We start from the raw sequence: 135474 nt of genomic DNA on the forward strand, positions 1-135474 counted from the left end.
AATTTTCCACTGTCTAGACAAAAAAGTCACTGTGGTCCTCTTAAGGACATTTTGTCTCCATTGACTACCATTGAAACCACATTTCATTCTATTGCAATACAAAAATGTGAAATCCTGTTAATTCCTCTGTAACCCTATCATTCAGAGGCTAAAAAATGCACGCACACACACAAAAAAACAAAAACAGATGGTACCATTTCCCCATATGTGTAGAGAGGCATTGTGGGAGATAATTACATTGTTTGAACTGATAAGATATAACAGTGACTGCAGGCCAGTGAAATAAGTTATTTCAACTAAAACTATTTTTGGTGAGTTCTATGGATGTCAGAGTCTAGTGTGAATGTGAAATTGAGAAATCAGTGTGTGTGTGTGTGTGTGTGTATGTGACAGTGTGTAGGCATTTATGTGGTTAAATGAAAAGATAAGTGTCTGTTGGTTTTGTTATGTTTTTAGTTCTTGGTTTTTCTGTTATGACTTTAGGTTTTTCATGTTTTAAGTTTCTGTTAAGGTCTTTAGTTTTACCATATTTCTCCTCAGTCACTCTTGATCATCAGTTCATTCAAGTCACCTGCGCTTTCCCCCTCAGCTGCACTCCCTCACTAATCACCTCCCTTCAGTATTTCGTTTCCAGGTTCCCCCATGCACTCTGTCAGATCCTCACTGTCATGTTCAGGTTGGTCATGTCAAGTTTGCTTCCATATTTATTAACCATAGTCATAGTTCACGGTTTTGTATTTATTTCATAGTTAAGCTTTTTGTATTCCGGCTCAGCCGTGCTTTTTGTTGTTGATTTCTTTTTTTGTCTGTATTTAAATAAATCAAGTTTTTGCGTTAAAATATATCTGCATCTGGGTCCAAATCTCCGCCATGTACACCACAACCATCAAACCTCACAATAAGAGTGAGCAAACATCTCCTTAACTTCTGCAATCATATTTACATCATAAATGTTTAAAATTCTTAGATGTGATCCAAGGCTAAAAACGTCCTTAAGTATTTTTTTTTCTTTTAAGGAGGGCCTGAGGGTTAAAGGCTGATAATTGTTGATAGTTCATGTTAGTTTCTTATTCAACATCAATGTGATGTGTAAAATTTAAAATATTACCTGTTCCTCAAAAGCCATCATGATTGATTCCATCTTCTGACCAAGACGGCCAGTCCTCCTCTTTTTATAGAGCTTTAGCAGCTGGGGTGTGTACTTGTCCAGTGCAGCAAAGTACATAGATGGTAGATTTTGATTTGTGATCCTGTGGAATTCACTGTAGAGCTGCATGAAAAACAAAAGCAATGTGATATTGTAACACTGGGCTTTTCAAACATTTTCAGACAAATACACATAACAAATTAAACTAACCAAATCTAATGATGACTTTGATATTATATGCATATTTTTAAGCATAATTTTTAACTTTATACTCACTTGTGCTTCACAAAAGAGTGCAGGCCATCTGTCCTTCAGTTCAGCAACTGGAGGAGCTAAATTCACAATTTCTTCGAGTCTGAGAGCAAAGGTACGTTGTAGATGATGATGGATGAACACAATGTCTCTTTCCATCGACATCCTCTTGAACTGCTCGACTATGGCTAGCCTTTGAGTCTCAAGCATCCGATTACTTTCTCCATGGGGATAGTTGGGAGGAAGTTGACTTCCCTTCTCCAGGGTCTTTTGATACTGGCCCTGGATGCAGTTCCCTCAGGATTGGTCCTGCTATGCTTTCCTGCATTCACAGCCACATCCTTTATGCCAGTCCTGCTCAGTTTGGTCCTGCAGTTGCCCATCTTGAAATGTAGACTGTTTTGCCAGCCTTCGTAGCCTCTTCTGGAACCATTTCCTTTAAGACAGGGGTGTTTGTTCACCAGAACCTCTGCAGCCAAAGTTGTTTGGTACTTCCCAGCCAACATGTACATGTGGGCCCCATATGGTCTCAAAGAGGCTGCATGGGTACCAAGTGGGCATGGGCTAGAACTGGGCAAATTGTCTGGGACCCATACGATTTCAGTAACATGGGTCCCATATTGGAAGCCCATGCGGGCTGACCATATGGGTCCTATAGGGGATATGAGTAGGCAAAGTGGGCATGGGGTGGAAGTAGGCTTCCCATGTGGGCCTTTCCTATGAGCTCCATAAGGGACATAAGTGGGCAGAGTGGGAATGGGGTGGACCAGGGTAACATTATCTGGGACCCATACTGTTTCAGTAACATGGGCCCCACATAGGAAACCCATTTGGGCTTACTGTGTTGGCCTCATCAGGGATATGAGTGGGCTAAATGGGAATGGGCCAGAAGTAGAAAAAAAAGTTGTGTGGGCCCCATGTGGGTTCAGTAACATGGGCCCAACATGGTAAGCCCATGTGGGCCTACTTTATGGCTCCTACAAGGGACCTAATTGGGCAAAGTCGGCACGTGGAACTTTATAACAATGTCTGTGACTCATGTTGCTTCAGTCAAAATATACTGAATAAAGAAATTATATCAAAAAAGTTTATTTTTGAAAAAAAAAAAGATCGCACTGCCCAGAGTGCGATCCATGGTGAAAGCAGGAACCGATGTATAGATGGATTATCATATATGCCTGCTGTTTGAAAGACTTGCCCCTTCGGTCGCTTTTGGTGTGAGCAACCACAGGCAATTTTGTATTTGAATTCGTATCAGAGGACACGTGAATATCGCGCACCTACCCGCAGCAGACATTGAGTGCATGAGGAGGTGGAGAGCAACATGCAGCCATACCAAAGCGAGCCTCTAGGACACAAAAGCACTTAAATGAGCACTGGATGGACGTGAGAGCGAATACAGCTGCTACCGACAGCCTACCTGTCACCACACGGAGCAGCGTGAAAGACACCAGCACGTGACGTAACCCCAGCCTCTGGCAAATGAAAGGCAGACAGGCGCTCTCAGACCACCTTTATAGGCATTGTCTGGCAGCGATTGGCTATGATCTCAACCCAGCTGAAAGTCACTAGGACCAATCACTGCATACTGCCACAATCTGCCCCCAGTAATTAAATCGTTGTCCTGATGTTGGAATAACCAAAAGCCAAACATTAACTCCAAGACCTAAATAGTGGGGCAACTGCGTTCAACACAGGGCCAGGAGGATTAACACCTCCTTGTTCAGCTCCCCCTGTAGGCTGTGGTAGGCGATGGATGTTAGAGTGATGATCTGCAGTTGACCTTGTGGTCCGACGGACAGCAGCTTCTTCCAGAACAGAGAAAGGAGCAGTCCCTGTTGCCGGAACCACAAACGAAGGTGGCAAAAAATAGACCGGGTCAGGCGGTGGAACCAGCTGGCGAGGAGTGGTTTAAGCCACTGCTTCGGCCTGAACAATGGTAAATAACGGGTGCTCGGGCCCCATGATTACCCAATCTCCATCACAAGACAGCACATCCTGTGACTGAGGCGGCGCAGGAGGAGATGGAGAGGAAACAGCACTACCTGGAGAACGAGACTCACCGGTCGTCTGGTGCGGGGTGGTGTGATGTGCATAGAGAACCTGGGGCAGATAGGAACTCCAATTGTGCTTCCAGGACACAGGCAAAGTACGCAAAAGATCGTGAAGTGTTCTATTGAAACGCTCACATTGCATATTCCCGGAAGGGTGGTATGGCGTGGTACTAGATTTCTTGATGCCATATAAACCACACAGCTGTTGAATAAGAGAGCTCTCAAAGAACGTCTTCCATGCCATTACAGATGGGCTCCAAAATGGTAAAATCAATAGCAAGGATCTTGTTAGGCTGAGAAGCCAACAGGTGTCCCATAAGACTATGAGCAGCTGGTTGTCTGACCTTGGCCACCTGGCACCTCTCGCATACCTGGCACCACTCTGTCACCTCAGCTGACATCCCTGGCCAGTAGCACCGCTGGCATAAAAGCTCCAATTCCTCTCGACCCTTTGATGCCCCTGATGGACATCAGTCAGCACATCTGATTTTAAAGCTGAGGGTAACAACAATTGAAATACAACTTCAGCTCCATCTGACCTGAAAACCTGGCGATGCAAAACACCATTCCTCTCGAACCAACCAATCCCACAGCTGAAGCAAGACCAAGGCTGCATATGATACCTGCTTCCGCTCCTCTTTATCTGGACGCCGTTTATGTGTCCAGAAAACTAACACTTCCCGGATGACTGGATCAGTGGCAAGGTCAGAGGGGGGCAAGGCTGCAACAACGGCTTGTCTCGCATCTACCTTGTCCACCTGCAGAGCCCGCTGCAACGGTTGAGGGAGCAGGGTGCCATGTATCATAGTTTGCATGTCCTGTGTCTCAGGGGAATGCTGATGAGACAGGGCATCAGCATTAGTATTGCTCCGACCTGAGCGGTACTTTATTTCAAAATCAAAGGAGGCAAGTTGGGCTGACCAATGTTGTTCGGTAGCCCCAAGCTTGGCAGATGACAGGTTCCTCAAGGGGTTGTTGTCAGTGTAAATGACCCATTTGTGGCCCAACAGGTACTCCCTGAACTTTTCAGTCATTGCCCACTTGAGCGCCAAAAACTCAAATTTCATGGAGCTATAACTGCTCATGTTGTGCTCAGTGGGCCTAAAACCACGGCGAGCATAGGCTACGGGCCTAACCTTAACATTCTGCTCTTGGCACAACACTGCCCCAAGACCACCATAGCTGGCATCCACCTCCAGAATGAATGGGAGGGTAAAATCAGCATATGCCAGCACAGGTGCAGAGATGAGTCTGGCTTTCAATGCTTCAAAGCTTTGGTGATACTCTGCTGTCCAACAACCAGAGACTGCTTTATCGACCCGCTTGGACTTACGGCCCACCAGCTCTGCCACCAGCTTATGCAGGGGTGTAGCCAGCTTTTCAATACCTTCTACAAAGCGGCAGTAATAGCTGGCAAAACCAAGTAATGAGCGCAGCTCTGAGAGAGTGGTAGGAGATGGCCAGCGAGAAACCTCATCAACCTTGCTGGGGTCTGTAGAGACACCTTGGTCGGAGATGATGTGCCCCAAATAACGCACTTTCCGCTGGAAAAAGGCCCACTTATTGAGTTTCACCTTTAGCCCTTCATGCTGCAAACGCCCCAGCACCATACCCAACCACTCCAGATGTTATTTAATGGTGGAGGAGAAAACCACAATGTCATCTAGGTTGAGCAGCAGACTGACACTGCTGGTCACCAAAAATTTGCTGCATCAACCTTTGGAAGGTGCTGGGCGTGTTGCAAAGCCCAAAGAGCATGCAGTTCCACTCAAAAAGGCCAAAGGGGGTACAAAAACCCATCTTGGAACGATCACACTGCCATGGGGACTTGGTTGTACCCACTAGGCAGGTCCATGGTGGAGAACCAACACTCTGACAGAGGAACCGGGACATTGTCCAAGAGATCTTGTGGGAGATCAGGTCAGTGCAACCTAGGTCCCCGTCATGGGCTGAAAAGACGGACCCAAACTTACCCAAAATCACTCTCACCTCACCCTGTGCTTCTGCTGGTATATCATATCATGGCACATCTTAGCACAGAAACAGCACTGGTGAAAGTTACCAATGATCTCCTCTTAGCCTCTGATAGTGGACTTATGTCTGTGCTTGTCCTGTTGGATCTCAGTGCTACATCTGATACGGTCGACCACAGCATTCTATTACAGAGACTTCAACATGTCATTGGGATTAAAGGAACTGTATTAGGCTGGTTTACGTCATATTTATCTGATAGATTCCAGTTTGTTCATGTAAACGAAGAATCTTTATCATACACCAGAGTAAGTCACAGGGTTCTGAGCTTAGACCAATTCTTTTCACTCAATATATGCCTCCATTAGGTCAATTTATTAGACGGCATGACATAAATTTCCATTGCTAGGCTGATGATACTCAGCTGTGAAACCAGATGAAACCACGAGGTTGGTCAGACTACAAGCATGTCTTAAAGACATAAAGACCTGGATGACTAACAACTTTCTGCTTCTAAATTCAAAGAAAACTGAATATGTTGCCTTTGTACCTGAGTGCTTCAGGGAAAAAAACTATCTAGCTATATAGTTACTCTAGATAGTATTTCCTTCCTAGGAACCTTGTAGTTATTTCTGACCAGAATTTATCATTTATCACTCACATATAAAACTGGTTTCTAGGACTAACTTCTTTCACCTTCGTCATATTGCCAAAATTAAGAACATCCTGTCTCAGAGTGATGCAGAAAAATTGCTCCATGCATTTGTTACTTCAAGATTGGATGACTGTAATTCTTTATTATTGGGCTGTCCCACATATTCTCTGAAAATCCAAAATGCTTCAGCCAGAGTTCTAATGAGAACTAACAGGCGAGATCATATTTCTCCAGTTTTAGCTTCTCTCTATTAGCTCCCTGTTAATCTGCCTCTAGCTTTGCACATTTCATAACTGCAAATTATTTGTAATTGGTTCAGAATGAAACAGACATTTGAAAGACCGTTCAAATTTGTGCTTTTTCAGTGGTTTTAGTGTTGGAACAGTCTCAACTTTTATCTTCAGTCTCCTTGCAAAGCCAATTTCGTACTGTTTTTTGTTCATAAAAGAGTAATTATTGAAGAGTAGATGGCAAATCCAAACCCTTTGCCAACTGTGTTGCTAACCAGGAAAAACAAACCACATCCACTGATCCAAGATTGCTGGGTCTTTGGGGAAGCTGAAAACAGTCAACTTGCCCTCACAACAAAAAAACACATTTTCTTGAAGAAATCTCTTAAGCAAAAAGAAAGTTTTTATTTTGAGTGGCATTTAAGTGATAATACATCATTTTAACACTGCAGATAAGCTAGAATACACTGGAAAGCATGACATGGGACCTTTAAATGTTTTTTGAATATATTCTACATTTGAAACTTCATGAAATGCAAAATATGACTAAGAAGGCCCAGGACTGTTAAGCTGCTGGAATCCTATATCAGTCAAGAATGGGGAAACATTCCCCTCTTCAGTTGTTAGATCCTTACAAACTATTGTTAAAAGAAGAGGAGATACCACACTTTGATAATGCTCCTGTCCCATTTTTTTTCAAGGTGAATGACACTGGATTATTATTATTTTACTTACACAGCTTCCCAAATATTTGGAACTGGGGCACTGCCAATAATTTCTTCATAATTCATGTCCAAATTCAATTGAGAGTGATTCTTGAACCATTTGGAGTAAATGTTTGGGTCTCTATTGTAAGGAAACAGAATTATTTTTCTTATCGTCTCTTTCTTACAAATTCCATTTGTAAGAAAACATGTCTTCTGCTGTGAAGTGCATACGTGAACTGATAATTGAAGAAAGTCCAGGCTTATTTCGCCTGAAAATATTCTGAGTTTATCTGTGAAAATGGCTTCCAACAACAGTGGTCTCCCCGAAGAGGACAATTCTCAACAAAAGCGGTTCAAGGACTGATTCAAAAAGGCTTGCCTTCAAACTACTCATGTCTATCTTTAAGTGCTGTATGATACACTTATTTAAATGCAGAGACACCTTTACTTTTTAGGCCTTTCGTGTGTTATAGGCAATTGGAAAAACTGTACCATTTGGAATTGGAATCTGTACGCAGCGAGGCCCAAGCTGAGCTTTGAACCAGAAACCTTCTTGCTGTGAAGGGGACACTGCCAACCACTGACTAATCCCTGTCATGAATTTAAAAATAAATAGATAAATAAATTTAAAAAAAGAAGCCTCCTGGACACAATTATTGTTAATATACTCACTTGATCTGAAAACCTATGCTAAATGTCTCTGTCTACCATATCATATTCAAAGCATTGCAGTGCGTTTCTGTGTGAGATTTCGGTTAGAACTCATTTCAACTTTCTCTTTCATCCATGCTTCTGTGCAGTTGGATGTGAGCTTCAGGTTGTTGTCCTGCTAAAGACCAATGACCTTTGCCTCAAACTTAAATTTCTTCACTGGATAACACATTTAACTCTGAAATTCCCTGTTAGTGTTCTGACTTCATATGTTCTTTGGTACATTGTCTCCAGTACTATAGAAAGGGAAGTCCCCAGTTCCAACATGTTTTACTGTGGGTACAGTATTTTCTTTTTTCTTAGGGGCATCTTTCATTCCTATAACAAAACAAAAAAAGTCTTTGCCTTTTTTTTTTTTTAAACTAGGATGTACTGGATGAATGGATGGAAATGATTAAAGTGATTAGTATGTAAGAATGTAAATATATTTGGACTAGATCAACTATCTAGTCTGGCAGCATTTAAGCAGGTGATGGCAGATGGGTAGAAACTGTTTCTGCATCTGGCTGTTCTTGTTGTCATGGATGACAACAGTCCTACAGTCCTGTGGGATCCTTTTAATGTTCCTGAGCTGTGCAGCAAGAGAACCAAGCACAGACACAATAGGTCAGAATGCTCCCTACTTTGCAGCAATGGAAGGACACCAACAGTCTCTCAGGGATGTAGTTCTTAGGAGGATGTAACTCTCAGGAAGTCGAGTCTCTTTCAAGCCTTCGTTGCTAGCTCAGCAGTGTGAGCTGCCCAGGTCAGGTCCTCGCTGATGTTGACTCCTAGGAATGCCCGAGACCCTCTCCGCATAGTCCCTATTGATGGTGAGTGGCTGGATATTGTCCTTTCTCTTCCCGAAATCCACTATCAGCTCCTTTGTCTTTGTAGTGTTGAGGAGCAGGTTATGACTTTGACACCACACTGTCAGCCGTTCCACCTTGTTCATTAAGGGTTATCAGTTTTATTGATTTAAGAAAAAAGATAATTCCATAAGTTGTACAAGAAGTGAAGACATCAAAGTACTCTGAAGTAAATGTATACTGTACGTGTATACCAATATAAAATCCAAGGATAAACTATACAACATTAAGAGAAATAACATGACGGGAAGAAGGAAAATTGATATCTCTCCATTTGTTATCCTAAAAGGAAAAAAGATTTGTACAATAATTTCGCTCTATAAAGCCATTTGTCTCCAAGTCCACCGAAAATGCTATTATAAATGCCTTTGAAAGGGACAAAGAAATTCATTGCTTGGCTATTGTGATTTTTACTTTGAGAGCATACCCTCTTTCTTTCCTAAGATATTTCTCATTGGGATTTTTACAGTCAAAGCCTGTCCATGCCATGCAAGGTCAGGAAGCCTCTATCAAGTGCGTCATTAATCAAGACGAACCAAAATACATCACCTCAGTGGTCAACATCATGGGAAGGGAAAGGGAAGGTTGATTGGAAAAGTTAGAAAAAGGGAGGGAAGCAGGGCAGAGCGATCACTTTAGCCTCATTTCTTCTCAGAAAAGCAACGGAACATGCTTTGAGACATTTGGGAAGCTGAGGAGAAATGGCATAGCTTAAAAAACACCCCTCTGAAATATTAATACTTGACATTCCTCAGCTAGATTCACAGTGGCATTGTGTGTGAAAAGATGACATTGTAGAGATTGGATGATGATGACATTCAGTGTGAAAACATACTTCCTGTGCACACTCTCTGTCAGCTTGAATGAGATGCAGGCAGACAGGGTGGCTGCCATCTGCTCCTCACATTCCCACTCATTTTCATGGAAATTAAAAGTTTGCTTCCATCACCTCTCAAAGACAATAATGTAAATGGAGTTCTTCAGATGAATGATCGTGTGAGAGTGTGTTAATAAGGCAGAGACAGGCAGACTGACTTGAGCAAACAACGTGATGCAAATTAGCACAGTGATGATGCACAGGTTGACTGGATTTATTCATAGATTTTCTAATGAAAAAGTTACAAAGTTTGGAGTGTGGAGCTCTCTGGTCTGTGGTGATTGAGCCAGTCAAGCTTATCGGAAAACAATGCTCACATTCCATCTTTTAGAGTTTACTTGTTTTTGTAATTACTCTTGGTTTGAGATTTTTTTTTAAAAAAACCCTGACCACTACAGAACTCTGTGAAAACAGTGAATGAGAGGAGCAATTTGGGAAATTTGGCTGAATGTGTGGAGCACATGGGCCCATTATTCTAACTGAGCGTGTTACATGCAGGAGGGATTCAATTCCCAACAGCATTTTCTGTGTGTTGGATTTTAAGAAGCTCAATTTCATACAATTCAGTCGAACTAAAGTGTTTACATGTATTAAGACTAAAGTGATATGGATTTTTTTTATAGTGTCCTGTAAATGTGCTTACTACCAAATATCCGTGACCAAGGAAGGACATGGAAGTATTTGAGCAGAAAAATTGCCGGTAAAGTATTTTTAGTGTGTGTTAGTTGACACTCTTGGGTTAGGTACTGTATGCTCTGTCATACTGGTTCCAACCATCCATCCATTTTCTACCCGCTTAATCCGTCGGTCAGGTCGCGGATAGGCTGGAGCCTATCCCAGCAGTCATCGGGCGAGAGGCGGGGTACACCCTGGACAGGTCGCCAGTCCATCACAGGGCCACACAGACACAAACGAGACAAACAACCACACACACTCCCAAGGAGGATTTTAGAGACACCAATTAACCTAACATGCATATTTTGGGACAGGAAACTGGAATACCCAGAACGAACCCACGCATAAACAGGGAGAAAATGGAAAACTCCACACAGAAATGCCGGGAATTGAACCTGGAACTGAACCTGGAACCCTCTCGCTGTGAGGCGACGGCGCCTGTCATACTGATTATAAAGTAGAATTTAAGTCCAAATTGACATTTGCATGGTAGCAGAAAGCTACACACTAATTTCATAATAGGTCCACACTGTAGAGGAAAGAGGTGGAGTGACTCATTACACTGGTTGTAGATGTATCTCAGAAGAGTGCATTTGGAAGAGCAGTCGCCCACCAATCAAGACACTGAACCCCATGTTGCTCACCGATACATCCATTGGTGTATGAATGTGTGTGAATGAGTAGAAAGCATGTAGTTATAGACTAAGACGTGCTATGAGTCCATTTACTATATCACTGCTATTTTTACACACGGGGAAGACACTTTGTTCAGAGTTAAGTAAACAACCATCTTGTGATGAGATATAATAGTTCCTTTAATGCATCAAACAACATTTTGGTATACAAATATATCTTAACAGAGCATGCAGGTGTTCTCTCCATGTGTCTCAAATTTCTGTTTCAATGCTCTGGCCACACATGCACGCAAGCTTCTTTTTGAGCCAATTAAGTTCTAGGTTTTTCTTTCAAAGCTGCAGTATCAGAGACCATCCAAGGGCTGATTATGCAAGGAAGAGGTGTCTTGGATCCTCTTGCAAATATGATGGGGACAGGGGATGAGGAGTAAAGACTCCTTTGATGACAGGATTAAAGGTTTAAGGATTAAAGATTGACCGTGGGTCAGGTTTGGGGGCAGGACAGGCTACATCATAAGTCAGTCAGGGGGCTGGAAAGTATCTGTATTTGTTATGCTTCCTTCTGGAGTGAGGAGTGATAATAAGGTGTGTCCACCTGAAGATGGCTCATGTGGCATGAGTCAGAATTGCAAGTCTACCGTTCTCTCCAAGAGTTCTAATACCACAACTTTGCACTCAAGTAAAGGGTATGCCAAGATTTCATTGTAAAGAATAAAGAGTAGAAACCAAATGTTGACATGCACGTGAAGAATGAGTGAGCAGAGCTTATATCAGTGCAAAAAAGGCTGAGACAGACTGGAGGAAAACAGGAGGTATAAATACTATTAGGGGAATCAAGCAGGTGGGTGCAGGTGTGCTGATTGGAGACAGGTACCAGGTGTTGAGTGGGAGCTGGAGACAAGAGACACCAATACTGGGGACCTCATGGATGGACATAAAAACAAGTTGATATACAAAATCAAAGACATGGCAGTTATATTACGAAGCCCGAAGTTCACATGATTTTCTCCTATTGACGAATATGCTCCTGAACTGCTTGAAACACTCTGTTTGTAGTCCAAGTTTTCCTTCCAACACTCTGTAATCTCATCATGAACATGATATTGGCATGATCAACAAGAGATCAGCCTCATTGTTTTTGGGTTGTGTTTGTTTTCTATCCAGGCTCCAAGTCGCCTCCCTCCTGTGTTCAATAAAAAATAAATTAATAAATAAACAGATGCTAAACGATAACCAAGTCTCCAAATACCAGGCTGGAATGACCAACACTTATGTTGCACGATGCACATTGGAAAACCAGTACATTATTAGCCACTTGGTATAAAATTGATCATTTACATTTGGTTTAAGTCATTATAGATGATTGGAAGAATTTGCATTAATGCTTATAATAGAAGCACTTGATCCCTCAGTACCAAGGATGCCTTCACATAGCAGCATAAACCAGTGCAACTTCACACATGTACTTGTGTGTGTGTATTGATATTTGCTGATATTGATCAACTCCCAGAGATCCACAAATAATATCGATCTTGTGTGGGTGGAATCTACTCCTCTTGATACAGGGAGCAGTTGCTGCCGGTCATCAGGGAATCTTTGACATGATGCATCCACTCTGCAGTGAACAGTTCTCCAGGGGGATCAGTGAACCTCGTGTGCCCATCCTTTATTCTACCATGGTGATCACATGCAGTTCTTGGTAGTGCACACAATTTATGTGTGTCCTTTTTCACAGTCAGACATCATGGTCAATATTATTCTATACAGTGACCTCCTCACCCAGGCTTGTCTACATAATCCTAAAATGCCTAAAATAGGTACACATTTTTGGTTTACAGAAATGTAAAATGGCAACATATTTTCATGGTCACAAGGTTGTTTAATAATTTCATTTAGGTTGTACATTGTTTAGAATAGGAACGGTCATAAAATGTTGTCAGAAATTTTAATAACGACCAACATACCAAACCACTTGGCTGGTTTGTAAGATATGACAGAGGACATTGCCCAAGGCTTGTTAGTGTCACTACCAACCCAAAAACACAGATAAATCATAACCCTGGCATTTTGTTTTTGTCCACCTTGGTTTGAAAATATGTCACTTAATTAGCCTTTCTTATTTTCTCAGTGTAAACTTGCATCATGACACATTTACTCTGGCTTCTTCTAAGCCTTGACCTCTGAGCTCTGCCTGGTCGCATCCAATCTGGTAGACAGATGAAGTCATCTTAACTTAAAAAATGTCCGGTTGTCAGTTGTACTCAAAAGCATGCAACTTAAATCTACCCCCAGCCTCAGAGGATATTAGAGCCCAGCAGATGAACTATATTTGTGGATAATGTTCAAGCAAGAGTTAAACCACTTTTAATTGGACCATTTTACAAAATTGGTCCTGATCGTTGCTGCACTAAAGATGCTAACTGGTTAGGAAATGACGATGACGTACACCAACTTCTAAGGAGTTATTGCTGTTACTTTTTGAAAAATGAACATTTCTATTGTGACATTGCTTTGTTAATTGAATGATTCCTGGTTAAATGGTTATGTTGTGTAACTCATACAACCTGCAGCGGTGTGGATAATGTGTGTTTTTGCACAACACCAGTCCTCTCTTCTCTCTGGTTGCTACACTGAACACCATGTACTGCTCTTTGTGTGTTAAGATGCTGGTCTACAAATACAATAATGCAATGACATTAAGATCCAAAAACGTTTAAATGCAGTATTTAATTATACACATACATTACTATGAGTTGCACAGTGTACATCTTCGTCTGTGTACATCTTCGTCTATCATCTTGGTCCATTACTGTTGATGAGAAAGCATTGTTTACTAGTATTTGTTGCTAACTCACAGCACTACACTGCTAAACAATTTACACCTTGGATCAATGAGTAACTATATATATACATTTTAGTAAGAACTCAGGAATTTGTATCAAATTGTTGAAAAAGAGGGCATAGTATGTTTAAGAAATGAGGCTGAGGCTTGTGTTGTACCTGGTTCCTCTCCTTCAGAGAACAGTAGTTATATGCATAACATTACACTCCCTGAAGGAGAAGAGTAAGGTACGACAAATATATATAGTATGGGATATATATAGCCTACACGCTCCGCAAAGAGGCCATCAAACCCGGGTCAAAGCCAGCACCCTAGTGTAGTGCAGACCCAACAGAAAGAACATTGTGAGCCACTGAAGGTATTGTCACATCCAAGGTGTAGAACCGAACAAAAAGTGTGATGATGACCAAGTGGCTACAGCGCAGATATCATCCACAAAAACTCCTCTAAACAGGACCCATGATGTCGCAGAGCCCCTGGCCGACTGAGCTCTGACACTGTGAGGTGGAGGGAGATCCCTGCTGCTGTAAGCTAGAGAAATAGCTTCCACAATCCGATGAGACAGTCCTAACCTAGACAGAGCTCTGCTCCTGGCTGGATTGGCAAAACATACAAACAGCTGGTCACATAAGTGTGCATTCTGACTACGGTCAATGTAAGAAAGCAATGAACACACCAGGCACGGGGAATGTAACCTCTGACGCTTCTCAGATTCAAAAGTGGGGGGGTAGAAACTTAATAGCTCGAGCACAACAGAGCTGTAGTCAGATTAAATAACCTTAGATAAATAAGCTCCATTTGGGCATAAAGTCACCTTAGAGCCATTTGATGCAAACTGAGTGCAAGAGGGGGAAAAAATGAGAGCAAGAGGGATGCTACAGAGAGTGCATGAAGGTCCTCGACTCGTTTTGAGGTCAGAGCAAGAAGTACAGCGGTCTAAGATAAAAAGCATTTCATATCCGCAGACTGAATTGGCTCAAATGTAGGACCACAAAGGGCCTCAAACATTAAAGTCAAATCCCATGAAGTTTGAATTAATCACAGGTATCAGTCTTTAAAAAAGTGCATGGCCAGAGGATGAGGGCCTGGCATCATTCCATCAAAACCATCATGACAGGTAGAGATAGCAGCTAAATAAGCTTTAATTGTGGAAAAGGAGAGACATTTATCCAGGAGCTCCTGGGGAAACATTCAAAGATAACGTTTCTCAGCAGTAAAACTCTGCTGCATAGTGCATACCGTAGTGTGTGTTTTTTATATAATGTCACAGGTATTTCTTTTGATACCTGTTGTTAAATTTTTGTTTTAATATTTTTATTATTTCTTATTTAGTTATTTTCTTACCAAAGAGTACATTTAAAAGTAATCTGATCTTTTATTTCTCATACTTATCCATCCTTACAGCTTCACATTTTCCAACACATTTTTATAACCATTTATAGCTATTTTTATTACTTCCATTTCTCACGGTGCAGCTCCATTGTCTTTAATGGTCTCAAATTTCTACATAATAGATTTTGTGAGACATTAAATGGGAGAGAAAGGTGGTCTGTCCAGAAAAAGAAATGCACAGGTGAGTGGAGCTCATTACTCACTGTCACAGAGCAAGTGACAGGTACATCAGGACTGAGAATGTACACAGTGAGCTATTTATAAATAACAATGACAGCAGTTGATGGTGCCCCTCACAGCAAAACCCTCTCACAATCACCACCACTCTTTTTGTTTCTTTTTCTCTCAAGAGCTGACACAGAGACAGCAGAAAATCCAACGTGAGAACACACTGACACCATTTACTCTCCCTTTATAGCAGTCGCCCATTACAAAATACACAACCACATGAGCTGAAACCCAACATGGCATCTTTGTCCACCTGTCACAGATTGGCATGTAACCCTCCGTGAGAGCAACTCCCATTCAGGGTTTCTTTTAATTGGTTGCAGCTCTCCCTGGAGTGTGTGCTGCTGTGTCTAAGAGAAGACACAGTAATGGTTTGCCATGGGACCTGTGCATTAAACATGCAGTTCAGCCAAGCCACCAAGGAATACTTCAGCACATACAGTACCATACACAGCTATCCCTTACAGAAGCCCCATAGCTCAGGTATCATAAATTAACTGCAGGATATTACCTGTCTGGGCTAACAGTAATGAATCCACAGCATGTTGGTGTTTTTATCAGTTTTTGAGCTTCCGTCTAAGATACTCAGAGGAAATGAGACAAGAGAACTGATGAGTCGTTCTTTTGTTGGCCTTCAGGAATCAAAGTTAGTTTTTAAAAAAAAGCTTCAACAGACCTTACAGCTACAGCTTTGATAATCAGCTATCCTCTTTAATAGTGGATGGTCTTTGAAAACTCAATGGGTAAGTCGGTCAGAGTGAGAGAACATATCTGACAAGAGAGTAAGACTGTGCTCATCAAAATATCTACTGATGCAGTCTGACAAACTGTTTTTAAAGGTATAGTCACCTGGCTTTTTGGACAGACAAATATATATGATGTCCACATATGAACTCGCTTCAGGCTATATTTCCAACCTACCACCTTACCTGCGTTCATACATACAACAAATGCCCAACGCTTCTCTGGCCCAACTTCAAAGAGGCTAGGTAAACACCTCTTTTCAGAAAGCCTCCTCTCAGCCCGAGAAAAGTTGAGAACAATTGGCCAGCTTCACTACTTGCATTGTTATGAAAAATATGTGAAAAGGGTGGTTTTCAAATTGATTTAAGATTTCCTTTCATGAAACAACCTGACTGTTCTTTTTCAGTCTGGCTTTAAGGGGTTCCATACAAGCCCTCAGCTGGCTACTGGTAAAACGTCAGTGAACTTCTGTTTCTTGTATTATCAGTGTGTGATGTACTAACGGTTCCATCAACATCAGTTCAATTCAGTTTTATTTATATAGCGCCAAATTACAACAAATGTCATCTCAAGGCACTTCAATAATATAGTCCAATTCAAGCCAATTGGAATTCAATTCATTGTAATCATAATCCAATCAAATCCAATTAATTAAATTCAAAATTAGTCCAATTCATTCATACAGAGCCAATTCAAAAACAATTTCCTAACTAAGGAAACCAACGAATTGCATCAAAACTTCTCTTCAGTCCAATCCCCCGTTCTGAGCATGCACGAGGCGACTGTGGAGAGAAACAACTTCCTTTTAACCGAAACCTCTGGCAGAACCAGACTCAGGAAGGGTGGCCATCCGCCTCGACCAGCTGGGGTATGACAGGACAGAAAAGAGGGGACGACAAACACTGTAACACCATTCAAAGAATACCTGCTGAGACAGGGAAACACAAGTTAATGACCACAGTAATGCCAAGCGAAGTGCTCCGTTGGGAAAATATATTACCATGAGATCTTTAAGATATGATGGAGCTCGGTCATTAAGAGCTTTATATGTGAGGAGAATAATCTTAAATTCTATTCTGAATTTAACAGGGAGCCAATGAAGAGAAGCTAAAACTGGAGAAACATGATCTCTCCTGTTAGTTCTCATCAGAACTCTGGCTGCAGCATTTTGGATCAGCTGGAGGCTTTTCAGAGAATTTGTGGGACATTCCAATAATAAAGAACAGTAGTCCAATCTTGAAGTAACAAATGCATGAACTCATTTTTCTGCATCACTCTGAGACCGGATGTTCCTGATTTTGACAATATTACGAAGGTGAAAGAAGGCAGTCCTAGAAACCTGTTTTATATGTGAGCCAAATGATAAATTCCGGTCAAAAATAACTCCAAGGTTCCTGTAGAATTAGAAGCCAAGGAAATACCATGTAGAGTAATTATATAGCTAGACAATTTCTCCCTGAAGCACTCAGGTCCAAAGATAATGACTTCCGTTTTGTATGACTTTAGAAGCAGACAGTTCTGAGTCATCCAAGTCTTTATGTCTTTAACATCACCATTTTGCATACAGCCGTCGACTGAGAGACATCACTTTGACTGGCGGTTCAGCGTGATAAATGGCTGCACAAGAGGAGAGACGGAAATGACAACCGACTTGTCATTTTAATTTCTCCAAAAGAAATAATATTTTTCACCTTTTGGCCATGTGGAGTGAAGAAACCCAAGACCAACTGATAATCATGACGTAAGAGAGATCATCTCTGTATGACATGACCAAAAATATAAATCATAAATCATAAGCTTTTTCAAACAGTGCAGTCTATTTGATTGCACAACCTGGCCGGCATTAAGACATTATCTTTGTGGTGTGTTTAAGTGCTACTTTGTTTGTTCGGATTCTTGTGGTGTATGGAGATACAGTATAGCGCCTTATGCCACCCTTGGTTTCTGTTTGTTTGGTGTAAAATAACCCTAAGAGTGGCCATTCCAATGAAGCAGCTCTGATGTCAGTAACAGTGTCCCTAAAAAGAAATACAGCCGCACCTCAATCCTAAGCTCTAACAGTCCTTGACCAAAGTTATGTGTGGCCAGGTAGTGGCACACCTGGAGTGTTTTGGTGTGCTGCTATCTCCCCACACTCTCCTTCCTCTTTCTCGTCCTCCACAGGCCAGTAGGCAATTGGTAATCAGGTCGAGGATAAAGAGGGAGAGGAGGAAGGCCGCAGTCTCTCACTCTGCTGGCAGCAGCCACATTGATGGTTTGCTTTCTTTTGATTTAATAGTTAACCCTTATTTTTTTCTTATTAGTCCTCTATCTTAGATGGCAGAGTTTTTTCTTATTTTAGTTTGTCGTGTTAGTTTGAGTTGGAGACTGCTGGTAGCCCTGTTTGGTCGTTTTTGTTTCAGGTTATATTTTTTTGTTTTTTTCAGTAAGTGGGGAAAACGCAGGGTGCGACGGCCCACTGCATGGCTGGCCCTGTGTTTCCCCTTTTTGTTCCTTTTGGCCGGGGTCTCCATCTCTTTTTGGTTCATAACTTTATGGGTTAACCATTAATTTTTTTTTCCATTTCCTTTTCAGTGGCAACTTTTTAATAAATCTTGTCTTTTTGCAAACATCGTGTGGCGTCCTTATGTTAGGGTCTCATGGAGCCTATGTGTGATTTTAATTTTATGAGGCCGTAACAACCAATCAGCAGCTTTTAAAGTTAAACACAACCGTCCAACTATCCATACTCTCATTAATAGGTATGTTTTGGTTTGACTCCTACCTCACTGGGTGTTCTTTCAATCTGCCATGACGAAGACAGATGTCTGCTTTCTATTGGCTCGCTACAAGAATTATGCTAGACTCTGGGGTCTTGTCTTTTGGCAGTATACACAATTCCCTTGGTCATCTGTTTGCATGGCTTCTAGTGCCTCTGATACTCAGATGATACGAACTGTATCTGTCATATCTAGAGGATAACCCCAGATATCCACCATCTGAACATGAATCTCAGCTTGTCTCTTCAGCTTGTTAACATGGATGAAGAAACGGCTATACATCAGTGAGACTAAACTATTGTTGCTATAATCCATACAACACATCGATAGAAAAAGAAAAAATCTCTTCATCTATTTCTCTGCAAGGCTGCAATAAACCTGGGTGTCAGGAGAGATGATCCCTCTCTGAGTGTGTTGCATCTGACTATCGGCCATGTTTTGCACTTCACAAGATTGAAGTGTTATGTCACAGAGGTGAAAATAAGGGTTTATTTCAGTATTTTGTTACCAGATCCAAAGAGCCCATCTCAAACATGCTCAGCAGTTTAACAGGTGATAAGCAGGGTTGCTGTCATGCTTATGGCCATTACCCGCTCTTGCTTAACTGAGCTGATTGTGACCCAACACTAATTTGTGTCATTATTTAAATGAAACTGCTGCCACTGTGTTCATAGATCAGTGTAATATTTGAAGATTACCCACAGAGCTGGTCACTACAGTCAGTGCTTATTTTGGATTGCAGCCCCACGCTAATTTGCTAGGACTAGTAAATCTAACACAAAAACAAAGACTATAAGCCTGCTGTAGAAGTAAATGATGGCTAATTCACCTACAGCACCATGTTAGCACTGGAGAATGGCTAGACTTCACCTAATATCGTTTGTGCTCCTGGGGAAAATGACTCTTTGGCCAGATCTGACATTTTTAGTTTTTATGTTGCTCGCTCATATGATGTAGTCAAAGGGGATTATGGAACTACATAGACAACAAAAGAGAAGGAAAATGCAATTAAGCTTAAATATGAGGCAAAGTCTGCTATGAAACACCTCCAGTGTGCATGGGTCCATACCTGGGAGGTTATAAATCCATGGCACAGCTGAATATCAGGGCAGTAGTTTTAAGCAAACATCACTCAGACACTTTGGTGACTATTCTAACTATCAGCATTGCTGTTACCCAAAATTTTCACTACACTGAGGATTGAAGCTGGTGCTTCTTTAACTACTCGACCAATGCAGACAGAATAAGAGCAGCCTTTTATAACTAAAGGAATGATTTATATAAACTTTGAGTGCCTTCAGTCCAATCTTTCAGAAACCATGCAGTAGTAGTGTCAGAATTTTTGGTTGTAAATTTTGAGATGGCTGTTCCTCTGTCGGGCAGCATTGACATGTTGGCCAATCCCAACACACAAATAGTAAAATATGTAAGCCATAAGCATTTAGATTCATGTATGTACATTTTTACAAGTTGATCTTATAAAGGACATTAATTATATCTTTAACCTTGTATTTTTAATGGCTAAACATAGATGTGTGAGAGTGCATTAGAAAAGGTGGGTGGGTGACGGCCCACGGGGGGCAGCTGTCTGGCATGACTCGGTCCTCTCGGCAGATGAAGGTGTGGTCCCTCATGCTGGATGGCCGGTGCCCGGCAGTGCCCTGGCCCATCTCCCCTGGTTCTCTGGCTTCCTTGCTCCACGGCCATGAGGGCTCTACCTGGGGCCTTCCTCTGCTGTCCTCTGGGCTGGGGCATGGCTTTCCTTGCTCCACAGGGGGGTTACTGGTTGCCTGGGTGTGGGGGCCCTTCCTGTCTGCTCCTGATCACTGGACTGAGGGGTGGTTGTGGCCCCCTTCCCCTATTATTAGCCACAATTCATGTAAAGCCTTTGCCATATATTTTGCACACACAGGCAGGCATACATGCATGCACACTTCCACACTCGTTCACTCGCATGCTCACTCTGCAGTTGCCATATCACTTTGTGGCTTTGATAATATTCAGTAACCATAGTTAAGTTTTCACATGCTTGTTGCTGGCGATATTGTTGCTGTTTGTTTCTTTCTTTTTGTTTGTGTTTTCCTTCATTAATCCTTTTACAGGTGCTCCCGATGGTTCTGCTCGTAGTCGTTGTGTTTTCTTTTCCTCCACAGATGCAGCAGCTGGTCGTCTGTTTTACGGATATACAGTATCTCCTTTCTTTTCTCCTCACTTTTCCTCTCTCTTTCATCCCCCTTCAACTAGAATTTAATTTGACAAAAAAAAAAAAGATCCAACAGTGCTGCAAACTACGATGAGAACACTGTTTCTGTGGGCTTCGGCTTTGCCTGTGCCGCAAAAAAGCAAAAAAAAAAAGGAAATCTTGTGCAAACCAGTGTTGTCTGCAATGAAGTTTCATGGATTAGCTACCTCCAGTATCCCCCCCTTCCTCCTCTTAAGCGTTAAGCCTTTTATATTTTCAAAATTAGAATTTCATGAGGTGAAAAATGTTTTCTGTGATGAGTAATCTATAGCACGAATAAAGAGAATAATAAAAAACAGACATCTCTGCTGATTGTATACTGTACAATGTTGCCTGAAACTTAATCAGAAAATAGATTAATACACTTTGTAAAACAAATATGCAAAACCCTTTAAATATAAAGGTATGTGTATGTTCAGAATCATGTTCTTTTCAAAAGTCATTAAATCTGCCCACTTTCACATGTTATTATAAAAATGTCATGTCAGTGCGGAGAAATGGGCTGACCAACTTTAAAAGAGAGTGCTTTAGTCATCCAAGCAACAAATTGCTGTTTTCAACTCTTTTATAAGTGACATTTCTTCGCCAAGAATCGGCCTTTTTGTGATTCATCCTTACAGTAGACAACCTCAGATAGACCATTGCTTGGAAAGACCCCAGCCAGTTAGTCAAGACAGTGGAGTTTTACAACACTAAGCCAGCAGTTTCTGTGCTGCAGTCAGGTCTGGAAGCCAAATTTGTTTGGGATTCAGTCAGAAATCGAGGCCATTGTCCTTGTTTGCCAGGACCACAATGAGAACAGATTTCAATATTACTTACAGGCAAGAATTAATCAGAGCCCCAATACATTTGCCAATTCATTATTAGGTATTGTTTTACACAACAGAAGTGCCGACACAATGCACACACAAAAGAAACACGACATTGCATGACTTCTCTGCATTTTGTGATACCATTAACTGGGAACATGTCCCTGAATATGCCACGCATGGCAAAATCCACCTTGCGCCTCTGAGACAAACAAGTAAATAGGTAATAACAAAGCTAAGTTTAATTATCGAGAGGCAGCCTAATGGGGGGGGTTCAGCGGAGCGACAAGAGTGCCCTGAACCTTTCTACAGACACACTGCCACACACACACAGACCACCACATCCAGCGAATTCAGAGCCATTTATCATGGTGTCAGTAGGAGGCCTGTGGGGAGGACTGCAGGGTAAAAACCTCTTGAATTAGAATTCTCTTTCACGAGTTTACTCACCTCTCGCTCATCTGTGGGGTCTGGCAGTGTTAGGTTAAGTGTGTGTGTGTGAGAGAGAGAGAAGGAGAGAGGAATAAGAAAAAGAGAGGGACCAAGAGACTCTTCACGCTTTGCCGAGGTGGAGGAACATGATTAGGATACAGTTTTAACAACACAGTGAACAAATTCATTGCTTCCACAGGAATCTCAAAGTCTTCATGTTTTCCGCCAAAGTTTTACCGCAATAAATTGTTCGTAATATCTTTTTTTCCAGGTTGGTAAATGCAAGCATTAAATTCCATCTCAATATGTTATGAATGTTTTGATTTATACACATATTAACCGCCCAACCATTAGCCACATGCTCTACGTGTCAAGAAAGCTTCAATTTATTATTGTTTTTTGCTTGAAAATGTCATGGAAACAATTTCACAAGATATCATAGATATTTGACAAGATATTATATGAACTGAGCACCATCCGTGAGTCAGTTACCCACTCAGGCTGGATGAATCAAAATGAAATCCTTTATATCATGAACATGTAATATGAAGAATATGAAGCATATTTTCCAACTAAATCATTTTCCAAGGAGCTGTTTAATCATTTTTATTACTCCAATTCCTGCCTCACAATGGATCGTACCCTTACTGCACTTTAATAAAAACAGGTTTAATGATTATGACAACATATAAGTGCCTGTATAAGTAAACCACTCAGTGCACGTTCCCTTGATGATTGAGGATGTTGTTTTTGTGTTTCTGAACAGTTACTGCACAGTTTAGACCCTCACTGATATCCTTTTAATGGAGGAACATGTCGAGTGAAGATGGTTTAAAAAATGTTGCTTTAAGGGATAAAACTTAAATTGACCAAATGGAAAAATTATCAACAGCTGGCCGAAAAACAGTAGCTGGGGCAACTCACATTTTCCCTGCAGCTCTCCAGAAGACACTGGAAATTGTTGCATTACTGACTGTTAAACAGCAATCTTTATTTTTGTTTTTTACTAAAACTAACTTTGCTGAGTGCATCAGCCACCTAACCAACATGCATAAAGTTAGATAGAATGTCCCTTCACACACAAGGATTTGTTTAAGTGTGCGAGGCTGTTAATGAGCACTCCTGGGTGCGTTTGGGCAGGAGAGGAAGAAGAAAACACAATGCAGGATTTATGGTTTGCAAATGCTTCTGGTGTTGCTATGATAAATATGGACGAAATTCAGACTTTAATGACAGACCATTATCTTCATATCTATGAGGAACTGAAACTTTAAGAACCAAGAATAAATACCATATTTTGGCTCAAAATAAAATATGCCAGTAAATGCAGCAAAAATAAAGTGAAAGAGTCATTCAAGCAACATGAAAAGTGAGTTAAACTGATTTTTCTGCCTAAATTCTCAACTACATTCACTTAACTCTGTTTAATATCCATATTTCTTTACTTAACTATTTAATTTAATGGTTTTTGTTTAAAATCACTTCTTTTTAATTTATTTAATTTTTTCTTCCCTGTATTTATTTCTGTATTATTTATTCTGTACCTATTTTCCTATATGTTGATCAGAATTAAGAGAAACGGCAGCATCATTCCTAAATTCTTATCATCCGATCCATTATAAAATCTGTCAAGATTCCAGAAAATAATTTCACAAATGAACAATATCAGTACATGTGAATGAATACATGGTTATAAGATGAGATGAAAAAGTACCTCTCGATGATGATCTTTAGTGGTTGCAGTATTCTCTCTCTTTCCAATCACAACTGAGCAAAGTGGGTGAAAAGAGATTTCAGATTTTCAGTCCATAAATCAAACAACAAACTGAAAAGCCAACACTGAAACCCAATTTGCTGCTCTGGGATTATATCGTGATTTACAGACTCGAGTTGTGCATCTTACATAATCACATAATGTTTCTGTGATTTATAGATTAGATGCAAGTAATAAGACCTAAACTGTTGAGGCTAAAAGTTGTCCAAACTTAGTCTGAAATATACACAACTAAATAAGGGCTACCACCAGATTCAATATTTAAATCACACCCTAACACAAGTTCATTTGTCAAAAAGGACAGTTTTAAGGCTAATCTTGAAGGTTTCTGCTTCCAGAACCCAAACTGGCAGCTGGCTCCAGTAAGGGGACTGAAAATGTTCACTGGGAGGCAATTGTACATTATCTGATAAATAATGTGCCGCAACCTGGTAAAAAACTGTAGGCACACAACTTCAATTGATGTTATCATGAACAGTTTGTGGTGATGTAAACTTTAATGCAAACCATTACCAAGGTTTTCATGGCAGTTTCTGATTTACTTTAGAAGGTGTGAATAAGAGATGGTGAAACAGTAAAAGTTCATGTGAAAAAAAACTTCCGGTAATGCAAAGTTAATATGATTTTTTAAGGACTTTTTTTTCTTTTTTCGAAGATCTGAAGACTAAATGTGTATCAGAGGGAAGTGGAAGGAAAGTTGCAAATCAAGTCCGACCAGGGAAAGATTTAAATAATGTGTTATACTTTCTGTTATATCGTGTGGTTTCACTCCAAAATTCACTGTAAAAGGTTTCTGGAGTGGAAAAAAAAAAAAGTGACACCAGCATATGACCCACTTGTTCTAATTAAAGAGCTCTAAGTCAGAGTGAATGGACCTCCAGATGACTTGCAGATATAAACACCTAGGTATGTGGAAATGAGGTGAAAGTGTTCATGTGCACTGTTCCAGATTTCATTTCCCAAGGCGTTTAAATAAGCATTGTTGAAAAAATAAGACAAGTCACACAAATAAATATGAAAATTTGAAATAAAGGCCTGTACAATAAGCAGTTTAGGTAAACAAAATGTCTCTATTTGATAAAACACCCTAACATCCCACTTTCCTCTTGTGCAAAGGTGTAATGCTCCCAGAACATTGAAGTGTCGCTCCTCCACATTTTTGTCAAGATGAAAAGAGAATTGCCTGAAATTCATAAACATATCAGCTTTAAAACAGCAGTCCCCAAATCTTTTGTCCAAGGCAGGCCTTTTGTCACACTGACATTATGGTGGCGACAGGGGGTGGTGATCCTTGTTGGTGGGGGTATGACAGTGGCTATGAATATAAGGTAATAGCTTATTAGCATATTGATACATACGAGCATTACCAGAGCTGTTTATCAACCACCGTGGCTATATTCACATGTTACTGATGAGACACAACACATGTGTTCCGCACATGGAGCTGATAGGAGACAGTAATACATGTTCCAGTGAAGCAGGAGGCAGCAAACTCATATAGGGGGGTGGGGGAGTGCAGTTTTTTTTGTTTGTTTGTATGTAGAAACAAGTGTGGGTGTTGAGAAAGAAAAGGTTGGAAACTATGTACATCAAATAATTGTGTGGGCTAACCACAGCCACTTTACTTAACTTTGAAAAGAAGCAGTAATATTTGTGCTTTCACATGTATGTGCGCTCACTTTGCATGCAGCTTTTGGGCACATGTGCATTGTGGTAAATGTGTTCTGCTGCTTTAACAAATAGCACCACACCTCTGCTCTTGTGGATGTCCACCGCGGTTATTGTTTCTTCCTCAAGGTTTATGCCCAGTTAAGACAACTACTTCTTCCACTGAATTACAACCACAAGTAACCTAACCTTCTACCTCTCTGGTGACACCATATACCCTAGTTTACTATTTTCAAACCATTAATGGAAATGTGTCTGATTCACCTTCAACTTTTTGAAATATCTCTTTGAACTTTCTTTGCTAGTGAATGAAACCCAACTCATTTTGCCATGTTTTCAAACTGTACTTATTTTCAATTTCAGTCCCTCTGCCTCTACATATGGTCCAGTAGCCCGACATTTCCTGATTGGAAAACAACAAAACAACTTGTTTTTTGTGCCTCACTAAATGAAGGAAACTGAGTTATCACAACCGATTAAGGCAGGACGTGTCCTCCTTGTAACCAAGCAGGCTGGTCTGACAGACATAAATTGAGCAAAATCAATGCAGACCATGCTTGCTGATGTCTGTGCCTCCATCACATAATGCAGTGTCAATTAGTCATCTCATATATTTCTGTGTGATCAGGCTGAATTAAAAGAAAAAAAGAACAATGAATGTTTTTTTCGATTGATGGGTACGTTTGTTAACATTTCATAGCGTTCTAATCCTCTCTTGGAAAATGGATTACCATTCTTTAATTTTGTTCATTTTGAAATATTAATTTCCCTCAGCTAGATCATGCGGTCTTAGTGCAACCCTCTTGGGAAAATGATTTCACCGTGTAAATGAGCTTTCTGGTGTGAGCTGAAACTGTTGCTTGGAGGAGTCTGTCTGACTTTGTGTTCATTTAGAGAGGAGTAGCTGTCCTGATATCATCAATTGTATCAGATTGCAGCTGTGCTAAGGACAGAATTCTCTCCTAATCAGGGACACGCTGATGCTTTGTCTATTACACACATAAGGATAGTCATGGAATGGTTGTTAGGTATTCAAGAGGTGTGATCTGTTCATTCTCTGACTTTCTTGCCCTTCTGTGTCATCCATTTGTAGAATAAAGAAACTTAGACCAAGACCTCACTTATTGCTATTACATATAACTACCAAACCCATACACATGTATCCCTAATACTACAGTAACAAGTGCACAAGAGCAGGAGACATTTAGAGATGAGTAATTCCCCTTAGCTTTTCAGCACCAGCAGTGAATACATAATTGCTCCACAAATCTTTATACAATCTTTCTCACATACACACATAGGGTGAGAGCATGCTTGCTTATGCAGAAACACGCTAAACTTAGAGAATATTTATTGTTTAATCTTTTTTTATGAGGCAGATTCCAACTGAAAAATGAACATTACAAGATCAATTTATAGCAGTTGTTGGAAGTAGATATGTCCTGTGCATGTTGGTAGTAAAGAACTGTAGCAGCCAAGGAAAGATCAGATGTTCCAAATAAATGGTTAAAATGATGACTTTTTACTTTTCAACTTAGCAAATGACTCTTGGTTTTCACATTGCTGGAAGATTAAATCACGGTTAATCTTTGGTTTTTACATGCACACCCACAGACCACTCGCTTTGGGGCAGTTGTTGTCTCCTCGCGACGCTTCGGTCTTGGAGTTCGGTCTCTGACAGTGGGCCCATGTGTGAACTCATTACTGGACAGGTTTCTTTTAAAGGTGACTGTGTGCTTTGACCCCTTCCTTCCCCTTTGATGAAAAAGGTGAGCTGTCTGTACTGAATGTTGAGCTGCTTAATGGGAAATGAGTAAGCTATCTCTTTCAAATTGTCAATCTTTCATGGGTGAAATGGAAGTCTTTCATGTTGGGGGGGGGGCGCTAAAGGCCAAAGAGGGAGGAGAAACCTGTCAGACTAAAATTTCAGTCAGACTGTTTAATTGTTTTCTATTTCTGTCTTTTTTATTTGTAAACTTGAAAGTCAGCTCACAGCAAAAATGACATTTGCATTTGAAGCAATATCAGAGTAAAAGATTATTGCTTAAAGGTGAAAAAGTTGGAAGGAGGTGATTAAACATCAAATATGCACATAACCATTATTTATTAACGTGCAAATGCAGGCACATGGGCACACATTCCCATAAAATGAATACACACTCTGGCAGTGCTGAGTTATGATTTTCTCCTTTCCTATTGTCCCAGAAGGATCTGAAGGTTTCTGTTTAAAAAAAATCTTGCCCACACGAAAACACTGCCTTGACGGCCTGGCACCAGCATTTAGAATAACAGTTTAACGTCTTTGGTATTACTGGATGACTACTAGGTGCGCCTCTAGGTGCATAGACCTCAGTAAGCTTTGACACAAAAATGTGTTCATGTGCTGTTTTCACAGTGCTGAGTTTTGTGGTAATGAGGGTTCGCAGAAATGGTGGAAGCTACACCACACTTTTAGTGCATCTAATGGACCATGCAGGGGTTGATAAAAGACAAATCGTCTGCTGATAGCAATGACAGTTGATGGTGCAAATGCTTCTTCCGAATGACAGTGTGAATGGTGGCTCATTAGCAACTAAGCTAAATAAACTAGCTTGCTTTATCATCAAAGCAAGCTGTGAATCTCCTTAGTAGATTGGTTTTTAGTTTAAAGTATTTCGTAATCTTCAGCACTCTTCATCGAATACAATGACATACAACTCCATATATATATATATATATATATATATATATATAACTCCAAATAATACACTGTGGGGAAGTAAGCGGCTCAGCGCTGAGTAAATAATGAGAAGCAAGGAAAGACACTCCATCAGCAACCAACAAGAGAGCTGATTTGCTCACCGAATAAAGTAGTACAACACCCCATCTTCTGTCACTCTTCACCAAACTATTGCAACCGATCTTAATAGTAGTGAAAGGCCAATTTATTCTCATCACACAGTCCAAAGTATAGACACAACATCCAGACCTTTCAGTCCCATCTCATGTTTTGAAAGGACAAACAGATTTAATTGTTCGCAATGCATGGATATAAATACTCTCAAAGCCTCCTTCAAACTCTACATTTGATTGCACGATTGACTCGTGGGACCTAGAGTTAACAAGACCATCCGTTCCTCTTAATTCAGTTCCTTTTTAAACTTAGGAGACCTTCAAGCAGGATTATTATGCAGCTGTCTAACCCCTTCTCAATAATCAAATATATTACTTGAGTCGTTTTAGCTTCTATTGCAGTCATCATCTCAGCTTATCTTTCTCTGTCAGACATATAATATATTAATTGATATAGCTATAGTAGGCTTTATATTTTGTTTCCATGGAGCCAGACCTTTTTCTTATGTTTTAAATTGGTCTTGAACAATAGCCCTGAAGGAGTTTTTCTTCGGGGTAGGCTTTTTTTCTTTCCTCAAGCAACTTAATACTAACCTATAAATCATTTGAGACTAAAAAAGGAACCTAACCCAAGGGATGACCAAGCGTTTTGTCTACACAGAACAACCAGCTTAGCAAAGGAGTACTTATTTCTGGCAATGTACCATATGCTTTTGCAAATTGCTGTCAAATTAATTGTATATATTAATAATAGATTTTTTCTAATCTTTTTGGAAGGATTAGGGGTGCTTACTTAGTACTTTCCAAAGGAACTATGTTAAATATCTTTTTTCTTCCTAAGTCTTTACAGAAATGAACATAACATTTACAGTCTGCAGTTACGTCTGCAGTAAAATCACATCTCCAAAGCAATCAGAAAAAAAGCATGACCTGCACCAGGTCACTTCCTTCAGCAATAATCTTTGGAAGGCAGAGGCATTCACTGTTCTTCTTTCCCTTTCTCACACCAGCAGTAGAATTATTGTTCAGTCTGCACCGAATCTCTCATTAAATTTTCAGAAGACAAGCATATGCTGAGAGCCAACGAAACCCCGTTAAGCATAATGAGGTTACACCTGACAGTTAATTAGTTTTTGTTAAATAATGACACAGCGTAATATGCCACGTGTTGTTGTTCATCTAAGGTTGTGTTTATCTAATTGTAAGACCTGGCAAGGAGGACTTTCTTTTATTATGGGTGGATATGTAGGACTTTAGAATTACAAGAGGCTTTCAAGGCACACATTATTTGTATACTGCATATTTGTTTTATAAATCTGTTTCAGATGAAAGGTTTTCCTATGCCTGGAATTAAAGGAGGAAAATACTTTGTGTCACTTTGAACTAATAAAATCACTTTTGCATCAGAAAGTCATTTACTTTGTCACCATTCTTTCTTCATCTCAGACATCTGTGTGTCTGTTCCTAAATGGTTCCTGTGGCAACATGGAGCGTGATACGTGGACTCCATCCATATAAACTGTCTGATGTCAGAGTGTAAAAATCCACAATACAGTGTATTCTCAAACTGCTATGACATTTTTTATGTTTGACTTGTTTTCAGATTGTGAAGAATTTTGGTTGCCCCATTCCAAGCAGCTTTTAGCCTTGGCTTGCCTTGTTATAAAACCATCTGATTCTCCAAACTGAAAGCTTTTAGACCACTTTACTGCAAGTAAGACACAGAGCACTCATATGTGCTACACACATCCCAACTTGTTCAAAAACAAAACGAAACAAAAATAAATCTCTGCAGCATTTCTTCACCCTGTCAGATGTTCTCATGGCAAGATGCTTCCATCCTGTTTACCTCTCTCCTCTCATCACTCTAGTGCATTTTTTTCTGCTGCCCTCTCCACCTTCTCCCCTGTCAGCACTGCTCAGTGTGTTACCACGCAGCCCCGGGCCTCCCTCGCGGCTGTTCACAGCACTAATGGGCCACTGAGAGAAAGAGAGATGCATGTGGAGGAAGAGAATAGGAGTAGTGGTGAAAAAGGAAGACTTATCAATACCGCAGCCCCATGGGCAAGGCATGTCAGTGGGAACACTGCAGGTGATACGTGTTGGCTCTGTTTTTTCAAGTGTAAAGTATACCTGCTTGACCCAACTCTCCAACTATCATTCATCGTCAGGGGATTTAAACAATTATGGATTCTGCCCTCAGCCCTTTCCATTTTATGGTGGGCTTTTACTTTCTAATACAAATGTTCAGAACAATTTTCCCAAGAATAATAATTCACATTGAATTGGCCACTGCTTCTTTTATAGGCTACGTTTGGGGGTACGTTTAAGAATGAACAAAACAACACAGATTTCACACTCGTGTTTTTTTATGTGCACGTAAGAAATGTAACATGATATTTTACAGGGCAATTTCATATCAAACGTGTGGACATTGCTGCAGATGGCCAATATTTGTGGCCGCTTGTATGCTGCAGGCAACTAAAGTGAAATAGCACTGCAAGAATATGATGTAAACCGTGACAACACCTGGCAATGACAAGCAAACATAAAGCTACTGCATCAGTCTTCACAGTCTTTTCCTCGCTCTGAGCCACTGTAGAAGTTTCCCAGAGACTTATTGTTTTGAGAAAGTTAAATTCTGTCCTTGTTTAAGATGAAAAAGGCATGGCATTGAGACCAGTAATCGCAGATACAGGTTTTACAGTGTGCCACATCCTATCTGTTCTGCTCTGTTTAACTTAGTTGGGTTGGGAGTTGGGTGATTGGTTCTTGAATCTGCTGTGAAATCTACTGTATCTGACGAAGCAATATGCTCTACTACAGTACGTTTTGTTTTGTACACTCCCCGATATTCAGCAGAAAATGTGCTCAAGTTAAAAAAAGCTCCTGCAATGGGCAGGCTTGAAACTTCACTCTAAAATCCTGACGAGGGCAGGTTTCAGCCACTTATCAAAATGTTTTATCGATCATTACATTTTGCTGTAATTAAAATGGCAGGAGACTTTTTCTATCTCCTAAATGGAGTGTCTGCCCCCTTCATCACCTGGCATGGTGTTTGGATTATTCACGAAACACCAAAATCAAGCTCAACACATTCATTCAAAAGGATGTTGACTTGCACAGGGGAGTTCAGCTATGGCATTGTTGGTCATTACTCCTGTTTACAAGTTCGAAACTTGAGCCCTTTATCCTGTCATCCATCCATCTTCCATTACTCATACAGTCTGTCTTGTAGAGGCTGCTGCCATCAGGGAGGGAGTGTGAGGGTAGGGGTGCTTTGTGGTTTGTGTCAAATAAATTAATGTACAGACCCAAGGTTTCCAAACAGAACACTGCCGTGGTAGGAGGTGGACATTGTTCACCTCACATACCTGTTTTTATTTCATTCTTTAAAGATTTGTTCCAGTGGCCTTTACTCAACGGTGGAAGAAAGACAGGAAAGTGAACAAACAGGGGGAATGGCATCCAGCAAAGTGCTGCACATATCAGGACTCACATCTCCTTTCCACATGTGAGGAGGAGAAGAGGTTGTCTGTTCATTTGTGTGTGAAAGTGTGTATAAGAGAAAAAGGACTGCAAAGCCTCTAATGCTATATAGACTAAGAAGGGCTGTATACGACCTACTAGCATTGCAATCAAACTGGTCAATATGCTCTGAACTCTTTTAAGTAAAACATTCATATCCATATGCAGCCATCGTTTTTTCACAAGAAATTACTACCAGGCGAACCCACCTCTTTTAATTTACCACTGCCTTTTGTATTTAAAGTGTCATTTTGTCACAGTAAAAAGGAAAAAAAGCATTTAGTTACATTGAACACAAAGCAATGGTCCAAATATTACAGACCAGGCACACACGTGGGGAAAGGAGACGTCGGACCCGACCTTTCAGTCTACGTAAGGGAGGCACTCACTAATCCAGCTGAGTATCAGTGCCTCATTGCATTTTGTGGCTGATTTGCATTTCACCAGTTGCATACATAGCAGTAGGACCTAGTGGTTTAGACTTTTTTTGCTTAAGAGCAAGACAAATTATTCTAACTCCAAAGAGAAAGACTTCATTCTTCTTTTAGCATAAAAAAACCATTGTGAATTTTTAAAAAAGGTTTTAATTCGGTCCCAACTTTCAGAGTGACTTATGATTATTTACATCCAGTAGTCCCAACTGGGTGTCATGTAAACAGGCTAAATATGAAGACAGAAAGTTGAGTGAGGAGCTCGGGTGAGCAACCAGCTGAATCTGTCATTTTTTTGGCTTTTTCTCAATCTCTCTAAATTACCAACCCTAATAATGAGGTGACATTTTATGGCTTACTAGGATTTATAGGTTATATCCTCCATGAAACGATGTGATGGAACACATGAGACACTTCCTTGCATGTGCACATGCATTTTTATTGTTTTGCCTCATTCTTTTTTGTTTTTACGGAAGCCATTTTTATTAGGTTTATCTTTGCGTTTTCTCCATAGGCTTTTACATGCTTTTAATCTGTCTCGACTTCTTTACTTTAATTTTCATTTTGGTGCCGTTCGTTATGTTGTGACAGCACTTCGGTTAGCTCTGGTTATTTTAAATGTGCTTTATCAATAATATTTGATTTGATTATTCAATCAGCTTCAAAGCCCAATCTTGACTCCCTGTCACAAATGTTTACACAGACGTCACTCCATTCAACACCAGTCCAAGACATGTGTAAAGAAAAGTCATTCGTGATAGAGGTTTTTAGACCAAATAGTCCTGCAGTATTCCTCACACATAGCACAGTCCATGTGATCATAAGCATGAAGCACAAAGGCAGAAATTGAAACGATCCCTCCTTGTTACATGCAGGGGTAAATGGGTGGTCAGCTGTTGCATGGCCAAGGGAAGAATCTGCTCAGCTACAGTAAGAAATTGGATTAAGATTCATTAATGGTTTGAAAGATTTACGTAAAAAAATCCCAAACACATATTTAAGAAATCTATCTGAACTTTTCACAATTAATTTGGACCTTCAAGCTGAAGCGCCTCACACACTTGTGAGACAATGTTAGAGACCGGCCTTCAGTCCCTTTCGGCACCTTCTCTCCCAAATGTCTTTATATTTTGTGCTTCAAATCCAATCACAAACGTCGTTCTTATCTGCAGTTGTTTCGCATTTCAGCAGCTTTTACCTGGAGATAAGAGCAGAGATCAGCAGCACAGTGCATCTTAATAATGTTTTTAGAGTGGACTTAAACTCACAGACACAGCTCCACAGGGTGAATACAAAATAGAATATAAAATAAACTTTTAAAAAGGCAACATTTACATAGTTATCACCCACTTGTCCATACCTGCATTTTGAAATGCAGTTATCTGTTTGGCAGCTTATACGTTGGAGGGGCTTATAAAAATGCAAGCACACACTCTTACAGACAAAAATAAACCCATTTCTGGAATGTCGCTTTAATTTTAGAATATGTAAGTGCTGCTGGTGCTTCTTATTCTCTGGTTTGCTGCGTAATGTTCTTATTATCTTCATAACACTTTTGATTGGCACAGTAGACGTCATAACAATTCTACAAAATGCTCAATGTTCTCACTCTCAATCAGTCACTGGCAGAGTAACTCACACAGATAAGTTAACCTTTGCAAACTTATCAGAGTTAGTTGGTGAGGATAGAATGTCTTTGATTCCTAAAACAGATGAGATGTTTAAAGAATTCTAGGCAACAGACTGGCAGTGAAAATAAACCATTTGAGCATCTAGGTTCTCTGTTAATCATCAAAGGAATTCTTCCTGGAGTTTATGGCTGCACAGTTATTTGATGCTCAGTCTTCTTTATCAAACAGCTTTTGTTATATCATTCTTGAGCATCCTTAACTGGGCCGCTTATTTTTTGCTTTGATCATATGACGAAGGGGCGTGCGCGGGGCATGTGGTGACATCTGTATGCCATATAGCTCACATGTGATGAGGATGGTGCATTTCATTTGCTTTCCTAAAACAGAGTATAAGAGACAATGTGTTTGCCAACTGCTAACTTTAGCTCTTAACGGTTCTTCAACCTTCATTTTACTTTCAGCTGAATGCCACTTTGCAAGTTTTTTAACTGGGTTTTTGATTGGTAACTGTCAGAGTGGGAATTTAAGCTTTTTGAATTTACATCAGCAGCCTGTGTGCAGACCAGTGAAGTGAGGTAATTAGCCTCTTCTCAAGCAGTCGCTATCAGCTCCGGGGGAAGTTCTCCAGCTGGACTGTGCCTCCCAGTTTGACCCTCAGATAGCCCTGGGGCAGGTCAATAACATCTCTTTTTAAACACGTTTTGTTCTGAGCTTCATGGGGTTAGCTTCATAAGGTTCAGGCAAAATCCTGTATTTCTCCACTACCCACTGTTAGTAGGTCGGTCGTGCCTCGTCCTTTCTGGTGTTGTGCTGATAAGAAGGTGTCTATTTGTCCCATTTGGCAATACGTAGTGCCGAGTTTGTAGCCTTCTTTCCGTTCGGAATATCTCCGCCTTGATTTCGACCACTTGTACTTTGTCATTTAATTCATTTTTTTGTTTGAAGCATTTATTATTGATCTATTTATACATTAAGCTAATAGCTTTTCAAGCTTTTTCTTTAACTCCAGTTGTGACAGGAAGTAAGATTTTTGCTACTTCCAGATTTTGCCACCGGTTTGCCAAAAAGGATCCCTGCACAATGATAAAGCAGTAAGTTAGAAGCTGAGCCAATGATACACTTTGAAACACAGTTTCCCCTTCATTTGCAGCTTGTTGCTGCTTTTATCAAAATAAGACTATAACAATAAGACATTTGTGGAGAAGCCTGAGACGACTCTGAAACAAGTCTTCAGAGACCATGTTTCACCCACAACACAGCGCAGCTAATCCTGGAATCCTCCGCCGACTAATAGAGGTACTACTGTTCCATGCTCATGTGGCATTAACAAGTATAGTATATGTTAAAATATACTATAAAAAGTTTTGTTTTTTGCACTCTAAGGTATAGCATCAGTTTTTGTTTTTTTTGTGTCAAAAGAAAATAATTGTTAAGTACATGTAGACAAAAGACCTCTCAGAGAGGTCTTGCTCAACAAACTGACTTCTCCCTATTGAAACGCAGCATGTTAGCTGGTGGCAGATCACTGTGTATGGCAGTGTTACCAATGTAGTCAGGAGACATGACTGTCTGGGTCCTCAAGGACAAAATAATGGCCAGTTTGACATGTACATTGTCTGACATTTTTGCAATGGTTGCAAACGTGTAGAAGTTGAAAGGCAGGTCTGCGTCACCTTTCAGACAGGAGAGTGCTGGTCCTGATCTTAACTTAGGTCACCTCAGGCCATTTAAGTTGAACTGAACGGAAGCTCGGGGACAGGAGTTTATTTTATTTTATTTCATATTCCTCAGTGATAATGAAGATAAAGTGACGGAAGCTGTCAATGGCAGAATTTTGCATGCGATGCCTAGTGCTCATTTACATGAGCTATCCTTAGATGACAGCAAGCCCAGAGAGTGTCTGTGTGGGAATGTAACTATGTCTTACTGTCCAGTCTCCAAGCTTTTTGATTTCTTCTGGGGTCTACATCTGTTTGGCATGACTGAAATTCTAACATCAACATCTGAATAACTGCAGGGTCAGAACTGCTTTGGGCAATTTATCTTCAGTAAAGTAAAACAGAAAAACGAAAAACGCTGACTGAACATTTTGTCCTCAGGTTGGAAAGCTAACCAGTTCCAGTTTCAGTCCAAATAAGCAAGAATGACGACTGCATACTTGGAATGTCTACTGTCCAGTTCTGCAATGTGGCCCTCTGATAAGCATTCCATTTAATCATTTCTTCCTTAGGGGTGAGATGCAGATGCCAGCTGAAATTAAGGAGCCAAAGAGGAGACCAGTTGGCATAACAATGATCTGTCAAAGAGCTGGCAGCTCTGTCCCAATGTGTAGGGCTGATGTGACGCCCATGGTCCAATCAAAAGTAGTAAACTAGCCTAAAAATAGTTGGGATTGTCTGAACCACAGCTTGTTGAACACAATGTAATACTAACTCTTCATATTGTCATGGTGACATGCCTGTTTCCTGAGAGGCAGAGGTACATTGGAGCAGTAAGTTGTAGCTGTCAGACACTCAGGATAAACATGCTAACTCTGTCAGTGGGAGCAGATTTCATCAGTTTGTTTTAGTGGGTGCACACACACATTTAAAAATGCATTTAAATATGTAACTTTCGGTTTAAAAACAGTATATGAAGACATATCCAAGACGTTTATTATGGCTGGGAAATTAAGTAGCCTGACCATGCACAAGTTAATGAAATCCAGATACTGATATTTGCTCAAGTAAGTCAACATAACAGGGCAGCAGGAAACACCTCCTCTGTTTCTATACAGATGAAAGGCCTGGAAGGTTTGATAAACCAAAAGATACAGGCAGGGCTCCAGGCTGTGACCATTTAGTTGCATTTTGGGACAATTTTCTGGGGGCAGAGCTTATAAATTCTTCTACTAGGTACATCAATGCAACATAGAAATATATGCTCCATTTGTTGTTTTCATTTTATACATCATGAAACACCCAGTGTCATGGCAGCAATGAAGTGCAAACTGTTAAAAGTGTGAGTTACAACATCTGAATAAAGAACCAAACAATGTTATCTTCCTGTGTAAATGCAGCTTGGGATATCACTGAAAACCTTAAAGAAGCTTTACAAAGGTATAAAACTCAGTCTGAGTTTATTCACTGATAGCTTTCCCTAGCTGTTATGTAACTATGTTCAAGATAAGTTATGGCACAGGTCTGGTGCCAAAGGACTATCTCCAAAGGGCAAAGGTTATTGTAAACAGAGGTGGTGTCTGTCTCCTCCTGTTGTGGAAGTCCCACATCTGTGTGTTTGAGTCAACATTCCCCCACAAGAATGTCAATGGGGTCTCCCAAAGATTAGGTTCCACATTAAATCCACTCTTGAGTTCGCTACACTCTGGACAGAGTCATGTAGGGGCCTGATTACCAGGCTGTAGAAGTAGACAATTTGCTGGAGACTGGGTGCCCCAGCTGGTCCTTAAGAGCTGCTGCAGTGATGAACAACAGGTGTGACAGCCGAAGAACTGTAACCCAGGAATGTGGAATCAGCATGTGATCTCAGGGCATGTGGTCTTGTGGCAAGAGATTTGATGGGTTATTTGAGCATTTTTCAGACATGAGATAAATAAGACTAATGGTTTAAATGAATCTGTTAAAGCAATACAATTCAGTCATTCAGACTTTGGTCACTTTTTCGCCTTTGGTTTTAAGTGTTTCTCTGAGCTTAATTTATGATCGTGAAAGTGACACAATAAGAATGTGACATTGTCACATTGAATCTGGCTGTGGCCTCTCTGTGTAGAGTTTATGTCCTCCCTCCATGCACGCATGGGTCCTCTCCAGATACTCCAGCTTCCTCCCACTGTTCAAAAACATGCATGTTAGATTAACTGGAGTGTGGGTATTGATGGTTATTTGTCTCTGTACTGGCCTTACAATAAACTGGCGACCTGTACAGGGTGTACCCCTCCTATGGCCTGATGGCAGCTGAGATAGGCCCCAGTACCACCATAACTTTGAATAGGATGAAGCGGGTATAGAAAATGGATGAATGTGTAAACTGGCTTCGAAACTCTCCACAACCTCTCCACTGTCACTGCTGTTTGAGAAGCTGCACCACCTTTCAAACCACATTCTCTGTTAGGTCTTCTTCAGTAACCAGCATGTTTCTATGCAATTAAAAAAAGTTGAATCAAGCTAAAAAAGGTTGCAGCATTGTTTTAAGTACAACAGTGGTGGATTAGTTGTTTTTCATAAGACTAGGTGTTTATATCCCTAACTGCAGACATGAGATCTGCAGTTTAGACTCTGGGTGATCCAGTGGGTGCCCTCCTTCCTCAGTGTTTCACTGATAGGCCCACAGCATCTCCAGAGAATTCAGTCGTGGATCCCAACATCCTGGGCTCACCCCCAAGACACCATCTACCCTGCTGAGGCCCAGCTGGAGTTCTTTCTCTTGAACCAGAGCCACTGAACGTCCTTTTCAGCAGCTCTGGAGAGATCTCTCACTGCCTCGCTCTCCCAGCTCCCAGAGTAACTTTGATGTTGAAGTGGCTATCAATCCTCTACAGTCTACTTCAACTGGTCAGACCTTAACTTTCCAGCCAAGCTGTTGCACATCAGCTGTGAGTTTTGCATACCTCAGCCTCTTGCGCTCGCAGGTCTTCTCCACTGCATGCTCCCATGGTACAGTAAGCCCAATAATATAGACGAGCTGGAGTGACATGGACAATAACACAAGGTCAGATCTAAGGTTGGAACATGTAATCTCAGCTGAGAAGCAGAGTTTTTGAACTAGGTGCACCAACAACTGCCGATCCCATGCACCACCCAGCTGCCAGTGACTGGTCCTGTAGTGGCACATGTTTATCCTCTCCTTCCTAGAGCAGTCCTAAGTAGAAGCCTTGGTCATGGTGAGTGTTGTAAGACCATCCATAAACGCTTTGACAGTGTGCATCCTCAGGCCAGGTCTTATGTACTGCCCTCCAACCACCCAGCAAGATCCTTTAATAATCACCTCCATGGCCACGGTGAAGAGGGGAGACGGTGCAGTCGATCCTGACTTCAGTTGAAAGCAATTGAAAAGATTAGATGTAATCAGACAGAGCAGAGGCATCAGCTGCAGCTTTTTTAAAACTTTTTTTCTCTAATTCATTTGGCCAAAATGCAGGTTAAAAAAAGACAATTTAATTTTACAACATTGTCCATCAAATTCCTCTGAAGTGCTGACCATATGTCAAAATAACCCACCACTTCTGCGTGTTTCTGTCTGTTTATGCTACTAAAGCAGTTCATACTGGTGCAGTGTAATTATTACTACCTAGTTATTGAAAAGTTGCAGAAAAAGACATTACCAGCACATAAAGTTGCCAGAAGATTGATTGAAAGAAATTGCATGCATCAGGGGGCTTTAGTTTACTTGAGAGTTTCTGATAGTCTGCTATTGGAACCTTAGGGCAGAGCTGGCTGATTTCCCAGTTCGCAGTTTTTATGCTAAGCTAGGCTAAAGGCTGTTGCTGTAGTTTCATATTCAGGGTAGTTAGTTGTGTGAATTGAGAGTTGGTTAAGCTTTGGGTTTGGGTAAGGCTGTAAACATAAAATAAAAGTCAATGTGATGTCCTAACAAGGATAGCTGCACAAATGTGTGTGTGTGTGTGTGTGTGTGTATGTGTGTGTTATACAGGAGGGATGAAAGAGCATCAGAAGTAAATCACTGAAAGTTTAAAGATGAAAGAAGCAGAGCTAACAAGGGATATGGGAGTCTTTCACATTACTTGTTGCTTTCTCCGACCAGACACACAAACACACAGTCTCCAAACAGATCGGTTTGCTCACCTGCTTCTGCTGGCAGACAGTGCTGAATGCAGCCAGTAAACACTAGAATACCAAATAAGCCAAAATGTTTTTTTTTCACATTAGTGACTCAGCTTGGTTTATAACTAAGGGCTCTGAACATCATTCCCCTGCTTTTAGATTTTTATTTTATTAATGGAGCAGACAGTCAACAAATAAGGCATTCATGCTTGTTTGTGTCATTAATCAGTGAATTGTGATTGGAGTTTGTATCCTTTTCAAAATTATTGGAGCGTTCTATCACTGTCACATTTTATTGGTACAGAGGAGCTTCTGCTGATGCTATCTTTAATGTTAACAACTTTAAATATATCACAGATAGTTAACTGGTCGGTCTCTCCAGCAGTGTTGAAAGTGTTTTTTTTTTTTTTTTTGGGGGGGGGGTTGGTGAAACACAGGTAAAGCAAAAGTACAAAACATGAGACCTACAGATTTACAAATAAACTATTGTGTTTCTCTTTCCTGCTCAAAAAAAGCAGGCTTGGCTAGTATGGCATCTTGCCACAGCTCACTTCCTGTTTGAGGAGAATATATGTCGCTCTTTATAGTTTTTTGTTTCTCTGAAAAGATTATGAAATGAAAATCAAAAATATAAACTGTATGAAGCATTCAGTAGACAGGGATGCATTTTTAGTTGTCGTGTAAAGATGAACCAAAATTAATCTGAGCCTGATTTTAATGTTAAAGCCGTTATAACATCACTATGCAGATCCCTGGATTATGCAAAATGTGACATAAACTGGTTAACAGCCTGATTTTACAATTAAAACCAGTTGACTCAGGTTTTCCTTCAGATCCCACACAAAGTCAAAGTCAAATTTTAACATCAACATCAGTGTAAATTGTAAAAGCATGTTTGCAGCATTGTTATGCTGGAACATCTCCTCAGTGTGCTCAGAGAGCAGACACTGCACACCATTTAAACAGCAAATTACCTGGCAGGCCCGCTGGGCGCCCCGTTCACATCTGATGGTGAGTTTAGTGTAAGCGGCCACGGCCGTTGCTTGCCAGGTAAATTCAACAATGCTGACTCTGTTTACAATGATGACTCACAGCCATAGTCCCCCCAGATATTGTAGACAGGCGCATTTGTCCCACCCAAAAATTATTTTATGTTTCTGATATGTGCTCCCCCCCCCAAATTTAAACTCATTCCAACGCCGGGCATTCTTACCGGATAAAGAAGTCATTCCTGCTCAAGATGTGTTGTTATTTGAGTTCCTCCATTTCATGTTGTGGCAGCTGATCCAGCCACGTGTGCGGGTCTCTGCATGTGAGTCTCTGCCATGTGCCAAAGAGCAGGTTAACCTTCAAAAGCCTCCCACAGAGAGAGAGGGATAGTATCAGGATTATTTTTTCTTTTTTTTTTATCACGTGTTACTTGATAATGAATGTTAATGTTAGTGAAAGGACCCTTACTGCAAAAGTGTACTGTTAAAACTCCATCTGATTTGCAAATTGACCATAAAGTATCCATAATGGGGGCCAAACTGTTTTTTTTTTTTACAGCAGTTGTGCTACCTTCATAACTAGATAACTGTTTATTATCCATTCTTTAAAGGAATGAAGGCTCTCAGTTTTGAACATTTTAACGCACATCAATGTCTTTATAATTAAACACACATCCTTCTGGAGCACTCAATACTCAATACACTGAATACTTATACTTCCTTTATCATGAAGTTATTTACCGGTGTTTCACTGAACAACCAATCAGAGAGCACCATGTCGGCAGCATCACATTCTCAGTCTCCCTATTCTTAATGACTGACTGGCTGGTCCAAAACAGGGAGCAATATGGAAAGCCTAAACGGTTAAAAGACCATGTTCTTTGAGCAAGAAGTAAAATGATAATGGTAAACAACATACAGTTGTTGAACACCACAGTTGGTTTAACACTGTACCACAGCCTTGAAATGTTACAGAATTCTGTAGGTGAAGCTGTGAGAATGCAGTTGTTACTCAGGCCTTTACCCAGCCAAACGGCCCAACTGAGCCGTGTAAACAGCACAGCACTCTAAAATGAAATCATGAATCTTTCCAAACCCCAATTAAATTACAAAAAAAAAAATCCTAACTCATTTAGAGCATTTGAGATGTAATGTTGCCACAGCTGTAGAGTACAAAGCCAGCAGTTTCACAGTCCCTATACGCAGATGTGGTTACTATGTGAGGATGGTTCATCTGCAAGCAACGCTGTGTTATGATGCATTAAAAAAACTCCAACTTGCTGCTAAAGAGCTTAAAAATGGTGAGAGTCACGAATCAATACTGCACGTCCACTGTCTGCCATACTGCAAAGGCTTTTTTAAAGGCTATCAGTAATCATTTTAAAGGTATATAACCCTAACCCAAACCCTTAAAAAAAAGGGCTGTGTTTTTTTCATTACTGCTCCAAAAATAATTACACTCTCACTTGAGGTGGTGTTCAATGCACATTAGGAGGAATGAAAACAACTCTAGAAATCCTGTCTCACCTTGCATTTGTTAAAACGACGTAGCGTTTCCAGTCTGAGTCGGTGTAAACTCACTGACCAGCCTCTTCCAAGAAATTATACAGTATCCCAAAAGAGCTTTCCCTTATTTGTTGTACCTTTACTTTACAGTTATGAATTACACGCTTTTAACAACGGAGCCTTTCACTCCAAACTAGTCTATGAAAACGTGTACGATTCACATGGCTTTCCATAAGATCCCTTCAGATTTTCTTGAGTCGGAGTTAAGGGGGAAGAGTTCTGATAGGCAGAGATCGTGACCTCCGTCGCAGGTCGAAAAGTGGAGGAAATGATTAGAAGTATAGGACAGTCTGCTTGTTGTCCGAACTCTGATTGCCCCCCCCCCCAAACTGGCAATGGTGACTGAGAGCATATACTGGACAGTTGGCTTTACAAGTCGTCTTTATTCATCCTTTGACATAGCAAAAAAGACTTTTGAAAAGGAGAAAATAGATTTCAAAAGATGCCGGCAGGGGCTGAAAAGCATTAGTGTCAAAAACAAAAGATGTTGGAGAGTGATGCAGCCCAATGTGCTAAATTAACATATTTTTCAAAAGGATGAATGAGCACAGAACTGGAAATTACGGGAAAGAAAAGATAATAAGCCTGGTAATTTCTATGGAGTGTCACATTGTCAGCATGTTGCCAAGCCAAGTATTAAATCATCAGAATCATAAAAAAAAAAATCAAAAGTAATTTCAAAGCAGAAAATTTGAACAAGATGTGTTTTTTTTTTCCTAAATATAAAGAACAACCTCAAATTTAGTGTTCTTTTAAAAGGATTTTTTTTATATTCACTGACGATGAGTTATAAACAAAGCTGCAGAAACCAGCATTCACTGTCATCTTCAGCAAAATGGTGATTAAGTTCCACTAATAAAAACTACAGCATAAGAAGAACTGAACTGTTGCTTAATTGTTCCAATTTCATCCATACTGAAATGCGGTTTGACATAAAAATCCCAGGCTCCTGCTCACTGGGGTACCTGTGTCACAGTGGGAGTCCCCAGAGAACTTTCCCTGCAGAGGGTCACTTTCCCTACAACTCTAATTTGCTTGATGGATGCTTAACTGGTCCTCAACTGACATCTCGACCTAAAGTCACATGTCAAACTGTCATCTCAAGGCATCTCAAAGATACAATCCAATTCAAACCAACTACAATCTCAGTCAGTGGGTTTACATGATGAGATTAACTTGATTATAGCTATTGTTGGGTTATGCTTGTCTGAGCAAGAGTAATTATACTCGGATATATGGCGGTGAATGAATCGAATCACTGGCACAAAGCATGTCAGTCATACCCCAGTTCGATAGGTGGCGCTGTACCCATTTCAACTATCGCTAATAGAGCCACTTCTGGTTGACGTCTTCACCACCAACAACAGCAAACTCAGGTATTTGTGAAAGATGGCGAACGAAGAGCAAGATGAAGCTGCGTCCCTCTACATTTTGTTTGTGATGAGCTGGTTATGGCACAAACGCGATGCACAACAAGGCATTCTCCATCGCATTGTTTGTTTCTTTACGACGACAGCAACAACAAGGGTGACGATCCTGGGAAAATATCTCGAGCATGCGCAGAACGCTCGATCCGATCCACCACGTGCTTCTGCCGCCTACATGCGCGTTTAGTGTACGTTTGGATCGAGTTATCTCGGGGTTTTAATCCGATCGCGAACCCGATCTGATCCGTTTTTTTTTATCGGATTAAGGTGTCTACATGAACTGAATAACTCAGTTTTACTGTAATTTAGCCATCAATCCGGTCTGATGGCACTCATGTAACCCCACTGACTGGAATTCAATCATAATCCAATCAAATTCATTAAATTCCAAATGAGTCCAAATCGTAGTCAATTAAAAAAGACTAAATAAGGAAACCAACAGATTGCAGCAAAACTTCTCTTCGATTCAATCACACATCCTGAGCGTGCACGAGGTGACTGTGGAAAGAAAAAAAACTCTTTTAACAGGAAGAAACCTCCAGCAGAACCAGACTCAGAAAGGGCAGCCATCTGCCTCAACCAGCTGGGGGTTGAGAGGAAAAGAAAAAGGGGACAATAAGCACCATGACACCAGCCCAGGCATACCTGCTGAGATAGAGAAACACAAGTTAATGACAACAATAATGTTATATGTACATGGAGAGTAAAAGAGAGCAGAGCAAGGAAAAGTGCATCATGGGAGGTCCCCCAACCAACTGTAGTGTCTACATCAAAGATCTTAAGATTGCTCTCGATGGCAGGCTTGCATGGGCAGGATTTCTTTGAAGAAACAACTTTTACGCTCTGAAGAAAAAACAAAGAGAGTAGACTGAAATGGGCTGAAGAGCAGCTACATTGAACAGAGAAAAGCTGGCACATATTCTTAAGGATTAGACAAGTCAGGGTTCAGCTTTGTTTCAACCTTCTGTGTTCATATTCATTGTCAGATGGATGAAAGCATGGTTTCCCCCCACAGTGAAGCATAGTGGAAGATCAGTGATTGTGTCACTACACAGCTGGTCATTTTGAACATGGGTATCACTCCATCTTACTGTATCATGCTGTACTTTCAGAAGCTTGGTTGATAGGTCCCAACTTTGTCATGCAGCAAGACAGTAACCTCAAGCACAACTCAATGCTGTGCAAAAACTACTTGGATAGGAAAGGAGGATTGCATGCCACCAGTTATGACATAGCCATCTGAGTCGCCCAATTTGACCTCAATAAAGTTTCAGGGTTGGGTTCGGGATGAGCTTGACTGAAAGGTTCAAATAATGCAGTCATCAACTGCTCTGGGCAAGTCCCAAAGAATAAAATTTCTCTATAAATTGAGTGTGCCCCCTGCCTGACAAAATTGCCCAAAGAAAGCATAATCGCACATAAAGGAGCCTCATGGTAGGTTTTATTGCTGTAAAACTGTGATTAAGGCAGTTATGCAGGAAGATGGGATTGGTGTTAGCGTTGTACCCTCTTTATATGACTGCACAAGTCAATTTCAAGTACATGAAGTCAACCTGTTTCATTTGCATTTACAGACAGCAGTTATTGTGTCAGGAAAGTTGGACCTAGTGAGGTTTTTTTTATCCTACAGCTGTCGCACAGTAATAACATCACCCTCTTTGATCTACTTTCCTCCAAGCTACCATTCTTGCACATTTCACATGTGCACCTGTGCTATACAGTATGCCTTATTATGCCCATGCATCTGCACCTCCGAGAAATCCAATTACATCCATGAGTGGAGATCGGCGGAAGGAACATGCATATAATTTACCAATATAACTGTTATTTATAAGCTCGATAACTGGCCAGGCTCTGAAAGTATTTCACTGATGGTGTTCACACATTCATGTCTTATTATGTTGAATGATAGGACATTGTACACAGCGTCTTGGGATATTTGATTACACAATGTCAGGTTGAATGCTTTGTGGGAGATTAACTTCAGTGTAAATTAATATTCAGGCTTAGAAGGAGAATGCTTTGCCACCATTTAATGAAGCAACGTAAAAAGAAAATAAAGTTAAAAAGGAAGAGTTAACAGATGAAATGGAGGCTTCATTAGTTGCTCAAGGTTAGATAATGCCGCAAAAACCTACAAGTACATGGGTACAGCGAACAAAAGGCAACCTCTAGCCATAAGCACAATGATTAACTGATGTTCATTGTTTGTCCACTCTTTCAATGACAAAACACACTCCACCTTTCTGTGTTCTCACCCAGTTTCCCAAAGTAGACTGCATATCTTCTCCCTAGAATTTATTGATCTAAGGTCTGAACACAATGTACTGTATGTTGACTGGGTTTTGAAGAACTAAAGATAAAGTAAAGTAAGTAAAGTTAGAGGAACAGATGCACAGGGAAGTAGGAGTTCTAATAGTGATATAGAAATACAGAATCAAGGACCACCTACATTCACAGACATTTTAAAGTAATTGTGACAACACGTCAACACGACAACACTTGTGTTTATCAAGCAGTATTTGTGAGAATTTTCAATTTACACAAATTTCAGATAAAAAAAAAAACAAGTTTAGCAAATAAAGGATGTTACACAAAGTACACACGGGGGTGCCAACAAAATTCAAAGGGCACATAATACAAGTGATTGAGTTTCCCTTTTCCAGTGCTCTCTTGGTCATCTGCTTTAAAGCCATTTTTTGTTTGTTTTCAAAATAATTATCTCACCGGAGAGTAGCTGTGATCGTGATGAACCAACCCTCAGTAACAGCATCGGAGTCAGATGGAATCACGTATATCTTATTTTGCCTGTTTTGTAGCTCGACTGGTTGGGCAGACACCTGCCATGCCCACTTTCCTGTCTCCCTCCTACAAGTGAACAAATCTACTACTGCCCATTCAGATCGTAGAAAAAGCAAATGTCTTCTATATGGCCTCAAATTATTGCATCCATCTATAAGCTTTTTGCACCTTTCCACTGTTAATTTTCTTCACTCCTGCATTGCTGCATGCAACAGCTCGCACATATTCGCAGGAGTCTTTTTAGCCACTCTCAACTCCCTCCGGAGACCTTCAATAGAATTCAGTTCAGGCATAAACTAACCAACAGCAGTTCATCTTTTCCCTTTCAGCTATTCGTTTGTGTTGTTGGAAATATGCCTCAAGTTGTTAACCTGCTGAAAGACTGAAGCTTAAGTTTTCTGATACAAAGTAACACACTGCACTCTATGAGGCTTTGGTAATTCTTTTGATGTATTCAGTGCCTCCATCAACCAGAGGCAGCAAAGCATTTCCACAGGATGATAAAAACTTCCACTGCGTTCAATTCAGTTTTTATTCTGGGAGTTCTTGTTAAATCAGTTATGAGTTCTTCTTATTGAAATAACAGGCATTGCATTATCAGATTATTCTGTTTTGGTCTCATCTGTCTAAAGAACAAGATACCAGTAAGACTGTGCTTGAACAATTGCAAACTTATTGCTTTTTCTCCTGTTTTTCGAGGCTGATGCTCTCAGGTACTCATACTTGAGTAAAGGGCTGCAACTCTGTTGCAATAAACTGTGACACTGCCGTTTTTGCCCCGTTTTCCTCTTTGGGAAGAAGAAAACTTGACTTGGTTGTTTGTCTACTGCTAACCATTGACAATACTGTGGCTGCTAACTTACTAACTTAAGTGGGACCAATAAACTAGAAGTGCCAGTAACCTATCATGATTGTGTCTGGAGCGAATAATTGAAGACCTTTTACTTTGCCAGGCTGCAAAGCAAAGCTGTGGATACAGGAGCAGCAGCTTTGTCAAAGCAGTCTTTAGATTTATAGATTGTGGTGTTTGAAGGTGTTTCATGAGGTTACAGTCTTTCAGTGCACGTAGATTGCATTGCCTAGAGAGTTCCACTACACTTTGAAAAGTTTGGCCAAGACTGGAGATCATAGAATGTAAACAGACTCATAAGTCAAACCTTCATCCTCAGTATGGAGGATTTTAGAAATAATTTACATTACAAAAATAACTATCACAATAGCATTCGTCCCAAAGGTCATCGATACTATGTTACCAAGCAGCCGAGGATCTGTAAAAAATTTTGCTCTAGTTTTCAACATCCATCCTTCAAGTTGTGAAGACATTTTTTCATTAACCTGTAAAGAAACCCAGAGCACAGTATTTCCTTTGACTTCTCATTATCCTCTCCAATTATCTTTTCCAAATACTGCAAACTTATGCCGTCCTTCACCTCAGGATTGCCATGTACCTATCTGCTTGTTGTTCGTGTTTGTTCCAGCAACACCTGATTGCGCTTATCAAGTGCATAGTTAAGGTGCACTGTTGCATTCAAGTGTTGTTTGAAATATGCCCATTAATCTGTAATGAGTCCTCTAAACAGCATGTAGTGGGCAAGTGGACAATCAGGACACTGCCCAAGATAACAGAAAACGTATGAAGTAATCCACAAACTAAGAAATGGTTTGAATCAAAAACAAGAGGCAGAACTAAACAGAATGTACAAGGAAAAATAAAAAAATTAGTAAAGAGAGACATAGGCTGTGTTCCGATTGTTCTGTTCCCTGTAAAGTGGACTACTTCAAAGGTGTGGGGAGCAGAAACACTCAGTTCAAAGGGAAATTTTGAACTTGGGGCTTGTCAAAGAGCAGAGTAGAATAGACAGCAGCTTTATTAATTCCCAACGGAGAATGAAAAAATAATGTTTAAATTTGTAAAATGAAATTCTAAATTTATGAAGAGTTAAAACATGTATTGTAATAGTAACTCACACTGAAGTGATTGAGGTATTTTGACACATAAACCAGTCTCAGAATTAATTGAGTGTAAAATTTCTTTTGGAGAACAAGCTACTGCTGACACTAAAGCCAGCTAAGCTAGCATAGCTAAGAAGCTAGCATAGCTGTATAACTTGCAATAAATCAGATGTTAACACTAGCTGTTGGTGCTAAAATTATTACAGCACCAGCAGTAAATCTCTTATTGGGTTATTGTGTTATCACCGCAATCTACACGGAGGGAGAAGAAAGCAATGCAATTTCACAGCACGGAAATAAAACAGATTTATAAAGGTCTTTTCAAGTATTATTTTATGAACATATCATGCTTATACTGTTCTATATGAATGGATGTGTGGTATATTTATTTATATGTTTTTGAAAAAAAACTATTAAGATGACACTTAAATTAGATCATATGACACCCAAACTAGGACTAGTTTTATCAAGGTTCATTATATAAAATTTGTAAACATATCTCTTTTAATTTGAGGTTGTAATTCAACTAAAGCTAGATAGAAAATAGAAGGGGTTCCTGCTTCTAAGGCACGGTAAAAGAAAAACAAGATAGATATAAGTGATGGAAAGAATAAGGATGTATGCAGTGAAGCAACCCCCCATTTCTCTCTCAGACCAGGCAGCAGCCTGCCTCTCCGTCTCTGCTCCAGCTTCTCGAATGTCACTCCTGTTCATCTTCCTTTTCCCGTCATCCTGTCAACACTGTCTTTCTCTGCTCCTCCACTGGCCTATCCATCGTTCTTGGTCGGTTTGCGTCTGTGCTGCAGTTCACACTCTGCTCTGAGCTTAAGTTTCAACTCCAAACAACAAAGAGGATGGTGGGGGAGGAAAAACTGACAGGCTTGGTGAAAAAAATACACCCTTATTTTCGAGTTAAAAGAGAGAAACACAAAAAAAAAGCAAAGAGATTGTCTAACCGTGTTCTATAAAGCACACTGTAGACACAATAACGCACACATATATAAATACATATTTTCCCGGATGGTAAAAAAGAATACTCTTATCTGCTCCTTGGCACTTTTTTGGCAGCTTCTCCTGCTTTTGCTTGGTCTTTCTTCCCTCCTTATTTACCCTCCTCTGTTTGCAATAATTTCTCTTGGGGATCCTGTAAAATCACTGCTTTAGAGTCCAAAACAACTGGAAGACTAGACATTAATAATTTGCCCAGGGACCAAGTAATGACACTGTACACACACCACAACACACCGCAAAGATGAATAGAGGTCCAGCTGGGGCTCTCATTAGTAAGCAGGAGTTACTTGTGTCCAAGAGTAAAGCAGAATGTGTGTGTGTGTGTGTTTGTAAAGGAATAAAAGGGTAGTGATTGATGAAGGAGGGGGAAAAGATCAAAGATGATTTGTGTTTGTTAGTCTGAACTTTCAGAGGTTCCTCTGTGCAAATATGAACTTGACCACATGATTCAATTTTATTTGATGAACTTTTCTTGTTTTATTGACCGAGACACTTTTTTTTTTTCTTTTTTTTTGTCACTGGTATTCCAGCCGTATCAGCAATAAATGAATTAACCTGTAACATGCACTTCTAGGTCTGAACTCATCCAAAACAGTTTATGATGTTGCCTTGGGTGACATGAATGTATAATTTGAAGGTCAATTGATAGGTGAGTTGCGAGGATCAATGCGGTTGACACAATGCTACGTGTAAGGTTTATTCTCTCAAGGCCACGCATTGTTGGAGCGTCGATGATCGCAAACATAAACACGGCCTAATTGATTCAGATCGATCTCTCACAACACACAATAAGGCCAAGAGGACTGAGGAGGAAGTTTCTGCAGCTTCTCCCATACAAAGTGAACGCATAACTCTGCATAACACTCAGTTTATTATAAGAGTCTCAAAGATTCCCATTTTTATTTCAATGAGTCAAGCCGTCAGATACTCCTTGATTAAATCTTTGAGTAACATCTTTGAGTTCATGTTCAGTTTATGAAACATTTAACAAAAATGCCTCAAACCAACACTGATTAGATAGGTCAGCTTTTTCTGGTTAAATGTCTCAGTATCTATCTCAGGTTTCTAATACATTACAGTTCACAAATTCATATTTCACTGAATGTGACTTAGAGTCTCCTAAGTGCTTTTATATGTACTTTCCTCAGTTTTTTAAAACATACAAGCCTGAAAAGCAAGTTGTAAAGCTCTGTATTTTCTTAATATAACATGGGTGATTTTCAGAATAGGGTTCTGCTATAGGCTGTATATAAAAGATGGACAAGGTTTATAAGTGTCAGACAAAAAGCCATTGCAGAATTACCTTAAACCGCAATACCATAACCAGAAGGCTCAAAATCAGCTTACGTAGGACCATTAAGAAAAAGACTTGAACCACCGGCGGAGGTGAAAGGGGGAGTCTCGCATGTCTTGAGGTTTTTATGTTGTCAACAATGGAAAGTTGTAAATAAGTTTTTAGGCAACGGAGTTTGACAACACAGTGAGTGAGAGAAAAAAAGCTGAAAACACACCAGCGGCACACTGCCCCCCCCACACACACACACCAGGACTTAATATCACATGTCTCCCGATGCAGCTGGCGTCTGAGCACACAAACTGTTAGCTTCCATATTGCATTTGTCCATCTTAAATTGGTTGAAAATATGAATATTTTGATCAAATATCACGTCCTGAAAGCAGCAGACTAACCTACAGAGGAGGCAGCATGTCATACACTCAGTGTATTATGATTGATGATGTTAATCCCTCATTTATATCTGTCTAATAAAAAGACAATGCAGGCACAAATTTACATCAGCAGCTGGCTTCGTTGTACCAGTTAGTGGGATTTGATATGAATGCTAAACTATCCATCCATTCATTTTTTTCTATATATTTTTTATATCCACTTCATTCTGTTCCAGCTGCCATTGGTGCAGAGGCAGGTACATCCTGGATAGGTCACCAGGTCATCACAGGGCCACACAGAAACAAGCACCCATGCAGACTCATACTCACTACACCAATTTAGAATGACCAATTAACCCTACATGCATGTTTTTAGGACAGTGGAAGGAAACTCCAACCACAAACCCTCTCGCTGTGAGAACTTCAATTATAATTCAAAAAAGAATTCTTACGTCAAGTAAAAAGTATTTTTATTGCAGAATAAAATGTTCACCGTTGAAATGTTTTCAGCCACATGTATGGATTAGTTTAAACTTCTGTTTGGATACATGTAACTTACACTTGGTTTCTTACCTGCAGAGCAGTACACTTCTGCAGGGCTTTTGTAACGGTGCTTGCTGTTCACCAGTGTGCTCCAGCCTAAATACACACACGTGCAGTATTATCTGCTTATTATTTATCAGTTATTAGTTATCAAAGATATTTTAAGTTCTGGCTTCAAAAAGACTAACACGCCAAAGGCCAAAAATATTTTTTAAGGGCACCAAAATGACAGTTCAGAAACCAATGGCTGACATCACAGTGATCCATAGGGGAGGACTGGGGACAGGACTGGGAGGCATAGGACCCTGGCTACATTTATATGCTTCTACTGCATCTTGACAACTATTGCCATAAAATGTGAGCACGTTTATGCTTTTCACATGCCCATCAGTCTCAGCTGTACTTTCAGTGCTAATGGGAGCATATAAAACTAAGATGGTGACCAAGGTGCACATTATGTTCCTGCCACACATCAGCAGCAATTACTACTGCATTAGCTCGTGGCTCAAAGAAACACCAAGGCAGCTTTACAGTCCAACAAGCGTGACTGTAAGGTGCAATTTGCTCAGCACTTTCAACTCCAAATTGCAACGATTAATGTTTTTACACTCTAGGCTTTGGGTTTCCTGCCTAATTTGAAACAGAAGAATGGACACTTACATTACACTGCCAGGCCTCTGCTTTAACCCGAGTTTAGATCATTATATGAAGGACAGCGAGAACAAAGAGCCTAAAGTTTAATGGTTCAAAAGCACTTGGACATCGTCTCTGGCACTGGGACTGATTAAAGGCTTAAAGGAAGGAGGTTCGTCAAAATGACATCACATTTCTTTATAATATGAGAACAATGTGAACCGCTGAGCAAATGTCTCGATCCACATCTCATTTCTTTATTGTTTGCCTCAAAGCAGCCAGGCTTTGTGGTCTTTTTTTTTTTTCAGTGGTCCTGAGCAGCAGTTCTCCAGACTCACTGAGGGTCTTTTCTTTTTCTTTGGTGCAAAAACTGAAAAACAGAATTTGTGAAAAAGCAGCCGAATGCCCAAAAGACGTAGAACCCCCTTGAAAAGATGATGTGAAAGTCTGGCTCCGTGGAAGCAAAATATAAAGAAATGTGGGGTGGCTCAAGACTTCTGCACAGGGCTGTGACCCTGCGTGCGTATGGATTCCCAGCGGTACCTTTAGTGCTCGTCCGCCCACAGTCAGTGTAGCTCAACAGTGCCAAACAGATTTGCTTTGCCAAGGGAAGCTTTATAAATGTAAAGCTCCCCTTGATGTCCATCAACTGCCCATTTATTTATTTTTGTTAACAATATATAACATGTAATAGAGCTGAACCGGACTGGGGGATAAGGAAAGAAGAAGAAGAAACAGAACAAAAATAGAAACAAAAACCAGACAACCAGCTTCTACACCTGTAAAAACAAAACAGAAGACAATCCACGGCCTCTGTTGGGAATCCAGCCTTAGAGCCACCAGGAGCACCTGAAAGCAGAGAAAAAACAACACACAAACAAACAAAAACAAGCACAAGTAGCGGCAATCGCATACAACACAGCTGTGGATATAGATGACCTGAAACCACAGGATAACACATAAACTGCTACTGGGCTAATGAATGTGTGTGTGTGTGTGTGTGTGTGAGAACATGCAACACCCATGGCACAGGACCTACATGGTAACCCTGCTTAGTTATGAGTGTATAAGTGTACAGAGCCCCCCCCCCCCAAGCAATCAGAAGCAGGCAGAGAGGGCCACAAGACCCAGGCCACCAGCAGCCCCCACAGAGCACAGAACCCAGGAAGCCCACCACAGGGACAACCACGCATCCACCCAGAAGACTGCAGAGGAAGCCCCCAGACAGAGCCCCCATAAGCATAGGGCAGAGGCCCCCCGGGAACCAGGGGCAACCCAGGCCCAGTCATCACCACACACACTTGCACGTCCCATACAGCCACACGTCCTCCCTCCCTCAACTCACCAGGGGGCCAGCAGCCCCCCAGGGGACCAGCAGGCCCCCAGCCACCACAGACCCCGAACCAGCAGAAATATTCATCCTCCTGGCCCCTCCCGCCCCAGGCAGCAACCAGCAAACAGGTGTGTGGGAAGACCCCTCCCCTCACCATTCCGGCTCTTCAATATTTTCTAATAGCATCCTGCAGTCATTTCTAACCAAATCGAAATACTTGCTTTCAGGCTGTCTTGGTCCCAGAGACATCAGCCATCCGCTTTTGTATGCGTGATGTTCAAATTGTGCAATTTTCAGTAATTTCCCCTCCATCTCTGAGCACAAATTACCACTGGTGCTGCATTTAAAACCTTCGCCTCGCTGATATGTTTACGCACATTTGGAGAAGTGGCGGCGCCACTTATGCTCATATACAGGCCGTTCTCCTATCACATGGATCTGTCCCGGGGGGCATTACAGCTTCACTAGTTTGCTCAAGAAATATTTTGTAACCAGGTGTGGAACGCTTTTAAAGTCCAAAGTCCATCGGGTGTCCGAATACTTTAGATTTTAAGTAGAAATCATTCATTTATATTAAAAGGGATAGAACATTTGTTCAAGTTCAGTAACTGTCTAATCATCATCAGAAATGTGTTGGAGCGCTGTGTTAGGTTTAGTGAAAACAAGGAGGAGAAATGTAAAAAATAATTAATTCTTTAATAAAAAATACATTTATAAATTCGGCAGCATGAACTTCGTTTCCATCAACACCAGGAGGAGAGAAATCACGAAAACCAACTTTACCAGAGGCATTTATGACAGAACATATTCTGAGGAAGCAAACAAAGAGGTGGCGAGCTGAAGGAGGAACAGCTAAAGTAAGATAAATAGCTTTAAAAAAACAGAAAATAAAAAAAGCTTCCGCAGAAACACATCTGATAAACAAAATCTACACAGAACTGAACATCACAACAGGAGAATGTGGATTTGGGTTGATCAGAACACCACAAGGTTGATTTCAGTCCCAGCACAACTTACAGCAGCTTGGTGTGAAGACAACAACAGGAGGACAGGCAGCGTCACGTCCACCCGTCTGTCTGTTTCATGTCGCTTCGGACGGGGGGTGGCAAAGCTGGCCTTAAATCAGCGCTTAAGGACTACTTTATCTCACTCTGTGGAGGGAAACGGAGTAAACATTTAACAATGGCCACAGGTCTGAAGTTGGCTGCAGATTTTACAGCTCGAGAGGGGGGGGGGCGCAAACTGAAACATGTCTTCCACAATCAGTCTTGTGCTTCCTTTGAATCTATTCCAAATGGCTTCTTTTCAGCCGTGTCGTGTGCCAGGCGAGCTGTGGCTCTGCCGCGGGTTTGTCAGCGGCCGTTTGCAGTTTCTGCCCAAACAGATAACACTCAGACACGTCAGGAGGTTACCTCCTCAGGAGGTGCATGTGATCACACCTTCAGTTTTTTTTTAGCCATTCTTCAAAATAATGGGTGTTAACCTGAAACATTTCACCTCCTTCCAAAAGAGTCCCGACTCGCTAAGAGTCTGGAATAGAAATTAATTCTCCTCCCACGTCCAGCAGTTTTAATTCATCACCCCAGAAGGTGCTGACCGAAACCTCACAGCTGTCGTTTAAAGTGATGATTATGGAGTAAATCTCACTACTCCGCCATTATTAGCTGCCAACAAATTCTGGGTGAGCGCAGAAAGAGCCCGGTGCTGGCAGGAGATTTCAGCTGATGCGAAGGTGCTGAGTGAGGACAAAGTGCTTATGGGGAGGAAATCAGGACAGATTGTATCTGGGATGGAGGAATTTTCCACAGACTGGGTGTTTGTTTGTCGGTGGTGGTGTTTTTTTTTTTAAAGTCTCCTGTGACAAACGTCACAGACGGGAGAGACAGTAAAAGTTTAAAAAAATACCGTGACTTGCAGTCTCGGTTCTCCCTTCTCTGAGGGTTGGCTTCAAAATATATTAAAATTACACTGAAAATAAACACAGTTGCAACCGATACAAACATAACGATGACATCATTTATATCCTGAACATAAACTTCCTCTGACAGAGTTGTGGGCCTTTAAAAGAACCTTGGACAAACGGGACCAACTCTCTTCCTCAAACTATAAATTAAGTGAGGACATTATTATCCTTTATCTGTTTTGCTATGGAGAAATCACAGTTTTCTCTTGCAGATGGATTCTTTCTGCACACGCTCTTCCTCCACAGGCGTTGAGCAGCAGACGACCCCCGCAGTCACGCCTTCAGCCGTCTTAGAGCAGGTAAAACCATTACCTGGATAATTCTGCCTTAACTGCCACAAAGGTGTTTTATTCTGCTTGGATGTGTCACAGGTAAAGAAAAAAAATTGTGACGACAGAGCTGCCAATACTCGAGGTTGACCTTTAATGAGGCGTATGTATCCTGGACAGAGTTTAAGTTCAGTGCTGACTCTGCTCACTGAGTGACTTTTTCAGGTTTCTCACTGAATCGAGGGGGGATTTTGTTCAATATGCTAACGTGACTTGTTGGCAGAGTGCGGACCTCTTCAGAAAGTGCTTCTGTGTATATTGTGCTAGTCATCTCACGGTAGTTGGTCAACAGTGTAATTGCAGCAGCAGCGAGGATCTGAAAGCGACCGTCGCATCCAGAATCTGCACCCCCATGGGCATCTGTCAGGGTGACTCCCTCCTTCCAGGCAGATCCGCCGGTGGCGTGCGCACAGCGTGGTCAGTTTCCACCTGGGTGGCGGTGCACAGTTTCTTTCTAAGTGCAACAATCACATAACCTTCACATCAAAGTCAAACTGTCCGTCTTTTTCCTCTTTTCTTCTCAGCCTCATGGTAATTGCAAATGGGGCCAAGGAGAAGTTAACTTTTTTTTGTGCTCAAGTCTTCATATTTAAAGTCTTCCGACTGGACGTGGGAGTTTTGCGTCGTGCAGAAAGGGTTGAGAGAAGATTCACCGTCTGATGATGCTTCACCGAGGATGAAGCTCCAAATCGAAGCCCAGCAGCTTGAGACTTCTGTCACCGTCTGCAAATATAAAGAAGCTTTAAATTAGATTGAGAATATGAGATGTGGTGCTAAATCCTCCTGAATTACCTTTAATGACCTTTATATCGTCATTCCAGGAGATTTCTTCTTTTGAGCTGAGATGAAGGAGGAACGGTGCAAGCAGCGCTCAAAAAGTTTAGCAGTTTCCTTCAACTCAGTGTTTAATCTGCCATCTAAAATCTTGTCATTTGTAATACATTCTTGTGTCTAATTGTCTCTTCTCTGAGAGGTTAGTTCATGTAATGCTGTAAAGATTTTGGTGTTGGGGTAACAAATGTACCCAAGACTGTGAAAGAGCTGTGAATAAACATCTCACAGGAAGTGGACGCTCTGCAATGATAAGAAGTGCAGCAAACTAGTTTGCCTCTGATCCAATGTCTTTAGTGAAAAACAAACAAGGTCTTGAAATGCCCGAATTCTACGCCACACGTGACACTGTGCTTCTATCTCACTGTATACTGTAAGTTAAACATAAAGCCACCCTGCCTGCCTCTGCAGGCTGTGCTGCAGTGCGCTGCTCAGACAATGAGACGATATGCAGCAGAGGCCTCATTCCACGGTTTTTCAGGGCAATTAGAGCAGGGATGAGTGTATTTATCAACCAAACTTTCCCTTTTTCCCCAAACATAATCCAGCTCTTTTCCACACTGCAATGCTGCACCCACACACGTCAACGTGCTTGTGCTGCTGCAACGGGGCTCTAATTGTTTAGGCATTTTAAACGCTTCAAACAGAAAAACTTCCACTCGATAAATCTTCTTTTCTCCAGTAATGAAAACAGGGGAGCCTCAGCTCAATTAACAGAACACACCAGAGTTCACGTTGCATCATACCTGTCTGCGTTCTGTCTGTGGAGAAACTAAAGTCAACCCCAAGTGTGAATACACTGGAAGAATCTCCTGCGGCTCAACTGGGAAGCAGATTTTAAATGGGAAGTTTTCCAAAGAGGGAAACCAGTAAACCGGTGTCATGTCGGCAGTAGCGACAGGGTCATAAGTGACTGGATTCAATTTCCGGAAACAATTTCCTGATTAATATCCAAGTGACATTACTGTCAAAAGGTGCCAGATAGATGTGTGGATCATGTTTGAGAGTAGATTAAAGACGGCTATATAAATTCCAGATATATTAACAGCAAATCTGTCCAGGAATGTGAGCGTGTTCCATTTTAAAAGACTTCTTCTTTGTGGAAAGTCTGGACCCAAAGTAAAAAAAAAAAAAGCATGAATAAATAAATAAATAAAGCCTACCTTTGTCTTGTTGTGGATCCATAGTTATCTAACATGTGAGTGCTGGCCTGCTCCAGGTTCCAGTCACACGTCTCCAGCAGCTTTAGACACTCTGACCTGCTCCTCAGACCCAAACAGAACAACTGCTCCACCTGCAGAGGCAGATAAACAGGTCCAAGCGTCAGGACAAGGATTGACTTTTTTATTGGAGCAGCAGTGAGTATTAGATCATTTCAGTCTTTATACAAGCTCAGCATCTTGTTTCCTGCTCACTTCTGCAGCTTAGATTGACTCCGAGACATCTGGATTGCTTTTTGTTCTTTTCTTACAGACCTTTTCTGCTACTATCAAGGAATACTGAAGTGTTCCCTTGAGCCCCCTGTGGTTCAAACACATAGACAGGTCAGAGTGTCTATTTGTGCCGTTCCTTTTTTGCTGCCTCACAGAGACAGGATCAACAAAGCTCTCCCTCTATACTCAATGTAAACCCATAAAATACAAATTACCTTCCGAAAGTCTAAATTACAATCTCTTCGCAGTTATATCCAGTCGAAAAATGTTATTACAGAAAACCACTCGTAAGAATTCAGAATTCACTCGGCAGCACAGCAGTGTTTACCCCTGATGACTCAGTCACAAGCCTTTCAGTGGAGCGCCATAACTGTCCCACTCCTGAGCTCGTTGTTTGATGAATTGAACCCCAAAATGTTTTTATTTTGCTGTGATACAACGTGCGTTCTCCAAGTGCGACGGTGGAAGACAAAAAAAAGAAAAAAAAAACACGACAAAAAGCAGTAAAAATGGGACTCTCACAGTTATCATGTGTGTTCCTAAGAATTGTTTATTCTGACAGCTTTGCTGTGATAAATGGACTCTACTGGCCTTAAAATTACTCGGGGGGGGGGGGGGGGGGATGATTCTATACCTTCATGCAATGAATATGGTAATCTGGCACCACCAGCTGATGACACCGCCTGCCTCTGACCGCTTACACTAAACTCTCTAATATTGAGGTAATTCAGCCAAATGTTTGAACCACAGAGTGATTCTCAAGCAGAGGTGCAAGTGGAAGTATCAGAATGGCGATGTGTTTACTTTCTGTTGCTTTCTACAATATATCTGTCTGCTGGTTGGCCGGCTCGTTGCCCTCCCACCCTCCTCTCTAAGCCTTGCTTCTACAGTCTTTAACTACCTCCAACTTCTCACGTCATTCATTCCACACAACACTTGGAAAAAGGCCCACGTGGCCTTTCTGAGACTGGGTGGTGCTCTGCAGAAACCCAGCCAGTGTCGATGGCTGATTGTGCTCTTAACGTGTTTTGTAACACCAAAAAAAACTCATCATATAGATATATTAACAAAACTGGACAAACACAACCAGATGATGTGCTTGGGGTTTGAATCCCACAGCCTGTGTGTTCTTAGTGAGACCCAAATGTGTGGCCCAATCATAACCCTGAACATTTCTAGACCTTTCCCCCTTATTATAAGCACAAGGAGAGTCAGTAATATTGCCTTGGGAAAATAGAAATCGATAAATGATTATATGTGCGACAATTTTAAGTTTATTTACGGTATCGAACAGTTTCATTTACCTTCTCCGATAACATTTTACTGCTTTCTCCCCGAACACTTGGGGAAAACTATTTGCTATCACGATTACAGTATAGTAATCATCACAGCGTCACAGTGTCCGCAGCACAGATGTGTAGATGCAGTTTCACATGCCCTCACCTTTAGATAATGCACAGCTGTGTGGACATTCCAGTTGTGGTTCTGGAGGGCGGCTTGGCACTCCTCTAACGTCACGCCGTGAACGGCCTCCTGCACCTAGATCACACAACAGCACGGTCAGCCCCTCAAACTTCCAGCTGCATTTTTTAAAGCCTCTTTGATATATTTATGGACCTCGGCACAGCTTTCAAAAGAAACATCAGGAGCGCCTCTCTTTATGATGAAATCATTTGTATTGATTTGGCGTAAATATTTCAAGTACACCATCAAGTGTACAGTTCTAACAGCAGCTTTACTTTCTCTTCACCTGAAGAATCCTGCGCTGACCACACGATCACCTAAAAACATTCATTTCTATTAGCCAGCGTCCTAACTATTTCATTCAAATCCAACTTAAGCTGAGTGAGATTTAGGTAATGCCGGCAGTGCTTTCCTTGGTGTGCAGCTGCATCACACATCACCTCTCCTGCTCCTTCTAAACTAATATTTCAGCCAGTAAGTAGCTAGTACCCATCTCTGTCTTACATTGAACTTCAGCACAGTTGATATATAATCTCCAATAGCACTATTCCTTTTGGCTGGCCAAAGATGTGTGCATCTACAACAAAACACCAAGTGTCTGATCAATGTGGAGCGCTCAGAGTTTTCCCAGAGCCTCCAACTCCACTTCTGTCAGGCTCAGTTATTCACAATCAATCGGCCACCAGAAAGAAGCCGAGCTATTTTTCGTTATTTGTCTTTCAAATTCAATTCGCAGCAAAAATAAAAGAACAGTTCTTGTTTTTTTGATGAGGTTATCAGATCTGTGTGCTGGAAAGTTTTGGACTAAATCGAATTTCAAATTTGATAGCTCATCGGTTTTCCAAAATTCAGCTCCAGCTTGAAAATGATGCGCTTGCACATCAGTCCTAGTTTGGTTCTCATTGATAGTCGAAGGCTGAACCGATGGGAAAGAAGTGTAATTGTGACAGATTTGAGCATTTAGGAGCGTCGCCTGCAAACTGACCCCACTCTCTTGAAGCATAACAGTGTAACACACATCTGCTAACGGAGAGGCACATTCTCCTACTGACCACAAACTCCACAATTACTGTCAGCCCAGAAAACTGAAGTTTGAAAGAGGGAAAAGGCAAGCTATTCATTAATGATACACATTATTCTATCACATTTAAAGTCTTCTTCTAACATATTAATCCAGGTCAGCTGATCATCGCACAGATAGCTCGGTTCTCACCTTTGAGCTAATTTATCGCAGTTTATCCCGATAGCATTCGGAAGAACATCAGGAGGCTTTATATCCATCATTAGGACCCTAACATCCTAAATGCAGTAAGTAACATCTTCCAGCACATGATAAAAACCAGAAAGTCCCTGTATTTGCATTAAGATGCTGCCTACCATTTTGACTCTGTCAAGTGAGTTCCCTCCTCCTCCTCCGTCTGGTGCCGCCAACCCGTCTGAGCACACGCGAGGGAGACTAACTGATGTCTTCATCCCTGACCGAGGCCCACTGAGACTGCTGTTGTTGTTGGAGGAGAAATTAGCCTTCAGGTCGCCAGGCTGGATGAGCGAATGTCCCTGGGTGTGTCCCTGGACAGTCTGATTGTTGACCACCATGGGTCTGACGGTGGCGGTGTTGGCCTGCCGTACGTGTCTGTCCTCGCCGCTGGCGGGGAGGCTCTCTGCCTCCTTAAAGAAGCGGTCGAACCGGTCAAGGTACGGGGGCCTCTCCGGTAGAAGGTAATAGTGGGTGTTACTCACTTTCCGCCCATCACGAACAATGGGCAGGATACAGGGGCCTTTGCTGCCAGCGTCCTTCCCTTGTGCTTGGATCACTTTGGGTGCAGCATATTTAGGATCTGAGGCAAAGCTGTGCGTGGTCGGCATGAGTTTACCTGGAGAGGTGGAGAGGTAGGAGCTGTAGGTGTGTGCAGAGGGGCAGGATGGAAGGGAAGCCTGCTGGGTGGAGGGGCTGACAGAGTAGAGCCTCTGCTGGGGGGAGCCCACAATCAGACCCATGGGGCTCGGAGTCCTGGAGCCCGGCTGAGACAAAGGCTCTCTGGGAGGGATCTGGGGTGGTCGGTCCAGGACTGAGCCTAAAACGTCCTCTGTGGTGTCAGCTGGCATTGGAGAAAGAGAGAGATCTCTTGACCAGCGGGCAGATGTGTAGTCACCCCTCTTTACGGGGCGAGGAGGGATGGGGACACGTGGGGGGATCTGAGGTTTGTCCTCACTGGAAGAGGAAAGACTGTGCTGTTGTCCCTCCTGCGCTGAGCTCTGGGGTGGCGAGCATGAGAGATGAGCACTTCCTGTCGGGACATTGAGCCTCCTCATGCACTCTTGCTGGAGTTCCTGAAAGATCTCTGCAGACTGGGAGAAGGAGGCGGACACACCCTGAATCTGCCTGCTGGGGAGAAAGAGGTTGTCCTCCAGGCTCGTCCTGTCAGGACCCCTCGAGACGAGAGCCTCACCCTCCACCCTCAGTCCAGTGAGAGCTTCATCTGCATTCTGGACAGCGCTTTGTTCCTCTTCAAGCTGCTGCTCTGAGCTGTTGATGGAGCTCACCTTTGAAGAGAAAGAATAAAGAATGTAACTCCAAACCTTCTAAACTATTCACAAGCTCAGTGTATTATATCACAGATATGGTGATGCCTGGCCTGGAGAAAAGCCTCTTCCAAACATCTTTAGACATTGTGTTCTGTGTTACCGTACCTCCATGTCATCTTCATCTTGGGCCACATCATCATAAGCGGGGGGTGGGGGTAATGGCCGTGCGTCCCAGTCCACAACAGGTGTAGGGTGAAGGGGGCGGGGCAGCGATCTGGAAGGACTTTGAGGCGGCGTCCTGTCCAGGATGTTCTCTGCTTCCAAAGCCAGCTTGGCCAACGATGGAATCTGAATTTCAACCACAGGGGAAGGGGAGGGTGTGGAAGGGGGGTATTCCTCCCCAAAGTCAATGAGGGACACCTCACTGTTGGGGTTGTGGCCTGAACCTGAAGTCCTGCTGCTCCCCTGTTTGGAAGCAGAGACCCACGCAGATGGTTTAAGCTTGAGGCCTTTGAGGGAACCCGTTTTCCTGAGCGATAATCTCTTAAGTGCTGCAGACGTCTGATCCTCATCTTCGCTTACTGGATCATAACAAGGTTCTGGAGATTTAAACGTGATACATTCATCACTTCATTGCACAAAGTTCTGAAACTCAATGCACCAAAGCTCCTAAAGATCACAAATAGAACACACACAATGTTCCACACAAAGCCAGTGGGTGTCAGGTTAGTCCTATAGAGCACAGCAGGGACACGGCACATCTGTTAGAGGGCGTGAAGGAATGGAGGAATAATGATTTTAACTGATCTCATTTAAAAAGAAAGGAGAGGAAGTGGAGGACAGAGTCACTGCAAAGACCAGTCAAAGGAGAGATGACAAAATGTGCGATGTACCTTTGAGGAGAGGAGCTAAGAGGGAACAGAGGGGGCAGGAACAATGGGTGAGAGGCTGCTGAGAGAAACCAGACTTACTCTTGATTAACACTGCTGGCTGAGGAGGGCGGGGAGGAGGCTCCTCTGTAAAAATAAAAAGCAGATACCACCACCGCAGTGGAGAAACAAAGAGGGGGGAAGAGACGGTCGCAGCAGAGATGGTAAGATTAGGACGAAAAAACAAACAGGCAAACATCAGATTGCATACAAAAGCTTTGTTAGGTTTAAAGAAAAGCAAGCTGCTAGGTGGTGGGGATTCGCACTACCACACCCGTCAAATTCAAGCCCACGAGTAAGAAATGTGACCACATTCAAAAGGAATGTCAGGTGTATCAGTTTAATAGGGACTAACTGAGCATCTCTTACAAATTATTTTATATTCATTTATAAGATTCCATTTTTTATGTACTTAAACCTAAATTCAGTCATTTAGCATTTAGGTGGTCTGACAGTTTCTGGTTGGTTCAACAGAACTAAAAGAACGTTTGTAAGTTAAGTGTTTGACTTTGACCCACTTTTAGCTCGTCCTGGTAGCTGCGTGGGCCGAGCAGCAGTGAGGTCTACACCCAGAACATCAGGAGGGTCCATGGGATTCCCGAGGTACAAACTGGAGGGAGCAGAGGGACAGATTTACTGTGTTAGAATGCTGCAAAGAGCCGGAGGACATTCAAAACAGCATGGTAGTGCCATCCACTGGTAAGTTCTGGTAAGTAATCCAACTTTCCCCAGCATCTTTCACAGTGGGGCAGAATTCTGATTGATAATAAGAATAATGAGAATAATGAGAAGGAAAATTTAAAGTTTAATGTAGAAGTAGTATTCTACATCTCAATGTCAACTCAACTAAGCTGTTTCTTACTCGTCAATCCTGTCAGGGAAGCCCCAGCAGCGGTGAGGGTTTGTGTCTCCGTGACCTGTGTGGATGAAGCTGTTCTTAAGAGGCCTGCTGATGTCGTGCGCCGACAAGCCTGCCACTGACGTCACCACGTTCCTGGGGAACTGTCCGAGCTTAAGGGTGCGTTTGTTCTGACCTCGCCACCAGTAATTCTCAGCCCTGAAACATGAGCAGACGTCGAGAGTAAAACAGAACAGCCAGTGCTTTGTGACACGAGTACAGGGAAAAAAAAACACCAAAAACTGATAACTCTCATATCATCTGTAAACATAAACGATCTAAAGTGAAATTAAATTCTATCTCGTCACTCATCCACTGCTGCACAGGATGATCTTTCATTTGCACCATAGAAGCAATTTGAAGTCTTTGTCTTCATTTCTCTGCACTGCGGCTGGGAAGCAGGTTTATAAAGTAAACACCAATCCAAACTTCCTATCACTCACCTCCCCTCTATGATGGTGATGACATCGTTGACTTGGATGTGAAGTTTGTCAGGCTCTTCAAAGTCCTGTAGAGCACACATGTCCGTGGGCATAGTCTGAAAAAGACACACACATAAAGGTATAACACACACACTTACAACAGCGAGCTTCACAGAGAGACCCGTCTGTTTCTGAGTTACTCCACTAGGGGGAGCTAAAGGTCCATTTACTGCATTGGTGCTTATGCACGTCAGAGGCCACAGTCAACATCAAACAGGCTGTGCGTTTAAAAACAGTTAAAAATGGCCAATTTTTTATTGCACCTGGATGAACTGTTAATCTGTGAAATCTAGGACAGATATTTAGATTTTTTTTATTCTAAGATCCATCTGCCATATTAGATCAACACATACCTTTCAGACATTTCTGAGAGGTTTTTTTTATTTACACAAAAGGTAATAATGTGTATATCATGGTCACATATCTTTTGTGTTCTTTGTATCAAAACAAGGAGAAAAAAAGGTCTTTATTTGATGAAGTTGGATGATGCAGATGCAGAAGTGACCCGGCGTAAATAGAGACTGCTCTTGAACACACCACAGACAGCGTTGCTACAGGGACGATCTGCGGTGGACAACATGCAAACGACCGTTTGATCCTGAAGAGACGCAGTGTGAATATCCACTTTTAAGATTTTGAATTATTTTCTTTGGTGAAAAATTGCTCTTCGGGAAGCTCCGCTCTGTGCAACTTTAGCTTTAACTCGCCTGTCAGGAAAACTTCGGATTCTCCGAATTAAGAACGCTGTGAAGGCTGCACACTGCAGGGAAGACACTGACTACTAAAACCAAACAAACACCTCCGGCTGCTTCTTTACCTCAAGCAGGAACTCCCGGAGGGTAACAAACGTGGGTCTGTCGTCTGGTTTCTGAGCCCAACACTGCAGCATGACGTTATAGATATCCTGTGGACAGTCCTCTGGCTTAGGGAGCCGTTCACCTTCCTTATCAATCTTATGGAGAATCTGAGTTTTCGTACACAAAAGACGAAACAAGGAAAAAAGACAGAAGTAAATGTGATTGTTTTAGCTTCAAGACGTTTGTGGAAGTCTTTGGGTTTAAGCTGCGTGTGCTTACCTGACTACCATTAAGACCCAGCCACGGCTCCTGTCCATGTGTGAACATCTCCCAGAGTGTGACTCCAAACATCCACGTGTCTGTGGCGTGGGAGAACGTTCGCGTCTTCAGACTCTCCGGGGCGCACCTGCAACGGGACAGATGGCAAACTGTATTAAAGCCTTCTTACCTGTTGACAGAGTCTGGGCTATGTGACAGCGTCTGGGCTATGGGACAGAGACTGGGCTATGGGACAGAGTCTGGGCTATGGGACAGAGACTGGGCTATGTGACAGAGTCTGGGCTATGGGACAGAGACTGGGCTATGGGACAGAGTCTGGGCTATGTGACAGAGTCTGGGCTATGGGACAGAGTCTGGGCTATGGGACAGAGACTGGGCTATGGGACAGAGACTGGGCTATGGGACAGAGTCTGGGCTATGGGACAGAGTCTGGGCTATGGGACAGAGTCTGGGCTATGTGACAGAGTCTGGGCTATGGGACAGAGTCTGGGCTATGGGACAGAGTCTGGGCTATGGGACAGAGTCTGGGCTATGGGACAGAGTCTGGGCTATGGGACAGAGTCTGGGCTATGTGACAGAGTCTGGGCTATGGGACAGAGTCTGGGCTATGGGACAGAGTCTGGGCTATGTGACAGAGTCTGGGCTATGTGACAGAGTCTGGGCTATGTGAATCTTTGAATTAGGCTACTGTGAAAGAAACAGGGTGTTTGGAAGCTAAGCTAAAATGATACATGCGTATGAATAAAAATAATTTTCAGACATTTGCAGCACTAAAACAAGCCTGTTTTTTAAAAAAAGAACTGAAAGCAGCTTTTTTCCCCAGATTTTTCTTACGTTTCTGCAATAGAATAAAATGAAATAGCTTTCCATCCTGACACATAAATACCCAATTCCATCTCTACGCTTTACGCAGAACGGCTTCAGTTAGCGTTTAATCCACCCACCATGCAAAGGGAACCTTGCGATGCTCCTGCATGACATAGTGCTCGTGGTTGTTAGGCAGCGCTCTCATCAGGCCAAAGTCACCGATCTTCACTCTGTGAGCTGAGGCCAGCAGGATGTTCCTAAACAGAGGGAGAAAGGGGGGAGGGGGGGGGGGTTGGTTTAAAATGATCTGCTGATTTATGTATTAACAGACAGGCTGTGGCGTGATCGTTTTATCTGCTGTATAAATAGTTCAGTTTTCATGGTAATAATAATCGCTCAATACTAAACTAAACAGAGTCTTCAGAGTCTCACCTGACGGTCAGTGTGGATGATGTGTCATAAAGCTACGGCTGGAGAGTTTTACAGTTCCAGTTTTAGTCTTTTTTTTTAAGCAGTTGTGGGTTTTCCTTCCTTTAGTTTAATTCTTTTATTGTTGTTAAGTTTATGCTGAGATCAGGTGATTTGCTGTGCACACATTCTGCAGAATATTCCCCTTCTTTACAGTTAAAGACTCCTGAGCTGCTTTCAGAATGACTTTAGGCTCATTCTTCACCCGTGCTGTTCAGAATCCAAGCGGCTGCTTCTGTTTTCGGTCACATCATCAACACACACGTGTCCTCGTGTTACAGGAAGATGTGCACGTCCGTGCCATCACGCTGCTGTTTCACAGATGCAGCTGCTCTGAGTTTTAAAGATGTTTCTTTGTTTGGATGAATGTTTTGAAGCAGTTTCTCTTTACCATGGATGGAGATCCAGTGATCTAATGTCCTCTTTGGGTGTCCTGGCTCTGTTGATTTGGCCTCCCCAATGTTTCCTCCATCTCTCTCTCTCTCTGATGTATTTTTACCTCCACAGAGGAGATTATGTGATACAGTTAGTCTGCTAGTTAGCAGGATTAGTCAAATACTAGAGACAGTTTTTCATGTCGATTTTACCAGATGTGTGCCATTGCCCAACTTAGAAATGGGTAATGTTTGGTGTTGATCTGGATTTAGATCCAGGCAGCTTTTCCTTTTCTTTTCTTTTTCCTTTCAGCCTTGGTGGAGGTATAGTATGCAGTGTTGGAATGCTCTTATTTAATTTTTGTGGCATTGGGATATCTAATTTCACTTTATGTTTGTGGGTTCACAGCAGGAGCTGTCAAATGCAAATGCTGCTCGTGAAATAAGAGATGTGCAAGTATTAATGAAGGAATATCCCACTACTGTCCATGATATCTTTGAGTTAACAGTCGGATTACATTTGAGCCCTTGAACCAAAGAGCTCTACAAATCTTTGATGTGAATAGCCCAATCTTAAAGTTAAATGTCTGCACTTTCAGCCCATATTTATTATATTACATTATATTATATTACTACTGGCATCAAATAATAGATTAATTAACTTTCCAGGTTGTTAGCAAGCCAGCTGAACTCTATCATCAAAGCTCCACGGCTTGAGAAAGTTTTCACATTTGGCATGTTGTAACAGCCGTATACGTCGTTATCATTTTATCACAGCTTTAATTGGAGAAATGAGTCATTTTAACCATTTATTCAGGGTTCTTTTAAACATAAACTATGTTATAACCTAAGTGAAAGAGACAAATATGGGAAACTCTAACAACAGAGACCACCCAGTGCAGTCAGCCAGCCAATGACTCATTTTGCTCATGGGCCAAGTTTCCCAGTAACGGCCCCTCCATTTTTTGGGTGGAGGAGAAAGGGAGACAAAAATCATCACTCCGGTAACACTGTTCCTGAGTGCGAACAACAGAGCAGCTGAAACCCTGGCCTGTACCTGGCTGCCAGGTCCCTGTGGATAAACCTCCTCTGCTCCAGATAAGCCATGCCACAGGCCACCTGCACGGCATACTGACAGAGAGTGTGGATCAGCACCGGGCCCTGCGGACGGACACATCGCAGACGTTCCAGCAGAGAACCCAAAGGGGCCAACTCCGTCACCTACAAAACGCAGAGAAAGAGTGGGTGAGCGGTCGGAGGATTAAAACAGGAAAAAATTAAAGGAAAGAAGGAGAAGAAGAAAGGGGAGACGGACTCGTAGAAGGGAATGTGTAGAGAAATCAGGAGAATGTTATGTGGTAATCGCGGTCTGTAAGCTATAGAATTTGGCAGAATGAATAAAGAACACAGCAGAGGACATGACTAAAGAGTAACAGCTGTGTTTCCCTCCCTGTGAGTGTGCGTTTCTGTGTGTCCACTACCATTTTCATTGGGTGTGTGAGCACCACACCATAGAGGCGGATGAGGTTCTGATGGTCCAGGGAGTGCATGGCATTGACCTCACAGATGAAATCCTCCAGAGCGTCGGGCTGGCTGAGCACGTCCGTCTTCAGGCACTTCACAGCTACGTTCAGCTGCAAGAGGAAGCAGATTCAAACTCATTCAGTGTTCTTCTTTCTCACTGAGAAAATGTCTGAGTGGAAAGATGCTAACAAGCCCCCTGTTTCACTCAGTGTGACCAAACCCCTTTTCTTTTTTTTTAAATGAACATTTCCAACATATACAGCAGCTGAGTTCACTGATGAGCACATGTCTCCTCACCACCTTCCCAGCGGGTGTCAGCCACTCCCCTCGCTTCACGACGCCAAAAGAGCCGTCTCCGAGCTTCTCAAACAGTGTCAAGTCCTTCTCTGGGATGAGGCAGGTCAGGGTCTGCTGCTGCCCATCGGGCGGAGCGCCAACACTGGACTGTGTGGTCAGGACTCCCTCCCCCAGACAGAGAGGAGGCGTGGGAGACAGTTTACGAAACGAGGAGCCGGGTTGGCCCTGCTGAGGGAATTCTCCATCTGGACGCTTCCCACTAAACACCTGAGAGAAGAAGAAGAAGTGATGAACAGAGTGATGCTGACTGTAAAAAATTCTGTTCTGATGATGTCTGTTCTGGAAATATCTCATATTGTGGGCTCCAGCTCAATTCAGTTTTTGGTGTGGGTTTTGGGCTACTTTGAATGGACAAGAAGCACACGAACATGGTTTGTTATAAACGTGAAAAGAGCTGAACTCATGTGAAGGGAGTAAAGGAATAAAATAAACAGAAACTGTGGCACAATCCTCCATCAGCATGTCAACACAGATCCACACAGTGAGAGATTATCAAAAGAACCCAATGGCTTCTAACAGAATATACAATGTGTTCTCGCTCACTCGCTCTCATGCTCACAGTCAGTGCTGCTCACCCATCAGTCCATCAGTCAAACCTTTATTTAAACAGGGAAGGAAACAACATTAAACTAAACAACAAAGCCATCCAAACTACAAAAACTTAACAGGGCTGCGTGATATCCACACTGCTAGCCAGCACCACCGGACACTGCTGAGAGAAAATGAAACGCTGCCATCTCAGTGTCGTCCGTGTGGCCTCTAACATGTGCTTAGAATTTTTATGGAGGTGTCACTTCTGGCTGGGTCATCTAAAAAAAACGAAAGAGCTGCGACTCAAAATCCACAGCAAGAGCTGCAGCTTCAGAGTAGAAGCACAATTTATGCTTTTGGTGCAAACGGTGAGATCGCATCAATCCACTGGATGTGTGTGTGAAGTGTGTGTCGCCTGCAGCGGTTGGGAAGCAAAAAACAAGCTCTGACCGGTGTGCAGCTGTCAGATGCTTCTCAGTGACATCTATTAAATGTGCTAAATAATGCTGCTAAAAAACAAAGCAGTGAGGAGAAAAAATGCAGAGGAAACAGGAACAAGTCTCCTGGCTGTCGGCTTAAGTAGTGACAACACTGCAGGAATGACTTCGCTGATAGGAAGTATTCATTAGGAGGCACAATTAGATTAAGTGACCTGAATGTTTCTGTGTGCATGTGTGTGCGCTTGTGATTTCTTCCTCCAAATGCAAGATCGCACAATGTTTGTGCTGTGTGGAGCCATTAAGGGAAACTTTTGTTTAGAGCTTCTGAATTTGATTGTTTACCAAAATAGGAATGCATAGAAACCAGCGGTGGCATCAGAAAACAATTACTTCCGCGGCAGAAATATTTAGAAACAAATACTTTGGAATAAGGTGGTGTAGTTTTAGGCGAATGAAACAGATATTGGCTCCCGAGCAGAGGTCGGTGGTCAGAGATGGTGTCACGAGTGAAAAGTTTCAATGAACCTGCAGTGCCAGACATATTTGACTGGCTGGATATAAACAGTAGCGAGCGGCATGCGGTCTCACATTCACACTGACCCAGACATGACATAATGCAGCAGACTTTTTTAAAAACACCACCTCCCCGTGGTCACGGTGTGGTCAGTCGGTTTCAAATAGGAGGCTTGACATTCAGAAGATTCAGACTATGGCAGAGCAACACACACACACACACACACACACACAGGGCAGGCTGAGGAAGCAGATTACCCTCTCTGTGGATGGTGCCAAAAGCGGAAACAGACAGGTGTAATTATAGATGGCGAGCACCGTCCTGTGACTCCACACAGAGCACTGACAGCTTCTCCTCAGTATTCCTTTACCACAGGATACCGCTCAAAGTTTGTCTTTTACTTCAGATTTTTTAAAATGTAACCGTCATCCATATATCTGTGTCTTTAAGGGAGAAACGTACTGCTTCGTGACATTTCTGATGCTGCGGCAGGCCCAGAGTCTGTGTGTCACCAGCTCCTGGGATTTGACTCATGTCTATGTGTGTGATTGTATCTGGAAGTGAATGTGCTCCTCCTCATCATACCAAAAGTGATTTAGAAACTCAAGAAGATTCTGTCATACAGAAGCAATACCTTGACATTATTTGAACCTTATGCGAGTGGCCACATCTCCCACTACCAGTCCTTAGCTGCTAGACATTTGAGGAACTGTATAATGACTTAAACAGACCGGTGTCCCCTGACAGCGTCAAGCTGCCATTCAATATACATCATCCTGCTTAAGATTATAGATGTGTCAGTGTCGATGTCCCTGTCTTCACATTGAAAACTTTGTCAGTGAGTAATTGTGTTCATCTACATGTATCCAAACCGTTACGTACATAAAGATGCAATAATTGCGACATACTGCCAAGACCACCGTGTACCATATGAAAGGGTGCCGTGTCTGTGTGTGAGAGAGGTTAGTGTTCGTCACCTTGCTCATCCAGGACTTGCGCTTACACATGGCTTTCCTCCTTTTCACCGCCTCCCACAGCCGTCTCTGCCCTTCAACAAGAAGACAAAAGAAGAAGACAAAGCAGCAACGGTCAGGGGTCAAACGCTTGTAAGGTGGAGCGTTGGAGCTTTTTCCCTTTTCTAAGCTTTGATTTGATACCAGTTATTTCGATACTTTAATGAGTCTCCTCTAACTGGCAATAAACGTCTGAAATGAACTAGAAGCCTTTAACACCCAGCTTTGAAATGAAATGATTAAAAGGGTGGAAGAAACCAGAAAAGAATGAGAGCAAATAATAAGAGCCCGGAGAGACGCAAGCGGGGAAGTGAAGAGAGATGTGAGCGAATACATGAGCGGGAGAAGTGGGTGTAATTAGTGTCGAGCCGCTCTGTAACCAGGGCCCCGAGGGCTTCACTAACTGTTTTTAGAACATTACTGCTGTGATCCCCGTCACACGCGCACACCAAAGACAAAGGCTTTGGCATTTTAGTGTCTCCTCCTATTGCACTTAATAAGCACTTGTGGCTTTGAAATGACGCTAAGGCTGTTAGCTACGGAGGACTTGTTCTGGCTACAATCAGGCTGAGCCAAAAGACAGAGTTACAATACTGAACACAGAAGTAGCAGCTCCATACAGATTATATTCATACAGCCGTGTGAAAAGTAAGCACACCCCTTAAATCAGCTCCAGGGCTTTATGTTGTGTCGTTATTCATTTAACAACAGCTAAGTCAAACTGCAGAGCAAGCGTTTGAAATACTCAAAACATCCCAGGATTCAGCTGCTTGTAGAACCACCTTCAGCAGCAACTCTAAGTAATCGTTTTCTAATCTGCTGCACACACACTTCCTGCCCCACCTGGTCGACCCATGCCAATCTTCTCCAGGTCTTCATTCTTGACATAGTCGAAGTGCGACAGCCGCGTGACGTTGAGGTCGTCTCGGATCCGCAGGAAGTACTGCTGCAGCTGCACCTCCATCAGCAGCTCCAGCAGCCATTCTGTCCCCTCCTCACACTGCATGCTGCTGCCCAGTCTCTGCAGACAGAGGCAAAGAAAACAAACCCTGGGTTTAAAATCATTCAATACCCATTCAGCTATTCACTCAAAATGTCACAGAGAACAAACAAACCATTCTTTTCTGAAAGAAAATGAGAGGAAGCCGAGCCCCTTATTTCCTCAGAACTCGGGAACCCGGGAGTTTTGAAACTTTTCTCTTTACTGCTTGATGGCGGTTGTTTGAAGCCTCTCTGATTGAAAAGGTTTGTTTCACAACAACTGCTCTGGACTGCGGGCAGGTCAGCTCAGCACCTGTACTCTTCACACAGAGCCTCGCTGTTGTAGCACGTGCAGGTTTTGGCTTCACATTGCTTTGCTTCAACAGGTTACGCCTGCACCAGCGCCCCAGTGATGTCACAGATGCTCGCTTTTGTTTTGCGCGCCGACACAAACGGCCGATATTACACGGCTGCCCTCGTTAGCCCGGAGGATGTTTAGCCCGTAACTTCCATACATGAATAACACTTTTTGTGTGACTGTAGGACAGTTTTCCCCTCAGTCCACTGTAAATTATGATTCTTTGCTCATGTCCGTTTTTATTCCCTCGTACATACCGTAGATGATGAAAACCTTTACTTTAGGTCTCAGCCTCTCTGGTACACTCAGTCATTTATTCACCTGCTGCTAGTTTATCCAACTGTCCCAGGCTTTTGCTGCGCCTGTCCTCAAATGCCTACAACACGCTGCTGACGTCACACTTAAAAAACAGCACTTTTCATAAATGAAATAACATACCTCAGGTTCAACATTTGAGACCTTTTCCACAGTGTCTAAACCTTTCTGGACATTGGATTGTACCTGCTTTAACACTCATTTACTTTCCACTGCAGTCATAAAAACGTGTGTACATTCAGACATATTTATTCACCCACACAAACATTACACAGCCAAACTAATAAAAAAAAAGAAAGGACGTGAAGGCGAGGGGCCCTTTTGTCAATTAGCCAAATAATGTGCACTGATGTGAAGTGCAATGGACTGGAGCCCTGTGCAATACTGACTCAGAGCATCAGTCTTTAATGTCACCACACCAGTCCCAGCTTAAAACACCATCCATCACTGTCAGCTTTATGTAACCCGCTGAAATTCCCACAACATGAAGCTGAAATCCACTTTAAATCCTGAGACTTTCTCACAGAGCCAGACAGTAGAGCAGAAACAGTGTTTGCGTGGAACCCTCACAGTCTGATTGAGGAGGCCAAATCTTTAAACCAACCGAGTCAACACAAAAGATGCCGTCTGACAGAGCTTTAGGGAGGCAGAACCGGGCCACAGGGGTTACTTCACTGAGTAATAATTAGACTGTGTGAATGAGGGACTTCCTGAGCTGGCTGAGGCGAGGCTACAAGATCCAGAGAAAAGTGTCACCGGGGTCACAGCTTCCTCTCTGCCATTTAAACTTCCTAATGGGTTTGGTTAAAGGTCAGCGGCTATTGTTTAATGACTGCAGCCAGAGGAGCGAAGGATCAGTCACACACAGAAAAATACAAAGCATGCTGGGCCATACGATAAAGTTTTAAAACCTACAAACTCTGAACCCATACAGGCAAATACATACATATGCACCTTGGCTTTTTTCAGGGAGCCGTCCTGTGCTTTCCTTCGATATTAGATGCAAGGTCTGACGAAGGTCAACCTACTGGGAGGGCTCAGTCCCCAATACTTATGCCAGATGTTCGAATCCTGATACAGATTCATTCCAGTCCATAAAAGTGGGTCAGCTGACATCGTTTTGCAGTGTCCAAATATGCAGCTTTGGCTTAGTGAGGGAGTATGAGGGTTTTGGTAAGAATTTACGACCAGAGGCTATTCTTTGTCATCAGCTTGGATAAAAATAATTTTGTTTGATATATGCAAAAGTAAAAAGTATTACAAGCCAATATATAAGCACCAGGTAATATGATATAAGAAGCTATAAAAGCCATGATTTATTGTAGAGACATTCAGAGTAAACGGTGCCTGTAGGGCCTGTGGCTTCAGGCTCGACTTTGGCTGCAGTCATTTGAGTCCGTCTCCATATTTTCATTTTTGCTGCATCATGCCTGACTGTTAACCCTGACAAAGAGTCCTCCAACCACGGTTCCATAGAGCTGAGATTCACACTCCAGGGTTTAAAGCATGCTGTCAAACAGAGCATTTTTTCATTCACGTTCATACAGACAGCTCTTCTCTTCACAGGAAACATACGTCTGCACGGTGCAGCTTAATGTCTGATCTTCCCTGGCAGCCAGCGTGTAAGTGTTACTTCTCTGGATGGTGCCAAAGACGCAAATCAGCTTCCTCCTGGGCCTCTTTCCATGACAGTGTCACATATGAAGCCTGGTGGGTCAAAATAACGGTGTTGAAACACTTATTTGTCAGCTTCTAATTAACAAACTCTGTGCACAGGTGAACAAACTCAATGTAAAGCACATGATGCAGTGTCTCAGGCAGGTGCGGCGTACACATCAGCTGCAATGCATCCATTATTAGAGAAGCTTAAGAATGAAAAACTCATATGCCATCACCAGTGAAAACAACGAAAGCACAATTTCAGAGGAGGAAGAAATGGAGGTTTTCTTCCTTCTTTATCACCTGCTGCCATGTGTAAAATGTTTCCTTTTGCAACAACTCCTGGTGCATGACTTTATGACCTAATGAAGAGGATGACGTACACTGTGGAGACAGCAGGAATGCAATGTTCCAACCATAAGGTGCGACTTATGGCAGGACCCTGAGAAATCCAGCTGCAGCCAGGGGACCGTTGTTGGGGATCTCTTCATAGTTTTACCAAAACATTTCTTAAATAAAGCGACATGTCGAAAATGATGTCATTTTTATATAGAAAATAGTATTAATATTTACCAAAACCTGACATTGAAGTTCAGAAGCAGTGTGTGAAAAACTAAACCCACCCCACGATTCATATATTTTTCTGTATGGCGTCAACAGTCTCTCGCATCGTTGTGGAATCTTGGTTCACTCTTCTGTACAATGTTACTTCAATTCATTGAGATTTTTCACATTAATGCACAGCCCATAAGGTCCCACCACAGCATCTCAGTCAGACTGAGGCCTGGACTCTGACTGGGTCACTGCGACACCTTGATTCTTTCCTTTTCAGACATTCTGTTGTAGATTTGCTGCTGTGTTTGGGATCATTGTCCTGTTGATGACCCAGTTTCAGCCAAGCTTTATCTGTCAGACAGATGGCCTCACATTTGACTCCAGAATACTTTGGTACACAGAGGAGTTCATGGTGTCCAGGTCCTGTGGCTGCAGAACAAACCCAGATCATCAGCCCTCCTCCACTGTGCTTGACAGTTGGTATGAGGTGTTTGTGCTGATATGCTGTGTTTGGTTTTCTCCAAACTTGCTGCTGTGCATTATGACCAAACATCTCCACTTTGGTCTGCTCTGTCCAAAGGACATTGTTCCAGAAGTGGTTTGTTCAGATGTAACTTTTCAAATCTAAGCTGTGCTGCCATGTTGTTTTAAAGAGAAGAGACTTTCTCCTGCAGCCCTCCCAAACAAGCTGTACTTGTTCAGTTTTTTCTAACTGTACTGTCATGAACTTTAACATTAAAAGTCCACTCCTGGCAGACTGGCAACTTTCCGTTGCTGATGATGTCTTTCCTCCTTGGCATTGTGTTAACACACACCAGACAAAACTGCTCACACTGATGATCAGTTTGTGTGTTTGATCGGCAGCACCTGGCTGCGACTTACCCTCTCTTAAACCCTCTGGAAGCAGTGAGGGTTCACTTTTTCTTTTTTAGTTTAGTTATTGCTGAATAATTAATAATGCAGTGTAATATGTCGTGTGTTGTTGTCCATTAGAGGAACAGATGAAAGGGTACATTGTTTTTCCTGTGACTGTAAAGGCAAAGAAACAACACTATGTCCCTGCTGAGAAATGTTTTCTAGCTCAAACTCATTCCTCACAGTTGGAGAGGCTTCCACACGCACACAACTCCAGGCCAAAACCCCGTCCTGCTCCAACATCCTGCTGCAACAACAACTCTCCCAGAGGAGAGCCTCAGTCCAGCTGGAGAGTCAACACACACTTTCACACACTCACACATAACTCACTGACTTCCACCATACCATAATCATGATTCATGTCTTCTGATTAAACCACATGATCCTGACTATAGTTACGACCATCCATGCCATGTCACCAACAAATGAAACCCCTTTGTGGACCGGGGGTGTAGATAATCCAACAGAGCAGACTTACTCGATATACATGGAAGTGTGCCAGGAAGGGGAATGTCTTTTTCAGCTTGTCAAAGCGTCGCATGCTTAACTCCTTCTTCTGGATGAGTGTAGGTGCAAATAAAGTGCGTGCGGGTTTAAATGGCTGGGGGTGGCTGCTTGTCCTTTGAACCATTACCAAAGCCACAGTTTGATGTTGTACGTCTCTGGGAGACCTCTAAGAAACGCACACACTTTTTGGATCCATATCCACGGCTCCGGACCCAAAAGGGGGACGAAAAACTTGCTGCAACCCTGTACGCAAATCTGCAACATTCCATGGTGGGGCAATCCTCCTGTAAGCCCCTTTTAAAGCCTCAGCTCCATCAAAAAGTCAAAGAGGCATTCATTCAGCACTTCAGAGTGCAAAAGAGAACACAAACTGTGTGGTAAGATGTGGAAAAAAGGCTAAAGAATGACTAGGAGCTTCTGTCTTTGGCAGCGAAAGCCTCCCAACGCTGCCCTCTGCCCAGTCCAGCATGTCTGTCCTCCTCAGACAGCAATGAGCCAGTGATCTAAACTTGCAGAACTTCACAAATAAGGCACTCCTCCTTCCTCCCTTCCTTCCTTTCACTCCCTCTCTCCCTCTTTCGCTCTCTGCTTTGCGCGTGCAGCTACTGTCTGTTTGCTTTGCCATCCCTCTGTCGAGCATGGGACTAAAAATAGGAGCGACTTCTCTCTGATTCAACTGCTCAGCAGTCGGGGAGGCAGCACAGGCATGAGAGCGAGAGTAACCGGCTCTGGTTTCACATTTTAGGATGCGACAAAATGTGTGCTTGGGTGGTTTCAGAGCAGCCGGCGTTCGTTTCCAGGTAGTGTTTGCTCCTGTGCTTCATCCCGTCTGTTTTTCATCCATTTTCTTCTGACCCAACCCAGAATGTTTTCTCTTCTTTATCTCCTCTAATTCAACTTTTCTCTCCTGCGTGCCTCATTTTCCCCACCTCCTCCAGGGGCTCTACCCCTCACCCCATTTCTCTGTACCCCTCCCTGTTCCTCCCCCTCTCCTGAGAGCAGTACGATGGTCCGTGCAGTGCAGAGCAGTGCGTGGTGCAGAGGACAGAGGCTTCATGGTATTCAGCCCGGAGGAGCATTTGATCCGGGGCCAAAGGGTCACATTCAACAGCAGGATGGGGAGCTTGCTTCCTGTGATGAAACCTCTCAAACACATATGCATACACACACACACACACACATCCAGAAATACAGCACTACAGTACCACTTCCCCTCAACTCTGTCCCCTAATTCAGAGCCTGTTGGGTCCTCTAGTTTGTCACAGGAACTCTTCTGAGGGAGCACTCAGTATTTCAGTGGTCACAGTCAGAAGATAGGAAACTCATGATTACATGTGGGAATATTTACATGAAGGCATATATATCCGTAAAGTATAGCTTGGAACATTTTATTGGATTTCTTCTAACAAACCTGTAAATACTGGAATGAAACTAATGATCTGAACACACTGTGACGTCCGTCAGACTCCTGCCGGCACCCTTCTCCTCCCTGTTTTTCACTCTTTCATTAATCCCTTCTCCTTCACTCTGCTCCAATCCCTCCCTTCCTCCCCCCCTCCCTTCCCGAGTCTGACCAAACCGTTGCATTTTCTTCTTTATTTGGTGCTGCCTTTTATTTCCTGCCTATAAGCCCCCAAAAATGTTATCTCCCTTCCGCCGCTCTGCCGACTGTAAACAAACTCTTGCCAGCTGCTTTTCAGCCACTCACTTTGTAGGCAGAGACTGCTGAGCTTTTCTCTCCCCAGTAAAAGTATCTCAGTGTGTTGTGTTTTGGGTTTTTTTGCAAGCAAACCATCAGTCTAGACTTAACTTGTTCTCTTTTCTCCCTTCCTTCTCCCATGTCTCCCCCTCTCTCTCTCTTTCATTCACTATCCCTCCCCTCGGCTTTTAATTGGGAAGTTTGTGTTTAAAGGAAAGTGGGAACAGCAAGATGGCAGCTGCTGTCATGAAGTGTCTGACTTTAATCAAAGACGGAACAACAGATGTTGTCGGGGGGCAGGTGGTGCTGCTTCTTTGTTTACTACCTTGTGTCTGCCCTGTATTTACAACAAATAGTTGGAGCACGTCTTTATGGAGCAAAGAGACCCAGATGCTTAAGTTTATAAGCATTAAAGTATTACAAATGATAAGTCACGAGAATTGTTAAGACCATAAGTACACAGAGGTCACATTTTATCAATTCTGAATTACTTCATCTTATTCCAATATCAATTTGTAAATCAGCACGAGCCTTTGTTGGTTAAAACAGTTAAGTCTAAGTAAAGCAGATTCAGAGATTTGTATGGAAACGAGTCATAGGTGTTTAAATCAGTTCCATTATGCAGGTGGATTGTGTCACGCAAGCGAAAGCCAACCATGGCTCAACCTTCTGAAAATCTTATCTAAAACTGTTTTTTCATTGTGTTTGATGAATGTTCATAATGAACTTTGAACGCTTCCATGTAATCTGACTGCTGGTGAGAATTCCTCTACTTGTGTTATCCCCTTTAACTTACCCTGTGAATACTTCAAAAACACATTGAATGTTCAAATCTCAACAAGTGACACTAAATAGACTTTCATCCTTTCATTCTGCAATCTTTCATTCTTTTATGAACAACGTTTGCCTCCGACAGTGGGGAGGTGAGTGCAAGTTAATTCAAACAAAAGTGAACCTATGTGTGTGGAATTCATCTTTCTGAGCCCCTTCAAAGGAACACGAAAACCCATTTGTTTCTTTAAACAAGGCTTTCTCAGCCTTGACAGAAACAGCACAAGGTAATCAATGAAATCTCTCTCCACCTCCATGAAGATGAAGTTGGAGCAAACCTAAGATCCAGCAGCCCTGATTCTTCTCATGAGGTTCAGAAATGGGACTAATTGTACTCACAAACTTTGTTAATCGCTTCCTCTAAACCAACTTTAGAACATCAACATCAATGAAGAACTGTGCTATTTACTAATGGCCCGATCAGAGCCAAAGCTTCAGCTAGAACAGGGTGGATTCATTTTGTGCAGAGCTGCAGACACAGAGTTCAGCATCACTTCAAACGCCCAGCTTCCTTATTCACCTGGTACTTTCCCAAACTTTTATCGAAGAGAAAGTAAGACGATAACTTCCCCACAGCTGGAAGGTGAGTGAGATACTAAATATCTGCAGTGTGTTGAAGCTGATCTGAGCCCGTTAATGAGGGTGATGTGCAGACACACCTGCAGCGTCTGAAAACACAGAATGACTCATTTTCCTGCGATTTGGAAACCTAATTTCATTCACTTGATGACTGTTTTGATCGTTCCTGTTTGGCTGAGCAGTAAACAGAAGACGAGATGAGGAAAGGCTTATGATACATCTGAGTTCTGACTGAAAATTTATGCTAAAGTTTCTTTAGATTGGCCACCTGCCAGTATGTGTGCACATATATTCTCACAGAGATACGTGACAGTGTCCTGTTGGCTGCGTGGAGACAAAAAGGATGTGGAGTGATAGGCAGTAAAGGTGGTTTGCATCTGCATGGCGGGATTGTAGTTGAAAGAACTCTGCTTGAAGGTTTTGAAGCCTACTAAATAGGCTTTAAAGGTGTCTGAATGAGGAAGAAGGGCTGGTAAAGTTCATGAGATGGAATTTAATTAAATACATTTTTGGCTGGTGGGCTTTGAGATAAAGTGGTTGAGTCTGTTGCTATGAAAATTCCGTAGATAAGTTTGCTTTGGAAGAGTTATGTAACTCACAGGGCTGTGAAACAGATGGAAAAGAATAGGCCACATTCCTTCAAAATCAGCAGCAGGAGAAAAAAAAAAGCTTGCAAGTGATTATTTACCTAAAGCAGGGGTGAATTTAAAGTTGGAATCTGCAGTGAAACCCAATCAGGGCCAAAAAAATATATATATATCCCGCAGAGAAGCTGAAGAATTCTGTGCTTGTGTGAGGGTCGGTCTGTGTACAGTTTACTAAAGCCAGGGCTCGTCTGGAGCCGACAGCAATGAAGCTGGACAATGTGACTATTTTAAATGACTTTAAACACATCACGGTCAGGGACAGAAGCAAGATGAAAAGGAGCAAATGTGAGTGCGGGGAGGCTGTGAAGTGAAACAAGACGCCGAGTGCGTTTGCTGCACGGTGCGAGTTGAAAATTAAATATCAGAGTTCAACTGATGATTGGTAGATTTAAATGAGTGGAAAGAATGTGTCACATTGCCTGTCAGCTGCCTCCTGAATGAGGAGATTAGAGCAATACGATTACAGTAGGTCAGTCAGTAAATCAGCATGCAGTGCTGATGGAGCGTCACTAGGTGGCAGCAGATCACTGTGCTTTCATCTATTAGCGCTGATAAATCTTTTATTCTGTCTAAATAAGAGCCAGTTTAGCTGGAATGACAATCACAGTGTTTGTGTCGTCCCCAAAAATATTTCATCAATATCCTTTTTTTTTTCCTTCTAATTATTATCTTTTGTCAGTAGTTTTTGATCATAGCTGTCAGGAAACTATTAAAGACCGTTTCTTTTGTCATCCTGACCTTATTTAGTAGTGAGTTAACCGGTGGCCTTCTGTCCTTGGTGATCATCATCAGGGATATGTTTCACTTTATTTCAACCTGATGTAGTCCCTATTAATTCAAGTTTTGCAGTTCTATGGGTTGATCTCGTATGAGAAGTCTCTGCTTTGCTAGCGAGCTGAAATAAAGAGTTCAGAAGCCAAATCTTTTATTTATGATCAAAGCTACATGGGATATTCAAACCAAGATACAAGAGTACAAGAGGCCAAGGGTCAAGCAGTCATGAAGCCTGTCCTGTGCCTGATTTACTACCTCCAGCATTCACAGCGAAGCAGCCGCCACAGGCCCGTCCAGCTGCCTCCATCGAGCCTTCCTCCCTCCCTCTCTTTCACTTTCTCTCATGCTCGATCACAAAGCAGTATGACTCACTTGCTGTACAACTGCTACAAGAAAGGATGCCGGAGTTGACATCAACTAACTGATGGCTGATCAGATTCGTTCGAGGTCTAAATACTTCCCCACATACAAACGCATTGAGCCTGATTCTGTAACATGATGCTCAGAGAGGGAGACGCTAAAAAACATGAGCTCCCATCAGAGGGATTCACACTCACCTGTAATGTGGGGAATTAAGCCATCTTAGAAGCCACAAGTGCATTTCTAATACAAGCTACAACCTTTTGCCGAGAAAGATTAATAAGCGGTTTGGTGCTGGATCCCAAAAAACTGTCAGTGCAGAGCAAATGAGTAGTACAGCGAGTATTATTAATCCCTCTTATAGCTGTGCAAACAAAATAATCACACACACACACACAGAGGATGCCTCTGCATGCACAGACAGAGATGCGTCATTCCAGAGCTCACAGATAGTAACCATCTGCCAAAGCCCGGCTTCTCCATTCTCCTTAAATCCCTCCACCGTCCACAGCACCTCATCACTCACAGAGTCAGGAGAGGAGTGACGGCGAGGAAGGCGTTCACATGGAGAGGAACCCACTGTGGGAATGAAAAGGGCGCCGCACACTAACAGGCTGCAGCCTTTTGGCAACAAAGGTTGTTTTGGAAGCCCGGCCTGATATGCATAATGCCCTAACACCAAAACAAGCTCCTGAAGAGACCCCCACCCTGAATATACAGCCATCCAGAGCAATCCTTGCCTTGATCCCCTAAAGCTGGCTAAGAGGGGTGAGGAGGGTGGCAGTGGAAAGTGACAGTTAAAGCATTGTGATCGATGTCAACAATCCAGCACAGTGCGCCATCAGCCGGCATAAACCAAGAACATTTACTCATTCCTACATCTACAGAAGAGCAGATGAGCTGGAAGACTCCAATTCAACATTTCTACTTCTTTTTTTTTCATTTTCCATCCAGCCCTTCTGTTCTGATTTTACTTCAACTCGCTATCCTCTTTGTTTGAGCCTCACTGAATCGTAACTTTCTCTCTTTTTCACACAATCTATGTTGTGTGTGTAAAGACTGGCGCTCCACTGTATTCAGCGCCAAGCCGGAGCTGGAAAAGGAGGCTGATTCAGCCCCCCAGCTACCAGGACAGCTGCAGCGTACGCGGCCTAACTCTGCTGAAGTGGCCCACAGATCCTTTCATTCACCACTTTTAGAACGGACACTCACAGCTACAAATTGATCCGTCCAATCTCTTTTTCTTTGGTGGCTCGCTCCTGCCGGGTTGTGGAGGAACGCTGTCGAAGCTGCCGGACACCGCAGGGCAGTGGGTGCTGTAGCAAGTGTGAGCAGTCAAGAAAATTTGGGTTCCAGGTGAAATCAGAAACAGTTCCATCACATAAAGGTGGAGGCTATGAGAACTCCATTTAGGTTTATTACCACATTGTTTGATATTTTGGAGTTTAAGAAAAAGTATTTTCACGCATAAAAAAGAAAGGAAATCTTTGATAGAACTCTCTCCGGGTGCTCCTCAGAGTGGGAACTGTTTCTGGTGGCACCGTTTCTAAGCGAATCTCAAACCGGGCTTTGTAAAACCTCATGTATTCATGCTACAGGCCAACGTGAAAACCAGCAAAGCTAAAAAGAAACCGTATCAGAGAGGCTTCACAATCGCTCGATGGTTTGAGTGGTGGACTGTAACAGAATAGCTTGCTTCATCCAAACCAAAAGACCAGCCGGTATGTCACTGCGATTATGAAATGGCGCGGGGGCTTTGCGGAAGATGTGGGAGGGTATAAAATGTCATACTTTGCCTGTCACCAGGCTCATTCTGCAACACCTCATGGTTCTGCATTCAACAGCTCAGCACACGGGGCTGGCTTTGGGGCGTGGGGGAGGAAGACTGTGTGGCTGAATGGAGTGTTGGTGACAAACAAGACAATGATGACTGAGCACTCAGAAAGATCAAATTCTCAGCAAATATAAGAAGGGCCCCATAAGGGGAATAAACACAATCACAGGTGTTAGTCAGTTCGATTGTTCAACCTGCTGTGATATAGACTTGCGAGCCACAAGGTCAGGTGCTGCCAGCTGGAGGCCGGCGTTGGGACCCGCAGAACCTGACGCTAATGTCGCAGCAGCAGGCGTTTTAATGCTGCGGCAGGGTGGGGAGTCCGAAAAAAAAACCGAACAAGCAGCTTCCGCAGTGATGGCAGCTACTTCGCTAGTTTTAACCGCAGAGTTGGAAATAAATGAAGCCAAGAGGAAAATTGAAGCTAGAACTTTACTCGAGGCGGTGGGGAGTCTGTCAGCGAGAGAAAGGGGCGGAACTAAAGTTGGGGGGTTGTTTCCACCTGTTCAGTTATGTGTTACATGCTTTCTTCTTCTCTTTCAATTGCAGTTGATGAACGGTTTACAGGTATATTCCTGCCACTTTCTACATTGGAGGGTGTTACATGCTTTAAAATGTTCTTTTTCCTCATGTAGACGTTATTGACAGTAGGTAAAACCGATGTTGTAAATTATGTGTGATTTAATCATTTCTAACTGTGGCTTTATGCCAATACTATGCTAGGATGTCAGAAGACTTTCTGGTGCCTTTCTTCATCGGGTGTGGGACTCAGAAAATCAGTGCAGCACAGGGCTCTACTCCTAACCCACTGTCCTGCTACAAATATTCACATCAGCAAAAAAAACAGATCAATAAAAACCAAAGATTAGAATAACAAACCAGATGTGACACAGCACACACGAACTGAAAGCTGCAGGCAAACGTTCACAAAGGCCTCACTTTGCCAACACTGTTTCTACACTGGATGCATATCTGCAAAGACAATGACGACTCATTTCGAATTCTTTTCTCTGCACTGATAAATGCATCGACCTCGTGAAACTGCAGCTGCAACCAGCGATAACCTGACCGCCCTTAAATATTTCTTGGCCAGAATCGGTGAACCTAAATGGGAACACTGGTACTGTATAAAAGGTCTACCTCTTCATCATCACCGGGCAGGTGCTGGAAGTCAGACTCGGACGTCTCCTGCAGTCTCTGGTACTCTGCCGTCTCCCCCATCGTGGGGCTGCAGTACCTGGCCGGTACTGGCCCAGGGCTACGTGTCCTCAAAGACCTCAAATAGCAACTGCTCTCCAGTCAGCAAGCAACCCACGCACTCAGCCAGCCAGCCAGTCAGCTTGCCTCAAGGTCCATGCTGTCGTTAAAGACAAGTACAGTTCAGTATGTGCAGGATTATCTCAGATGGCTTGACACATTGTGTCTAATAATTTAACTATGTTGTTTTATGCTTCATCGCACCCAGTCATACCACCTTCATTGTCTTCATTTATGTTGAGTCAGCATTTGTTGAAAACAGCCCCTCAATGAGTTCCTCATTAACAAGAGACTGGTCGGGGCCTCCTTCACTGGCTGACCAGTCTGTAGGAGCTCCGGTGCTTCTCACTGCGGAAACAGACTCCAGAAATGAATTTCCGTGGCAGGCTGCACGCAACAATGCTCGATGCAAAATGAACATAGTCTCAGTTCTTATTGTTGTGAGCAGGCGGTTTTTCCTCTCCAGGAGAATGTAGAAGAGTCCACGGTGCCCCCTTTTCACAGATCTGTAGCTTTAGTCTTTGAGAAGCATCTGCAGTAAGAAAGATTATTTCAAATCTGACCCCTGCACAAGGGAATTCCTTCAGTGGCTCCCGGAGCTGCTGCTGTCTGATAGGATCGTTGGGCTGATGCAGCCGAGGTGTGGCACAGCGAGTGAAAAATCCGAGTGTGCCTATCGCCTCGTCCACCTCTAGCCTCAGTCTCTCTCAGGTTCTACGCTGCTCATCTCTGCCGTTCATTCTGCCTCCGTGCTGACGCATGCTCTTCACATCCAGCGGTGCTCCTCTCACTCTCTGATTAGAATTCTACACCACAGGCATCACTCCGGTCCGCTTACCTCCTCTCACGCATCGGCAGGGACAAATATCACAGGAGCAGAGGAAGCATCTCTTCCAGGAGATGCTTTTTATTTTTGCACCTTGTATACAATAAAAAGTATTCCTCCTTTGTGTGTTTCTGTCTTTTCCTGCAGATTTTGAGCTCCTATCCAGTCGGACTGGCAGCTGAGCTCTGAAGATGATGACTAAAGTCTGGGGAGGGGATTTTTTGACACAGCTTTGTCCTAAATGTGCTCCCTGATTGCTCGGTCAATGCCTAATCCCTCGCTGTTGCTGGTATTGTTTTGCCCTCCTCTCCTCCTTTCATTCCCTCAGCCTTTAAACCGCTTTCTGCACCCATCCACTTTTTTTTTTCTCCCCTCATTTCAGCCACAGCTCAATGGTTTGATGAGTGGTTGCCTCCTCTACTATATTACCGTGGCAACATCAACCAATCCCACCTACTCCCTGCTCAGGAGTCCTGTGGTCACAGCGACCCAGTCAGCTGCGGGCCTGACGAAGGCAGCCAATGACGGCGAGGCAGGCCGACAGGGAAGGGAGGGGGGAGACCCAAGAGCGAGAGGCGGGGGAGTCCTAATGAGGAGAGTTAATCTTCCCTCAGAGGGAGAAAAACATGGCCATGCTGCTTTGTGTGTGTTTGTGTGTGTTTATGTGCATAAAAAAAATACACCTCTTCACTACAGGGAGGGAATCCAGGCCATCTGGATCCTTGCTGAGTGGACATCTGGAGAGAAGGGAAATGGTATAAAAGAACAATGTGTGCGTGTGTGTGTGCGTGTCTCACTGCCTCCTGGTCTTTGACAAAGTTTTGGTGTGACTAGCACCATTACACTCCACTGAGCAAATCTTCAGCCGATATAAACGACACAATGCCTGTTCTTCATCTCCTCTCAGCCCACATCGTTCTATATTCTTCCTTTCTGTTCAAAACGCTCGTCCTCGTTCGTTTCCTCTCCTCTTATCTTAGTCCTGCCTCTTGCTCCTCATCTCTTTTTTCCTTCCTCCATGAGTCCGTCAGCCTCACTGATGTCCTGAGGCCTGTTCTTTGCAGTCCACTGAACAAGGCTCGTGCTTTGCTGCCATTCGTCCAGCTCGCCTCTGCTCTGTGGTCCTCCCACAGCTAAAAAGAGTGCACCACCAAGCACACACATGCCCACCTACATGAGGACATGTACGTATTTCTTAAGAAGTAAAAACCCAGATACACACATCAATGAGGACAACAGCACACAGCCAAACCCCAGACATTTATCTTTTTGGTCACATGGATCCAGGATTAGGTATTTGGTCTGTAATCTCATTTTTCAGCCTATTCATGTTTCCATGTATACTTTGTTAGAATCCAGAGGGACAGTCGGGCAGAATCGGTTTCATCAGTGCTTCTTTTCAGCAGGTTATGCTGCCGTTCCCAGTTTTTCTCTGTATATTCATAGAAAATAATAAAATCACCGAATTAAGGCTTCGTGTCTCAGAGCCGTCAGAAATTGGGACTAAAAAGCCGCCCATTAAGATACGCGTTAGCTCACTGTTCCTTTAAGTATTTCCAGACTGTCGCTCTGCTCTAATAAAATCCTAATTTTACAACTTCAGCATCATCTGACAAAACACTATTCAAGTAAGTGAAAGACAACATTGGACGATGGTCCAATAAACTGGCCAAGTTGAGTGGTAACCATAATTAATTATGTGCTCAGTAATGCTGATTCAGTACTGGTGGATAAATGCAAGTCACTTTAGATTTTCTATCATTGTTGGGCCAAATGAGTTTTATTGTAAAATTTACTCAAACTGTCTTTTTTATTCAAGTTTCCCAGTTCTAATTTTGAAAAAGTTCCTAAATGTATGCCAGGCATATTCAACTTTGGACAGTGACGTATAATTCAGTTTTGAACACAAAGACCTGAGATACTGAAGGATTACCTTTGTGAAGGTGTTTTGCTAAATTATCAGTAACATACTGGCTTACATTATCACGTCAAAGTTTTAAGATACACAAAAGCAACAGAAAGAAACAGAGAAAGATAGAAGAAAAGAGAACTAAAACTCAAAGGTTGGACAGTTTTCCAATAATCAGCATATTTTCAACGCATAATGAATTTGAAAGTGTGTAAAATAGACAATTAGAGATGCATAAGATATTTATGCTGTCTTTAAACCATATCATTAAACACGCATACCTTTACACACAAACATGAATGCAGATTAAAATACATCAAAGTCTCCAAATCTGTCCATAGATCTGTATGGAGAAAACGGGTGAGAGATCCCCGACGTTCTCGTAGAGGAAAATCTAGATTCTAGACTAAACTCTGCTCCAGAGACCTGGAAAATCCCTTGAAAACCCAAATCCTTTGGCCTCAGCCTTTGACCCTACTAGCTCCATTTGTCAACCATCTAGTGTCAAGGGAGGTTAGAGCTGAGCCTGTTAAAACATGTAAACGCCTTCTCTATCCTGTGATGGAGCGCAAGGAGAAGCACAGCAGACAGGCTGTGGGTGTAATGATACATTGTTCCCCGCCCAACTAATCACACGGTGTCTAAAGTCCTACTTTAGAGAGACAGTTTCGAGTTCTGAAAGCACTGTGACTCCTGGGTTCCCCTCCTGTCTCTTTATGAGCGCTGGTGGGCAGACCACAGGCTCTGGGGGCAGCACTAAGCTTTTATACAGGAGCAGGAAGCAATCCCCATGGTCTACTATTGATGCGGGGCTCATACAGTGGAAATATCATCAGGCTATCTCTGTGGTATCTCACACACACGTAAAGAAAATTTACTGGAAGAGAAGGTTTATTTCTCACCCTCTGACGACAAAACAAAGTATTTCATATTTATGGGGCTTAAACCCTTTGACTTCTACAACAAAATATTAACTTTGCTCCAAGGCTTATCAAGCGTTGCATGAAAACTAGAAATGTGCGTATTTTGCTGCTGTTTTTTTAAACCCAGAAGTTATATTTACCAGAACATCCGTAATTTGAACAATTAGTTAATTGTTTTTTCCTCTCGCTATGACGGTGTAATATTTACGCAGTTACGGCTGAATAATCAGGTTGTAACAAACCGAAAACTAGTGGGAAATCAGTTTTTTATCATTTTCTTTGACCGAGTGTGAAATTCACTGTTCAATCTAAATACTGTAAAACATACAGAAACGACGGTTTAAGTTTCATTTTCAGGGTTTTGTGGAGGTTCAGAACAAATTTGACCAAAATCCAGAGGAAAACGAACAGCTGGCTAAACAGAAAAGTAAAAGTCATGATGATTTAAATGTCATTTTACTGTTTATATCGTTGTTTTGAGCTTTGGGAATGCTGCAGTACTTATCGGTAATTTAAATAATTGATTTTTACCATTTTTGGGGGGGGGGGGGGAGTGTCTGGTACTGACACCTAACACATGAGCGTTTGTTCCATATATACTTCCAGTGTTGTCAATGTGTCTTTCAGTTTCCAGTGTTTGGAATAACCGATAAATTATATCTATGAGTTGCTGTTGGTTAATAGCATATGAAATATCTGTCACACTGACACAGAAACATCATTTCTTGAAAATCTGCTAAAAACATGTTAAAAAAATTATTTTAAAAAGGTAGTTTGTTCTGATCCAGCTGTGGTAAAATGAAACATCACCTCAGTCGAAGTTTCAGACGTCCTTACAGTGAAATTTAAAAAGCGTTACACACCCGTTCCTGCTCAGACTCCACATGACTCGTCTTTGAAACCAATTCTCAGAAACCTTCATATTGTTAGAAAAAAATAATTATTCTTGTAGGTCACAGCAGCTACGTCCACCCCCCTCTTCTGGTCCGATCTTGCTGATTTGTGCACCACTGAGTGTGAAAAGTGCCAGACACGTCAATGCATGATTCACTCGTTCATGATACAAAGAAGCCGTTAAGATTGACCAGTGGCTCTGCTGCAGCTGTGCTGAGGTCAGCGCTCCTGGGAAAATGTTGACACACTTGTAATGTCATAAACCAGTGAGGAATCTGATGGAGAAGTGGGTTGGGTGTGGGCCGAGGAGAAACGGCGTCGCAGCTCTCTGCTGGACTAAAACCCGCCTGCTGGTCCATGTGCATCAGTTAAAAATAAACTTCTTTCCTCGACCAAAATCCAACCACTTAAAAACCTTGAGAAGATCATCAAGCACACGTGTGATGTGGAAGAGACCGCAGAGCGAGGTTACAGAGAGCCTCCGACAGTCATTTCCAGATATTTACTCCAAAATTCTATGAATAGTACCTTTTTACGGGCAGTTAGGTTAGTCACGATTTTTGTATTTTTCTTAAAGCGGAGTACTGCAACATGTCATCCACAGACTTTTAGCACGAGCATAAGCAGCTTTCTTAGGAATTTGGGAGGATTAATATTGACTGGTTTTACACAAAGAGGCCAAAAGTTGGAACTGGAGCATAAGCGGAGCGTCTGGGCTCATTTTAGTGTGATTGGAACCCTAAGCACACGTCATTTTAAACAATGTTGCTGGTTATTCATCACTCACAGCAGCCAACCGACACTTACGGTTTTACAACAAGGCCTGTCGCAATAATTCATGTGACTGCAATCATTTCAGAGAATCACGATCTTCATTCAGCTGTATTAGAACATCTAACTGAAATGTAACATTTCCACATCGTCTCCCACCCGCTGATGGCGTTTGAAACATTTTTCAGTGTAAGCAGCCGTTCCGTTTTATGTCACATGCATTTTCATCTCCTCCATTGTCATCGATTCACTTTGGTCACATCCACCCCCTCGAAATATAGATAAATTAAGCAATCATTTGAAAACAAGAAAGAAGAGAAGCAACCAAAAAGAAAACATTCGATTATCTGAAATAATAAGAATCATTCTAACATATTTGGTTCATCTTTTGTCAGGCACCAAACTGTCCAGCTTTACAAATTTTACACATTTACCACTTTTTTCTCAGGAAAATCTGATTTCATAGTGTAAGGAATTAAATGGAAAAAAGTGATTCCGGACTATTTGGCTACTTTATAGCCATCCCCTGGGATGGATCAGTCAAGTATCAGATTTCATTTTCTTCATCCTGACTAAGCAGGTGAAGGTGTGAGCACGAAGGAAAGTTTCCATCTATTTGTGGATCTATCCGTTCTTCAAAGTTCACGCGAGCTCTGCTGGGATCAGGCACAGAGTCAAAGCTCTTAATGACTTCCACCTACTTCACAATATCTCAAACCAAGTTGTCAGGAGAAATATTATCCTCCACAAATCCTCCCTCATCACCCTTTCGCAGAAAGATTTCCACTTTAAGCTGAATCAGAGGGGTGAGGGCACGCTCCACAAATCCACTGTGGACAGAGGTGTGTGTGTGTGTGTGTGAGAGAGAGAGAGGTGAGGACACAAAGACAGAGTGTGTGTGTGTATGCGACCAATAGACCTCTATGCTATCTAATCCTGGTCTCATGTTGTCTTTCTAAGAAGTGTTGAAGCGGCACGTGACTGTGTTTGGCGTTGGCCTCTCCGGTCCCTCCAGGCTAAACAGGTGGGATTTAAGAGGGTGACCTGAAACCTGCAGGGTAACACTGCGCCGTGCAGGGTGGAAGGCGGCAGGATTACAGGGAGAGGAGCGTAGAACGAGGGTCGTGGTGTCTCACTTAATCTGCGTGGGTGATTTTGACAAGGTCGCAGGTGATGAGGTATGCAAATCATCAGGAGCTAAAGCGCTCTGTGTTTCAGTGCCATCTGATGCACGGACACACATCATGCCAGGAGCTTTGGTGTGTGTGTGTGTGTGTGTGTGTGTGGTGACATTGAAGTGACTCAGAACATACTAACTCGTTCACACCCTCTGCTCACATGCCAACCCAGCTGTCCGGGAATCAAGCCACTTCCCAAATATGGCTTAAAGTTTATGCTACGCATGATTTGTAGGTGGGCAATAATGCAAAAATCTATCAATATTATCCGTCTGTAATATGAAGTTCAGTATATAATAAAACATTTTTCAGATGCTTTATATGTGTGGCCAAAATAAATAAAAACTTCCCAAAGAAGAGTCGATCTGTCTGAAAATGCAACTAGATGGACGCCGATCCCAGCTGCCAGAAAGTCGAGCCAAAATAACTCTTTAAGATGCTCAACCTGAATCTGCCAACAGAGGAGAACAAGCAAGAAGCACTGCTGCTGGCAGGGAAGCTTCAACCCCGGCCAACAGCTCTCCCGCTGCCGCTACCTCCAAGCTGGTAAAGAAAAACTAACAAAGCGTTGAGTGTGGCAGCTGTGAAATGATGTTTTTGATCTGGCTGAAACAACAGGACTCTGGAAAAGTCAAAAGTTCCAAAAGGTTTCTTTATATTTTGGCAACAAAACAGAAAATGGGTGCAGTTATTTACTGAAACATACATAAATGGGAACATTAGGCAAAATCAGAGCTTTAAAGTCAATATTTGGTATGAGCACCTTTACTGTTCAACACAGAACACTGAACCCTCTTAGACAAGCTTTCTGTCATTTCTTTAAGTAGTCTTCAGGAATAGTTCTCCAGGCTCCTTGAAGGACATCCCAAAGCTCTTCTTTGGATGTTGGCTGCCTTTTGTTCTGTTAGCATTAGCCCTTTTCAGATGAGCATCGAGAAGTATCGCATTGGAAAATTATGACGGAAACGCCATAATTCAAATTAAAATCCTCTGATTGGCACAAATGAAAATACGCTCGCTCGCGCTGGGTTTTGGTTGATTCCAAAGGGATTCGCATCAAGTCTGACGTAGCGCACTTTCACCCCAACTGTGTCACTAACAAGACAACAAACATGGCGGACAGCGGAAGGTTTGTGTGGACGGAGGAAGAAGTTGTGGCGTTTTTAACTTTAATTAAGGAGAAACAAATAACCGCTGTCCTTGACAGTAAACAGGAGAGAAATGCCAGCACATATCCAGAGCTCTGCGTGGAAATGTGTAGCCGGGGGTTGATAAACCATGGACTGCATTGAGAAATAAATGACATTTCAGAGTTAGAAAACTTGTGCGAGTTAGTAGTTTTCACCAAAGTACTTTTGATGGAAACACACATGATTCGAATTTCTTTTAATGCGCATTTCCCAATGATTTGAATCACTTTTGGATGGAAACATGACTACTGCTTCAATAATGTTGAGGTCAGGCCTCTGGGGAGGATTCATCCCTCCATAAGACCTGCTGCCACTGATTTTCAGTCCACTTCTTGTGTCATTCAGCATAGCTCAGCCTTTCTCCCCGTTTCCCTTCCTTAAGAATGGCTTCTTGACAGCCATCCTTCCATGGAGACCATTTCTGATGAGGCTTCAGTGAGCAGTAGTAAGTTCCAGATGCATCTCTCGGGTCTTTGCTGGATTTTTTTCCCATCTTTCTTAAGGACATCACTTTCAGATACTGTTCATCTGCTGTAGATCGTTTTGGCCTGACCCTTCGTCTTTTGTCCTCCACTTGTTCAGTTTCCTCAGACACACTGCACGCCATGCTGAGTTTTCAGCTAATAGCTCGTTGGAAAACACTTTGTTGGTACAAAAAGTACTATTTTATGTCAGACAAATTATTCATAAAAATAATTTGTTATTTTTTTTTAAATGGTCAGGTAGAAGGACTGGACTGAAAATGAGTGAAAAAGCAGCCGATGTCCAAAGAAAAATTGAGAAAGCCCCTCAGAAAGTCTGGAGACCTATTGCTAAATCCAACTTCAGAAAGATTACAAGAAAGTCTGACTGCTTGGAATCAAAATATAAAGAAACAAGGGTTGGTTAAAGACAAAACATTTTGGAAGCTTGCCTCGTTAATATCAGCTCCCTAAGTTCCCATATGCTGCAGGGAAACTGACCCAGATAAACACACAAACTTCATACAAATACTGTGAACTAAAACTGAGCTGTTGGTTCTACCGAGGTACTACTTCATCTGACCACACGGGGGCAGTGTAAGGCAGCGAGAAGGAAAAGTAGCATTTAAAGCATTTTGTATGCAGGTGTACACGTCCAATCACTTTCCCTTGTTTACATCTGGAATTTGTCCCTTTAAAGACAAAATGAGCTGAAAATAAGACATTTATATAGATATATATAATAAAATGGACAGAAACTGTCAACAATTTCACTGTATTTCAAACTCAGTCGAGCGTAAACAAATGAAATGATAAAACAGAGATGTTAATAATTCTCTATAAAGCCTGTCTGCGGCTTCTCGAGCTGTAATCGCTTCTATTTTTCAGAAAATATTTATATACAGGTCACATTTCGTTCAGACTGAAGCGTTACTAATACTGTACCAGTTGTAAGACTTTTACTTTTCGAAAACCTTAGAAGTCGGAACATTTTAGGATGTTCTCTCTCCATGTTCAGTGTAGCTGCCGAGAACAAGTGGCTTTTCTTTAGGTTCAGGAAGAGGTAGGGCTGTGTGTGTGTGTGTGTGTGTGAGAGAGTGTGTGGGCGGTGATGTGGGCTCATTCAAGGACCTGCCAACAGAATTGCATCATCACTCTCTACAGTGCTGTGCAAGTGAGGTTAATATGTAAGCTGCTCTTCCGGTCCCCTCTGCGAGTGTGATGGAGCAGAGCAACAACAGATAACACGCCTCACCCTCTGACACCCTCTGTTTATTTCTATGTCACTATCTCATTCATAAAAGGCCTCAAGCCTGCTTATTCGCCTCCCCTGCGTAGATGAATCCTCTTGTGGAGGACTTCGATGCGTTTCTGAGACGCAGCTGAAGATCAGAGCATTCAGCAGTCACAGCCTGTGGAACGAGCTGCCAGAGGAGATCAGGTCAGCTGTCCGCTGACCTCTTTTTAATCTTTTCTCAGCGTACTTTTGACACAAAGCTCTCACAGCTGCATATTTAATGCTGTACTGTACTTGTTTGAACTTCTCATACTTGATTTGATCATATTTTCCACCGGCTGTCATGTAAAGCAGTTTGTAGAAAATGCTTCAAAAAGGTACAATCAATTTTAAGATTATCATCACCAAATCTTCAGCGCTCAGGTGGGATTTCACCTATTTCTGGAAGACTCCCGAGGCAGAGATGAAGACGGAAACATGCATTGTGAAATGAGATGCGACGTGCAACAGAAGCCCTGCGTTAGTCGGGATTTTTCTCTCATCCGTATCCTGTCTGAGGTGTAAAGCTGAAATATGAGAGCACGAGCAGGTATGTGAGGAAGATGGTGCGTGTCTGTAATGGCGCTGCTTAGGTCTCAGGCTGAACTTTCAGATGTAAAGCAGAGCTCACAGGAGCTTTTGTCCTCTTGCCTGTGGCTGTGAGATGCCAGCGCTACAAGGTGATCTATTACAGGGTCCCTCCATCAGGAAACCCGATGCATTAACAACGTGGCTAACATACAATACACCCCACAGAGAGGCAGTGCACCAAAGCTCACGGGGGGCAGTAATGCAATACCCGTCTATCTGCGTGGAGGATCAGAAAACGAGAGCGGATTATGAAGAAAAGCTGACAGACGAGGTGAAAGGAGGAGGGCAGGTAGAGGGGCTGCTGACCGGAGCGACGGGGGGGGGGGACAGCCGGATGCAAGTTCATGGTTAAAATAACACGACGCTCTCTCACACCCACATATACACTTTGACTCCCAGAGGCTCCCTTTCCTCCAACTTCTCCTCTGTCAGTCTGGGCCCCCACGGCCCTCCAAGCATTCAGAGGCACTCTCCACAAAAAGCACGGCCACTGATCGCTGCTGCTATTCTGGGAGCCCCCCGCCAGCCCCCCGCCCTTCCCCGCTTCACCTCCATCCACTCGCTTTCTTTCTCCCTTTTCTCTTGCATCAGTTTTTATGATCTTATAACATCTGAATGCCAAACCTTCAGACAGCTTTTACCAAACAACTGCCTGTAATTATCCTGATCTTTCTCAACACTGCTTAACTTTTATCCGATTCCGAGCCAATTAATCATTTGAAAGCTCAAAGTCATTGCTAAAAAAAATTAACTGCAACTCTGTAATTTTGCTTTGGGATAAATAAAGTATTTTATAAAATGTAAATGCAAAATTTGAAACTTTTCTGGAAAATGGGGTTTGTATAAATCCCGAAGCTCTTGGCTGGACCTGAGCTCTTTGTCTTAACTCGATATGTGATAACAGAAGGTCAGAACTGACTTCCTGACAATCAGGGATCAAGATTTTTTCCTCTTGTGTCATGTGAACGTGCTCACTTTGAGTCAAGAAATACAGCTAAATCAGTCTGTTCCCCTCACTTTAACCCTACTCCACTCGAGCTGCCAAACACACTCTTGACTTGGGTTTCTGTTTGTTCCGACGCCTGCAGACACCTGTTTGGGAGTGTGTGGCTGGCCAGCATCCGGTGCTCGGCCCTGACAAACAAGGAGTTTCTGTTAAAGCCACCGGCGTCACCCTCTCCCTCCTGCTCTCCCTCGTCACTCGTGAATTGTTATTCAGTGTCCCAAAAATAGAAGACAAACAAATCTGGGACCCCACAAAATCCCTTTCAGACACACAAATCCAAGCCTAATAAAACAGGAAGCGGCCGACCACATCCACCTTGTGGATGTGTAAAAACACACTCGGCGGGTTTTAACACATTTTCTTTTCTTTGTGTAATTCTCACACACCCACGAGAAAAACTAACAGATGACATCATCCTCCGCATTTTCTTCCTTTCTCTGAGAAAAACACAGTGACTGTTCACTATGATCTCATGTCTGCATTGCTAACACACACGCAGACGGGACCGCAAACATACACAAACCTGCGCTTGTGTTTAATCAGTGTCCACAATGAGGAAAACACGCATAGCACTCAGTCACACCCAGCCACACCGGACAAAATATGTGCTGTCCGATACACTCAATGTATGACCAGACTGTGTGTGTGTGTGTGTGTGTGCACACCTGAACTTCATACCTGCAACGCGTGAGCCACAGAAAGCTAAAGGTGCTCCTGTCGGGCTGATGACAGAAGCTCAGCCGCATGCAGTCGAGGCCCCCAGTCCACCGAAGTGAGCCGACCTACAAGTTCATGGCACTGCAAGGTTAGCACACGCTCACATGATTTCATCTCCGTCCATCGATGAACACGAATCCAGGTGTCGGCTGCTGGGACTGCCTGAAAAATGCAGGAATGAATACATGAGACAGGCGGACAGACAGCCCCGTCTGCCCCATCCAAAGTGAGCGAACACTAGAGATGAGAAAACTGTAATTAATCTGGTTTCTGGCCGGATCAGCAGATTCAGTTCTGTTTTTTCTCATAAATAACTCTGACATTTTCTCCATAACTGCACCAGGTTACAGGGCCTTCTGTCTGCAGGCGGACATTTTTTAAATGTACAAATTCAGCCCCTTGCTTTAGAAAGTGGTGTGAATTTCTTATTTCAAGGCAAACAGAATCCTACATTTACAGCACTGAAACAGAAGCTCTTTGCAAAATTATGCATCCACTGACAAAACAATGAATTTGATATTCATTTAATCTACAATACAATCACTTTGGACAAGTATTAGACATTTGATATAAACCCTGAACCCACAATTCAAAAAGCACATCACACTCTGATCTGCTGAGTAAAACCACTGCTGGAGTTCTGCCGGAAGCAGCTTCCAGCCCTGGATGGGAATCGACTTGACATTATTCCAAGCCAGGTCTGGGGGCTTGGGTAGGAATGCCTGAGGGGCCCTCTGCAGGAGAAGGCAATATGAATGAATATAATCCATTTCACACAGCCCGCCCACCAGTGTCCACCAGAACTCAGTGTCAGAGGAGAAGCCCACAACAAGGAGAAACACCGAGCTATTCTTTCCCCCTGGGAGCGCTCCACAAACGGATCCTTTGTTTGGGAGAAAACGGACCACGTATGGAACTGGGAGCTCTGCAGCGGCACAGTAACGCACATCAACCACATTCACTGACGTGAATTGTACACACACACACACACACACACACACACCCAACAGCCTGGCAGCTTTTAAGAGCCGCTGGGTTGTCGATTAGTTATTGACACGCACGATTTGCACAAGCCCCCTCTTTTTCCTTTGTTTATTGATAAAAACCTCTGACACGTGACAGACAGACACACATCACCGGATTTCAGCGGATTTGATATTTTTATTACACAACAGGCAGTTTGTGGCCCCAGCCCCCGCCCCCGCCCTGGCACACGAGGACACACAAACACCACCCAGACCCGAGAGTGTGTGAGAAAGACCAAAAATAAACTCCACACACACACACAGTCAAGCACAGAGGCCACTTAAAACACTACAAATGCACCCCGACTGAGGTTAGAGTGTCACAGCGGGCCCTAATCGGCAGATGTGTGGCTCTTGTATGTTGTAAAATGGTATGTGCACAAAATATGAACAGGCAAACTTTTCATCCTGCAACATTTTTGGCAAAAAAACAAAAAAAAACAAACAAAATCAAAGCAAGCATTTAAGTGGCCTCACAGAGACGCTGGCATGGCTGAGAACTCCATTTCCCTCTGAAGTGCTTCAACTTTTAAAGAAAACTGAAACAAACCAGCAGCATTTGCATATCAAGCTCACATGAGACAAATCTGTGGGAAAGCATGGATAACAGATTCATGAGGAGTCTTCATGAACCTTCTGAAAAATCTATAATTTAAGAGTTTTACCGTTTCATTTTTAACAGGAATCTTGTGCACGAAAAGATTAAATCATTATTTTTTTCAGAAAACTTGACTTTTATTTATCTATCTTTTTCCTCTCTCCAACGAGCGACAGTGTCTGAGCACTTCCTGTCTTCAGGCGATATTATTTGGCAGCTAATGTGCAGGAACTCCTGGAATAGGATGGGTGACAGGCGCCTGCAGGAGAACATCTTGGAGTGACAGCTTCACAGCACTGATCAAAGTGATCAAAAAAAAAAAGCCTTTCCAACGCTTCAAAATCATATTTAAACCTTGAAATACAGATGACTGAAGTACCACCAACTCTTTCATTTCTCCAAGATTAGAGTTTCTCTCATTTCACTTGTTTTTTTTTTCTTCTAAAGAAAGAACTTAAACTCTGACAGAAATAAACAGCAGAAAGAACACAGACCGGGTCGCCTGCGAGTGTTCCAGTACTAAAAAACATCAGCGCATAAAACGGTTTTTGTCGTTGTGAATTAGCTTTGAATGAACCAGGACGCGTCGGGCTGGATAACAGTGACGCCGCTCCTGTGTTTTCCACTGCTGATTCATGTACTACACTGCCAACAGAGAAGCCTTTGATGCTACCCCCCCCCCCCCCCCCCCTCACTGATGAAGTCAACATGGCACATCTCACCAAAAGCTGAGGACAAATTAAAAAAAAAAAAAGTTTGAAATTGCATCACTCTTAAAACAGCTTCTGGAGAATTGAATGATGTCATAATACAGTGTATAACAACAACAAGCTTATATTACACAATAATGATGCTGGGGTTACCATGGCAGCGAGCTGCACTAGGAGGTCATGTGATACAACGCAGGAGAGCAACCCTTTCTGAGGGAGTGGAGTGAAATAACATCCTCTCTCACCGACTTGGACCACAAGCAGCTTAAACTGCAGTGAGTCATCGGGTGTTTTCAAATATTTTCTACTCGTCCAGGAAGGTGGCACAACACTGAGCTCATCTGGCGCTCTTCCTGCACGGCTAACTGCTCGCTGGGCATCAGGCCCAGCTGACTGACAGCTTCCTCTAAACGCATCTAATGTCTCTCAGTCACCTGTAATAGTTCCATCTCCGGGTGGCAATAACATGTCAAGAAGAAGAGCCTGGCTCTTTCATTTTCTTTCAGGGATTACAATCATTACACTTGGTTACAGTGTTTGTTTTCATCCAAGATTACAGAGACAAGCTTGTATGGGAGTGGCGGCTGATTAGCTTGCACTTTATACAGTCGTGGCATGACTGAATATCAACAAAATACACTTTATACAGCAACCTTATGCCAGCCTGAAAGTGTCAAATCTCACCAAATAAATATACAATTTTCAGACTATTTCAACTTTCTTAGTCTCTCTCTGTCCTTAAAAAAAGTATTTCAAGGTCCGACAAACTCTAAAAAAGCCAGATATTCCATCAATCATCCCGTTAAAGAGGCTGAAACCAGCAGATGTTTGAATGATGACTGAAAAGTCCGCTCCATTGTAAAATCAACCGGTTCTTCGGTTGTGCTGAACCCTCGCAGAGCAGAGCCATAAAACCAGTCAGCCCTCAGCCGGCAGAGCATGACTGACTGTGCATGCGTTTAATTACACGCATGTCATATGACTGTCAGCATCATCCCACTCGTTTAGTAATTAAAGGAACATCCCGTGTGTAATACGATTAGAGCTGGATTTATTTATTTTTTTACTTCAATGGAGGAACAACTTGCAAAACCAAATAATGCAACTAATAGTTGCTCTTTGAAGCATTTCTTTTTTACAAAAGTGGTTTGAATTTAATGTTCCCCCCCTTCAGTTTTCATGCTTCAACGATCAAAAGATTGTCTTTAATTTAGAAAAAAAAAAAAAAAAAAAAAAAACAGGCAGTGCATGCTCGTTCATTTTAAAGTTTTAAAGAATCGTTTCATCCTGCTCAGATCACCTGCTGTCCAAAGCTGAATTTGCTTAAATCTGCAGTTAACGACAGACCCTTGTTACATCCAGTCAGATTGTATCATGTTATTTTCACTCTCCGAAGCAGTGGTGAATTCCCTACAGATAAACCTCGGCTTCCGTTTCAGACCAAGTCACGCAGCTTGCCTAACGGTGCTGTAAAACTGCACAGCCTCAACGGTGAGGACAGAACTTCAGCTTAGCTTTGTGAGAACAGCCTCAGAGTGTCACCACGAGGAAGCAGTTTCACACCGGGAAGTCTGACTGAGGTCACCGAAGCTACGCCTCCTCAACCATATCACAGCTTCAAAGAAATGTGATCAGAGACAGAGGAAGGTTTGACACCACCTGCGTACTGTGAGCTCAAACCACCGCTCCACTGAGCAGCCGTTGTTGCTGAAGGAAGTTCAGTTCTTGTCATGAAACCCAACATAATGCTTCACAAATGTAAAGGGGATTCAGGATTTCATGCATTAAACAGAACACACAATCGTGAGAAAAAGAACGGTGCACGCTCTCTCAATTCGAAGGCGCAGACGGATGCTTTCTGCTGGAGATGCGCTCTCTCAGCGGCTGTTCAGAACGCACAGGAGGCAGCACGGGGTGCAGGAATTACACTGCGGAAGTCCCTGCGCTTTTTCCTGAGCAACATGTTGAAGATAACAGACGAGGCGCCTGATTGTGTTGGCGAGCGGCCGTGTGTGTCTGTACGTTTCCACAGGTGTGGGGAGTGAACCACTGATGTTTCACTAACCCGGAGGCTGGGTGGAAAATCTCCATGGCAATTCCTGAGCAATTGTGGAGGACATTTGAGCTCTCACTGGAGCCACTGCTCCAGATCATCTCTCCATGATCTCATGTTAGGGCCGCAGCCCGTGTGTGAAAACAGCGAAGGACCGCGAGGTGCCCGGGTCCCGTGGCTGCAAAACAGGCCCAAATCATCAGCCCTCCACCACCGTGCTATACAGTTGGAATGAGGTGTTTGGGCTTATAACTGTCTTGGACTTTTTACACTTATGAATAGTCTTCCTCACTGCAGGATGATGGACTCCAGATTCTTTGGAAATGGCCTCATAACCGTTCCCAGATTGATGGACAGGAACAGCTGCTTCTCCGGTCATTGGTGATGTCACCTGATGATGATGAAATGATCAAGTACATCTGATCAGCAGCACCTGGCTGCTTCTTGTCCTCTTCATTGCTGTGGGAGCAGGAAGGGTGGACTCAGGGGCTTTACAGTAAATATAAGGTTGTCCCCCTGCTTTAATCACATAAAGCACGACTCACAGATCATTAAATCAAATAAACCCCAAATGAGGAATGCAGCGTTCACCGACACCCTGCCGGCCTGGACTCTGTCCTGTGAGATGACAGTGGGTCAGCCCGATTTTACTGCCAAACACTGGCGACCATTAAAATCAATTGTACCAATAAAGAGACAGTTATGTGCAGATGGGTTACGTAATGCCACGCATAAAACTATAAACGCCACTCGCAGATGTGGAGATAACTGCAGCTGTGAAGGCGAGCTGGCAGGTGTAATGAGACGGGAGTGCGTGGGGAGCAGAGATAATGACGGATGGGGTGCAGGGAGGTGTGTGGGAGGGAGAGAGGAGGAGGAGGAGGAGAGGGGGCAACAGAAAAGGTTGGCTAATCTGGTTAAAAGGAATCTAATTTACTGAATGAAGTTCCTAAAGAGTTTCCTCGTGAGGCGGATCACCCTGGAGCTGCATTGATGCGTTCGGATACACTGTCCCTCCGACTCTTCTTCTGCTGGTCAATCACGCCTCATCCGTCCCAACAGCCTCATCTCAGTCACAGCGTGGACAGTGTCAACGAGTTAAACTGGTCACACTCACAAGAACCCGCTTCAGCATCTTAGTTTTCGCAGCCCCGGTTGCACACCTAAATCCGACTCCTCACTTCAACGGTTCGCCTCTTAGCGGGTGAGGCAGCTAACCGGACTTTAGCCGCCACGAAATTAACCGTTTGTTGCATTTATTACTGCAACATGTCAACCGTCGGAAAGGCCACTTTAAGTTTAATTAATTAAGTCAAGTTGTGCAATTACAGTTCACCCTGTACACTGGCGCGCTGACGCACCTGAGCTGAACTTCACTTTCACATGTAACCATCTTCAAACCGAGTTGGGGTTAAGTTGTGTTTGGGAAGCTGTTGTGGAAGTGCAGCGGCGTCCCGCAGCGGAGGCAGCGACAGCGGCTCTCACCTGCTGCCACCTTCCCGCCACGCCGCCTCCGACACGCGCTATCATTTCTGTTCAAACTCAAGACGGTTAAAAAAAAGCTGGCATTTTGTCGTTTGCTTTCAACTGAAAAGTTAGCATATTCGAGTGGGAAATGCGTGTCAGGTTAAACTACGTTGTCTGACTTAAACGCACATCGTTTCAATGAGCGCTCCTACCTGTCAATCTCAGCCCCCAGTCACTTGCTGTCACCTTCTGTTCCGGTGTGTTATTTTCGTTACAACAAACCGGTTACGAGTTAACAAGTCCTGACATCTCCGAGGTTTGAAGTTCCGCTGTCCAAGACTTGGAAAAAAAAATAGCAGAGTAAAGTTTGCACCGTGTTATGGTTCACTTGCTCAACAACTCTGTCCGAAAACAGTCGGAGTTTGAGTGCTTAGGCTGCTGCTGGCGTCCGTTCTTTGCCGTCTTTGTACAATACAAAGATCGTCTGTGTTGACTGGGAAGAGGATAGGTCACTCCTGTAAGTGAAACCACGTGGGCTGTTGTGTGAGCATTTGTTTACACGATTGTTGAATTCGGCTTATACTGTTTTTTTTTTACTAACAATAAGGTTACAATTCCAGATGCTTTGAATGATGGACTATTTTTCCAGTAAGCAATTAGGAAGGACAGAAGTAAGAAGAAACAAAAGCACTCTGCCTGAGTTGTTCTTTCTACACACTGAAGTAGTGTATACAAATGTTTAAACTTTAAAATAGAGTTAGGATGTTGTTTTTAAGAAAAATTTGTATGTCATGGTGTGGTGAGTATTGGGAGTTAAATGCCCCCGTGATATGTTGTGTGTGTGCTTCAACATTTTTTTTTCAAATATCCTTTGATCTATATAATAGCGATAAACGTTTGTCGTCCTTCAGGTACGAATGTTAATATTTTTTTTAAAACCGTGGAATCAGTACAGAAGTGAGAACTCTTCCATTTTCACATATCTCTGATACACATTCAGGCTGTCAGCCCACTCTTAAAGGAACATGCCACAATTTTTTCTAAAACTAATTTCTGACTGAAAACGCTGGATGCAGCTTTTGTAAAAGGAATTTACTTCGGGTTGGAGTATATGCAAACCTATAATTTTTAACCACCCTTACAAAAAACAGAAGAACAATGGACTTCCCACCGCTCCTTGGAAAATAAAACAAAAAGCCCAGAAGAGATAGTAGAAGACAACTGTCATACGACTAAAAATTAGTCAACTTTATGGTGGAATAGTCCACCTCACAAAAACCTGGGTTCTTAGATATGTTTTACAAGAATCGTTTGATAGGAAAAATTATCAGGTTTTAATCATCCTTGTGAATAAATCCAGTCTTTCCCATCACTAATGGCCTCACTTTTGTGGATTGGAATAAAAGTACTCGATCGCCACCATCTGATCAAAACCTGTCACTACGGCTTTCTCTACACTTTAGACCAGGGATGTCAAACTCCGGTCTTCGAGGGCCGCTGTCCTGTAGGTTTTAGATTCTTCCCTGCTTCAACGCACCTGATTCAGATTAATTGAATCTCTTCAAAAGATTGTTATATTCTGCACAAACCAGCTAATGAGGCATTGATCTCAATCAGGTGTGTTGGAGCAGGGAAATATCTAAAACCTGCAGGACAGCAGCCCTTGAGGACCGGAGTTTGACATCCCTGCCTTAGACCCTTCACCTCATCGACTAACAAAGTAAGTGGAATATAAAAACGAAGAGCTTCTGAATGCACGAGTCTGTATAACTCTGTGCAATAATAAGGAAATTATAAAGCAAGGTGAAATAAGCAGAGAAACTGATTTGATGCGTCCGTTTTATTGCAGCGACAAAAATGTAAAGCGAAGCCAACTTCCATACAGATGGAGGGGAGATAAAGCACATTTACTTTAACAAATTCCAAACATTCTTTATCTTGTAAATACAAAATAAAACAGATCACTTTTCTTGAGCCAGTTGAGCCTGATGGGTCATTTTCTGCAGGTGCATCATCATCGCTCAGCAGACCAACTCATGCTTCATAGATCATTTCAAATATTCCTAAAAGGACTTAATCATTTCAAAGTCGCACTTTACTTCAGAGGAATTGCATTGCATTTTTCCCCAGGTGAAAACAGAGTGATGGTGTCGGACTGTGATTCTAAATCACAATTACACAGACTTTTAATTCCTTTATAACATCTAAAAAGGTAACTCATTTTAACAGGCTTTCACTCCAGTAACTTAAAATTTTAGCTGATAACAGAAAGAAAACAAAACAGGAAAGTCTTTTTTTTCTCCTCCATCTTTCGAAACCTCATCAAGTGTTGCATGTAGAAACTCAGCTCTATAATGCAGAAGTCAGAAAACAAAGGCACTAGGAAATCTGAAAGAATGAACACATGGGAACATGTATAACAATCTATAACAAACTATAATGGGGGGAAAAAAAAGTGATGGTTTATGGAAATATTGATCCTGCTTGTTGTAACCACAACCACCTCCAAACATATCTGTAACGAGCTTTTGTCTTTAAAACAAAATATTTCTTATTTCCGGATGCAGCAAAGAAAAGGAAGCCCGTGAGGCGAGGGTTTGATTAACAACCCCCGTGCGTCAGCTTCTTCGAGAGCAGAACTTCAGGCCATATTTCCCTCAGAGCAAACTACAGAGATAAGCTGAGACGGTACGAGAGAAGGCGCAGCGAAGTGAGCGACATGTGCGTTGCGCAGCTATGAACTATATATACACATTATGGGAAACACTGTTCCCGATAATAAAAACATCCACCCCTACAGTGAAATATGGAGGGCACTGCCTCCGATACAGACACACACTGGTAGGCAAAAACTACCTTCTTCTCCACATTATGGAAGACGCTGCTTCCGATAATGTTGTCAGGACGAGAAGTGTACATGGACCGAAGGCCCGGAGCCGTCCAGGTGTTTGTCAGGTGACTCCAGTGTCAGTTCAGTAGAAGACATTTTAAAAAAAAAAAAAAAGAAAAGAAGAAATTGTGCCCGATAGCTGTGTTCGGTCCCGGCCGTCAGTCTTCATGTACACTTCTTTTAGCAGATGCTGCTTTTGTCATTTCGACAGTATAACTGTCATAATTATGGAAGGCACTGCTCCCGATAATTATATCTTTTTTTTTTTATTTTATATATAAAAGGCAATAAAAAAAAAAAAAAACTATTTATAGTGAACCCTGCCACTGATAAATAAATAACACAATAAATAGACGTACGGATTCTGTTTCAGTGCCACGCGTTTGAGATCTCGCCCCTTGCTTTTTTGGAAGGCTGACACAGATTCGGATTGGTTCTTGCATATAACTTTTCTTAGAAGATTCGTGTACTTCTTTGGCGCCGTAGCAGCTGTAAGACTGTTAAATCATCTCCAGCCCCTTTCAGCACCATGTGAAACTGATGAGCTGCGTTGTGGAATCCAGCACAGTGTGAAATTATAGCTGCCGACTCGGGTTTGAACATTAAGCTCCAGCAGCAGCGGGCATAACAAGGCGTTTTCTATAGTTTTCCATGACAGTAAACAAAGTCAGTTGCTTATGAAACTGCCCTTCTTTTTCTTTTTTTTAAAGTAATATTCATATCTGAGCTGGCAGACCGAGCCGATAACCGATTTTGACCTGATAGTATATTGAAAAAAAAAGAAAAAAAAAAAAACATATGTGAATATATTCAGCTCATTCAGAAGGTAACACCAACTCAAGGTTTCCTGTCATGTCACACGGGCCATTTAAGGAAGTCATTATTAGCACCGAAGTATTCAAGCCTCACGCTCAAATTAACGTTTTTCCACTAAGACTGAAGGCTTCTTAATGTTTGGCTTTAGTCAAAACGATGAAACAGCTCAACTAAATGAAAATCACCTAACGGGGTAGATACCATGGGTATAAATTTAGAAAAGCCAAATCTTTTCTCATTTCCTAAAATCAGTTTAAAACGCTGTGCAGCTGTCGCCAACAAGGGCGCGATGAGGGGAAGTGGCTTTTTGTGCGTTTGTTCTAGATTTCATTATCCAGAGACCAGATGTCTCCTGCTAGCGAGTTGGCGCAGCCCTGAATGGTCCAGGTCGCCAGGGCAAACTGGTTGCGGAACAGGTCGGCGTCGGCCTCGGGTTGTTTCAACTTGAGAGCGTCCAGGTGGTTGGACAGAGCTTTGAGGGTGTGGGAGCCGGAGCCCAGCAGGATGTGGCGGAATGGACTGTCTCTGGGAGAAATGTAGGGCGACAGGAAGTTCCTTTCCACCTGCAAGACACACAAGAGGGAAAGGTTTAAAATCTCCCACCAAGCAAACAAGTCGGAGCCCTTTCAGGCAAAATATGAGAAATATGCAAGTCCTTTGAATACTCTTCAGGGAACACTCTCACTACAATTTACTGCATATGAATAAGCAATATAATAAATCAGCATAAAACTGGGAGTCAGTGGCATCTTAACCACAACAAACAGCAGCAATAAAGGCAACAACCCTGAATGTGGAGGTCGACAGACTGCAACATGTTACGAGCTGATCCGGGAAACATCAAAAGTGTTCCGAGCTTTAGAGGTCTTACCGTCATGATGCGGTCGTTGATGATGCGACACATCTCAATGTCCTCCAGGTCGCTGTTCAGGATGTCTGCTGCCAGGCTGCTAGAGGCGCGGCTGTAGGAGCCGTGGGCCATGATCAGCCACCGCACCGTCAGAGCTTCAGGAAACAGCTGGGGCTGCATCTAGATGCACACCACGTGGGTAATTTAGTCTTCTTAATAAACCAAACCAAACCAAACCAAACGGACGAGCAAGTTTGCAGTCATTGTACAAAACAATGAGGAAATACACATTGAACATGGTTAAAAAAAAATATATATATATTTATTCTCTTCACTACTGGACACTCACCGCCTGAAGCAAATTGACTTTTCTGTTGATCTTGGCTACTTGAGTACGTAAAATGTTGTCGTACTTCTTCAGGTCCATCTGCAGCAGATGGTCGTGGACCAGCCTCAGCACTATGTGACCTGCGAACCGACCCGCTTTTTCAGCTAGCTGAGGAACCTGGCCGGACGTGGCAGTGTTCAGTTTCTCTCGGGTGTCCAGCATCGTGCCAAAGTATGGGTAGTCCTCCTGAGAGGAAAAAAGTGGAGCCAAATGCTGTATTAGATGAAGAAAACATGACACCATCGCATGGTGTACAAAGCAGCGATCAGCTGAAGTTGCAAATGCTTCAGCAAAAGACTGACTTAACTTGTAGGAAAGAGGAAATACTTACTGAATTACTAGCTGTGAATCTAAAAGACACTGAGGGAATACCAGTAAAGGCAAGGAAAGGATAGGCAGCATTTTCCAACTTCATAGGCTCCAGCCTTAAAAATAAACACAGGGAGAGGGAAAGATTAGAAGGGGAACAAAAGAAGAAAAGTAGCCTACACGTAAACCTGGGGATGTGCTACAAATGATGTCACTGAAATGCATAAAACGCTGCCTGGACAGTGTAAATTTAAAGGAATCAACTGACTTACACATCTGACTCCCAGCTGCTCTTTACAAACTGTTTATAGAGAGATCCATCCTTGTCTTTCACCTGTGGAAAAAACAGTCGCGTTAAAGTGACTCAACGGCGATGTTGTGAAACATTCAACAACAAAACGGACACGTGGGTGTTCTCCAGACAAATCTGAGGATTTACTGTACCTCTTTCAGAACGTTCTCAATCAGGCTGTGCATCAAAGGACTGGCTGCTACTTTAAATCCATTCCGACCTGAAAAAGAAGGCATAAAAAAAATAAAAATCTTATTCAGAAAGTTACTCTGTAACATCCTTGTTTTCAAATGTAGTTTGTGTGTCAAAAGAATCAAAGAACCACGAGAGAACCATAAGTACCTGTTACAATGCCATCCAGGTTGATGTAGGAGAAGGCTTTCGTGCCCAGAGAAGACAAATAACCCTGCATATGCAAGTGAACAAAACATTCAACTGAGTAACGAGGAAAAGGTACAAAGATTTGACATTATTGTTACTCAAAGGGAAAATGGAGTAATGTTCAGGAATTTGTTGAGCTTTTACCTCCAACCACTCGGTGGCGCCAACGCTCCCGTATTCCCCAGCGCTCCAGCTGGCAAACACAATGCTCCTCCTTGGCTTGAATCCATCTGTCAAAGTGCATGAAAAGCAGATGTCAAACTTCAATGTTTAAAATAACTTTACTCTCATTAAATTGTAAACGCTAAAACGGTCGTTGGGTGTCCAACAGGAGCAAGGACGTAGGAACAGACAACAGCACACTTACACTAAGGCATGATGCGTGTCTGCAGCTCTGAAACTACAAATGTTCAGTAAATGGTCTGAAAAGGTGCTTTATACACACTTCATCTTTAGCCATCTTTTAAGCATTGACAGAATTCAGCTCTCATCTCGGCTGCCACTAACTCGGTTAGCAAGGTTCCTCTGCCAAACAGACTATTTGGCCGAACCCTGGCTATGGAGGTTTTTATTTTTATAATAAATGTGGTAGTACTTCAGCTGGTTTGGTCTCTGCTATGCAGCCAGAACTTTGGAAGTCAAAACAAAAATAACTGGTCCCAAGTTAAGACTCCAGCTCCAATCCAGCACAGCTTCCTTCAGCTCCTGCCTGATATACTGCACATTAGGCAGGATCTGATCCCACACGCACATCCAGACTATAAATATAAACAATATAATGCAAGATTTTTTATAAGTTCACATTAAAAATAAATAAATAAATCATCCGACTCACCATTCTCCACCATGCCTGAGATGGAGCGTGCCAGCTCAACGAGGACGCTGGTGCCAACGGTTGATGCAGCAAAGCCTGGGCCCCAAGCGTCCCTCTGGGCCCCGATAACCACATATCGGTCTGAATAAAGGCGGCACGATCATCACTCACAGCATTTATACTCGCCCACACTCATTTCTCTCTTGTTTAAGTAGCACTCCATTGTACCTGAATCCACAAAGCCTTTGATGACCCCAAACACATTATGGACCTTCTTCTCAGTGAGAACGTTGTTGACCTCCACAGTAACGGTGTCCTTCTCATCTCCTAATTTGTGGTAAACATTCCAGGTTTCAGACAGACTCTGCCCCTCCAGCTCTCTGTGGAATGCAGACAAACAACATTAACACCAACACAAATGTAATCTTTATCGCAGCGCTATAGAAATATTAGAGGTTCAGAGAAGATTTTTTGTGTGAGCCTTACTTCAGAATTTTCATTGCTGCGCCTTTTGTGATGGTCTGAGCCAGGATCTTTGGCAGGCCTGAAGACTGCACCGGAGGAAACTGGGTGTGGTTGAAGGAGGGGAAGCCAGGGGTGTAGGGATCACCAGAACCCATGTGGACCTGTGGAACATCCACAGAGGAAGCTCGACCATTAGATTTGGAATACTTTGCTTTCACACCAATCTGAAACCTTCAAAACTCCATATTGAAGAAAATCATTAGCAACACCTTAATGAACTTCTACATGATGCTTTTAAACATGATGTTACCTCTTCTCCATACAGTGCCTTTAACAATCAGGCTTTACTCAACTTTATTTCTTCCCTGATAGATATTTTCAGTTACTGTAAGCCAAATATATAGCATTATCCCCCAAAACAATCACTATAAAACTAAATGCAGCTATTGTCATTTAGGCCATTTTACTGATGGTGCACACAAATTAAATTCTCCCCAGTCTGCAGAAGTTTGCCTTCAGATTCAGCAGAGGGCGCTTCAGTATTAGCGGGAGCTAATAAACGCCCTACTGACTGCTTTTTGCATCCATTCAGACACCAAATGGTGGTCTAAGAGGTTCATTTTAGATGTGACACCGTAAATATTAAAGCAAAGACGATAGCTAGGACCGTTTATGGACAATGCTCCTTTCTACGGTTTCATCATGTAACATCAGGCCTTTAATTTGTCCTCACTCACATGTCCATATAAGTCAGTGTCATCTCCGATAGAAGACTCTGGGTAGATCAACACAGCGGAGGCGTTCATTTGGGCAGCGTTGGCTACCTGTAAGCAGAAATTAAGTTCTCCATTAAAAATCAAATAGTTGAGTGATTCAGGGAAACGGAAACACTTTTTTATTTTCCCCTATAAATTACAGAAACCACCCACCTTCTCAGCAAAGCTGATCTTTCCAGCTCTGACCAGCATGACTCTCCCGTTCATGTTAATGTTCTTGTCCTTCAGCACCCTGAATTCACTCTCCTGTCCGTAGTGGGCGTACAGCACTGCACCCTGGACACAAAACAAACTCATTCCAGAACACTTTCCTCCAATTTATTTTCACACTTTCTTTCACTATTTAGCTTGTCGCTAACCGTCACTGATCCGTTGTCGCTGTAAGACAGGAAACCCTTTGAACGCTCCTCTGACTGGTTCTTGTAAACGACTCTGTTGAAGCCAGACGCTGGGGGGTCCTGAACCTTCACAAAGTGCTCATCAGTCCAAGTCTTCAAGCCATATTCCTTAAACCTCTGGAGCACCTTGTTCCCCAGCGCTTCATCACCAGGAGAACCAGCCCGGTGATCAACTTTGGAAAAGTCACTGTGACGGAACATTAGAAAAAGAAAAAATATGATACACTTCCACTGCAAGTGATGAAGGAAGTGTTTTAAAGGGAAGAAGTGGGCTTTTCCAATAACCTGAGAGCAGTTTCTAACGTGGCAGCAGTGAATTTCTTAGTGAGAAGTATTTTGACATCATCCCAGTTCATGAGAGGGGCAGCGCCGGTCTCATGAGCAACAATGGGTTCAGAGGGGAGAAAAGAGGCCGCACAGACGGGAGACGACTCCTTTTTTCGATGAACCATGTAGCCAATCAAGTATCCTGAAAATGTCAGTGGGCAGAAGAGAGAGACGGAAACGTTACTGAAAGCCTGGAGGACACAGACTCAAAGGGACAAAAGTATCAGGTTAGAGCAAAAACAACAGTCAGCACTGGAACACTACTCTGACCAGCCATGACTGCATTAAACAGTGTTCAGGATCTGCCCTTTACATCTCCTGAGAAACAGGAGTTACTCTTCCTTTACGCAACAGCAGCTTATCAACAGAGAGGAGACTGACAAAGACACGGTTCCAGCGGCGCTACATTTCTCTGATGACCAAAAGCACACTTTATTAACATGAAACCAGAGTTCCTGCCTGCTGGCTAAATGTAGCTCCAAGAGAACTCAGCCTCTTCCAGTCTTACAGCCTACCACTAAAACGACATATACGGTGGCCCCGAGACTGATCCCTGAGGAAAATACACAAGAAACAGCTTCTTAATTCAACACCTTCCTCGTACCGATGATGAAGATGAGGAGGACAGTGGCAGCAACGAGGCAGAGGTTCTTGGGCGTGCGGCCGAGCTTTTCAGCCATGTAGGGTTTGCGGTGGGAGTTGTGACTGAGGTGGTCTCCTACGCCGTTGACCCCGACCTCCTCGTCCATGTCGGAGGACAGCTTCATCTCCACCTGGCTGTTGTCGCCCTCCATGTTCTGCGTCAAGTTGAATCGCGTGTAGGAGTGTGGCTCCCCATTGAACTAGTGAAAACAGAGCCGTGCAGGGATAAGGAGAACAGAAAAAAGGTCTCATCGCTTACCTAAGCACCCAATTTAGGAACTTGATTCTGTTACCCGTGTCAAAGTTTCAATAAACTGTGTTTATTACAGAGAGAAAAAAAGCTGTGGGCTGGAGAAATTACACAACAAGAAAGTTCCCTTTTAGTTTCTTTCCCTTTTGTGACCAAAACCAATTCAGGCTCAGTTTTTCCTCTCAGGCCCACTCAACTTATTTAACCTATTCTGGTATGAACAGAGTATGTTAATGAAGGATACCTGACAATCTGAGGTTAACCCTCTGGGCCTGTGCACGAGACAGATGGTTTAGAAAAGCAAAACCTTATTTTTACTCATCTGGAGCCAGAAAATCCCCTGTGATAGTTGAGTAGATCGAAAATAACAGGTGTTGCTTTCTGTGGACCAAAATTGAGGATGGAAGATGAGCTAAAATGCAACAACTCAGAAGATCTGCTACAAAAAAACCCACTTCCCGTTTCTGCTGAGCTTTATAGAAAATACCCGACAGACATTTGTTAGACAATAACTGGATAATTAACTTTAGGGACAACAACTTGTAAAAACTGTAGAAGAAAAAAATGTTTTTGATTATTTCAAAAGAAATAAAAAAGAAATGATAATGTTGCATTGTTATCTCAGAAGAGGAGGGAGAAAACCTTGATAACAGCTTCTTTTGGGGTTTCAGTGCTTACAATTTTAGATATCGTCGACCTTGCCTGGTCCATGGCTGGTTCACAGGATTCTAAAATAAAAACAGAAGCAGACAAAGCATGAAACAAAAAGCTCACTTGTACAGTGCAGACTTTTAAACAGACACATTGAGTCTACAAACACTGAACATTTCAGTCTCAAGAAATCCTAGTTGGATTACAGCGAGTACCGCATTTCTGTTCAATTGTGGGAATGACACGGTGTCCGTAGAACCTGTCCCACCTCTTGTCAAAACATCCATGGGGTTTCCTAAGCTGCTAACTTGAAAGGCAGGACTGTCTCACGGCACAAAAGCCCAGCGTACAGCGACTCCCTACCTTGATGTGAACTCAATCACCGGCAGAGGAACCAACTTCCCACAAGCCCCAGCTCAAAATCTTTCGCCAAACAAAGCAAGGTTTCAGTTTTACACGGGAACAAGAGAGGAAATTTAAGTCTTCTGTATATATTCTTACATACTGTAATCCACAGCAAGTGGAATTAGAGCCAGGCATGTGATCGTCCTCAGGAGGGAGGTCTGTTCTGTATGGTGCGTCAGCAAAGGATGGGTCCACTGTTTGAACGGCACAAATCTAACATTATCATGCACAAAGAACTATTTCTACTCTAGAAGACAAGCACGGGTACAAAATTAAAGTGAAAAAAAGGAGAATATAGACTTTCTGACCACTGAGTCTATTTTTAATGACTCGCTGCTATTTGACACCATTCACTGGCTTCATGACCTTCCACTGCTGTTTATTCATTACTGGCTGAGGGCTGCAGCAGTCACGTCGTCTAAACAAGATCAGCTTATCATGCTCCAAACATCTTTGTTGCTCTGGGAACTTTCGCAAGTGCACTACACCTGGTGCTGATTCACACACACTTTGCTTCACAAATCTGAGCTCCTCTGCACTGCAGGTGTGCAAACAAAAGGTGGCAATAGTTCTGCTGCCGAGACGTCCGAGTCCTTCTGGGAAGTTACCCAACATGCAACATTTCGACACAAAAGGTTTTTCTTGCACCGCTTTGTGCAAAGGGATGTGAAATGAAGCAATGCAAAGTGCCTTTTTCCGATTTTTGTTCACAGAGGCCCAAAAACGAATGATATTTGGAATTATTCTAAACGAGGCCGGCATTTCAAACATTTGTGCATTTTTTCCCCAGAGGTGCCCAGATATGACAGGCAGGCATTGCTTAACCGACTACAATCCCAGCTGTAGAGAGCAAACGGAACGATTTGACCGATGACCGTCATGGCTGAGCCTCAGAAAAAGATGAAAAAAAACACCCTAAAATCTCTTTAACAACCCTCATCTTATCAAACCTATAGTGGGTCAATACCACATCTTTCATCCGCCGCCTTAAGCGTGAAGTATATGACCAAAGGTTAAACCATTGCCACAGTGACTGAACTTTGCACTAAACAACTGAAAACACTTCTTTGTTTAAGCAAAACCTCTCTGCTGCAATTTGACGCCACTCTTTCTGGGTGAGACGTACGTTGCAACTGCCCGTTAATCCCAAAAACTTCATGGAACAGCCAAGAGATCCCCAGCTGGACACGGTAAGGAGGGCTTGTGAGGTCGAATGCCAATGTGAACACAAAACCGAAGCACGACTCTGATGAACTCTAGCGGAATGCTCCTAAAAGCACATAGATAAAACGCTCGACCTTTTATTTCAAGCACCACTCAACAAAGCAAAGGAGGACAAGGCCAAAAAAAACCCCCAAAAACTCTGAAAATGCTCTGGCTATTCTTGGCATTGTAAAGTGCAGCTAAGTTTGGAACTTGTTTGGCAGCAGACATCCTGGACTTCAACAACCCGTGGAGGTGAGGTGAGGATCGGGGGGGGGGGGGTGACACACAACCTCACCAAGCTGGAAAGACACAGAATGAGCAGCCTCTGTTTCCTTGTTCAAGGCTTGCATGATATCACAACTTTAAGGCTGACTGACGTGGGTTTTGGAAAGTGGTAAGAGGCGAGGATTAGTCGCAGTGTAAAGCTAATTGCTCTGTAAGTTGGGCAGAGCCACGTCTATAATCTTACATACCTAACATACCAAACCTTAGCAGAGCTAATACTTTAATCAGATTAGCCAAGTACTCTTTTAGATGTTGAAATCTATGGATATTAACATTATAAAACAGAACAAAAAAGGAGAATGCATACGCAGTCTCACAAATACTATTGAACAAATAACCCAACTACTGTGACTGCCAAGAGGCAATAAATTTCCTGCACATTCATTCAAGAATGTTAAGGCACGTGTGTGCAGGACAGATAGTGAGAGCAAAGTGGAGTCACGCCCTTCTTTGAAGTGGCAGGACGAGCAGCGTGGTCCCCTGAGCTTTGACAGGAGGTTGTGTTTGGACTCTTATGGTCAAGGTTTTTAAAATAAAAGATGTGGTGCCGCCAGCCAGTCTTGCCCGTTATCAAATCCGTTTCTTCTCTGATATAAAAGGCAGAGCGATTACATGTCACACATTATCGTAAAAGAAAAAAAAAAACATGCAAGAGTTCAACCACAAGGAATGTGGTCAATGTTTCAAAGGCAACATCATCAAAGCCTCATTAATGAAAGGAAAAAAGAAAACATACGGGAGGGGTAAAATGTCATCTTTTCTTCATAAATAGGTTCATCGAGCTGTATTAAGCAGACTTCTGTTCCAACATTACAACAACACCCCTGTGAACTGCTCTCAAGGGTCATTTAGAGCATGAAGAGTTCAAAATTATCTGCACTGGATAAATGCCACCTCAAATGCATCAGCAGCAGACCTAATAATAGTGTTTACCTGTGTGTGCACAGCAAACGCTCCTAAAGGACTTTATTAGTGATTATGAATACCTTAGGCTGTTTCTGCAAAATCCTTAATTGCCTAGCACTGCAGCAGCCGTCATAGAGCTGAAGGGGGGGGGGGGGTAACACCTGGTATCTCAAACGCACGGCGCTTCTTCATTCCAAGAAGAGGCACAGAAATTGATTACTGACTGATAAAAGCCGTTTGCTTCCTGCTGCCGCCGGAGCCTTGATGAGAAGCTACACCCATGAGCTCTTCCTGGAGGCACCTCATCTAAGCAGTGGTGGGACTTTAACTGCAGATACGCACGCAACACATAACAATGCAACGGTGCCGTAATTGTTTTAACAGCACCCAAAACACAGCAGCCAAACTGCAGGAGCAGAGGGAGAGAGTAATGTCAAATATATCGTTTGGATTGATGAGGACTTTATTACTCGAAACTAAATACAAAGTAGTCTTAATCAGAGCTACGAAAACAAAAATACTAAAAAAGACAGAGGAAGGTAGAAATATGAAGTGTCAGACCAAAAGAGACGGGGGGTGGGGGGTAAACGAGGGTGCATAGGAGTCATTGTGCAGCCACAAATCATGTGAGAGTCACACACTGGGGAAAAGCTCAAAGTAGCGCATGGGAAAGTAAGACACAGACGGCTAAATCTCATTTCTAAAGGCCTGCATAAGTATTTTAAAATCAGCAGCACATTCTGAACAGTGGACATTAGGAGCAACAGGGGATGCTCTTCTGTGCGCTTTTACTGAGGCTGCGTAATGATCTTAGGTCAGCTTATTGCAGTTTTTTCTTCTCTTCTTTTTCTTAAATCATACAAGTGACATAGGTCACTTGCCCCACCAGATGGAACTAGATTTCATTCATCCATTTCTGGAACATATTAAACATTTGTGGCACGAATAACAGACAATTATTAACCCCTCTTTTAGGGTAAATGTTGTTTTTTTTAAAAGAACAAAAGCTATAACCATTATGAAAAACAGCGTTCACACTACAGTTTCATAAAGTAGTAATATACATCTGTGAGTCATTTCCAGCTGTTACGAGAGCGTTACTTCATTAAAAAAAAAAAGCCGTCTAGTTAAATGTCGCTGTAAAGAGCTGTCTGTCAAGGTCAGGGGCAGCTTCTACCCGCTGTCAGTGTGTGAGGGGGGCGAGGGGGTCACTTACAGAAACTGGCTGAATTTTTCACCCGCAAAGCTCAATGCCATTATGCGGGGGATTGTTGAACGTGACTACCGGCTTTCCTTGTCATGGCGTCCCTGCCGCATTGACAGCGTGACAACCAGCATCGTTACTATTTCAACTCCTTCGCTCCGTGAAGCAACAGTCTGTGAGAGGTGACGCTACCGTAACCGTAACCGTATTATTTATTTTATTTTTTTCCATTTTTTTCAAACATATTATAGAAACGAGGTCTGCTATTTTGTTCACCGTCAGAGTTAAAAGGTCATTAGAAGAAAATGATATTGGAAATTACTACTACCCTCTCCGAAGAAACACGAGGCTTAAGACAGTTGCTGAGTTGGAGTTATTTAGGAGTTAATTAAGCCGACTTCAGAACAACACTCCAGCAACTCGGTCGGACTGTTCATTCAAAAAGAAAGAAAAAGCTCACCTTCTCTTCAGTACAGCTCAAGCCTTATGACTTCTTCTGTGACAGCGTTTGGCACGAGGAGCCCTTTACTACTGCGTCCCTGCTATCACGTCAGACGGCCCGTGTCCTTGAGACCACGCTGCTCCAAGTTTTATTCCACGGATTGGACGAGCGGAGCGTAAGCCACGCCCCGTCATCGCGAGATCTCTCTCGATCTTACTGTGTGAATGTGCTTTTCGTTTGTTGGGAGTTTATTTCTGCGTTAACGGGAAGATTTGTCACATTTCACACAGTTAAACAGATTCTAAATGAAGTATAAGACACTGTGAGGTCAGTAAAAGATTAGACAAGGCAGCGCATAATGTTAACTCTAAAACTAAAGGTTACTGCAAAAAGGACAACAAGAAAGTTGAAATGAGGTCACCTTCAGTGGCAGGGTCAATGCTTATTTCGGAGATTTCTTCTGTGGTGATTCTTGCTAACACACATGAGGAATTTATGGTCTTGTGCAGAAAAAGTCTTGTGCAAAAAAAGTACAAAATAGTTAAAAATGAGCTCTACTTGGACAACATTAAAACTGCCATTTACAAATTAAGCCACAGGCAATAATTCTGTGATAGTGTATGAGAATATTATTAAAAGAGGCATTTCTGCCTCATAATCAATATTTTATACTTACTTTAATACCATAACCACAGTTTGTTAACAATACTTAATTCAACTGAAGATAAACCTTGAATTAAGAGCTTTTACAGTGACCTGTTTTACAATTTAGTCGTGCCTCTTTTATTTAATCATGTAAATTTAACTACTTGTTCCACTCATTTTTCCTTACAAAATAAATGTAAATTGTGTTTTTTCTAAGCAATGGATTACATTGAATGACTCCTTGTGGGTCACAGACAAATTGGCGTCTTCCATAGACTGTTCCCCTTGAAATGAAACAAACATACTGCCATGTGCCAGGACTTCGACCTCTTTCAACCCCACAGTGTGCAAGTCTCGCTGCAGCTGTGAAAATCTCAGCTCTGGCAATGGAAAGAAAGTACACGCATGTTTAGTTTGGTCCACTTGTATGTGCTGACTTAGTCAGACTCACAGATTTTTTTTTTCCAGTTAAGTTGTCTGGGACTATTTTTACTACTTGTTCAGTTCAAGAGATCAAGTCGCTGCCTATGGCCAGAATTAATATGGAGCAGTGTTATACAGTTTGAGATTTGTAATGCCAATTTCTGCAGTCGTCTTCACTTTGTTACTGAAGCAAACAAATGGTAAATAAGTGCAAAGAAAGAGGTGGTTCGATTGGCTTTCACTTTACAGCAAAACACACAATTCACATGCCAGCAGTTAGAATACGGGCTAAAACTAATTGTTTGGATGTTATATAACTCACCGTTATGTTCACAGAGACAGGGCTGACAAATCAACAGCTCCTGTGATTGGTCATTAGTGGTGGGCAGCGGCAGTGAAGTCGCCACTGGTGGTAAATTATTAGTAAATCTTAGGAAACAGTTCTTTTTTTTAATGTTATATTCATCTAAGGACGACAGTTCACCCTCTTTCTGAATGTTCACTCATAAAAAAATCATGTTCTGCCTTAAAACCATTTCCTGCATATACATATATACATATATATATATATATATATATATATATATATATATATATATATATGCACATATATAATACAACACTGCACTGTGTCGTTATTTACTGAATGGAAATGAGATTAAAAGCAGAAGCAGTGTGTTAAAAGTTCACTCTTACTGCTTCCATGGGAATCAGGAGGGTAGAAAGCAGGCGCTGCTAATCAAGTACACTTGATTAACTGATTATCATCAAGTGTGAGGACCTCTACAAAAGGAGACGTTTTAGCGTAATGCCAAGAGGGAAAGAACATCAACAGTGATCTTAGAGAAGCAATTATTGCTGCCTGTCAGCCTGGGAAGGATCGCAAGGACATTTCCAAGTAAATTAGAGTCCAGCATTCTACATAGAGAAAGATTATTCACAAGTGGAAAACATTCGAGACAGTTGGCAGTCTTCCCAGGAGTGGACGTCCCAGAAGTTAACCCCAAGGTCAGACTGTGCAATGTTCAGAGAAACTGTGAAAAACTCAAGAGCTACATCTCAGACTCTCCAGGCCTCAGTTAGCATATTAGATGTTAAAGTTCAAGACAACACAGTTAGAAAAAGACTGAACAAGTACGACTTGTTTGGGAGGGTTGCAGGAGAAAGCCTCTTCTCTCTGAAACAACATGGCAGCACAGCTTAGGTTTGAAAAGTTACATCTGAACAAACCACAAGACTTCTGGAACAATGTCCTTTGGACAGATCAGACCAAAGTGGAGATGTTTGGTCATAATGCACAGCAGCACGTTTGGAGAAAACCAAACACAGCATATCAGCACAAACACCTCATACCAACTGTCAAGCACGGTGGAGGAGGGCTGATGATCTGGGCTTGTTCTGCAGCCACAGGACCTGGACACCTTGCAGTCATTGAGTCCACCATGAACTCCTCTGTGTACCAAAGTATTCTTGTCACGTTTTGAGTTTTGTTTTGTTCTGTTTTCAGGTTCTTGGTTTATTTTCTTGTTTTTTTCCCCTGTCACTTAGTTTCACTCAAGTCACGTGTTTCTGTTCTAGAGCTGCACTTCGTCACCAATCACCTCCCCACAGTATTTAGTTTCCAGGTTTATTCACAGCCATTGCGAAATCCTCACCTTTCCTTCATGTTCACACCACGTTTGTTCAGTCTTGTCAGGTCAGGTTTTTGCACCACAGTCTTGTCTTTTTTGTTTAATTAATTCACAGTCTTGTTTATTCATCCATGGTCTCGTTTTATCTTGTCTTGTTTAGTTATTTTTTCACAGTTAAGTTTTGATATCCGGCTCAGCCGCGTCCTTGGTTCTTGGTTCCTTGTGCCTTTTTTGTTTCTAAATAAATCGAGTTTTACTTTGAAATCCGCGTCTGGGTCCTCCCTTCTCACACCACATACCGTGAAAATTCTAGAGTCAGCGGTGATGGTCCATTCAACCTCTACATGATTAAAATGCTGTGGTCGAACCCTGAGAGAACTGCATTGAAACAAATGTGTCCATACCTCGATGAACTGATGCAACACGGTAAAGAAAGATGGGCCAATATTCCTCCACAACAACATGAGAGGCTGATAATGATCACTTCAAGTTTCTGCTGCTAAACATGGTGGTTGTAGATTTCTTTAAATAAATAATGACACAATGGACTACGTCATATGCTGTTGTTCATCTGAGGTTGAGTTGACCTCATTTTTACTTTGGTAGGAACCTGATGATTTTTTTTTTTTTTTTATCATTATTTTGTGCTGATGTGCTTCGGAGAAGGGTGTACTTTCTTTTTCACATGACCAGAGCTAAGCAATCATGTTAGTCTACCATGACTTCTAATTATTGATTATTGAACTCAAACAGCCTTTGTTAGATAATGTGACTGTCCCTATAATTGGTCTTTTGGTATGACTGCAGTAATTACATGTTTATGGCTGGCTCTAACGTGCACTTTGTGGGAACCAGTGATTGGTTGATGCCACCTCAGGTCTTTCATAATGTTCCCACGCCACAATTTTCACTTACATTTTGTGTCACAACGACTTTGAAATGTCAAGAGATGCACAAGTGGAGCTGGTGTGGGTTTTTTTTTTGTGTGTCCACAACAAGAAACACGCATGTTAGTACCTCAAATCGCACTACTGTTTATCTCCTGCCGAACAAAAAAATGGCCGAGATTTTTTCCTGAGCACTCTTGGAAGCCGTGGCCTCACATTCAAGGATTTAGTGCTCTGAAAGTTCAACAGCGTTTTTTATGGGAAGTAGTTGTTGCAGTTTCATGAAGCTGAAGGCCAAGAATGTAAAGATACCAAGGAGACTGTGGGCCAGAGTAGATTTAATGGTCACTTATTTTCTGTGGAATCATTACTTGATCATCCGTTGTGATCAGACTGTTGTTAAGGAACAGTGCTCCGTAGCCTATGTTGTATGACTGAATTGTCCCACATGTTTGGAGTGAGCAGGACAGCGAGCGCACGTGTTCCCTCAGTATTTGTGCGTGCCACCCATGGCACCATAATAATTCTCCAACTGTGCAAAAGCAGCGGCGGAAATGTTTTCTCTGAAAAGAATAACACCACAAGGTAGCAAGTTCTGCACTGTCGTTGGAAAAATCTAGACTTTTCAGGAACCTGCCAAGAAACACAGTACCTCAAACCGCTATTCTGAAATCACCAAGAAACAACCTTGTGCAATTTAACTTAACTTCTCTCCCTGAGGAAGGCATCCTCTTGTGAGCAAGCATCGTTCCTTTTTAACAGAATCTTTTGATAGTCAGTTGTGGTCCAGAGTCAAAAGCACATGATGTGTGTTTTCATTCATAGATAGTATTAAATGTTTCCCTCGCATGGTTCCTGCTTTTTTACAAGTAAATATCTGTAAATCCCATTGCAGGTACTCTTGTGGTTAGGCTGCAGGGAGGCCAGAGATTACACGTATCTGGACAGATTTAAAACGGATTGCCATGAAAAGTTGCACTTAGACATTAATAACAATCCACAGAAGTGAAAGATAAATGTGCAGAGTGTAATGCAACTGACCATAAGAGCTCTGCCAAAACAGCTCTCTAATGCACAGTTTTTGGCATCTTTGGGGCAGGATAGGAGACATACCTCTGAATATGATGCAGTCAAGATCAAACATAATTCATGTTACACAAATGTGACAATTGCACTCAAAGAATACTTTATAGGTAGATAAAGGTAGACTACAGAAGAACAGTTCTATTGGATTATGTAGATTGTGGCGACGTCCCTAATGAACATAGATTCAGTCTGTTGCTATTTGTGTACTGATAAACACGAATTCTGTGTCTTTTTTTCATGCCATCCAGCACAACTTTCAAAGTAATGCATTTCAGTAGGATACCTGGTTCATAAGTCCAACAAGTTTTGTGTGTCATAGTGAAGAGGGCGAGACTCGGCAGCCAGTAATCCAGTGTAGTTTTAAAGAAGTCGGTGGTTGAGACGGGTTGAACTCAGTTATTCGACTTGTTGATCTCGCACATTGCCATCACTAAATTGCTCCAACCTCCAAATGCTGACTCATCACCTTGTTTCATGGCCATTTCATGAAAAGTGGTGACGCTGCACAAAAATGAGCAAAAGCTACGTTAGAAAGATTTTATGTACCTGTTACAGGTTAGCTTTTTTTTTTTTAAAAATGATGAAAGAACTTGACAGTCATGCATTGCCATAACATTCGTGACCAATACTAAGAGTTGTACAAAGTAATAACTTTGGTAGTCACTTCATTAAGCATTTGTCCATTACTTTGTGGCAAAACCAAAAAGATTTTTCATCAATTTGAGCATTTTCTATTAAGATTCGCTAACTCATTAGCATGCTCATGTGTTACAATTGTCAACCTGATAGTTATTACCTGGTAAATTGCTGCTAGTATGGCCGGAGCAGTTTCCCTTTCTTAAACATGTGTCTTGATGTAAAAAAGAATACAAATAATGAGCACAGCTGTGAATCGGGGAGCTTTTATTCATCACAACATAAAACCAAGAACAGCTAAAGTCAGACCGTTAATGATGAACCTCACCCTCGTGTCAGCTTCTCTGAAAAGTTCAGCCCTCTTATGAGAAAGAAATGTCCTTTGTTTCTCACAGCACCACAGAATCTCTCTAACAAGTGTTTTGTGTCCACACTCGGGTCTGACTCTCTCTGAGGTAAAGTCAATTATGAGCTCAGGTTTGGCAGGATGTGTGCAGCAGCAGTGATCCTGTGTTTGAGGAAAGCTAATGAGGGTGGTCCCACAGAAGCCACAGCTGCAATTATGGTTTTTTATTCATAAAGTCTTGTGTTGTAGGAAATGACTAAACAAGCCAAGATAATTGTGCCATTTTCAGTAACAGTCTTTTACATTGCTAAAAGCAACGCGAAAGAGTTTTGCTTTTCATTTTTGTCTTCTTCTCACAGGGCGATGTTTTCACAGCAGGTGACTTTCACGCTGTTGTGGCCTTTACGATAGAGGAAGTGGAATTGGACAGGTTTAACACCTTCACTGTAGCTAAGCAAAACCTCACTGCAGAGGAGAAGAGCTTAAAGTATGTGATCTTTCTTGCATGAACTGGCTTCAGGCTTTGCACTTGAAGCATGATTTCCTCCCTGAGTTCACCAACACCAGGCTGCTTTCGTTTAGAAGGACAGAGTCACCTTGAATGAGGGTTGATGAGGTTGTTTTTTTTTCTCATTATTATTATTTATTATTTATTGGACTACAAAGTTCTACTATGAATAATATTAATTTGTGATATCACATATTGTAGTGCTGATGCTGAGACATTTTAAACTGTTGGGCAGGTGTCCCATATACAGAGGCTGTAGTTCCTCAGTGCAGCTGGCCTGGGATCGAGTCCTGATCTGGGCCCTTGGGTGCATGTCTTTCCCCACTCTCTGCCATCTCTTCTGTCTACCCGTCGAGTAAAGGCCTCTCGTACCTCCCACACACCCCAAAAAATAGATAACAAAACAAGTACAATCACTGACTCACTGTCCAAATGCTGTTATTTACTCTCTAATCTACAGTGACTTGTTTGTATTAGACACATCGATGCCCATATTTTGATTTTGTATTACGTTTTTAAAAAAAGCTTCAGTTCAGTTCAGTTCAGTTTGACAGTTCACATAAAGGTAAGCTCACTGCTCTCTTATATTAGGCCATTACTACTGAGAGTTAAAGGAATACATGGCTCAACAGAGCTGTGACTGCTCGTCTGTCTGGCTACAGCACAGAAAAGAAAATCTGGGATTGTTCTTGCTCTCCTCTTTTAAAGCTGATAATAATATAAGTTATTATTATACTATCTTTCGAGGTTAAGTAAAATTTGTCCTAGTAGAGTGCCACTTTCTTTCAAGATTTCTTAAAATACGTACCTGTGAATTAAACAAAGGATCCGGCTTCTGCGGTTCCCTTCTTTTTTAAGAGGGGTGTAAGTTCAGGAGTTATTAAGATGACCAATTTGTGTAGAAATGAATTTTAGGTAACTGTTATAATATAACAGTTATATAATATTTTGGCATAAAAAAATGAAAACTTATGGTGAATTTCAGTAAAGATTGACTTTTGTTAATGACTGATGAGGTTTAATTCTAACCAAATTAACTTAGAATTAAAGGTCACACATGTGGTTTATGTTTAGTTTGGAGAACTAAGGGAGTCAGATTTAGTGTTTGGCCTTCGGGTGGGATGGTGGGGAGGGCAGCTGCTTACATTGACACACCACCACACACAGACACACACCTGCAAGGCTAAACTTAACCAAGACAAACCAAGATTTTCTCCGACACCCAAGGAAAATCTGCTTCATGTACTGTCAGTGAGCACAAATGAAAGCTCCAACTTGCATCTGTGTTGATGTGATATGCTGACTGAAGGTCAACTAAGGTTTGGTGGAATCATTAGACAGCTACGCAAAAGATGCTGTGGGCAACAAAATAAGATACAGCAACCCACTCATGATCTTTGAATAAATACAACTGTTAGGTGGAGAGGAAAAGTTTTAAAGTGTTCATTCTGAATACTTTTAACAAATACTGACAGTTATATGATTCATAAAAACACCCTCACAGCCTCAGGCGCCCACAGGCGCTCTCTCAGATCCCGCCTTTTCACTTGAGTAGTATCTCTATGTGTCACCTTAACGGGCCCAACAACTTTCTGAGAAAAGATATCCATATCGCTGTCCCACCCACCATGCAGGGAGGAAACCTCTGTAAATTACAATCAGCCTTCAGCAGTTGTCACTGTGCTCGTGAGAGACAATGTGATGGAAAGCTGAAGCACATCCAAAACTTACACAGATGTTCCAGGATGTGCTCAGTAAGATATTAGAGGATAACACATAAGACATTCCAAGTTCAAAATAGAAAAGGAAGCAGAAAAGACTCAGCGCAGCAACAACACAGAAAGGCATTTTAAGAAATGTACTTCCTCACCAGCCTCTGTTTAAGTTTGTCAGAAGGAAGTAAGGACAGAAAAGAAAAGGTAGATCATTCATGCATGACAATCTAAACTACCTTTTCTTTTCTAGTTTTTCCCAAAACCTCACGGTATTGTGTTGAAATGAGGAAGTATAAAGCAGCTATTGCTGCTGGTCTGCTGAGAACTCTGCATGATGCAATTTCCATCCCATATGAGCACAGCCGGGGTCTTGCTGGGGGGTGTTATCTGTTTCAAAACAGGTATAGTCCTATGCTTAAAGGGATTGGCTCAAAAAGACCGTGACATCCTTTAGTGATGCAATTTTGAATATCTGTCAATTTGATTTTCATCATGAGTCACGTTGCCTCTGGTGATAAGTGGGGCAACGCTTACAGATCATAACTGCGTAATTTTCTCCCGAAAAATGTATTTGCAAGAGCCACACCTAAGTTATTCATACTGCCAAGAAAACAGGTGCTGCGGTTTACTGAAACATGTGCATGCATATGTGGAAATGCAGCATAAAAGGCATCAACACGGAGTGTATAACTCTAAAGCAGATATGTCCAAAGTCGGTCCTCGAGGGCCTCTGTCCTGCAGGTTTTAGATGTTTCCCTGCTTCAACACACCTGGTTCAGATGAAATGGATCTCTTCAAAATATTGTTAAGTTCTGCACAAGCCTGCAAATTATGAATTGATCTGAATCAGGTGTGCTTGGTCAGTATTTGGTATGAGCTCCTTTATTCTTCAACACAGCCTGAACCCTCTGAGACAAGCTTTCTGTCATTTCTTTAAGCAGTCTTCAGGAATAGTTCTCCAGGCTTCTTGAAAGACAACCCAAAGCTCTTCTTTGGATGTTGGCTGCCTTTTGTTCTCTTCTCTGTCAAGATGATCCCACACTGCTTCGATAATGTTGAGGTCCGGCCTCTAGGGAGGATTCATCCCTCGTCATTCAGCATAGCTCAGCCTTTTCTCCCTGTTCCCCTTCCTTAAGAATGGCTTCCTGACAGCCACCCTTCCATGGAGACCATTTCTGATGAGGCTTCAGTGAGCAGAGGATGCATCTCTCAGGTCTCACATCACATTCAGATACTCTTGGTAGATTTTTTGGGCCTGCTACTTCTTCTTTTGTCTTCCACTTGTCCGGTTTCCTCATTTCATTTATATATATATAATTTTTTTTACAGACACTTTTTGCAGAGTACACTATGCAGATATATGCCAAGTTGTCCATAAATAGCTCTTTGGGGATAACCTTCTTGGTGCAAAAATACGATTTTATGTCTGTCAGACAATGTCATTTTTCACAGATGCAACTAAAGAAACAAATGTCTTTGTGTCAGGCTTCTTGTATCGAAGTGCCAAAAGGTACAGTAAAGATACAGTTGGCGCTTTGCTAAGTTTTCTGTTATTTGCAGACAACACTGGTTCATCCTTGAGTTAGGTGCCCTTCTGCACACGTCTGTACTCGATATCCACTCCCCACAGTCTGCTTCATTCAAGCGACAATGATTCAGTTTAAACTCTTATGCCACAGAAAAATCAGACTACAGCACAATGAAAGACAATAAAACCTACAAAAGTGTTTTCTTTGCAAGTCCTTTTCTTTGTCTTAAAAGTCCTAAGACACAGACCTGCCCTTACATGTGAACCTGAGGTGTTCGCTGCTGCGAACAGGACAACAGTGACCTCCAGTGGATAGCCTTAAGAACTACACCATAGGTAAAGTAAAAAAATATTTATTCAACATACACCTCTCAGATTTTGCTAACAACATCAGAAACGCCTCACTAATTCATGCACACTATCAAAACAGACAACAACACTCATTACTCATCATCCGCACAGGGCTGGGTTCCTTTCAGTGGCTGGGTCGAAACGGGAACGGCATGCCCGTCATGAAAGGCTGAGCGGGGTACTGAGCGTGAGAGGCGGGATGCGTGGCAAGGGGTGTGTGTGGAGTGTGCGCAGGATGTGCAGGGAGAGTGGGGTGTGAGGCGATGGGCGAATGAGCAGCGTGTGGGCTGAAGGCAAGCGGAGGGGTGTGGATGTTGTTGTAGTACATCACTGGGCCGGACAACACCAGCTGGAGCAGACTGGAAACGCAAAGACACAAAAATATCACGTTTGGACTCATGACTGGGAAATATTAAAGTACACTCATTAAAAAACTGCTACGACTGAAAGTTGTTGTTTTTTTTAACCAACCCAAAATACAGAGTAGATGACGTCACAGTAAGAGCTGCTCTCCTTATGAGGCAGCAGATTGCAAGATAGTTCACTCGTATCATTTTTAAACTAAAACCACAAAGTACAGCGCGGGATTCTGGATAAAATAAAAGTTCCACTTTCATTAGCTCTTACTTGTTGTGAGGAAGGCGGGAACAGATGGCTCTCAGGTCGTCTGGAAAGACAAAACCAAGTGTTATGAGCACTTCCGTGCTACAGCATAATGAGACGAGCAATGGAAAAGCTGAAAGCTGGACCTGCGTACATGCCTCTGCAGGGCTACAGGAAAGGAGGAATACAAAACATCAAAGGTTTCAGTCGCTTTTCAGACACGTGGTACATAAACGAACGCCTTCCTCAAGCCGTTAAAGCGATCAGACACCGATCACACCTCAGTTATCGTTCCTCGCGCTTCACTCAGACATGTCTGTGAAAGACACGGCGTGCATGTGACATTTGCACGAGTTTGGACAAAACGCATAAAACAATAATCTTTATACATGTGGCCATAATTGAATTGGAATGGCATGCGTGCGGTGGTTGTGTAACGAGCAACATGGCAGCTAACTGTCTCGGGGTAAAATCGTGGAGTAAAGTTTGGACAGTGCCGTCACCCGTCCGATTCCTCCGATCATATGGCAGATAAGGTCACTGCTGCAGTTCACGCTCCATGCAATCTGTATAAATAGCCGGGCGGTTTTAGAAGATGTGAATAAGAAAATGTTAAATGGGGAAAAAAAATATTTAAAATCTACAAAAACCCAAAAGAATTTATACCCTTGGTTTGAGGTTTATGTGCATTAAGGTGGAATGGAAACAACTTAGTGACTCGCGTCTGACTTGGCAAATTAAAATGGTGTGACTCACCACCAGCAAACATTAAACTTATGTGACTGACCAGAACCTTCCGGTTTGATTTGATTTGATAATATCCCAGACATTATCTGGATATATTCAGAGCTTTCTCTGAATTTTTGCCGTTGTCATCGTATTTTTTTCTTCACTGAAGTTTTTTTTCCAGTTCAACAACCACTTCTTCTACTGAATTATAACCACAAGCAACGCAGCGTGCACCACCGTCCTCTGGCGGCACAACTCCGCCCAGTTTATTCACTTTAAAGCAATTAATGGAAAAGTGTCTGATTCGCATTTCTTTCTTGGAACTTTCCAAACTATAGCTTCAGACTTGCTTCACTCTTTCCTACTGAATGGAAACAGGCTAACGTGGAAAATACAACTTCATCACTGCAGCTGTTCTTTTGAAATAAGAGGTCAGAAAAGTGAACTGTGTAGTTGTCACATTCAGAACGGTTGCTCGCAGTCACCCTCTGTCCTCATATTTATTTATATGATTTGTATTAAGTGTAAGTGCATGATGATGAGTGAGCATTTCTTTTAATGTTGAGAATCAAACAATTGTAGGACGGCAAGCCACTTTTTCCTCACACAGCATTAGCCAGTATATCTTGTGCTAAATTAAAGAACATCGCCAGCTCATGCCACCAATTCCACCAAAAAACCTTCCTGGATCAAAAAAAGACTTTTTAAACCCGACCTTTTACCCCGCTTCATGTACTGAAGGAGGATCAATTTTTCAAGATGGACGACAGGATGAGCGTTTCCAGGATGCAGGTGGTCTTCAATTGCAAGAAGAATCTTGTTTTACAAAGTTTGTAAACTGATGTTCAAATGTGATTTCAAAGCCTTATTAATGCCATCTTAAGCCCAAAACTGCAGAAAACTATCATAAAAAAAACAAACAGCCTGCTGTGAAATGCTCATGCTGCCTGTGGAAGGGCAAGAATTTTATCTAAAATCCAACTCCTATTTCCTTTCCTTCCCCCACTTGTCCTTGTCCTCAACTTTTTGTACCACTCGTATCCTTCCACACTCGTACCTCTCGAGCAGAGTAGGGCTCCACTGGCCAAAGCCACCTGCAGGGCCTGTGCCAACCGGTCGAGTGCCAGCTGGGATGATACATGCGCTTCGGTGGATGATGTGTGTGTGTGTTTGTCAGTTTGGTCCAAAAGTCTGGAAAGGTCAGATGTCAGCGGGGCCAAGGACTCCATCTGAAGCAGCGCCAGGCGACCAAAAAGCCCCTTCTCATTGAGGATGGCAGGCAAAAGCATGAAGACCTACATATGGCAGAAGAAGAACAAAACAGCTTGTTAACCTTCCCTTTGCGTGCTGGAGGGTTTTGTGCTCCATAAATGTACCACCTGTGACTACACACGCACCTGTAGGACACTTAAATGGAGTGCTGAGAAGAGAGGACCTGCTTCTAGTTCACTCTGAGAGCTTCCACTGGTCAGCGCCTGCTTCTTGTCCTTCTTGTAGGCCAGCGGCGCTTTAATGCACCAGCGTACCAACCCCCCTAGTGGTGTGACATCTAAAGAGCTGATTGGCTGGCTGCCAGAGAGGGGCGTGTTCAGGAAGGTGATCAGAACTAGGCGGGGGTCCTCTTGGATCCATGACACAATCATCTGAAGGAGCTCTAGTGGAGGGGTGAGCTCCTCTGAAAGCACAAAGATGCTGTTGGCACCTCATCGCATTTTATGGAAGTTCAGTCATTCATATGTTTTGTAGTTTTGTGTTATCCCAAATTACCCGAAGAGAGGTCATAGAGGGTGGTGACAGCAGTAATAAACTGGCAGCAGAAGCGTGGGCTGGCGCTGTGGATATTCTGTAATGTGGGCACAGAGCCTGGTACCATACTGCAGTAATCGTCTACCAGCACCTGCGCCAGGCGTACGCAGTACACACGATGTGTCCTCTGCACATCACAAACACAACCGTAGGTCACAATCAGTACAGCTGTTGACAGTGAGAACACACTAATGCCTTTTTGATCCTCACCTGTAACCAAAGGGCAGCACACTCCAAGATTGGAACCCTGCCCATAGCAATTGCCATGGAAATGAGCTTGCCCAGCAGCGCCATGCGACTTTCATCTGCCTGGTTTCCCTGGAGACTGAAGAGGGCGGAGAACATAAGCTGACGGACAGTGTCTCGACTCTGCTCCTGAAAACAGCTGCACATGATCTCCAACAGCTGTAGCTCCTGGAGAGCGCTCATCCTCTGAAAGGATACACAAGACAAAAACGATTGGCTCTCCATATCTGTGTGATTACGTAGTTATATTTGACTATAAGGATTTTGTAATCATGGCGTACTCTGGTTGAGGCATTTCTGTCCTTGGGTGCGTGCAGAATGAACTCCTCGACCAGCTCCAGGGTTTTTGAGTCCACTTGAGGAGGCTGCCTCCCAGACTGCACCAGGTTACAGATGTAAATGTCCAGGTGGTACAGCAACTCCTTAGCAGCACTAAGCACATCCCGAGGCAGCAATGACTGACGAATGTCACCCATCACAACCTGACAGAAACCATTAAAAAATAAGTCCAATATAAAATATCTTTACAAAACCTTTACTACATACTTTTAAAAGCGTGCGCTGATAGATCCAGGGTGCCATGAGTGACACTGGTGTGCCAGCAGGTTATTTCAACAGCAATTAATTAAATAAAAGATGCAACATGGGTAAAAATATTGTAGATTTATCGTTGTTAAGCCTGGAAATGATGTCTTATATGCTACCAAAAGGGAAGTTAGACGAACGGAGCACATCGAGCTGTTATACAACGATACATTAATCATCTTTGTGCGCATGTCCAGCTACAAAATGAGGATGATAAAATTGTTAAAATCGTTTTAAAGCCTAGTTTTAAAGTTAAGGTCGGCGCCTGTGGTGATAAGCTCAACAGTGAGTCAGTTGGTCTCCATCCTGCTACAGCTAGCGTTAGCAATGTCAGATGTAGTGACTTTTTTCATGTACGTCACAAAGCTAACGTGCGTTAACCATCCCTGAAACATTAGTAAACACAGTTAAAGCTCATACCTCGTCCAAGGGTCCTTAATTCACTAAATATGAAAAAAATGAAGACGAGACGAGAGAATAGTTGTTCAAACTGACGACAGAGGCACTACTTCTTCTTCTGCTGCTGCTATTGTTGTATCTTCTTCCTCGGCCTTTGGCAAACAACACTATTTGCCCAACAGTCGGGATATTGCTCCTTCCTTACCGCCACCAGCTGGTAAGGAGGAGGGATAAAGACAGCAAGCTAATGAAAAAATAAACTAATATTCCATTGTGTCTGTTTGCTCACAAAATTCACATCTTCAATATTGTATAAAAGGCCAGACCGTAGTCCTTTATTATATTGCCAGAAAAAAGGGAAATGGATGCAGCAATTTACAGGTTCAAACATAAATGGAAACACAGTTGTGTAATTCAAACAAGCATGAACTGGAAGTCTGTATTTGGTATGAGCCCATTTATTCTTCACAGCTTGAACCCTCTGAGACAAACTTTCTTGCCATTTTCAGGAATAGCTCTCCAGAGCTCTTCTTTGGATGTTGGTCAAGACGATCCCACACTGCTTTAATAATGTTGAGGTATTTTGAGGTTTTACAACAGTTTCCGCCCCAAAAGTTGCAATACTAACATTTTCTGGAGTCCTCTGATTCCACCCATTCTAATTCTTCTCCTTTGTCTTACCACTTTGCCTTGACCCTTGACTGGATAAAGTGCTTTTTTTGGAATGATCATTTAGCCATTCTGGGGCATTGGTGGCCTTTTCTATGACCACTATTTCTTTATTCCAAAAAGATTACCAACTACTTATCCATGCAAAATGGAGAGTAGAGCCATGTGATTTGGCCAAATAGAGGAATTGGGATGAACTTTTTTTGTGTGTCCTTTTGCCACAGTCCAATGTGTTTCTGCATTCTGTTCCTGTGAGATATTCTCTCTGCATCATAGTCATCATGTCTTGCTTTTATGTAAAATATTTCTTGCAAGTAATAGATGTTTTGCTATTTTCTGTGGCTGAAAAAAAAACAACAAAAAAAAAACACAGGGACGCTTTCCTCTTAAATATATAGTACTGTTGAAGTAAATGTGCTGCATGCGCATCACAGCATATTCTCTTTGGTTGTGATTATCTCCCATTTTGTCCATATGTATTAAAAAAGATAAAATGAAAATCTTATTCTAACGCAATGTCAAAGAAAAGTCTATATACTGACTCATTTTGATCAGTGACAAGTAGTCATATTTATACATTTGTATACAGCACTGGGCAAAAGTTCCAAGTCCCCCCGTACTTCTTTATACTGTATATTACCATGAAATTAGGAATTTTGTCCAATTCTAACGAGCTTGAAAGTCAGTATTTGGTATGAGCACCTCCATGCTTCAACACAGCCTGAACCCTCTGAGACAAGCTATCTGTCATTTCTGTCAAGTAGTCTTCAGCAATAGTTCTCCAGGCTTCTTGAAGGACATCCCAAAGCTCTTCTTTGGATGTTGGCTGCCTTTTGTTCTCTTCTCTGTGAGGATGATCCCACACTGCTTCAGTAATGTTGAGGTCCGGGCTCTGGGGAAGACATATCCCTCCATAAGACCTGTTGGCACTGATTTTCAGTCCACTTCTTGTGTCATTTGGCAAAGCTCTGCACAGACAACCTTCCATGGAGACCATTTCTGATGAGGCTTCAGTGAACAGTACTTTTTTTTCAGTAGTCTGGTTTTTGCTGGATTTGTTCCTATTCCTGAAAGACGTGATTTATAGATACTCTTAATCTGCTGTAGTCCCCCCACCCCCCCTTTTTTATGCCTGACTTCTTCCTTTTGTCCTCTACTTGTCCACTTTTCTCGAATTATTAATGGATACACTAAAATATGCCAAGCTTTCAGCGAGTAGTGGAAATAATCCTACTGCTGCAAAAAACTGTCAAACTGGGTTATCTGTAGCACTTTCTTAGGCACAAAATAAATAGGAACAAAAAGTTTGCCTTTGAGACAGCCTGTTGTAACAAAGTGCCCAAAAGACACTGTTTAAAATGGGTTATTTGCTAAATTATCTGTTATGTGTCAGACGCTTGTTCATCTCATGAGTTGGGGTCTTTTCTGAGGTTCATGAACCGTACCGTTTTAAAGCTAACGGGTACATTTTTAAACGCATTTTTTATTCGTTAACAGTCGGGTTAGCGTTGTAGCTCAGCCTAATAGACATTACATTCACGTCAGAATTTTAAAATGAATAAAAAACGCGTTTATCTCTGAATTTCCAAACAGGAAAACAAAACATTTCCTCGAAGTGGTAATATCGTTGCAACGTTGTACGTAGCCTCGTTTTTTTTCTTTCTCCTTGATAAGTAAACACTGGAATATCAGAAAAAATGCTTAGAAGAAGTGACATTGACATTGTTTTGGACAACAATATATTTTTTGTCGGTTTTATATTTATTTTCGCTCTCGGTGGCTTTGTCAGACACTTGTCGCGTTTAAAAATATCAAACATTAACTGACATGATGAAAATCCCTGTGGTGCACTGTAATCCTTAAACTACTCACAGGCGCGCCCCCGCCAGGCACAGCACCGTTCGGATAAAAAGGGAGACGGGTTGTGCACTCTCGCTGCTGCGCGCTCCCGGCAGCACTTCGGTGTTTTGCACTTTACGGTCCCATCGGGTGATCCCAGGCACTGCTTGGCAAGCAGCCCGCAAGATGACCATCAACACCATGGCTAAAGGGGGTTGGCACCGGGAGCAAATGGTCTGCTTTCTGAAGGTAAGAGGCCGTTATTCTGAGATGTTGGTTTTATATTGTAAAACATTATATTGTAGATGCAACCAGTCCGAGAATATCCAACATATTTGGAATGTGCTCATAAATTAAAACAAATTAGCACACATATATGGACATACTGTAGTTTTGAGCACCGTTTATATCAACTTCAGACTTAAACATAAGCGCGTGCGTCTTCATTATTGTGTCAACATGCATGCTTGTGTCTGTATGTGCGCGCATCTGTGCGCCTCCCCGCGACAGATGGAGAAAGTGATTGTGGCCATGCAAGACCCTGACATGGGGATGAAGATGAGAAACCAGAGGCTCCTCATCACCGTTATTCCACACGCTATGACAGGTGTGTGTGCATCCGTTTCATGCCAGCGTGCACCAGAATCCACGTGCACGTATGGACTCACAGTTAGCAGCTTGTGTTTGTCCCAGCAGTCATACATAATACAGCAGAAAGTTCCAGTGAATGCTGTGTGTGCTTTGCAGAGGAAAGGAGGGACTTACTCTACTTTTCCTCTGAATTATTTGTCGTCTTCTGCTGTTTCACAGGTCATGATATAATTACATGGTTGCTCCAAAAGTACAACATCTGTGAGGAAGGTGAGTGCCGTGTGTGTTATAAGACTGCTGTTATTGTCTGGCGCATGTGTTGCCAGGATATGGTGTTTTCTCTGGTGATGTGGCAGGGAATTACGTGTGTAATAGGGGGTTGGTGTTTCCAGTAATCAGGAATGGGGCTGAGCCCCAGAGGGACCTGGTTTGATTAAGTCACCTGATGATGCGTGTTTGATTAGTATCCCTCTGGAGGTCCTCAGCTCAGGGGATATTAACACGCCTGAGTTAAATTAGAGGTTGGAAAAAAAAACTGAAAAATAGAAGCTCTTTGGCCCCTATTGACTCAGTGTGGACCCAAGGTGGAGAGAGTGGAGTTAGTCAGCAAAGAGCTTATGGAACACACAGCTTTTTTATTTATTTTTTATTTTTTAGGGGAGCTGTCAGTCAAGCAAGTGAGGCACTTTAACAAATGAGAGACGGAAGATTGATGAGGTGTTTCATCAACGGAATAAAGCTTTGATTTAAGAGAGCGGGTGTGTGTTTGATAGAAAAGCACTTTTCCAGTTATAACCATGTCCCAGAATCAGCTCAGTTTCAGAGCTTTAGCTCTAATAAAGTTAGTATCTCTGCCACATGTAATCACTCATGGTACAGTAATGAACAGAAATCTGCCGTCTCATAACACATATAATGTTTAACGTTTAGTGCAGATGATAGGAGGCTAA

General features: G+C 42.5%; 4 protein-coding genes across 10 annotated transcripts in view; 1 reads left to right on the forward strand and 3 right to left on the reverse strand.

Moving 5' to 3' along the window:
* Positions 1–54456: 54456 nt before the first annotated feature.
* Positions 54457–103061, reverse strand: tnk2b (tyrosine kinase, non-receptor, 2b). Of its 6 annotated transcripts, XM_072364398.1 has the most exons (20): positions 102817–103061; positions 96713–96913; positions 84893–85109; positions 72582–72759; positions 71703–71773; positions 69181–69447; positions 68841–68993; positions 68417–68580; positions 66655–66774; positions 65711–65837; positions 65452–65598; positions 64596–64690; positions 64117–64311; positions 63773–63864; positions 63297–63341; positions 62491–62924; positions 61177–62343; positions 59779–59874; positions 58066–58196; positions 54457–56794 (listed from the first exon to the last, which is right to left on the reverse strand). In XM_072364398.1, exons 3-20 carry the CDS (start codon positions 84971–84973, stop codon positions 56788–56790), a joined length of 3570 nt encoding a protein of 1189 aa, XP_072220499.1. In that variant the 5' UTR covers positions 84974–85109; positions 96713–96913; positions 102817–103061; the 3' UTR covers positions 54457–56787. The 6 variants fall into 6 exon arrangements, with proteins under 6 accessions (XP_072220499.1, XP_072220500.1, XP_072220501.1 ...); XM_072364399.1 differs by lacking the exons at positions 96713–96913; positions 102817–103061 and adding an exon at positions 85227–86363; XM_072364400.1 differs by lacking the exons at positions 84893–85109; positions 102817–103061 and having other exon boundaries at positions 96713–96792.
* Positions 103062–104426: 1365 nt separating this feature from the next.
* Positions 104427–117435, reverse strand: tfr1a (transferrin receptor 1a). 2 transcript variants are annotated; one of them, XM_072364404.1, is made up of 18 exons: positions 117320–117435; positions 112881–112930; positions 111915–112152; positions 111269–111452; positions 110945–111170; positions 110739–110861; positions 110547–110633; positions 109831–109970; positions 109573–109724; positions 109366–109485; positions 108675–108760; positions 108492–108555; positions 108302–108369; positions 108130–108191; positions 107880–107973; positions 107510–107731; positions 107182–107340; positions 104427–106873 (listed from the first exon to the last, which is right to left on the reverse strand). In XM_072364404.1, the coding sequence occupies exons 2-18, from the start codon at positions 112911–112913 to the stop codon at positions 106631–106633; spliced, it is 2301 nt and encodes a 766-aa protein (XP_072220505.1). In that variant the 5' UTR covers positions 112914–112930; positions 117320–117435; the 3' UTR covers positions 104427–106630. The 2 variants fall into 2 exon arrangements, with proteins under 2 accessions (XP_072220505.1, XP_072220504.1); XM_072364403.1 differs by having other exon boundaries at positions 107510–107734.
* A 9633-nt stretch (positions 117436–127068) lies between these two features.
* Positions 127069–131552, reverse strand: ints15 (integrator complex subunit 15). Its single transcript, XM_072363479.1, has 8 exons — positions 131447–131552; positions 130723–130923; positions 130406–130627; positions 130157–130322; positions 129787–130064; positions 129447–129684; positions 127685–127724; positions 127069–127416 (listed from the first exon to the last, which is right to left on the reverse strand). The coding sequence occupies exons 2-8, from the start codon at positions 130915–130917 to the stop codon at positions 127182–127184; spliced, it is 1374 nt and encodes a 457-aa protein (XP_072219580.1). The 5' UTR covers positions 130918–130923; positions 131447–131552; the 3' UTR covers positions 127069–127181.
* A 2531-nt stretch (positions 131553–134083) lies between these two features.
* The window catches only part of rgs11 (regulator of G protein signaling 11), a 10324-nt gene continuing 8933 nt past the window's right edge, over positions 134084–135474 (forward strand). The window contains 3 exon segments of the mRNA XM_072363698.1: positions 134084–134182; positions 134444–134540; positions 134744–134794. Of these exon segments, the coding sequence (XP_072219799.1) occupies positions 134120–134182; positions 134444–134540; positions 134744–134794 (211 nt within the window). The 5' untranslated portion in view covers positions 134084–134119.

This window comes from Leuresthes tenuis, unplaced genomic scaffold, assembly GCF_036924035.1.
Source record: "Leuresthes tenuis unplaced genomic scaffold, fLeuTen1.0.hap1 SCAF_14, whole genome shotgun sequence".
NCBI classification, from domain to species: domain Eukaryota; kingdom Metazoa; phylum Chordata; class Actinopteri; order Atheriniformes; family Atherinopsidae; genus Leuresthes; species Leuresthes tenuis.

Excerpts from the sequence above, each read along its gene's own strand:
- tfr1a (XM_072364403.1), bottom strand. The coding sequence starts at position 112,913 with ATGGACCAGGCAAGGTCGACGATATCTAAAATT. Across the intron at positions 109,486-109,572 it reads CAAAGGCTTTGTGGATTCAG|ACCGATATGTGGTTATCGGG; the intron begins GTACAATGGAGT and ends GCCTTTATTCAG. Across the intron at positions 106,874-107,181 it reads TCAACGACCGCATCATGACG|GTGGAAAGGAACTTCCTGTC; the intron begins GTAAGACCTCTA and ends TGTGTCTTGCAG.
- tnk2b (XM_072364396.1), bottom strand. The coding sequence starts at position 77,152 with ATGGTTCAAAGGACAAGCAGCCACCCCCAGCCATTTAAACCCGCACGC. Across the intron at positions 72,760-76,999 it reads CACACTTCCATGTATATCGA|AGACTGGGCAGCAGCATGCA; the intron begins GTAAGTCTGCTC and ends CTCTGTCTGCAG. Across the intron at positions 68,581-68,840 it reads TCACACACCCAATGAAAATG|GTGACGGAGTTGGCCCCTTT; the intron begins GTAGTGGACACA and ends TGCGTTTTGTAG.
- ints15 (XM_072363479.1), bottom strand. The coding sequence starts at position 130,917 with ATGGGTGACATTCGTCAGTCATTGCTGCCTCGGGATGTGCTTAGTGCT. Across the intron at positions 129,685-129,786 it reads TCCATTTAAGTGTCCTACAG|GTCTTCATGCTTTTGCCTGC; the intron begins GTGCGTGTGTAG and ends TGCCATATGTAG. Across the intron at positions 127,417-127,684 it reads TCCCGCCTTCCTCACAACAA|TCTGCTCCAGCTGGTGTTGT; the intron begins GTAAGAGCTAAT and ends TTGCGTTTCCAG.